The following is a 141,780-nucleotide window of genomic DNA, read 5'->3' as shown; positions in this document are numbered from 1 at the left end:
GGCCATGGGACTCCATGGGAGAAGGGAAAACAGCTGACAGAAGCCCAAGGAGACAGTGTCCCCATCACGGATCCTCTGCCTCAATGGCTCCCAAGGCCTGGCTGCTGAACTGCTGAGCCAGGGCCTTTCCACCATTGTCCCATCTAACTTCACCTGGACTTGTGAGGCAAAGGGCAGCGAGAAGGTCCAATCCCGACCTCTTGACCAAGACATGTCACTTAACCTGTCTGAGTCTCAGTGGCCTGCTCTGCAGAGCAGAAGTCACAGTTTCCTGCCTGAAAATGTGAGGGCAATGGGGAGAACTGTGCAAAGGGCCTGTGGTAGGTCCTTCTGAATGGCAAGTGTTGTTTTCATCATGGTTAAAGTTACTGGCACCAAATGGGGAATCCAAGAGTTCGGGGGAATTATACCCAAACACACCCCAGGAAAGGGAATCTGAAGACCCAGGCCCAGATGCTGGGCTGAGCCTCCTCTCTCTGGGCTGCTTTTCTCCAGCTGTAAGATAAAGGGGTAGATCAAGATGGTTCTGGGTCTCTGTATCAGAGAACAACCCATTTCAACCTACGAGCCCCTTGTCTTCCCCCTACTCCAGAGCACACGCAACCACTTCCCAGTTAATTCAGACACTCTAGATTTTTTAGAAAGGCCCCATTGCTGTTTGAGGCCAGAGCAATAAGGGCGCATTCGTGGTGGTGCTGCGATCACGAAAACACACCAAAACCAGAGGAGAGGGTGGAACTCAAGAGGTGTTCAGTATGTATTTTTAGGACCCTGTTACAGGCCCAGAGTTCTGTACAGGCCTGATGTTTCTCTGATGTGTTTGGGAACAAAACCCTGTTTGTGGAGGGTCTGCTTGATTTAAACCGGGTGCAACCAGAGGGACGCCAGCTTCCTGGCTCCCGTTTGTTCATTTGCTGGGAAAAGCCAAAGCAGTCTCAGAACCAAAAGGCATTCTGGGGCCCATCCCCACTACCACCCACCCACAGGCCTTCCTGCCCTGCCGGAGTAGATGTCTGGGTCTCAGAACAATCAGGGTCCCAGCAAAGTCTGGGCGGCGTGGGCCTCCAGTCCCTACTGATCGACCACAGCCTGCGCCCCGCCCTGAAGTGGCTGACAATTGCATCCAGATGTGCATGCAATGGGCTGGCCAGGATTGACCTAGGCAGCCAGGGCTGGAGAAACTTCAGTAGGATCCAGCAAGCTCCCAGGCCCCGCCCCACCCACCTCCCTGTATACACTCCTGTCCCAACTTTCCAGACTCCAAGAAATGAAAACAAGAGGGTTGTTTTGTTGGGGGGGGGGGGGGTCAGTGTGCTTTTTGTTTTCCTTTTGTTGTGTTTTTCTCCTTTGTCACTCTTTTTGATTTCTGTACCTTTTGTCTTGTATGTAAGTTTATCTGTTTGGGGTTGAGGGTAAGGGGGAACACAGAAATGGTGGGACAAAGGGTGAACAAATGCAGCAGTGATACTACACGGCTGCGGGTGGAGGTGGGGGATTGGGAGGGAAAAACTGGGAGAAAATGAAGGGAGAGGAGACACACTGTTCAATGAAATGTACTCATTACCTGACTTATGTAATTGTAACTCCTCTGTGTATCACCTGTACAATAAAAATTTAAAAAACAAAAAACAGAAACAGAAAGAGAGAGAGAAGGAGAGACAGAGAGAGAGAGAGAGAGAGAGAGAGAAAAGAAAGAGAGATTCCTTGGAGGCTGGGTGCTGGTTGGCTCACACCTATAATCAATCCTATCTACTCAAGAGTCTGAAATCTGAGGATCATGGTCCCAAGCCAGCCCAGGCAGGAAAGTCTATGAGACTCTTATCTGCCATTAGCCACCAGAAAACCAGAAGTGGGACTGTGGCTTAGTGCTAGCCTTGTGTGCAAAAGCTCAGAGACAGCATTCCAGGGCCTGAGTTCAAGCCCACAACTGGAGTCCTCTACTGTATCAGGCACACTCACAGGAGACGTTGCCCGCCACAGGGACTGGGTGTTGTGGGATATAGGACTGTGTGCATGGCCACGAGGTGGACTGAGGACCAGGCAAACACTGGGGTGTAGTACCTCCATCTATTCCCCGCATCCTGCTCCACATCTGCCTCACTGGGCTGTGCCACATATGTCTTCTGTTCTATCAACCTTGCAACAGTCTTGTGTTCATCCATGTTTGTGACTATAACAGAACCCCAGAGGCAGGTTGACCTTTACCCATTTTAAGTCGGCCAGGGTAAGAGCCAGGTGGTAGATAATGTCACAAAAGTAAGAGTGTGAGGGTATGAAAAGAGATTCTCCCATCAGGAAACCACAGAGCCACACACACACACGCACATACACACACACGTCACCTGGGTCCCCCCAACAACCCATACACCTCCCTTTGTGGCCTGGCCACAAAGTTTCTATCCCCTTCCCGCACTGAAGCCCAAGGTGCCTAGTTATGACCCCTTGGGAGGCCAACCACAGCCAAATCTTGCAGGTCATATCCCGTAAGATGTCATTAGAATTGCTAAGTCGTTCAGTAATTCGCTCTGGTTCCAGGGCAGGTGATGTGTCAGGGACAAGCCTCGTCACTATTCTGCCAGACACAGAGCCCCCTCACCGAGTGAATTCTCAGCAGCCTCTAGGATGTATTTTTTTAACATATATTTTTAAGTCAAAAGCAAGGTGTGGAACCGCCTGCCGAATGTGCTCTATTTTGAAGAAGAGACATATGGTGGCACATGTTTGGAGCTGCAGAGGATTGGGAAAGCCAAGCAGGAAGCTCCCAACTCACTGTGGCCTCCAGGAAGAGCAGTGAAGGCCAGAGGCAGGGATGGGAGGGAGGCACTCTTTGGTACTTTCTACATTTTTTTTTCCTATCATACTTTTAAACACAGGCCTGGGGAAGCCCCCTGTCCTTGCTTTTACAGGCTTTCCAGAAGCATGGCGCTTGTGGGGTTGGCTGAGGCTAGGCAGGAAGGAGGCGGCGGCAAGTTCGGGACCCAGCAGCAGAGCCCAGTGTGGAGACCTGCCACGCCCTGCTCAGGAAGGCTCCTTCAGCCTTAGGAATGCTTTAGAACTTTCTGGAGCTCACCACTGCCTCCTCTAGGCAGAAGTTGGGGCTGCCTGCCTCCTCAGGCTTTGGATCCTGGCAGACCCCCGCCCCCTCCCAGCCGCCCCACCCCACCCCGTCGGAAGAGACCCGGGGGTTGAGTTCCTTCCTGGGCCCAGAACCAGCAGTGAGAGGGAGGGGGGAGAGGAAGGGAGGGGGAAGAGGGAGGGGGAGGGAGGAAGGGAGGGAAAGGCGGGAGGGGGAGGGAGGAGCCCGGGACCCCGAGCCTGGGGGGGGGGGACGGCGCCCGCCCGGGGACCCGCGGAGGATGGTGCCCGCCCGGGAGCCCGCGGAGGGCGCCCCTCTGCCGGCCTCGGTTTCCCCGAGCGCTCGGATCGCGGCTCCCCGCTCCCGGTCCGCCCCTCCCGGCCCCTCTCCCCAGCCAGGCATCGCAGGGCCGCGCGCCGCCGGGGCCGGGCCGGGCCCGGAATCCCTGGCGGGCAGAAGCCCTGCGGGGGCCCAGGGCCCCCGGGCGGCGGGCTGGGCCCCCGGGCGGACTCGGCCGGCTGTGTCCGCCTGCGCCGGGACTCGCGGGGACCGCGGCGGGACGTGCGGCCCGCGGAGCCCCTGGCCGGCCCGTGGCGGGCGGCCGCGCGCGGGGCCGCAGCGCCCCCTGGCGGCCGTCGGCTTCCCCGCGCCCCTCCGGTCGCCGCTGAGCCTGGAGCTTCCCAGAAGCCCCACCCCGCCACAAGCCACCTGGCACGGGGCCTGGCAAACAAGGTGCCCCCCCCCCCACACACACACACTGAACGGGACACACTGCAGGGTGACCGCTGCCAGCAGACAGACAGGATCCCCTTACCCTAACCCCAATGTGTGATGCGACCCCAAGTTGCATCTTAAAACCCACCGAAATGTCCTTCCTCTGTGCCAGGACCGTGCCCAGCTCTGCCCAAGTGTGATCCTCAGGTCATGCCTAGTGACAGTCCTACGTGCAGTGGGTAACTGAGGCACAGGGTGATGTAGGAACTCACAGAGAGGGAAATGGGGATTTTAACCCTGGTCCAGATTCAAAGGAGAAAAGTGCGTAAAGAGGATGGAGAGAAAAGAGCAAAATTCACTATGACAAAGCAACGCTGGAACAGCTGGGGGCAAGGGGCGGGAAGCTGTGTGTGTGTGTGTGTGTGTGTGTGTGTGTGTGTGTGTGTGTGTGTGTGTGTGTGTCTCCCTCGTGGAGACTGCCTGGCATGTGTGGGCTCAGGCTGCAGCCTGGAATAAACGGATTGTGTTTGCCTATGTTCCTCCTTGTTGATCCCCAGTGTCCAGCTTAGGGCTGGCATACTGGAGGGACTTAGTAATTACCTGCTGAATGAATGTAAGCCATGCAAAGGGCCTTCATCCACCAGGTGTGTCCCCAGTGCAAATCCAGCCAATAGCTAAGGCTCCCACAGCACAGTCACCAAGGCCCCAGGACTGGCAAGAACTGGATCAGTGAGCAGAGCTGTCCACCCTGAGGAAACTGAGGCAGCAGGCCAAAAGAGTTAATAGGATGCGGTCTCTTCCATTCAATGCATTCAAACAAGACTCTACGTTGAACACCAAGGAGTCTGGGGCCCTACATTGGACAGGAACAGAATAACAAAGCCAAACAGCAACAAATATCTATCAACCTCTCCTATGCTTCAGAATTCTCTCTTCCAGAATGGCCACCCACCACTAAGAGACATCAGGGTAGCTGTCACAAGAAAGCATCTGATCAGAAATGGATGCGTTTCAATAGATTTCCAGCAGATGGAAGTAAAGAGAATCATGCTAACAAAACCAGTATACTAAGCCAAGTTCCCCATGGGTAGAGGTAAATGTCTTGAGAAAGGCAAGGTCCCTGACTAATGTGTTGAAAGGGCTGTGTGGTGTGTTTGGAGCAGTTTATCCCTTCCTCGTTCGTTTTTTTCTAAGCTCAGAAGCCCCCAGCAGCCTAAGCCAGGCACCAATGGCTCATGTCAGTAATCCTAGCTACTCAGGAGGCTGAAATCTGAGGATTTCTGTTTGAACCCAGCCCAGGCAGACAAATACAAAGACTCTTCAATTAGCCAGCAAAATGCTGGAAGCAGAGGTGTCGCTGAAGTGGTAGAGCATCATCCTTGAGGAGAATAAAGCTAAGCAAGAGTGCAAGGCTCTGAATTCAAGCTAGGGTACCCATGCATGCAGAGAAAGAAAAAAAGAGAGTGAGAGAGCAAGAGAGCAAGAAGGGGGGAGAGAAACTACCACCACATCTAAATCATAAAAAGGGGAAGCAAAAGTCAGCAGACACATGACTTGGACATGGAGTCAGGCAGGTGGTCAGCAAGGTTGCTAACCCCAAGTCTCCAACCTCAAGCATGCAATGAGAACTTGCTAAACTCTGCTGGCTACAGCAAATGAGTAGAAGATACACAGGCTAAAGATTAAGCCCTTCTGTCTAGTGTCACATGGAAGGAAGGGCAACTTTGCAGGTCAGAAGACCCGGGCTAAAACACAGTTTCTACTGCTCAGAATATAACAAGTGGTATCCATCTCCCCCAGGCCTCAGCTTCCTCTGCTTTACAATGAGGAGAACATCATCGACTTTATGAAATGTTTGTAGAAATCAGGAAGGTTGTGTGGGTGAAGTGCCTGGAGCACAGACAGACTAGACCAAAGAGCTGGAGTCAGGAGAGAGACTGCTGTCTCCTCTTCCTTCCTTGACATTGTAGAATGCACAGCCCAGTGGCTATGACAGAACACAGTCTAGAGATGTTATGTTCATTTTCAACTAGGTAAAGAAAATGATACAATAATCTCATAATGCCACAAGGTAGTCCAAGATTCAGTAAGAAATTCCTAGGCCCCGTACAATGTAACACAGCCTGGAGAAAAATCCTCTCTGGTTAGACTAAAGAAGTTCCAACACCCTGGCTTCTCTAGGGGCTGCCTGAGAATGAGTTTCCTGTCCCCCCTGACTCAAAGGCCACCGGAAATGGCAGGATAGGAAGCCATTGCAGACCTGCACTTCCAAGTGCAAAAGTTGTGCAGTTCCATAGATAGACACTAGGGGGAGAAAGAGACGTGACTCCTTAGAAGAAACAGCTAGCTGCTTCCAGGATTTGACAAAGCTAAAAGTACAAGTACACACACCCAGGGAAAGTACAACCCCAGGAGAGGCTTGGGGGGTCCCAGAGCGTGGCAAAAGCTTTCCTCTTCACACAAGTAGACTAAAAAGATAAGAAGAGATGGTTGTGTTTTAATACACGAACACAAACAAAGTTCACAGACATACAAATAAACAGGCAAATATGGGCCAATCAAATGAACAAAACTTCAGAAACCACGGGCTGGGAAGGTGGCTCAGTGGCAGAGCGCTTGCCTTGCATGCATGAGGCCCTGGGTTCAATTCCTCAGCACCACATAAGCAAAAAAGAAAAAAGCCGGAAGTGGCGCTGTGGCTCAAGTGGTAGAGCGCTAGCTTTGAGCTGAAGAGCTGAGGGACAGCGCCCAAGCCCAGAGTTCAGGCCCCATGACCGGACCCAAAAAAGCAAAACAAAACAAAACTCCGGAAACCAGCCTTAAAGCAGTACAGGTTTGCTGAACTTGCTGACAGATTTCAAAATCACCATACTAAAGATTCTCAAAACATGAAAAGAGAATATAGACCACTGTGTTAAATCGGGAAAATATAGATAAACAAAAGGAGACTATCAACAAAAGTAAACCAAAGGAAAGAAACAAACTGAAACTCTGGAGCTTAAAAAAAAAAAACACAGCAAGTGCAATTGGAAAACCTCACTAAAGTTCAAGAGCAGAATTGATCAGGCAGAAGAGGCAGCTAAAGACAGTTCATTTAAAATCACTCCATCCAAGGAGAAGGGGAAAAATGAAGAAAACTAAAAAGTGTCTACAGGACACAATTCTACGAGATCCCTAGAAACATCCAGCAGAAAGACTCTAGGACAGAGCTACTGACTAGGAGGACAGACAAGAACAAAACAGGACACACTAATGTCCCACCCAGCAGTAACCCACTTTTCCTGGGCACAAAGGATCAGGAAGCACACTGAAGTATCTGAGAGCTGGCACAACTCATGACCCAAACCCCAAGTCACAGACAGAGGCTTAGAGGCCACAGCAGAGGAGACAGCCCCCAAGCTGGGAACTGGAGCACAAATATGGGAGCCACCAGTGAGTGTCTGGCTCCTTTCTCCCCTTGCTGCCTGTGACAAGCTCATCTTTTGTCACAGCCTGCTTCTTCGGCTTTGAGAGGAAGAGACTGGACATGCCAGGTAACCTGCAAAGTCCATGGGAACTCTGCATGCATCTGCCCTGTCTCCAGGGAAGAGTCCCATGTCCTCCCCTTGCAGGCTGAGCTACTGTCCCCTCTGAGGATTGGCCTGGCCTGAGGCTCCCCAGGCTCACCCTGAGGGCCCCAGCTTCCAGAGTGCCTTCCAGCTGGGAGAAGAGAAATGAACATTTGCAGGGGTGCCCCTGGGACACACCCAGCAACCAAACAGAGCTTCCTTCCTGCAGAAGCGTCTGCACAGGGAGCACTCTAAGCTCAAGGGGCACAGCGGAGTCTGGAGGACGCCCAAGAGCCAAATTCACCACATGGGAGAGAGACGCTCTGCAGATTTCTTCCTCTGGCATGTGTAGGACTCGGGAAATGGGGCTCTGGAGGGAGGGTAGCCGGGGAAAGAGTCCTAAGAGAGAGATGGGAACTCCAGACTCAGCTGCCACATTCCTGAATGGTTCCCAAGGACCTTACAATGCGTCAATACCAAGAGGAGTTGGAACAGGAAGATGGAGAAAGGACCAAGGGCTCAGGTGAGAACAGAAGGTCCATGGCAGATAGAGCCAAAAAGCCCAAGATGGAGGAAAGACACAAACATGGTGACATGCACACGCCGATGCTCACAGGAGGCAGGTGGCAAGGTTTTTTAAAAAGAAAATTAACAAAGAACATTTACCTACCGAAAAGGTTGATGGGGATTGAATGAGATCTTTCATTCATCTGTTTGCAAAGTAGTGACTGAACACCTACAAAGGGTCTAGCAAAGGACAGGAGCCAGTGGACCAGGGCTTGGGGAGCAGAGACAATAGAGGGTCAGGAAGGGGAGCTGGACAGCCCGATTTCCTTTCGTTCTCTTCCCTCCCTCCTGATGTGTTCTCTACCCCTGGGGTTCCGTGATTCTTTGGAGCAGCTGCACCTATGGCCAAGAGAAGCAGTTGGAAAGCCTGTTTCCTTTAATTAATAAATAAATAGCTTCAGGCTGATTCTGGTAATAATGTCAAGCAGGTTTTGTTATGTGTATGTTTTAATAAACAAGAACCATTTCCCCGGACTCGTGTTAAACAGAAAGCTCTTCTCCAGGATGACTCTATGATATGTTTTGAAAACAAAACTACAAATTAAAATGGCCTCTGTGCCGGGTCTGGTGGCACATGCCTGTCATTCCAACGCTGGGGAAACTGAGGCAGAAGGATCAAGAGTTTGAGGACAGTCTGAGCTATACAGCAAGGTTGTCTCTGATTTCTGATCTCACTGAGAAGATAAAGACAGTTCTCATTGTGCTCTGCTTACAGAAGAGACCAGATCAGATCTTCCCACTGCCACCCATCCAAGAGATCACACCATCGGAGGCTGCCCCAAAGCTACAGCAAGATTCCACTGGATACTGACCACCGAGGGACCTGCTTGTAACCTGTCTCTGGTGTGTCTAGTGATGGTAAATAATATCTCAGAGGCAGATAGCCCTAAAATGAGATACTATGCCTTAGTGATGTTTGTTCCTTTCAAAATACTCCAACAACCTGCAGTAGGAAAAAGATAGCAGTAATAATCCTTCTTGATAGAATGACTCAAGAGTCATTTGGGAGCAAGAAGCCAGCCAGATGCCTTGACTTTCAAAGCTCCACCTGAGCTCAGGCCTCACCCCACCCTGAACCAGAGGCTGGAGACTTGGTCATAGGGTCCCAGCCTGGGGTGGGCTTTCCCACTCAAGGCTGGCATTCTGTCATTTGAGCCACACCTCCACTTCTGGCTTTTTGGTAATTAATTGCAGGTAAGTGTCTTATCTGCCCAGGCTGGCTTCACACCTCCATCCTCAAATCTCAGCCGCCTGAGGATTATAGGCATGATCCTTCACTGCCTCATGATTTATCTTTGCTGAAGTAGAACATAGAAGTTTAAAGAAATGAACTTGAACTTCCAGTTTGGAAATAAGCCTACAAACCACGTTGTCCAGTGAAATAAAGCAAATGGCACAATGGTGTGGATATCATCATGTCCATTAGGGACAGTAATATATACAGGCTATTCTTATTTCCTATGGATACAGAGTTTGGAGAAAAGGCTTCCCTTCTTTCTAGGACTGAATATATCAAGCTCATTATAGAGGATACTGCTGGGAGGAGGAGAGAAGAGGAGGACTTAGAGAGAGGGAGATTTGAGATTGATCTGCTGTTTTCCGTCATTTTTCATTGGCTGTGGAGCACTGTGGTCACACAATGCAACTCAGACACCAGGGAATGTGAGGAGGGTTATTATTGACTGGGCCCTCTTCTGTGTATTTCCTCTTTTTCAATGGCCCGTGGAATTGTTCCATCAGTTACTGAGTGTTCACCGGAGGCCTCATCAAAGTGTGAGCAGTGATTATGTAAACCTCCTTTGAGAACAGGAAAGGCGCTGGTGTGAGGGTGCGGCGTGGACCCTGTGTTCCTCCATGGCTACCATTGTGTGCATTAGCAACCAGGCCACTGCAGAGGAAAATCACCGGCCAATGGAAATGGGATATTTTTCCATCTTCATAATGAGAGAGACTAATCAAACCCAGCTTCAAATCTGAAGTGTATTAAGGACCCAATTAATAACTTGGATTCAAGCAATTGCTTCAAATTGGAATCTGCTAAGTGAGGAAAATGAAACATTTATTAGCAAGGGTGAGCATTACCTGGCAGGGAGAGGAAGTCAGGAGGTGGAGAGAGATGTGGGTGGAGCTGGTCATTTCCTCAATGGGAGGGGAGACTGCTTATAACCCAACCAGGGCCAGGACTGGCAGTGCAGGGTCCAATGGAGAGCCCAGTCCAATGGGAGTGCTGGGTTTATTAAGATTCTGCACTGGGTCTTTAACTTTTTGTTGAGCATATTGGTTTGGTCTCCTACCCCTGTCCCCAACTATACCCTCCTGAACTCCCCAAGAGGAAGGCCCTGAGACAAGGAAGGGTTCAAGGGCAAGTGGCAAGTAAAGAGGGACCAGACACAAAAGGTGTGTTGTTAAAGCAGCCAGCACAGGGGTGATGCGGCAGGCAGAACGCATAACACAAAGTGAGCTACATGTTCGCCTGTGGTCTAAGCCACATCTGGAACCTGTGTTCATTGCGTGTGATGCGGAGAGGGGAATTAAAATTACATGGGTCATTACAGTTGCTAATCAGTTGACCTTGAGATACAGAATATTCTGGAGTATGCATGTAGGTCCAAAATGATTACTGGGGAATAGAGACGTGGGAGTGATGAGATGTGTGAAGAATCAGCTGACCATGGCTGGCTTTGGAGATGGAAGGGGAGGCCACAAGCCAGGAAAAGCTGGCCACCCCTGAGAGCTGGAAATGGCAGAGAAACATTGTCTCCCAGAAGACCCTGACAACTGCTCCATCTGGACTCGGCAGCACCTGCTCAAGCCCTCTTTTCTGTTTTTTTTTTTTTTCTTTTTTGGTCAGTCATAGGGCTTGAACTCAGGGCCTGGGCACTGTCCCTGAGCTCTTTTTTGCTCAAGGCTTACACTCTACCACTTTGAGCCACAACTTCACTTCTGGTGGTTAATAGACGATAAGGGTTTCAGGGACTTTCCTGCTCAGGCTGGCTTCAGACTGCAATCCTCAGATCTCAGCCTCCTGAGTAGCTAAGATTATAGGCGTGAGCCACCAGGGCCTGGATGCTCCAGACTTTTGACCTTAGATAGTAAACTGACCTTATAGGTCACTGGGTCTGCAGAAATGTGTCACCTTAGTAGAAATCAGATGCCACTGGCTTCAGGAGCCTCTGGAAAGTAGCACAAACCCAACCCAGATTTAGCACAGCCTGAGTGGAGAGAGATGGCTACTGTGGGTTGCAGCTGCTGTCCCCTAGGAGTCCCCGGAGCTCACAACACAGCAGAGTGTAAAGAGGATAGAAAGCCCAGGGCTGGGGGCTTACAGTATTCTGGACACTGCTCTAAATCCTCCTCTAGCCATTGCTTCATAGTCAAGGCTTCTACATTCTCTGAATGATAACATGAAGGCCCAGAGAGATGAATCAACTTGCTCAAAGTCACACCGATGACACATGGCAGGGCCAGGGGTTGGCTTACCGGAGGCTATAAGAAAGGCTTTCCTAGCATTACAAGAAGCAGGCCCGGGAAAGGAGATGGAGCGAGGACTCAGATGATGCTCATGGCTGCCTGCTCTCCAGCATCCTCCCAACCATCCCCCCTTGCTGAAGGGGTCAAGGAGCCTAGTTTTACCTAACCAATGAGAGAGTATGTTAGTAGGTTCCCTGAAAATGACCCTGAGCTGGAGAGACTCCTGCAGAACATTTACTGCACCTGCTTCCTGAGTGGGCATGGGGAGGGGAAGCTAGGACAGAGCTGACACCAGTGGGGAACCTCAGGGGGCTCTGGAGCTGGGGTGACCCCTCTGAGTTATCCTAAACTGAGGCAGGATTGGAGGGCAGATCTTTATGACCGTCTCCCCTCCACTCTGCAATCAACCGCACTTCAGGGATAGGAACAGGCTCAATCTTGGGGCAGGTAGCTTCCTGGCAAGTTCCAGGGCAGGATGTAGCCGGGAGCTGTTCCAACACCTATGATCAGGTGTGAGGTCCTGAAGGTGGAGTCTGTGCAGAGTCCAGGACATTGGACCTGATAGAGAGGGTGGGGTCTTCTTATCACTCTCAGTTCCAATTGGCTGGTCCTTAGGGCCCTCCCCCTCTCATACACACACACACACACACACACACACACACACACACACACACACACACACACACACACACACACACACACACACACACACACACACACCACCCTGGGATGGCACAGGAACACTGCCTACCAGTGCTCAGGCCCTGGGTGACCTGAGTAAGCATGCCCATCCCCTGCAGAGAAGCTAAGAGAGACATCAAAGAAGCAGCTTCTGACTTTCAAGAGGCTTTGAAAGGCATTTCTCAGATGAAGGTACCCAGGAAGATGAAAAGTCCTCCTATTGAAGAATCCAAGGGTCTCAGCAACAGAAACAGAGTGGGTGGGCTCAAGGATGGGGGAAAGTTGAGTGCTTTGTGTAGTCGGCAGTAGAACAGAGAAGGGAGAAACAGGACCACACAGAACAAAAACACATGCTGAAAATCCACGCAGTTAAAAAAAAATCTTAGTTCCAAGGTCTCTAAAGCTGCCTATGAAGAAAAGGAGGTGCATAAGGTCTGAGGTCTGGAGCATATGCCGGTTGCAGGTGGAAGTAAAAGGTAGGTCTCAATCATTTATTCATGCAGAAAAGATGAAGGAGCTCCTACTTATAATGCCTGGGCACCACCAGCCATCAAGGTGTAAGGAGGAAATCAGACAGACCGGCTTCTGCCCTTGGTGCTGAAAGCCTGGTGGGTGGATCCAGACAGGCTGCAGAGGAAAAAACGCTTGGGTTGAATGGGGACAGCGTGCCAGCTAGGGAACCATATTCATATTTTATTATGTCTTTGTTAGATGTTTTCTTGTAGATCACCTCAGTCCTTTGGGGGATACTGCAAAGCAAAATAAATAAATATTTTGAATTAAAGCACTTGGGAGATTGCATCCAGTGACAGATGGGAGTATTCTAGTAGTCCAAGGGGATCAAGAGGATCAAGGTTTAAGACCAACGCAGGCAACAAGTCTGTAAGAGCCTCAGTAAAGTGATAGCAGTGGTGTGCACCTGCCGTCCCAGCTATGCCAGAAATGTAAACAGGAGGATCACACTCTAGGCCAGCCCCCTGGCAAAAACAAAACCCAATCTGAAAAATGACTAAAGCATAAAAGGGTTGGGGGAGTGGCTCCAGAGATAAGGCACCTGCTTAGAAAGTGTGAGAACCAGAGTTCAAAAAACGAGTACTGCTGAGAGAGACACAGACAGAGAAAGGTCCCAAGGTTTATCTATCACTTAGCACCTAGGCTCACAGGGACCAGAATCTTCCGCACCTCCCCTGAGCCCGACTCTGTGCCGTAGAGAAGGCAGGAGCTGTGGAGAGAGGCAGAACTATTCAAATCTTCCTATGTCTTCCTGCTGTGGCACCCTGGATACGCCCCTTAATATCTTGAAGCTGATAGGAGACTGGCACTGCACTGCCTGGACAGACAGGTTTGGGTCGTGGAGTGGACAGCGGTGGGCTTGATTCATGAGTTCTCTGCAAGTAGCAGTCAGAAGACCAGACCTCAGAAGTTGCCCCCCTCAACAGGGGCAGGACTAAGAATGAGAAGTGACTCCTGGTCCAAGGCCATCAGCCCTGTGATGTGATCCAGACTCGGGAACCTGGGTACCCCAGAGAGAAGAAGGTTGGAAACTCTCAGAAGAGTGTGACCAAGAAGGAAGAATTTGCATCCTCTTCTGTAAGAGGATGAAAGACAGCTTTCTTGATAGGAGGAACAGCATACAGGAAGGGGAATCTATGCTAGCTGGCGTGGAGATGGAAGTGCATGGGGCCAGGAGGGCTGCAAGGAACAGATTAGCTGACCGCTGGCTGCCTGTGCCCAGCTTTCCCCACTTGTGGACCTGCTCCTGGTGGCATCACAGCGCCCAGCGAAGGGTCAGGAGCTCTGAGTGTTTGCTCTCCTGCCTGAAGATCACAAACGAGGCAAGCAGACCAATGCGGTCACTCTGGTTAATCTACAGGCAGGTAACTCAGAACAATGTGTGTGTGTGTGTGTGTGTGTGTGTGTGTGTGTGTGTGTGTGTGTCCCCAGAACGTTATACAGATACTTGAAGCAAATGAACCAGAAAATTTTTGGATAAAGCCCAGTGACAAGAACCCTGAAATTTCTGCCTTTTGTGCAGGTTTAAGGAACTGACGCTGACATTAGATCTGTGTCAGAAACAGAGAAACTCCTTAAGCGAAGGCTGCAAGGGTAGGAGCTGGTGCACCTGGCAGTACGGAGCTTCTGTAGACAATGTGAACCGAGGACCTGTAAGGTTCTGTGGCCAAGTTTTTGGTATGAACATTTGTAATCCTGCAATAGAGCTTAGAAGAAGGCTGAGCCAGGCTATGGATGGGCTGGGCTTTTCTGCCTCCACCCATAAGTCTTACCCCCTGGATACCCTGCCCCCTTAAGCATTCAGAAATCCAGAGCCCCCATCCCCCACTGCTGCAAACTCAAACCAACCCTTTTAATGATGTGTAATCATCAAGCATCTACTGTATGCCGGCCCCAGTGCTCAGCCCTTTGCATGTGTGATGTCGGTGGTCTCCATAGCTCTTACTAGCTATAGTTCCCTGAGAAATGGTTATTAGGACCATTTAGAGGAGGTCACACCCCTGGGAGAGACAAAGCCAGGATGGCCAAAGGCTGCTCTTGCAACACCTCTCCAGCAGGCATTTTTACCAGGGTCATGGATCATTGCACCATTGTTGACAACTGTAATTCTAGCCCTTGGCAGGCTGAAGCAGGAGGATCGAGAGTTCAAGGCTAGCCTGGGAATCATAGTGAAGAAAGAAGAAAGAAAAGGGGAAGCAGGAAGAGGGGAGGGGGAGGAAGAGGAATGGGAGGAAGTAGAGGAGGGGAAGGGAAAAAAAAGAGGAAAAAGAGAAAAAAGAACCTGCTCAGCAAAGCCACAGATAAGGAACAATCTCCCTGTGCTTTACATGCTGGGAGAGAAGCCTTTTGCAGGGAACCCTAGCTCCCCCTAGTGGCCATGATGGTTAGCAGCACCGGGCCAAGATAGTTCCAAGCAGAAGGGAGGTCGCCGGCCAGAGGAAGGTCAAGGGCATCCAGCCAGGACGGCCTGGGCACTGCTCTGGGGTTAGATGTTGTTAGATGTCCAGGCTGAGCATCTAACAACAGGCAGTGCTAGCAGCAGAATCTGCACAGCTAATTTCATTAGCTCAGAATCTGAATGTTTATCAAATTTCTTTAACCCCTAAAGACTTTGGTAACCAGGCTTAAATACAATCTTGGAGCTGGAAATTAATAACAGTGCTATTGACATTATATGGGGCCTTAAAAGTGCCCTTAAAAGCTTTTTCCCCCCAGTTTCCCATGTCTAAATAATGGGTCATTTTTAATGGCTATTGTTGAGCAATGGCAGCCTCTTATTAAGGCACTTAGTAGAGGTTTGTTTTTTGTTTTTTGTTTTGTTGTTGTTGTTGTTTTTTGCCTCATTTTGCCTTGGAGGGAAGGGAGGGTTTTCTGAGTTTTCAATAACCACAATGATTTTTGGCAATCCTGGTGTTATTCACTGGCCTGAGCCAACCACAGCCCCATAGTCAGGGAGGGAAATACAGTCCTAACCCCATCTCCAGCCTTCTCTGACCTTGAAGCCAAGATGCTCCATTCTCTGTAGTTCAAGGTGTCTCCCGGGGGCGGGGGGCAGAGGGGGGTCAGGAGGCGGAGTCTCACAGCATGTGCAGAGTAGATGCGGACATCGCTGTGGCAGAGGTTGGGCGCTCCTTAGGGACAAATTACCTTGGAGCCTCAGCTTGGAAAACCTACTAGAGGGTGATGTTCATTTAACTAGAGCTGCCACAGGAAGGACTGATTTGAAAGAGGCAAAAGAATTTTTGCCAAAACCCTGCCTGGGCCCTGTTGCTACTGGGCATCACAGAGAAAGGACCAGCAATGGGGAATCCAGGGAAACAGCTCTGGGTCTGGGCTGCTTCAGGACAAGAGTGAGTGAGGAGCCGTGATCTGAGGCCTACCACCACGGGCATGGCAAACACCCACCATTAAGGGAAGGGAGAAGCAAATTGTGGTCTGTGGTCTATTGATATAATGGAATCCAACTCAACACTAAAAGCAATAACCTATTGATCTGTGTGACAGCATGGATCCATCTCCCAAACACTATTCTGAATGAAAGAAATATTACAACAGTTCTACCAAAACCAAGAACAAAATTCATGTATGTTGTCAGCAGAACAGTGGGTCCTTCCACATAGGGGACCGAAATTGAGTATGGCTCACACCTGTAATCCTAGCTACTCAGGAGGCTGAGATCCAGAGGCTCTCTATTCAAGTTAGAGAAGTTGGGCAGAAAAGTTCACTGGAGTTCCTGTCCAGTGTAGCCTTCAAAACTCAGGGATGGAGGTGTAAGCTCAAGTGTTAGATCACTGGCCAAACAAGCAAGCAAGCAAACTGAGCAAGCTTGAGTCCTGTGGACCAAATTTTTTTTTAAAGGAAAAGGAAATAAAGTTTTCCTGCAGCCAGCTCTACACAGCCTCCTTGTCTACAAATGGGAATAATAGTGGCTCTTACCTGCTATATCAAGGCTACAGAGGTGTGATAACTCATGGGTGTGAAGAGTCTGCTCACCACAGGACTTGGGAAAGTCTTGATCAAGTGGTGATCAGGAGTGGCAAGGACAAAAAGCAAACAAAAAAACCCCTCCAATGGCCTGGCACAGACAGAAGCAGAGGACCCTAGCCAGGCACCTTGCTGGGCGATGGAGAAGAAGACACAGGAAGACAGTCCAGTGATTGAGGCCAGAGAGTACACGGTGCAGCCCTGGCTCAGCCAGGGGATGGATGGATGGATGGTTGGATGGATGGATGGATGGATGGATGGATGGATGGATGGATGGATGGACGGACAGACAGCTGTGAAAAACAGGTAGAGGGCTATTTGGGAAAACAAGCATGTGGTCCATGCCAAACATCAGAACGGAGGCTTCCTAAGACAGCCTCTGCGCACCCTCTTTGGAACTCTGGAATGTCCTAAGAGTGACTGGGCCCCACCCCCACCCTGCCAAACATGCAGGGTTCCTTCCAAGGCTCTGGGTCCCTTATAGACCCTAGGAGCCCTGCCTCCTGCCGGCACTGACCAGAATCACCTCTCTACCGAGTCTCCAGGACCCAGGTCAGACGCCTGCATCTTGTTCATTCCCATCAAACCTGCTGAAGGCCTTCCTCCTCCACAGACGACACTAATTAATTTGTGATCCCTGGCAGGGGGTCCCACACATCCTGCATCTGCCAAGCTAATTATGAAATCGCTCTTCCAGGCTGCCTTACGGCTCCGGGTGATCCCAGCACAGGTACCAACAGCTGGAGGGAATGACTACCAAAAAAGAAAACCTCAGGGCTGCTAATGATGAGAACAATGATCATGCCAGCCAGTGTTTATGGAGCTCCTGTGAGGTGCCAGGCACTCACAGAAGTTACCCTCCACAGTTACAACCGTAAGCATCATTTCCCAAGCCAGGAGCCTAAGGTTCAGAGAAAGTATGGGATCTGTCTGAGGTCACACAGCCAGTTACTAACAGACCTGAGATAGGAAAAGAAAGACGTCTTCCTCCAAAGCTCATGTGCTGACAATACAACCCGCCTCCTGAGAGGATTCTTGTCCTGCTGTGGGGGGACTCTTAGTCACCCCAAGACTAGGTAATGTGAAGCCAGGTTCTTCAGCCCAGATTCCAGTAAAACAGTCCAGTTTCTCATCCAGGCCCTTGGCTAGTTGGGCCCCAGTCAACAAGGATCTGCCTCATAGGGAAAGAGGCTGGAGTTGGGCATCAAGGAGAAGAGAAAACAAAGCCCAAGAGACCTGGATCCTTCAGGCAAATTCCAGGTCTTCCCTAAGATCTCCAGAGCCAGGTCCTTCCCCACTATGGCCTCTGAGAAGAGCTGAGCATGCCCGGAGTACTAGATGCGTGTCTCTGGGGTGCAGATCACCATGTGTGTGCCTACTGCATCCCAGGCACCACACTGAGCACAGATCGAGGAACAGTAAAGAGAAAACAGACTCAGAGAAGAGCAATGAGGACAGGGTTACTGAAAAGGGCCTTACAGCCCGTGAGACTGAACTAGATGCCTTTGGGCATCTCTGGTACTAAGGTCTGGTTTTTTTAGTGTACCCTAAAGGTCTCCATGTTAAAGGCTTTGACCCTGGAATGATGCTGTTGGGGTGGGGAGGGAGCTTTTTAGGGGGTGGGTGGGGCCTAGTGGGAGGTATTTAGGTCATTGGGGGGTGTGTCTTCAAAGGGCCTACTGGAATGCTGGTCAGTTCCCCCTTGTCTTTTAATGTAAGCAATTTTGCTAAGCCACACCCACCCACCATGATATGCTACCTCACCTAAACAATGAGGGAACCCACCATGGTCTGGAACATCCCAAACTGAGAGCTAAAATAAACCCTTGGTTTTCAGCGTTAACCATCTCATCTAGTTCATTATGGAGACAGGAATCTGATACTCACACCGATGGAGGCCTGAAGTACCACCCCAAGGCCAGCCAGGACCAGGTATGAAATCTTCCCTTCCTAATTTCTGTTAGTTATGGCCTTTGTTTTCCTCCATCCATGTCCTCAGTGTCTTTGACAGAGAGCTCATCAGAGAGAAAAGCAATCTGCAAGCAGAATGGCACAGCGGCATATTTGAGCATTAGTAGAATAAACTGGACTCAAAAAGAAAAATCTTGTCTCATGTAAATAGGGCATCAGTGTATGCTCTCTCTCTCTCAATCTCTCTCTCTCTCTCTCTCTCTCTCTCTCTCTCTCTCTCTCTCTCTCTCTCTCTCTCTCTCTCTCTCTCTCTCTCTCTCTCTCTCTCTCTCTCTCTCTCTCTCTCTCTCTCTCTCTCTCTCTGCAGAGCCTAGCTTTCTCCAGGGCAAACCAGGTCCAGCCTAGGAAAGTGAAGCCCACAAAGAGAGCATAACAGAAGGATTTGTAAGGTTCTCCTAGGAAAACTAGGACAAGCTTATAGCCCCTGCTCCCCTAGAGAACAAGATGGGTGTGGGAGAGGCAGGGCGGGTGTGGGGAAGCTAAAATTATCCCCATTTTTCCATGGTACAGCCCAGGCACCAGGCCTTCCCCTGCCCCCACATCGCATTGTGCCATGACCAGAAGATCCCCAGGCCCCAGGCCTATTGTATCCAAATCTGAGACGTAGACTAACAAATTCTCCTAAACAACCCACACACCCAGCCCTTCTTTTCTAATCAGACTACTTCTCTCTCCCTTATTCCAATAGTCCCCCTGCAGATGAGACCCCCAAACCCCATTCCCCCTTCCAAATCAACCTGCCCCATAGGCAGGAGCCCCAGCGGGGCATCCCAGCTCCCTGGCCCAACTCCTGTTATTTCTGGTTAGTTGTGTGTTTGGGGAGTAATTGGTAGGAACTTTATACCACCTTATTGCAGAGCCAGAAATACCTTATTACATTTTTTAATAGCCAATTATATCCATCTCTAGACCCTACATCCCACAGCAGTAAGAAACTTAGTCTCAATTTCTTGGGATGGGTGAGGTGTGCTTTGGGGCAGTCTGAGTGGTAATAGCTCTGGTCTAGAGGGTGCTCTGATTACCTTGACTTCATAGCCCACTCTTCCCGAACTTACTTTCCCTCTTGGAAAGGCTGAGTCAGGACCTTAAGGATCCCCAAAGTCAGGACCTTCAGAGGCTCCACAAAGGCTGCTCCCCTGTGCCTGTCCTGGTGTTTCCCTTCTACCTTCTCCACTGCTCCCCTTCCTGAGCATGCGTACTTCCAGAACCTCTTCCTCTTTCCTGGACATGGAATGGGGAAAGGAGACACTAAAATTGATCTACCTAGTTTTGCTAAATCACCCTGTACGTGGGCATACTTACATTTCTTCTATTCGTTACTGTTTGATGATTGATTGACTGATTGATTTTTGCCAATCCTGAGGCTTGAACTCTGGGCCTGGGGGCTGTCCCTGAGCATGTTTTGCTCAAAGTTAGCACTCTATCACTTGAGCCATAGAGCTCCTTCCTGTTTTCTGGTGGTTAATTGGAGATTAGAGTCTAATGAACTTTCCTGCCTATGCTAGCTTTGAACCTCGATCCTCAGATTTCAGCCTCCTGAGTCACTAGGATTACAGGCATGAGTCACCAGCACCTGGCTTATGACCTTTAAGTAGTTGTACAAAGGGGTTTCACTTCGGCATTCAGTTTGTGAGTACAGTGCATCCTGATCAATACCACCTCTTTCATCCACTGGTCTCCCCATCTCGCCCAGCCCCATCCATCCCCTCAGTGTATCTGGTTCATTTTCTTTTCCGTTTAATTTTAAATGCATTTGTGTGTGTATGCATATGCACACACATGCGTGTGCATGCGTGCATGTGTGCATGTATGGGTCTTTTTTAGTATTGGGGATAGAACTTAGGGAGGTGCACTTGTTAGGCAAGTGCTTTGCCTCTAAGCTACAGCCTGACCCACTGGTTATCCATTTTCACCTGTATACATGGGCTATTACGACTGCATTCACCCACCCTTCCTCTCTCCATTGATCCATCCCACTTTTTAATTAATGATGCTCTTCTTAGTCCATTGGCATCAACAAATGAGTAGCTTAACGTGTAATGCCATTTAATACTTTTAACACAATAAACCATAGTGAAACAAGGACTCTCATTTGTCAGAGACTTTGTGGTATACCAGGCCATGCAACTAGAAACTTCCACCCAGAGTGGTCCTCATTCTCAGCTGGGCCTGGGAGGTGTTTTCAAGGGCTGACATCCAGACTTCTCTCCGTAGACATTCTGCTGAAATTGAAACTCTTGGGACTCAGGATGGACCAGGCACTGATATTGGTTTTAATCACCCTTAAATAAATCATCAGGTCTGAAAAACCACTATTAATTCTCCCCCAAGGTCCTTTAAAATGGGTAATGCCAGTGTTCTCCACTCATGTAAATGGGGAAACTGAGGCCCAGAGGTCTTAGAAAGAGGCAGAGGTGAATGGAGAAGATGTGGAACCAGGGGGTGCCCAACTGAGGCGGGAAGTAAAAGCAAATGTCAGACAGGACTGAATTCTGCAATTAAAAAGAGAAAGAAAAGACAAAGCTGTTGCCCAATGAATAAAATATCATATGAGGGTAGAAAAGGGTGGCTCTCCCGGCCCCGGATCCTCCTGCTTTAATTCCCACAACTGGAGGCCGAGTGAGAGCGGGGATGTATAATTAGCAGCTGTTATTACATTAGTGTGTGTGATACATGCTGATTAGATGCCATTAACTCAGAAAGAACTTGGATGACTTATACCCGAACATCAGCCTGGGCATATCAGCAAGGCACAGCAAAGATGGGACGGAGGTAGCCGACCCCTGGCTGAGCCTCTGGACCGCTGCGTGGCCAAAGCCCCACCCAAGACATCCCACAACCCACCTGACACTCCCCAAGAGAGACTGATTTCCCTCTCCTGGCAGGAGCCGTGGCCCCCTCATCCTCTTCCCCTCTAAGCACCAGTCCAGGGCAGCCGCCATCTTTAATTTCCCCCACCGGGATCTCATTAGGAAGATGTGTTCATAAATTCAGGATACTTGGAGGTTCTGAACAGCTGGTGATTGCAAAGCAGAATTTTCCAGGGTCCAGCAGGCCAGCCCAGTCCAACACTGAGAGCAGAGAGGAGCTCAGGTCTCCCAGCTGCTTACCCTTTAAAGAGTAAAGTCTTGGGGGAGGGTCTCCTTCAGGGGTGTCTAAGCCAGGATTCTCAAAAGTGTGTTCCACATGCTAGCCATGCTCCTTGTAGTATCTGAAAAGCCAGATTTCAGCTGAGCACTGATGGCTCATGCCTGTAATCCTAGCTACTCAGGTAGGCTGAAACCTGAGAATTGCAGTTCAAAACCAGACTGGGCAGGAAAGTCCTTGAGACTTGTATCTCCAATTAACTGCTAAAAAGCCAGAAGTAGAGCCATGGTTCAAGTTCTAGCCTAGACTGAAAAAGCTTAGAGTCAGTGCTCAGGCCCTGAGTTTAAGCTCCAGTTTTGGCGTGCACACACACACACACACACACACACACACACACACACACACACACACACACACACACACACACACACACACACACACACACACACACACACACACACACACACACACACACACACAGTGCAGAGTCCAAGGCCCTGCCATGGCTCTGCTGAATCACCAAGGGGAGGCAGATGAGTCTGAGACATTCTTGAGACTGGATCTTCCTATGCTTCCCAGACTGGTCTCGAACTCATGCACTCAAGGGGACTCCACAGCCAGCTCAAGGAACCTGCATCTTTAACAAGAGTCTCAGATGATTTTTTTTGTCAGTTATGGGGACTGAACTCTGGGCCTAGGCACTGTCCCTTAGCTCTTCAATTCAAGGCTAGTGCTCTACCACTTGAGCCACAGCACCCCTTCCAGCTTTTTTCTGCTTATGTGGTGCTGAGGAATCGAACCTAGGACCTCACACATACAAAGCAAGCATTCTACCACTGAACCACTCCCCAGCCCCTCAGATGATTTTTTAATTCCTATATTGGTTTGAAAAGCCTGGATCTGAAAACCTGGGAAGTGGCCACATTGCCATTGATTCAGGCAGTCCGTGGCCAGAGAGAGGTCCTACTCTGCGCTAGATGTTGGTAGCACTGCCTGATGGAGGAGCTGGTTTAGACACAAAACCAGGTAGAGCCACAATTCCCCATTTGGTGAGCTGGGGAGGCTGAGTCACCCGAAATGTGAGCTGATGAACCCCAAATGAATGTTGTACCTGCACAGTCTCCACCTCCCTCTGCCCTGGGAAAGAATTCTTCTTCCCTCATCTGCACCCTGAAGGCTAAAGCCCCAGGTGGACCCAGGTCACCCCAACCCTCAAGCTCCGGGGATTCTGGAAGGGTCTCCAGGGCCAGGCAGGGCCGAATGGAATGTGGGCAAACCGCCCAGCCGTGTCCACTGGGGCCAAAGACAATTGCAGCCGAGCCTCTTTCTGGGAGAGACTAATATTTATTCTGCATGTTAAGTAGCTGCGGCAGCTGGTCCACAGCCAGGCGCACAAACCCTACCGCCCGCGCGGCGCCTGATCCAGCCCGGAAAATGGACTTTTAACAGGCAGCAAATGCATGTGTCAAGCCCAATCATTCTACAGCCTGGGGGGGGGAGGGGCGAGGAACGTGTGACCTCGTGGCACAGCTGTCCCCCCTCAGCTCCCAGCTCTTTCCTGGGCATGGTAAATCTGCTTGGCCTGAAACCTTTGGCATCTAATCTCCATACATCTCAGGGCCTGGCAGAGGCCACAGTAGTAGAGGAGATGCTGGGGGGGGGGGGGGCGGTTAGCCTGGTACTTGGCTTGTATGCTGGACCCTAGGGAAGGGGAAATGAGCAAGGGAGGGGTAGCACTTGCCCTTCCTGCCTGAGACACCAGCACTCCACCTGTCCCAGGAGCGCCAACCCTCAGAGCAACTCTCTGCTGGGTTAAAAATTCAAGCCCGGCTGGAGTTGTGACACTCTCACTTTACCAGCTCAGTCAGGCCTGCCTGTAATCCTAGCTACTCAGGATTGAGATCTGAGGGTGGTGATTCAAAGCCAGCTGGGGCAGGAAAGTTTGTGAGACTCTTATCTCCAGCTAACCACTAAAACGCCAGAAATAGAACTGTGGTTCAAGTGGTAGAGCACTAGCCTTGAGCACAAAAGCTCAGGGACAGTGCCCAGGCCCTGAGTTCAAATCTCAGGACCTATACACACACACACACACACACACACACACACACACACACACACACACTCCTCCTCTGACATTCAGCAAGTCTCCCCTAACCTGGTCTCTCAGATCCCACAGCCCTGACTACCCTGGCCTCAAACAGACCAACATACCTCTGCTCTAACCCATCTGCAGGCTGCTCTTGATTTGGAGGTTGGAGTATCTCATCTGGCAAGAAACTGACACTAATGTCAGAAAGAGAGTAGAGCCAAGTTCCTGAACAAAGACTGAAGGTAGCACCACGTCTCCATCTCCCTCAGCAGGGCCTGTCACCTGGTGGAGAAGTTGCCACAAAGCAGAAAGCTCCAGGAAGCTTGTTTACACACCTTCTGTCCAAACGGGAAGCTAGAGAGAGTACAGGGAGAGAATACAGGGTCTGAGCAAGGGGGCCCATCTAGTGCTTTGCTCTGTCCTACTTGAGGCCCTTTATCAGCATGGTCAAGGACATTCTGTAGGTGTGGCCTGGTCCTCAGGCCAGAGGATTGGTGGAGGGAACTCCCTCTGCCCCGCCCCCTGGAATATGCAAAGTAGGGAGCTCTTCCCAGCCCAGATCCTGATAGAGACTTCATTTGTGCTTCTTTGCTTTCAGCAGACTGCTTGGGCCCAGGTCAGCAGGACAGACCTAGCTCACCGGAGGGAGGAAGCTGGCAACATCTGGCTGTTTATATAGGCCTGGCATCTAACTCTGGCAGCACTGGGCAGGAGGTGGTGGCCGTCCTTCTCTGTGGATCTCCTTGGGGTATCCCATCCCAGCCAGGCCTTCCCTTACCTGCTTCAGACCCAGAGTCATCATGTCTGCATGCTCACACATGTGTGTACATGAACACACATGGTGTACACACACGGTGCACACTCATGCACTCAGTTACACCTGCTTGCACACCCAACCAAATGCACATAGATACAAATCTTGCACACAGGCACATCTATGCTTTGTGCGTGCCAGTCCTGTGTATGGGGGGGGGGGGGGAAACCTGGCCTAGAATTCACAGATTTAAACACACACCGAGAGCACTCACTCACAATGCCCGACTTCCCAATTGCACCCGTGGCTTATATTTGAAGCATTTTCCTAGCTCACTAGTGAAAAATAAATTTTGTTTCTCACTTTCCAGATTTGCTATCATCAACCCGGTGGCAATTCCCATTTTGAAAAAATGATACCCAAGAAAGAGCAAGGAGCTAGAAAGAAAATGAATCTCAGTCCCTCCAGGTGGACCGGAGCCAGGGCCTCCCTGATGCCTAATCACAAAATGGCCTTGTCTTGTGGCTAGAATGCAAGGTCATGGGCAGAAGGAGACATTCAAATAGGTGTGTTGGACTAGAGCTGCAATCAATCAGCAGGAGAAATGACAGGGGTGAGGGGTGAGGGGGTATGGCCCATAGGAAGCCGACTCAAGGCAGGTAAGGAGAGGGGAAGCAGTAGAGAGGGTCAGGAGGTGGCAGTGGAGTTCATTAACAGGCATAGGGCACCCAGTGTGATCATGAACATTGCTACAGATGTGGCGCCCTCTAGAGCTCAAGAAGACAAGATAGAGAATTATCAAGGACCCTAGTACTTTGTCAGGAAGTTACATCTGCCCTTTGGCGGCCATAGAGTCAAGATTGGGTATTTTGCCATGTCTCAGAGAGTGATCAGGAGAGGGAGGCTCTGTGTTCATGTGTGAATGTGATGTGAAGATGTCCACTGTATGTTAGAGCTGTTAAGCCAAGTTCCACCATAGGGCATCTTTAACACTGGAATTTATTGTCTCCATCCAGCTGTCCCCTTTGGAGAGCTAGGAGGAGAGGGTATGTCCCAAACTTCCCTCCTTGGTTTGTCAGCAGCCATCTCCCTGTGTCTCTTCCCGTTATTTTCCTTCTGTGAGTGTCTGTAACCAAACTGTCAAATTGGGCAGGGGGCAGGGGGGCGGCACCCCAGTCTTGGGCCTTGAACTCAAGGCTTAGTCTCTATCTCTGAGCTTTTATGCTCAAGGCTGGCATGCTACCACTTGAGCCACTGTTCCACTTCCAAGTTTTTGGTGGTTAATTGGAAGTAAGAGTCTTGTGGAATCTCATGACTGGGCTGAGTTCTAACTGCAATCCTCAGGTCTCAGCCTCCTCAGTAGCTAGGATTTCATGCCTGAGAGACCAGCTCCTGGCTAAGATTGCTCTTTTTTATGAGGATGCCAGTCACATTGGGTTGGGTCCCATCAAAATGACCTCATTTTAACTTGGTTACTTCTGGAAAGATCCTATCTTCAAGTCACAGTACATCTTGGGATTCTGTGAATTAGGACATCAACATAGCTTGAGAGGAACAAAGAGCCAGCCCCTACCCACAGACCAAACAGCTTTAACAAGAACACTGAACAAGATCCTAGTGTTGAACTTATTACAAGTTATTACAAGTCAGAGGGCCTGACCCTAGCCAGCCCTAACAAAAAGATCCAGGCTCTGCACTGTGTTTCCAAGTTTTGCATTGGAATTGCTCATTACTTTTTCTTGCAAAAATAATCTTCCTTACAAGGATGAATAGCTTCATTTGTGTCCCTAATTGAGAATCAGCAGCGTGTTTGGTGTTCACTGGGCTCATTAGAGTGAGGTCCGTGCAGGCTCGTTTCCACAGACTCGGTGAGCACAGACAACCTCTTAGGAAAAATCAGAGTTTACAACTTGAAGTGAACAGACACAGTTTTCTACCCACATCCTAATAAATTTCCTTTCCTATAACAAATATTCACAGTCTCCAATGTAAAAGTCTACAGTCCTTGCAACGATTAAAATAAACCTTTCAATATTTCAGGAAAAGTTCCTTGTCCCCTTAGGAAATAGACTTGAACAGAAAATCAACTTTATGATGACAAGATACAGAATAAATACAGATTTAACTTGTGTTTCATGGTAACTGGTATGTAAATATTTGTCTTGCCTCTCTCATTTATCTAAATAAAGGCTAATGGTGAATCCAGGGTTTTACATTCTCAGAGTGTTTGGCTCCTCTCAAGGTAGCTGTGGATGGAACTAGAAGCCTCTGCTCTCAACTTTTAATCAAATCTGATTTAAAAGTCTCTGGAGTTTATCTTTTTGTTTTCCATTGCTGAGGATTGAACCCAGGTCCTTGCGCACGGTACACAAGTGCTCTACCACTGAGCCACCTCCCCAGTCCTTAGAGTTCAGTATTTTCAGTTCTATGTAGCTGTTAGGAAACACTGCCAGGGTCTCTTTCTAAGAAGCGGTGACCTTTTTGGAGCTCTTGGGGCAACTCAGGTAAAGGTGAGGCTGCTTTAGAGCACAGATTTCAGGTCTGGTCCACTTGGACTAGACTAGCCTCATGACCTTGACTTCTCCGTTTCCTCACCTGTCCAGTAGAGACAAAAACACAACAACAACAACATCATTAGATTGTTGTGAGATTTAAATGAGATGATATATGGGGGTCGCAGAGGCTGTGTGTGCCTCCTGTTTCAGAAACAAAATCCCTCTTGCTCTACCCAGCTGCTGGCCAGCTCTCTGGTCATTTCTGGGGATTGTGTCAGTTGCAGAAAGCTTCCTGATCCAAGTTGGGCCTCCTTCTGGGAATATCTGGCATCGGTGATGGAGCGGGTAGTTCCTTGGGTTGTCCCAACACAGGCAAGTCCTGAGGACCCTGGGAGTTCTTTAAAGCTGTCTGGGTGGGCTCTTTGGTGGGACAAGACAGAGCTCAACTGCTCCCTCTGCTGGACACTGCTTCCTACTCCTGCCTTCCCCCTTCTGCCCACCCCAAGACTGCCTTACCCCCACCACCCCTGCACACACACCCTGCCCTCTACACTGACAGAAGCCTGCTTTCCTGGTAAGACGTAGAAGTATTAGGAGCGCATGCACAGAGCATGAGCGATTTAAGTGTCTGATACATTGAAAGTAGAGGTAATGGGCACAGGAGAGGCAAGCAGTATCTCCATCTAAATTGGTCTCATGGGTAGAAACTTCTAGAATGAAGAAAACATAATCAGATGGCCTGCTTCCAGGCCGGGGGGGGGGGGGGGCCTTCCTCCAGCCTCCTGGGAAGGAGAGGAAGAAGGAAAGGAAGGATGGTGGGGGAGGGGTGCAGTTCCTCCCTGCCCAGAAGCAGATGGAAAGGTAGGAAACAGGAAGCTTCATCCTCTTCATCACTGGAAGTGCTGATGGTTTCTACCATGGGAGCTGGCTGGTGGCTCAGAGCACAAACAATCACAAGAGCAGGAGAGCAGAGCAGATGGGGGGACAGGGAAAGGGGAACACTAGCCTGGGGCCAGATGCAAGTTTTCCATTGACAATTCCAAGGGCAAGACTTCTCTGCTGTGATCCAGGTCCACCTCAGACAAGGCATGGAAGGGAGGGAGAACAGGAGGGGGAGGAAGGAGGGAGGGAGAAAGAGAGGGAGGGGAAAAGAGAGGGAGGGAAGGAGGGAGGGAGAAATGGAGGGAGAAAAGGAGGAAGGGAGGGAGGTAAGAAAGGAGGGAAGGGCAAACCAAAAATATAAGACTGGCATTGTGCTAAGAAAGGGCTTGAGCCAGGTGCCAGTGGCTCACGCCTATAATCCTAGCTACTCAGGAGGCTGAGATCTGAGGATCAAGGTTCAAAGCCAGCCTGGACAGGAAAATCCATGAGACTCTTATCTCCAATTAACCACCAGAAAACCGGACGTGACGCTGAGGCTCAAGTGGTAGAGCGCTTGCCTTGAGCTGAAGAGCTCAGGGACAGCGCGCAAGCCCAGAATTCAAGCCTCATGACTGACCAAAAGAAAAGGGAGGGTGGGGAGAAAGTAAGGGCTTGAGATAAGATGGGATCCGAGTGGCTATAGATTAATTCTGTCTGGAGTAAGGAGGATAAGCATCTCCAAATGGGTAATGCTGAAAGAAGGCTTTGACAGATGACTAGAAGCTCTCCCATTACACCAAGGGCAAGCGGATTCGAGCATAGGCACGAATGAGCAGAGAGTGTTCAAGCTGAAGCTGGGGCTTGGGGTGGTGCATGAGCACTGACTCGAGAGGAAGTTGGGGAGACCACAGACCTCTCTAAGTGTGAGCCAGGAGACATATGCCAGTTCAGAAAAAGAAGGCTCCAGGTTGAAGGAAGAGATCAAGCTTTCTCCCTGCCCACACAGCTGTGGGGAATGGCGTTGGGATTCGTTTTTTTGTTCCCAGGTAATGTGCTTCTCACTGCCTCCCCTTGTTTGTGTATCAACATTTGGGGTGGCCACCGCAGTAGCCAAACCATCCAGCCAGCTACTTGCCCAAACAGCAGATGTTCAGCCATGAGCCACAGCTGGAAAGCGGGCTGTGCTGTGGGATCCTCAGCCATCCAAGGGCTCCAGATGTTCTCCATGGATTTTTCTTTTTTCTGGGTGCTGAAAAGCAGCCAGGTCTTAGGAAAGAGCTGCTAAGATGATGAAGATCTTGGAGTGGCTTCCTTGGAAACAGGTGGATTATTGCCATGCAAAGATTCACCAGGCAGTGTTCCTGGGAGAGACACCTGCCAGGTGGGAGAGGGCGGAGCCTCTGAGGTCCCAGGCAGTTCTACGGAAGCTGAGGAGGCTCCAAATTGAGCCTGGGACACTCTCACCTTATAGGAGACATTCGTTGACAAGGCAAGGAAATCTGAGACCTCCTCCCAACGTTAGTTCTGCCTGTTTCTTTTTATCTTTTTTTTTTTGGGGGGGGGGAGGAGGAAGTACTTGAGTTGGAACTCCTCAAGCCTAGTATTTGCTAGGCAGGCCATCTACCATTTGAGCCACATCCCCGGCCTTTTTTTTTTCTTTCATTATTTTTGGAATAGGATCTTTCATTTGGGCCAAGGGCCAACTTTGGACCTTGATATTTCAACCTATACCTCTTGTGTAGCTGAGATCACAAAGGCATACCGCAACACCCAGCTTGTTGGTTGAAATAGGGTCTCACTAACTTCTTGTTCCAGGCTAGCCTCAAACCATGATCCTCCTGATCTCTGCCTTCTGGGTAGTAATTTTTGTCTTTTTTTTTTTTTTAACATGCCTACCTGGAAGATTTTGGACATGTGACACTTGTTACATTCTTACTCCAGACTTCCAGCATTTCCATTATAGATACACAGGAAGATTGTTTTCTTCTCCATGTCTAGGAGTTGGAGACTGACACTGACACAATCGGGTGTAACTTGCCGGCAGGAGACATTCTTTCCTGAAGCTGGTAAAACCCCAAGAGGCAGGGTTTAGTGAGAAGACTTTAGGCCCCTGAAGAGGACTGCGGGTTCCTGGTGCTTTCCTCTTCTCTTTTGCTTTCTGGCTGATGAAGTGAGTGGATTTTACTCCACCACACGCTCCTGCCATGATGTAAGGCCTCAACACAAGCCCAAAGCAATGGAACCAATCAATTGATCATGAACTAGAAGCTACAGCATGATAAGCCAAACTAAACCTTTTCTTTTATAAGATGATTACTTCAGAGACAGGCTTCGGTGGCTCTCACCTGTAATCCTAGCTAATCAGGAGGCTGAGATCTGAGGATTGAGTTCAAAGCCAGCTCAGGCAGGAAAGTCCATGAGATTCTTATCTCCAATAAACCACTCAGAAAACCGGAAGTGGGGCTGTGGCTCAAGTGGTAGAGAGCTCGCCTTGAGCTGAAGAGCTGAGAGATAGCACTCAGGCCCAGAGTTCAAGCCCCACAACCAACCCCCTCCCCCCCACAAAGATGATTGCTTTAGGTGTTTTGTTACAGTCCTGGGAAACTTGCTAACTTGGCTCCACTGAACATCCCTGATGAGAAGTTGAAGCAGTGTAGCTATACACCCTTGCATTGGGTCAGACGAGACAGCATTGTTTGCTACATCACACTGATGGTGCAGCACAAGTGAGATCATGTGACTTGCTCAGTGTTCCATGGCAGGCAGTCAGCTGAGCTGGTCTTAGAATCAGGTCTTCTGGCTTTGAGATCAGCTCTGTTCTCCCCTTCCTCTCTTTTTCTGAACTGAGTTTCCAATCAAAACAGACTTGAACAGCCTAGAGCCTTTTTTTTTTTTTCTTACAGAGACCAACCAATGAGATCTGGACCTATCCATAGAGCATTCCTACCTCTACCTCCCCAAAGCTCGGGGAGAGAGGACTAAGATCAGCGAACACAGCTTTCTGGCCGTTCCCACTGAGGCTAGCTGGCCATCAGCCAGGAGCAAAACACTGCCAGGGGACTGGGGAAACCTGTGCATTTGGCCATTTGGGAAATGTCCACTGATACCCTTAAGTGTTCCCAGGAAGAAAACTAATAATCTCAGTCTTGCCATTCAGGCTCTAAAAGAAACAAAACACGGATTTTAGTTTTTCCACTACACTGAATTGAGCCTCCTTCATTGCTTAAGACCCTCCAGTACTGCCCTCTAATGGTGGAACTGGTACAGTGGCCATTAGTGACAGCAATTTGAACGCAAATTTTAAATAAATAAAAGTAAAAGTAAAATGATGATGCAATGGCTTTCACCTATAATTCCAGCAACTCTGGAGGCAGAGATCACAATTCAAGGCCAACTCTGGCAAAAATTTCACAACACTCCATTTCAACCAGTAAAATGCTGGGTTTGCCTGTGGCTCCAGCTACTGGAGAATTGTAAATAGAATGCTATCATCTAGCCAGTCCAGGAAAAAAAGGCCTAGACTCTATCTCAGAAATAGCAAAGCAAACCAGCACTGGTAGCTTAAGCTAGTAATCCCAGCTACTCAGGAGGCTGAGATATGAGAATCACAGTTCAAAGCCAGCTCAGGCAGGAAAGTCTAAGAGTCTCTAATCTCCAATAAACCACCAAAAAAAAAAAAAAAAAAAAAAAACAGAAGAACAGGAGTGACTCAAATGTTGAGCACTAGCCTTGAGTGAAAAAGCTAATGGACTGTGCCAGTCCTGAGTTCAAGCCCCAGAACCATCACAAATAACAACAACAACAGCCAAAGCAAAAAAGAACTGGGAAGGTGGCTTGAGTCAAGCACAAAAAGTCCTGAGTTTAAATCATAATACCACAAATCACCACCACCACCACAATCATCAATAAAATTACAGTTTGTTTCTCAGTTGTACTAGCCACATTCCAAGTACTCATTAGCAATGGCCACCATCTTGTCCAGCACAGACATAGAACATTTCCATCATTACTGGAAGCATTTCTAGTGGGTGGTACAGGCTATGCCAGTGGCTTCTCATTGCTACATTGGGATAGTATATGTGTACCAATCCATCGTGGTCCACCCACCTTCCTCTCCAGTGTCACCTTGAGCCGCTCTATACCTCTGGTCTACCTCAAATTATCATAGCTTAAAGATGTGAAAACTCAGATATGAATCCAGGTCTGGCCTGCAAACATTTGTCTCCTCTTTCAAATTGTCATGCTACATCTCCTCCTGCTCTTCCCAAGCACAACTCAACCCTGCTGCAGTCCAGTGCCAAATGGCTGTGCCAAAGTCTAAGGCAGAATAAATACTAAAGGTACAGCTAGGCTCTTCACTTCCATCCACAGAAGAGGGATTCCCTGAGCTGCTGGCTCTTGTTCATGGTGAATCCAAGAATGTACAGAGAAAGGAACAGAATGGATTATCTTAAACAACTAAATATAAACAGGTGCAGGTGGCTCATGCCTGTAATCCTAGCTACTCAGGAGGCTGAGATCTGAGGATCATAATTCAAAGCCAGGCTGGGCAAGAAAGTATGTGAGACTCTTATCTCCAATTAACCACCAGAAAACAGGAGGTGGCACTGTGGCTCAAGTGGTAGAGCCCTAGCTTTGAACAAAAGAGCTCACAGTGGTAGAGCACTTGCCTTGCATGCTCAAGGCCCTGGGTTCGATTCCTCAGCACCACATAAGCAAAAAGAAAAAAGCCGGAAGTGGCGCTGTGGCTCAAGGCTGTGGCTCAAGGCTGCTAGCCTTGAGCTGAATTGCTGAGGGACAGCGCCCAGGCCCAGAGTTCAGGCCCCACGACTGGAACCAGAAAAAAAAAACAAAAAACAAAAGAGCTCAGGGACAGCACCCAGACCCCTGAATTCAAGCCCCACAACCAGAAAAAAAAAACACACACACACACACACACTAAAATACACAGCTCAGGAGAAATCTGTTGACATCAATATTCATGTGTAAGATGTGTTCACATGCAAAACACGTGTTGACTGTAACACACACACATGTAAAGACACATATTTGTTAATACAGACCTACAATGCCCATGTCTAAAATATTCCAGGAAGACAGCCATCTAACCACAGAACTGTCTCTGAAGGTGGTAACCTTCCAGAATTATCTCTAATCAATCTCCCGGCTTCAGATCTAAGCACAAAGGCTGTTCAACGGAGTTAAAAGGTAGCCCACTGGTGAGGATAACATAGAGACATACACACAGAGCCAGTACTCTGGCCAGAAAAGGGAGATTTCAGAGCCACCTGTGGACTTCCCCAGGTGAAGTTCAAGACTCCACAGCACAGCACCACCCATGGTCCAGATCAAGCCCTAAACTATAACAAGCAGACAGACTCCCACAGGGAGAAGGGCCTGAGAGAGACAGTCAGGACAGGACCACAGTAGGATGCGGAGAGTCAAATGCAAAGTAGAATCTCAAGAATGTTTGTGAAAAGCCCAGACAAAGGAAACACTCTGGCTTGCTGTAATAGCCCCAAACAGGAGAGAGCCCCAGTAAGAGTGGAGAGTGTACTATACATCATTGTAGATACTCAGCAATTCCAAAACCAACTAACACCATTCAGACAAATGAATCTCACAGGCAAAAGAGTCTAGATACAAGAACCTGTGGGATTGTGTGACTGTCATATAAAATCCAGTGTTTGGATTTGGACTAAGTTGGTTTGGACTTGGAAGGCATATGATCAAGTTTCTGGATGGCTGGAAATAATTTTCTTATTGTTTACTGAGATGTATATTTAGGATGTGGGTATGCATACATTAGTCTTCAATTTTTTTTCAGTCGTGGGGCTTCAGCTCTGGGCCTGGGTGCTATCCCTGAGCTCTTCAGCTCAAGGCTAGCACTCTACCACTTGAGCCCGTCAGGGTCTCACGGACTTTCTTGCCCGGGCTCGCTTTGAATCAGGATCCTCAGATCTCAGCCTCCTGAGTAGCTAAGATTACAGCATGAGCCACTGGCACCTGCTAATCTTCAATATTTTTAAGAGAAGGAAACCCACTGAGAATAGTAGTCTAAGCCTGTAATCCCAGCTACTCAGGACGCAAAGTTAGGAAGATTACAAGTCTAAGGCTAACCCTGATGAACTTAACAAGACTCTGTCTCAAAAGAAGAAAAAAATTGCTGGAGCATAGTTCAAATAGTAGAATGAATAGCTTATTGAGCACAAAGATCTGAGTTCAACCCCCAAAGAAAGAAAGAAGAAAAAGGAAAAGAAGGAAGGAAGGAAGGAAGGAAGGAAGGAAGGAAGGAAGGAAGGAAGGAAGGAAGGAAGGGAAGGAGGGAGGGAAGGAGGAGGGAGGGAGGAAGAGAGGGAGGGAGAGAGGAAAGGAGGGAGAGTGAGAGGGGAGGAGGCAGGGGTTGAAGAAAGGCACTTCAGCAATCCAACAGGTAAGTTTATCACAACCAAGAGATTTTCCAGGTGAGAGCTGGGTTGCACCTACAGGGCTTTCCCTGCAGGGGGCGCTCTTCTTGCCCACTTGCTCCTGCTCAGCCCTCTTTGGAACAGTAACAAAACAAAAGCCCAGTAGGGGGCTTCAGAGACCGCCATTAGGACACATTCCCAGCCAGACAGGCCCCACCCCAGCTAGGAGGGAGCTCTCAGGCTCACATTCTACCTTAGCCCAGCCCTGCCAGGGGAGGAGAGGCAGGTGGAGCTAGGTGCTTCTACTGATCTTTCTGGATGCTTCTCCAGCTGGGGAAGTCAGCTGAAAACATCGCACCCCTCTGAAGAGCATCTCAGTCTGAGACTAGACCGTGACTTAATCCTGGACATCCATAATAGAGGAAAAACATGCTCAGAGGTGAAAACTGTCCCTGTGGCTACCAAACCTCAGACTAACAGAGCTGAAGAAAAGACATGACAAAGCCCAACTGATCCATTTTATAGATGTGAAGGCTGAGGCCAGAATGGACAGTGATTTGGCCCCCTGCAGTCACACAGCTAATTGGTACCAAAGCCAGGATTGGAACCTGGTCTCCTGATGCCTCCTGACTTGGGCCAGCCACCCCCTTTCTCTGGGCCTTTTAATTGTGTACTCTATGAAATCAGTGCACTGGCTTCCTTCCACATCATCTTGTCGTTCTTGGATACAGGAAGTGAGAGAAGGATTTGCAGAGCTAACTCAGTTGACTCTTATTGGAGACAGCTGCAAACAGATGAGCTCTATGCAAGGAAGAGCCCCGGAGATCTGAGCACACCTCATTCCACAAGTCCTAATACACCGTCTCCAGGTGCTGGGCTCCAGGTGCTGGGTTCCTATGGAGCTCCTTGGTCCTGAAGGATAAGAAGGAAAGACAAAAAAAGTCCACAGATGAAAGGGTGTTAGGTCTGCAAGCTGGGAGACCAGATTTGCATAGAGGGGATACATCATCATGACAACCAGGTTAGAGTCTAGAAGAGTTAAGGGCAACTAAGTTTGGCCTCAGAGTGGCCCCTACCATAGAGAGGCCCTAAACAAGGGAGAAGGCTCATAACATAGTTAAGAGAAACTACCATTCATTAGTTATGTAGGATGGGGAGGGAAGAAAAGAGAGAAGTTGAATGACAGGTCTGTCCTGTGTGCTACTTCTGAGAACATGAGCCAAGAAGCAGGTTTGGATGAGAGAGAATGTCTCATTTGGGTGCTCAAAATTTGGTAGACAGAGCTGAAATTCAGAGCAGTCTGATAGCAGTGAGAAGTGTAAGCACCAGTTAAAACATGGGAGAGGGGCTGGGAAGGTGGCTCAGTGGTAGAGCGCTTGCCTTGCATGCATGAGGCCCTGGGTTCAATTCCTCAGCACCACATAAGCAAAAAAGAAAAAAGCCAGAAGTGGCACTGTGGCTCAGGTGGTAGAGTGCTAGCCTTGAGCTGAAGAGCTGAGGGACAGCGTCCAGGCCCAGAGTTCAGGCCCCATGACCAACAAAAAGAGAGAGAGAGAGAGAGAGAAAGAGAGAGAGAGAGAGAGAGAGAGAGAGAGAGAGAGAGAGAGGAGGCAAATGCGTTTTATCTCCTGTGCCAACCCTGACTGGCAGTGAATCTTCAGAAGGGTTCTGAAGCTAGTTAGCTAGGATAAGTAGCATCAGCTGCGATAACACCTAGTTCCCTAATCTCAATAACTTGATGAGATTGTGGCTTATATTTACCAAACCAGTGCAGTAGTCTGGCCAAGTAAAGTCAAGTCCCTCCCTTTGGTGACTCGGCCATCCAGGCTGCTCTCTGTGTAGCGGCCTTAAGGTCAGACTGTGGATCTCTGTGTAGCGAAGACCCTCTGGGTAAACAGGACAGATCAGGCCTGGTGCTGGCTGCTAGCTGACCCCTAGAAGTTGGCTGTCTGAGTTCACCCCTGGTCTCCTCTTCCTAGACATGGCTCAAGATCCCAAGAGGAAAAGGAAGAGGCAACTCAAATGGGAACTCTCTTCATCATCATTTCCTGGTGGCCCAGGTTGTAGGACACTTTTGATTCAGGACCCATTCAGCCACCATTGCAAGGCCACAGGCAGCTTTTCCATGTCCACATCCCTGAAATACTTCATCATCCGGGTCCTGACATGTCCTTCAGTGAAAAAGATACGTTCTGAAGACAGGCCAAAGGGATGCTATTTGGGGTCAGCCCAGATTAAAAAAAAAAAGCTCTGACTCACACTGCAGCCCCTAGGCGAGCTCCCAGCTCTCTACGTTGAGATTTCTGGCCTTTGAAGTACGCAAAGGTGCTGCTGGTCAGGTAGCCCAAGCTCATACGTGTGAAGGGTCTTGTGCCCTGTTGGAAGCCTTCTTACTTCAAAAGCCAGACGCCTGTGGCTCATGCCTGCAATCCTAGCTACTAAGGAGGCTGAGATCTCAGGATTGTGGTTAAACCCAGCCCAGGCAGAAAGTCCATGAGACTCATATCCATAATTAACCCCAAGAAAACCAGAAATGATGCTGTGGTCCAAAGTGGTAGAGCCCTAGCCTTGATCCCAGACGCTGCATTCAAGCCCCATAACTGACCCATTTCTAGCTGTATAAGCTGTCTGATCAGTTCACATTGTGAGTAACTGAGAGTCACCCCTCCTGTGCAGGTGTTACAACAGCAAGTCCAATGAAGACTCCTCTCAATTGGTCTTTCTTGCCTACTTTTGATCTTCGTCATTAGGAGAGCAACAAGGCTGTTAACACAAGGAAATAAGAGTAGCAAGAATAGGGATGTAGCTCAATAGTAAAGTCTTGCCTCACTTGCACAAGGTCCTTGGATCTACCCACAGCATTTTCACAATCCAGAAAGCTCCTGGTACACATGTGTGGAAGGGACTGGTGTCAGGAATAGCATCAGAGTCAACAGCAGCCAATCAGGACCAGCTGAAGCAAATGGAGCAAAGAACATCTATGGCTGATGGGGCAATGGACGTGCAGGACCTTAACCCCAGAAGCGCAGGAACTCTTGCTATCAACAATTCTGGGAAGCACTCTGGGCTTCAGGAGCCCTGCCTACACCTCCTGGGACACGGGAGCTGTAATACTTGCCTCTGGCGGTTAAACCTTGCAGCTATCAACACCAATGACATAGGAATGGTGACACTTTTTCCTATGGGACCAAGCGTCCTGGCCCACAGGGCCCACACAAGAACTGCACCACCAGAAGAGGTACCTGCTGTCTCTCACCATCATCCACTGCCACAGTGATTTACAAACACCCCACCCAGGGCCCAACATAAACCTACTCATGAGTCCCATCCAGATAGTGCAAAAGAACCCCAACCAGCAGGCTGGTAACAGGGATGTTGTGACTGCTATGTCCAGTGGGTAAAGAGGCGCTGGGCATTTGTGTTCCCACTGTAGAACTGAGAAAACTGAGGCTGCCGGAGTAGAGCCGGTTCCCTTTGGGTTATATGGTCAGGCAGCATAAAGCCAAGGGGTGTGGGCTCAGGCATGCCTGATTCTAAAGCTGAAAATGAGTGGCAGGCAGCTGCATTCAGGGCCCTGAGGAAGGTCACACTGGGGTGCTGTGCCAATCAGCACAGCCTCTGGAAGGGCCTGGATTTGGCAGGAAAGGAAGGAGTATTGGACAGCAGTGGCCTTAATCTCCAAGCAAGAAGGCAGCGCTTGCAGGCTCTGAAGGTACAGAGGGTAGAGGGAGCTGAGACTCCAGGTTTCCCAACCCAATAGACGCCTCTCAGCATCAGTGTGCCGATCTTAACAAAACAGATGCGTTTGCAACATTTATGACCGGAAACAGACATCACATGGGAGAATGACACTGCTGTGAAAATGTGCATGTGTCTCTGATCACCTACCAAGCAGGTGCAGAGAAGAGATGTTTTATATGAGATTCCTAGTAACCATGATGACGTTGCTCATGGTCTAGGATAAATGCAGTGGTGCAGGGGGGGGGGGGCGGAGCCAGGCTTGCTCCATACAGCAGAGGCCAGAGAGGCCAGCAGCGGTGATGGGCGGGGCTTGGCCAGCAGAAGTCAAGGACCCTGAATTCTGAGACTGAGCACGGAAGAGGGGCCAGCTCAAGGGTTCCAAGGTATTGAATCTTCCTAGGACTGCTGCTGCCTAGGCCAGTGCCTAGGACCGGATACCAGGTAGCAGCATCAGGTTTTGGGTTTTCAGGAGGAGCCAGAGTTCGTTCATGCACCCCCAGGATAACACCACTCACCATTTATACAGCATATATACAGCATCTGCTGTGAAAGTTCCCTCCAGTGTGAAGGCCAAGGCTTGCTTGTACTAGTATGGTGGCTGGGGACACTGGCCCTTGCATTTGACCCAATGCTTACCGGAAGTACTTCCTGTTTCTCAAGTGAGGAAACTCAGGCACAGAAAGGTCAACTTACCTGATCATAATCACACAGTGATGTCACAAAGAACTGACTTGGAGCTGACCTCCCTTTGTTCTTCCAGTCTGGTCTCCACAACCAAGAGGCCTATGGGGACCCCAAAGAACCTCCATTATTCCACATCTACTGTATACCGGGCAGCCAATGTGTACTGCTGCTGCCATCCCACAGCTAACAAAGGGTCTCATAAATGCAAAAAAGAAAAAGTAGGAGGACTGTGGCTCAGTGGTAGAGCACTTGCCTAGCATGCATGAAGCCCTGGGCTCTATTCCTCAGTACCACATAAACAGAAAAAGTCAGAAGTGACGCTATGGCTCAAGTAGTAGAGTGCTAGCCTTGAGCAAAAGATGCTCAGGGACAGTGCCCAGGCCCTGAGCTCAAGCTCCAAGACAGAAAGAGAGAGAGAAAGAAAGAAAGAAAGAAAGAAAGAAAGAAAGAAAGAAAGAAAGAAAGAAAGAAAGAAAGAAAGAAAGAAAGAAAGAAAGAAAGAAAGAAAGAAAGAAAGAAAGAAAGAAAGAAAGCTAGCGACAAAGTAGGAGCAGGGAATCCACAACCCCTACCCCACCACCCCACCCGGCGGCTGCCTGCTCCAATTCTCTCTAATGTGTATTGCTTTCACACTTATTTATTATCCAAGCTGTCCAAAAATTTATGCCACAGCAATGCCACAGCCATAGCTCAGCTGCCAGCACTGATTTATTGAAGCTGAAACAAGCTTTGGAGGCCTAGGGTGAAATTCGAACATCAGCTGAAAACATGCTGCTTGGAGAGAGGATTTCTGGGAAGCCAGAGCCACTGTAGGGGATGAACCTTGATCTTCAAGGCTTGGGGCCCCCAAGGTAGTGGTGTCCACACAGAGGAGTACCAGAGAGGAGGGCGATGGTCTCCTTCCTCTATCAACCTCGTCTTCCTAAATGAGGAAACTGAGGCACAGGAGGATTGAGGCTCCCCCAAACCACGTAGCTCACTCTTGAGTAGATTACACTTCTCTGAATCTAGAGACTGGGGAGAGAGTCCCCCACAAGTAAATTTGTTGGCCATGCATCAGGACCCATCTTCCCACGAGTGATAGCATTCATTCAGCCCAGCTTCCTGGCCCATGAATGAGACCTGTGCTGTGTGATATAGAAAAAAAGTACAACTGTAAACTTCATAACCTTTGTGCTAAAACACAAACCCTAAAGGAATCTAAGGAATTCATCACAGCTCGTAGGACTTGGAAATAAGTACAGTGCTCATCTCTGTCATAGAAGATGCTTTAAAGAAGATGCTCTAAATAGTACCAGAAGCCCGTGGCTCATGTTTGTAATCCTAGCTACTCAGGAGGCTGAGATCTGAGAATCAGAGTTCAAAGCCAACTCAGGTAGGAAAGTCCATGACACTCTTCTCTCCAATAAACTACCCCTCACATGCACAAAAAATGCTGAAAACAGAGCTCTAGATCAAGTGATAGAACACTAGCCTTACGTAAAAGAAGCTCAGAGTCAGGGCCCAGGTCCTGAGTTCAAGCCCCAGGACCAGCACACACACACACACACACACACACACACACACACACACACACACACAGCTTGAATCACTTCTTTATTGATGTCACCCACCCCCTTCCCCTTCTCATCAGGGTCTGCCTAGCCTATTGATTCCATCAGGAGACAATGGATGTCATCTTCTAAGTCATTGACAAGGAAGGGGCTGATCCAGGAGGGCCTAGAACAGAGGCCTGTGGCATACACTCCCTCCCAGTCAGCGTTCCCCAAACTGTGCTCCTCAAGAACCTTTGTCTCCCCTGAGACACCTGATGTGTTTGGGAAGGAAGAAGCCTGTGATCACAGAAGAAAACAAAGACACAGCCCTCGATACTGAGCTCCCCAAGGTACAAGTCCTCAAATCGATTCTGTGCACCCAAGTGACTTTGACAAAAGAACTCCAGCCTGGAATGTGCCCTGAGCTAAGAGGCAGCTTCCCTTCTTTTCTCCTACAGCCTTCTTTTCTTCCATGCCCTGAGATCAAACCAGTCCCAAGATCCTTTCTGAGCTCCTGTGTGGCTCCAGAGAACCAGCTAGATGGGCCACAATTGTGGTACCACATCTCTGTGGTGTACCTGGCTCCAAGACACTGCCCTTCCTACAGCCACCTCCGCTCCTCCCTGGACTGGAACCCCTCCTCCTCCAGCCAGTCTTTTCTTATCAAGGACAAGCCTGCTCGGCGCCTGAGTCCCATTCCCCTCATCCCGACTTCCCTCAGACTGCTGGTCGAACAAATCAGGCCCAAACAAAGGCCTAGCAGCCCCTGAGGATGGGCCTAGCGGGCCTAGCTGTACTGCCTGGGCTAGTCTGCATCATTTCCCATCGCTCCCCTCTGTCCCTGCCAGGTACCCAACCTCTCCAAGCCTCTCCTGAGGGTCAGGAGAAAATGCCTTAAACGTGAACCCATTCAACATTCCATTCTCTCTCAAAGGACACCTTTTGTATTAAAAAAAAAAAAAAGCAACAACAGAGCTTGGGCTTCCAGGCAAGTCTGTCCAGATAACTGTGCCCACACACACACACACACACATCCCCAATCCCTTGGAAGCAGAATTTCACTCAGTTCTAAAGGTGCTGGTCAGTTCTAAATAGTAGCCACTAGATGGCGATGTCAGGAACCATCTTCTCAAAAGTACTGGGCTGGGAATCAAGCATTGAGTAAGATGCATTGTGCTCCTGAAGTGACATGTTAAATGGAAGCCCACTTTGCAAAGCTACTGAAAGATAACATACATGAATGAATAACTAAATAAATAAATAATAAAAGCTGATCATGGCAAAAAATAAAAGTAAAAACAGGAGAAAGAGGAACTTTAAAGGCAGGTCATCCTCCCTCATCCCAGTGATATCACCAGGTACATCCTTTAATCTCTTGGTGTGCCACATTCACAAGGGTCTAACAGTAGCCTTTACCTCCTAAGGCTAACACCCAAGTCCAGGGTGGCCCTGGGGAACCTCTTAGGAGCTTCCGAAAATCATGACGTCCAGCCTCCATCCAGGCCACTAAGATCAGAATCTCTGGATGCACCCACCATCCTTATTATGAGGGAAGCATAAAAAGCAGGACTACAGTCCAGGTTGGCCTAGATAAAAGCAAAACTTAACCAGAGAGTAGCCAGCAGAGGGAGTGTGGCTCAAGCTATAGAGCTCAAAGACCAAAACAAACACAAAAGGGCTGGGGGCTTGTTGGGAGGTCTCTCATCCAAGGTTGTTCTTGGAGATGATGCCTTAGGCACCCAGGCAGAAGACCCCCGCGGTGGCAGGAGCCAGGGAGAGGTACAGAAACAACTCCAGCCTGGGAGAAATCTGTAAGACCAGCCCACAGATTTCTCCCCCCACATTCCCTCCCAGTGACCTGGCTGCCCCTCCCCCAGAGGTCCTGCCCTACTCTTTCTTGATATCAGTACAGGGTGTGGCGGGGGGGGGGATAGGAGGTGGGGGGTCTGTTTGTAGACTAATATCCCAGTTTTGGGAGTGCCCACCCTGTGAGCACCCAGCATTAGTGCAGGCTGGGAATCTGCTTGGATTTCAGAGCTTCTTGTGTTCCCCTCTGTAACCTGAAGGATGGGAGGCTGGGAGCCCCAAAACTCCAGCCTGAGAACTCAGTTCCATCAATCTGGCAGTCTCAGAATTAGTTCAGTCCATCCCAGAAAGCTCACCTGAGGTGGCGGGGAAGTGTATGCTCAGGGGTCTGGAGATGGCTGGAGAAGGCTTGGAGAAGCAGAAGGCTGGCATCCTGGGATTTGCCTGGTGCTGGGCCTACAAGGCTAATGTTGGGTCCATGTCTGTTTGTCCCATCCAGACATCCAGCCCGACCCTCCTTCCTGTCTTATGGGGAAGCCGGGTGGATTGTGCGGCCTGGAGACAGGAAGTTTCTGCTTCCGTGGGTCTGGGACTGCCAGACTCAGGCCCGCCTGCAGATGGACCAAGAGGCAGATCCTTGGCCCTGTGCTGCCTGCTCCAAGCAAGGCCTTGACAATGGAGGAGCCAGAAGCCTCGTTCACACACCACTCAGCACAGGGCCAGTCCACACGGGCCCCTCACATACTCCATCCATTCTCGAACATTCCCCTGACATTCACACAAACAGCACAGACAGTGCATACACACTTGCAGACGCCCCTGCCACAGCTTCGGCTACTGCATCACCATCACGCTCCACATCTATGGAGCCCCTACCGGATACCAGAGACTGTATTGCATGCACTTGACTTGAATCTTCTCCTTCTGGCAACCAGTGAGGAAAGCACACAGCCATCTCCTTTTGACAAGAAGGGGGAAACTGAGGCAGCAAGGCTATGTGGCTATTCCAGCACCGGCTGGTGGGTAAGTGGAAGAGGCAGATGCTCCCAGCAGGGTCCCCCCAGGGCGCCAGGCTGAACCCTTGCTGTGTGGCTGCGTGGCCTCCTCCATCCTCAGAGCGCCGCTCCCCCACCCTGTAGATGTGGTGTTGCGTTGGTGGTGACCACATTGGAGGGGAAAGTGAGCCACATCTGGGAAAGTGCTCTGTCCTCCTCCCTCCCAGAGGCTGGAGACAGGACAGGCATTGTTCTCCTGTCCTGAGAACTCAGGCCCAACTCACCGCTCCTTTCCTGGCCTCGCACCCCTGCTCCCCTTCCACCTTCTGGTTCATTCCCAGGACTGTATCCTCAGCTCCTGCCTCTACCCCAGCCCCAAGGCCCACACGAGGCAGCTCAGCCCCCCAGGCGACCCCGTGAGGATGTGATAGGCTAGACAGGACCACTCTCCTAAAACCAGGGCTTCTTGCACTCCTCCGAGGCATGCAGCACTCTGCCCTCTCAGGGAGGTCTGCGAAGCCCCCTGTCCCTGCTGCATCTCCAGCCTGGCCCTGTAGCCCATCCCGGAAGCTCAGTGCTCCTCACCGGATGCCATCTTCCCAGATCAGCCTCGAGGCCTCCCACCCTGCTGCTCCCTCTGCCTGTGAGCCCTTCCCTGTCTGTGCCTGGTAAGCGCCACTATTTCAAAGCAGTTCACAGACCCCAGGCCCCCTCCTCAGAGCACCACCAGCCTGACCCGCTTCGTGTGGCTTACGCTCATCCGACACAGAGGGACAGGTCAAAGCAGGTCCATCTCCGAGTAATCCCAGGGTCTGCTCAGAACTAGCTAGGCAATGCCTGGGCATCGTTAAGTGAGCTTGCTTCCTGAAAAATAAATGAGCATAAAACATGGCCAAACAATAACAAACAGCTCATCAGGAAGCCGATGGTTCTATGTTGAACTCAGAACAGGAAGATGGGGGGTTGGAATATTGGCTCTGCTACTCCAGCTGCATACCCTTGGACAAGTAACTCTGCCTCTCTGAGCCTCAGCAACCCCCTAAGAAGAAGAGCACCTCCAGCTTGCAAGGCTGTGAGAGACCAGCAGGCTTGGACACTGAAGACCTTGGGTGTAGATGGGATGAACAGTATGATGGAAGCGTCTGAAGGGCTCTGGAGATGGAGGCTGAGGGAGAGGTGGGGTGGTGATCTGAACCAGGCACGGAAGGGCTAAGGACTTGGGCTGGCAGAGAGGAGGAAGCGGAGCGTCCTGGTCAGGAAGGCGGAGCGGTTCAGCCCCGGGCTGGAACAGAGTGTTCTGTAGGTCTCAGCAGACTCACGAGAGCCTGGTCTGAACTGGGCAGGGCCACACGGGGCCAATTACACATGCTGCAAAAGGGCAAATCGATGTCCTCCTCCAATACACCCACGTGAGTGATAAGCTCAGAGCCTGGGGCAGGGACAGCACCTAGGAGGGAGCTCGTAAGGCCTGAGATGGAGCTGCATTCAGTATGGAGAGCAATTATTTGACAAAGGAGGAGGAATGAAAGGAAGAAAGGAAACAGACGGAAGGAGGGAGGGAGGGAGGGAGGGAGATTCTATACCCTCTGCTGTGACAAGCACACAGGTGAGGCACATCTGGGGGGGAGAAAGGACAGGGGCAGATGAGTGATCGATCCAGAAGTGATAAAAGGTACAGAGGAGGTGAGATCCGAAAGGAGAAGGCTGAGGAGGGGGAGCTGGGGAGCGGGGAGAAGGCCGGGGTAAGGAGCTGCCCCCTCTTGGAGACCGAGGCCCAGATGGGACATTTCACTCTATCAACGATAATCTCTTGAGATCTCAGGAAACGTGGATCCTTGCCTCAGTTTCCCCACCTGTGTCGTGGAACTAATCATGGCTGCTTGGGGTGGTCCTGAGGAACTAAATAAGGAGGTCCAGTAAAAGCTCTTGGTATCCCCAAGTGCCCAGAGAGGCCATGGTTCTCCAACAGGAACCCAGAAACCTATCACCTAATGGACTGCAACTATGTAGATCCTGGGGTCTCACCAACCAATCTGTCTCCACTGACCAGGGCAGGGGTGGAGAACTGGAATCTACAGCGTCCATCCCTACACTCGCCCAAATGATTCCAACCTGGGTAGCTACAAGATCACACACCATGGGCCCTGGATCGGTCACTTATTTCTGTTGTCCCCGATCCTCCCCAACAGCTCTTCAAAGACCATTTCACAGAGCGGAGAAGAGGCTCAGAGTGGCACATCAGCAGCCCCAGGACACACAGGCACAGGTGGGATTCTGGCCTGGGTCTGCCAAACCCCTAGCCTCCAATCCCCCTTTTCTCCCCATGGGCTTTCTCCTGCCTCACCCCCCCCTACCTGGTTCCAGCATTCTCCTGCCCCCACATCCCCATTGTTGCGTTCTCCCCCAGCCCAGAGCTAATCTAGCCTAGCAGACCATCCCCTTGTTTCCTGCCTGCCCAGAGCTCCCTCCTTCTCTCTCTGGCTCTTCCTGTCCCATGCCCCCCTGTGAAGTGCTTAGCTTCCAGAGGGATGGAAGCAGGGACTGGACAGTGCCAGAAATGAGGCACGATCTCCTCAGGGGTATTGTGGGGGACATTTGCCACCCTTCTGGGGTCTAAGCGACCCTACCCTTGGGGCCTCCAACCGTAGCCCCCGGGCCCAGGGCACGTGCCTGCCTGACCATTCCTTGTTTACACATGACAGGAAGAGCCACTGGCAGGATGAAATCAACTTCCACAGGGTCTAGGAGGACAAAGGGAGTTGGCAGAGGGTGCCAGGACAGGCTCTGTCCCTGTCTGCCACCAGTGCCAAGTCTGAGAGGCAGCTGGCCCAGCGGGGCTCCTCCGTGGGCGGCCCAGGCCTCAGGCAGAAGGCACGGCGGATCCTTTGAGGATGGGAAAGTGCTGCGCTGTTGGTTCATTCCGCAGACTGTGATGGAAGGTTCGGATCTCACCCGGAGCCTGCCCATGGATGGCCGTGCTTCCAGGACTCTGGGGCCATTCCTTGTCCCCTACCCCCACCATCAGCCCCTCTGGTTGCCTTAACGTGCTATGATCTCATTTTCCAAATCCAGGGGTTCAATCTGAACTATCTGTGTACCCAGACTTACCCAGCTGACCCACCCACTGTCCCCTGCCTGGCTTCCCCGGCCAGTTTATTACTGTACCCTCTGCTAGGACTCCTCCCCCTCCTCCCTGAGGCTGATCCACGCCCCTGACCTCGGACACCAGCTGTAAACTCCTGACTTCCCAACCTCCACCCCAGGCCGGACCAACCAACCCCACCTGTCACTCAGGGGGAGTCTCATGCCTGCCAGCTCCACCCTTCCCCCCTCTCCCCCATACTCCTGAGCAAGGCCTGGACCTCTGTGTGCCCAGCTGAACAACAGAACAAGTTCAGGACTTCCCAAGCATTCGCCCACAGGAAACCAAGGCAACTCATCCAAGGCCAGATTCCCAGGCCTGCCCAGAGGCTGGCCCAGGGCAGAGCCCTGGCATCTGTAGTTTTGCAAAGATATTGTGGCTGGTTCTGGAGAGGAGCAGAACTGTGGCCTCTTCCCACTTAGGTCTCTAGGTTCCCAGTGGCTCTGGCACACTTCAGTGTCATTATCTATCATTCCCCTTCTTGGCTCTTGTTTATCTCAAGGCCATGAAGTTATAGCTGGGGAACATAGACCTGACAGGCCCAGGTCATATGACAAGCAGATCACTTGACCTCATCCAATGTTCTGAAACCCAAATGCCCTACAGAGCCAGGCCGGAAGCTTGAGATTGGAACACACATCCACACTGAAGCGGACCTGGGCCACTCGGGCACTGATTGCTTCTGTCTGTTCACAACCCCCACCACCTCACCCATGAGAGGTCTAATGCCCCCCCAGGCCAGCCCACCAAGGGGTCACCTTGGACAATGCTCAAGATAGAGCTCGAGGCTGGACTTCTGACCTTGCTACACCCCAGCTGGTGAACAAGTATCTTAGACCCCTTGAGCTCCAGATCCCTAAGCTGTAAAATAGGGGTGATAGCACCTGCCTTGGGGGTTCTAAGGAGGGTTAAATATATAGACACCTGCTCTCCGTGGGATCTGAGCTCAAAGCCATAGAGCTGAGGCCTGGAATTGGGGTCTGTTCCTGGGAAGTCCGAGGCTAGGCCTCTGCAGGGACAGCCTCGCTGGGCCTTTGGGCCGCCCACCGTGGGGCGGCCTATCTGCCCACAGCCGGGCCCTCACAAAGGAACAATAACAGGAAACCATCCCGGGGAAGTAGGCCAGGGCCAACTGGAAAACCTGAAGGGGAGGTGGCCAGGCCCCTTCCCTGGCTGGGTGTGTCCCCCACTAGAGTAGAGCTCCATGCTCGCTCGCTTACCACACTCGGCCCTGGACGGATTGCTGGACAGAGCAGAGAGACGCCTCCACCGGTGAGTAGGGCCTCTCCCCTTCCTCTCTACGCTTGCCATGGTCATGGGTCTAGGACTAGAGGGTCTTGACTCCCCCATCTGGCCCTGGAGGGGATGGGGGTGGCTCTCAAGAGACAGAAGATCCTCCTGGGCAGGCTGGGTTTTCTCTGGAGTCAGAACAGAGCTGGGAAAGGTGTCCCCAGCGGGGGTGCCACGGGCACGAATGGGCATCTCGGGGCTGAGGGGCGAGCAGGGCTTGGCTCTCTCGTAAGTGGGATGGGTGGGCCAGGCCTACTGGTATCCATCGGAGCCAAGTTCAGAGAGGGAAAATTTCGGATTCTGCTCCCTGTTGCCCAGCATGCCAGGGTGGAGGATGGACTCCAGGTCTTGGCTTCTCGGTGCCCCAATGGGACAGGATTTACAAAGGCCTGACAGCACCCCTTCCCCCCTACCATAATCCCTCAAGTTATAGGGTTGGGATTTAGGGTGGGGGAGCCCCAATATGAAAGCTCCCAGCCTCAATCTTCTGTTGGTGCCCGCCATTTCAGGATTGGCAACTTGAGGCTGGTTCTGGGCAGTAGGGGCGCAGTCTATGAAATCCCCTCCCTTTCCTGCCCTCCAAGGCCATGATGAAGGAGCCTGGCTGGCAGATGGCGGCCCTGGGCACAAACCACCACCCTGTCCCCTTGTCTCCAAGTCCCCAAGCCTTGGCATCCTTATCTGAACACTGGGGATGGCGACAGTTTGTCATTTGTTATGAGAGCAAGGGGTGAGGCGTGTAGAAGGTTCTGGAACAAAGAGCCTCCTTATTTGGCTATCTGCACTCCTCAGAGGTAGACTCTTCCTGTCTCAGTGAAGACAGCTGAGATTTGGAGAAGAACTGGGGAGGGGATTTGAACCCAGAACCTGTCCTCCAGAGCTCAGGCTGTTTCTGGCACCTACAGTTTCTCGGGGTCTCAGACATCTCCTCCCTGCGGGAATGGCTGTAGCGGGAGATCACCGAGGAAATGTGGTGGAGCGGATGATGGCTATGGATGTCACTAGGGTTTTTCTCTGCTGAGGCAGGGTCACGGGCCACCCACCTTCCCATCAGAGAGGGGCTGGCTGCCCCGCAGGTGAGAGGTGGACACTCACCTGGCCACTCCTACAGCAAGCCTGACCTGACTCCTGTTCCATGCTGAACACCCGGCTTCTTGCTCAGTGCACACACGTGGTGTCCGGGCAGGATGCTGGCAGGTGAAGGCTGATCCAGACAGGAAGGTCACCTGGGCAGCTCAGAGGGCTGACAAGGCTGGAAGAGGCCAAGGCACAGGCCCAAAAGCCTTAGCGCAGCCTCAGGTGGCCTCTGTCTTGACTGGGCTGCGCCTCACCATCTGCAGACCCCATCCAGAGGGAAGGGCCCCTAGAAGCTTTGGGGCCACACAGAGGCCAGCTTTCTACACTGAGCACCAGGACGGGTGACTTTCGCCTGGAAGGGGTTAAACGGCCCACTCTGTAGCTTCAGCCGACCATTGTGCAGAGAAACAAGGGCCGGACATGGGGGCAGGAAGCCAGAAGGGCCACAACTCATTCACTGGATGAGTCACAGCTCTGAGGCCTTGGAGACACACAGTGGACACTGTGGCCATCGTCCCAAGAAAGGTCTCAAGCCCCTGTCTTTGTGGACCCATTGCTCTTATTGCAACCATTTCTCTGTACCCCTCCATTGAGCTGAAGCTACCAGAAGGCTCCTATTGGAGAGATGGGGCTAGGTCACACAGCCAAAACAAAGTAGAAGCAGGATATGCGTGGGGACGGCCCTCCGAACCCCAGAGCCTAGGCCACAATCCATGGTCCAGCTCAGAGAGAAGAAAATCAGATAGTTCAGCCACAGAAGGACCAGCTCAAGGACCAGTCTAGAGCTCTGTGATCTTAGAGAGAGATGCGTCCCTGAACCTAAGAGCTTGCTTCTGACAGAGAAACATAAAAAGTCCCTCCTGATCCAGGTCCGAGCTGGTGTTGGGTGGAGAAATCACAGGTGGCTTCCTGGAGGAAGAGCAGATCCGGGGATTCTAGGTGGCACTGGGCAGCCCTTCTATGATCTAAGCCCCCATATCCCCACATCTCTCTAAGGCAAAGGCCCTAGTCTCTAGACTCACTAGGCTCCTCCACACTATCAGATGCTGGCAGGTATACAGACCAGCAGGAGGAAGCGGGGGCCCAGGGTCCAGCAGTGAGCGAGGTTTCCCTCTGGGGCAGAGTGAGGAAATGAGGCCAGACATGAGTTGGTCAGTTAGGGCCACAGCCACCAAATGTACATGGGGGTCAGAACCCTGCCCAATTGTTGTGCACCTGCTGTGTGCTAGGTTTGAGACCCACGGTCCTACCCAATCCTCCCATTCGGGTAGGTAGCTACCATCACCTCTATGACAGATGAAGCTGAGGCTCAGAGAGAGCAAGGGATGGGTCCAAGGCCACACAGCTCAGAAGCAGACAGGCAAGTTCAAACAGACAGACAGGAAGGGCTCACTGTTCCCCTGACTGTCCCCACCATTGCAATCAAGGCCACAGAGCCCAGAGAGACTGGAAAGCCCCCCCCCCCCCCAGGGTGTATGTCCTCTGACTGAAGTCTGAAGTTGCTACATAGGAGATAGAGATAGACTGGAGCCCAGAGACCCAGCATAAATTGATTCTAAACTGGGTCTGTTCTGTTGGTATTTCTACCTGAAAGAATGCATTGAGAATTCAGTACATGGACTTGAATCCACCGGGAATGAACATTATGATTGATTGGTGATGCCTGCCAAGGTTGCAGGAAGGGAATGAGTGAAGAGCTTACAAGTCCTGTTTTGCCAGCCCTGCCTTTATAGGCCCTTTCTTGGGTGGATCTGCATTTTCACTATAAACTGTTATGAAGGATAATTTTATTACCTCTAAAGAATCAAAATCCTTATAGTGGCCAGACACTAGTGGCTTACACTTGTAATCCCAGCTACTCAGAAAACTGAGATCAGAGCCCGGGAAAGAAAGTCCATGAAACTCTCATCTCCAATTAACCACCAAAAAAGCCAAAAGTGGACATATGGTTCATGTGGTAGAGCACCAGCCTTGAGCAAAAGAGCTCAGGGACAGCACCAGACCCTTAGTTTAAACCCAGTATACACACACACACACACACACACACACACACACACACAAAAGAAAAAAAACTAATAGTAGTATATCTGGCCATGTGATGACTGCAAGGAGCTATCTAGGGACAGGCAAGAGCTTGTTTGAGTTAGACTGCCATTTCACTTTCTCTGATCACCCTAAGTGTTGTCTGAAAGTATGCAGTCTTGTTTGGAAGTCCTCCATGTGGAAATACTACCAAGAGCAGGACTATATGTGGAGACTAAGCCAGAACCTAAGTCCTCAGACCTGGACATCTGAGGTAACATGGAGACTTGAACCCAGAACTTATCTGGGCTGAGATGTTTGCTTGAGCCAGGAAGCAGAGACTGTGCAAGAAGCAAGTCACAATCAGGCCATGGCATGGAGGCGGTGATTTGGAGCTGAAAAAAGTATAAGGCCTTCACCCACAGAGCCGGGTAAGGAGGAGCCTGTGCAAAAAGCCTGTGGTAAGAGGAAGAGCACGGTGCATTCCACAAACTTCTGGCTTTCCTCGTGACTGTAAGGACAGGGGTGAGGAGGGAAGAGTTAGCATTGTGAGGAATAGCAGTCAGGGAATAGAGACAATGAGCCATTCACACAGCCCTTCAGGAAGCGGCAGTCCTACCTCCCCCAAGAGAAGGTACCCCAACTGAACTGAGCTACAAACCCAGACAAAGCCCCCAAAGGCCCACAGCTCCTACCTGCTTAGCCTCACCCCTTCCCTGACATCCCCAGACTTTACCCTTTACCTCCTAGTGTCTGGAGCTAACAAGGCCCAGGGGTAAACACCGGAGCTCAAGTGGACAATTTGAGGATCCCTGGAAGAATCAGGGGATCTTGTCCTAAGTGAGACTAGAGGTGAAGGGCGGAGGGGAGCTGTCTTGGGCCACACATAGAGCAGGATCTGGGGAAGCCAAACCCCCTGCATGTTCAGGGCCATCTCTGCCCACTGCCCTGCCCCTCATACCCGACCCAGAGCCTCTAGGCTGCAGTCCAGAGCCTGCAGGGAGCATTCAGGCCAGCCTGGGAGGTGGAGGATTTCCCTGGGGCTGTATTCAGCTGCCACATCTGGCTAGTAGGTCATGTACTAGGAAGAGTAAAGAGACACAGGAGCCTTGACCCTTAGCGCGGTCAAATGCCCATGCTCAGGGGAGGGCCAACCCACACCACTGGCCTGGGTCCCGCTGGGGGGCTCTAGCTCCCCACATCTGGTTAGCTATAAAGTCAGGGGTTGTTTCAGGTCCCCAGAAAAGCCCCAACCCCTCCTCCTCACCCCCTATCATCCATCCTTCTCCATGTTCCCCCACAGTCCTTCAGAGGGTAATCTAGAAAGTGCAAAGCTGGGCCCACCTCACAAACCTCTTCAAGGAGGCACCCCCAAATCAGATGGGCCAGACAGAAAAAGGGGCAAAGAGGGCTTTGCCTGGGGATCCTGGGGCAGATGAGCGAGAGCAGCGGGGTCCTGTCCAGGCACTACAGCCCACCCCAGCCAAGCCGCCACACACTCCGCATCCTGCGTCCTCCTGGCCCCCCACAGACAGACCAGTGTCCAGGGTCGTTTTCATCCTCCGAGCTCTGTACGACTCCCTAGGGGGTCACTGGAGACAGGGTTTGCTTTCTGTAAGGGACTAGCGAGTCATGAGCATTCATTTAAGTGACTTTGTCACCTTAAGGCTCCCAAGAGGGCTTCAGAAAAGCAAAGATGCATCATTTGAATCCAGGAAAAGGGGAGAGACTATGTCACAGGTCTGTGGGTGTAGGGGCTCCCTGGAATTAAGATCCCATGAGGGAAATCTGGTGGTGACTCAGCCCAGTACCAAAGAACAGCAGGAAAAAAGAGCCACCTCTTCCAGCAACCAGCGACTGACTGCCTTTAGAGTCACCCTTCGGTCCCCAGATTCCAGCCCAAGGATGTGTATAGTAAGGCCTCAGGACTGAGGAGACGTCAGTCACAGCCCACATCTATCTCTTAGGAGCTGAGTCTCTGAGTCTCCATCCCCTTCATCTATGGGTCTGGCATGATCCTTCCCTGGTCCTGGAGGATTCTGGGAACAACATGAAAAGGGAGGGGCTAATCTCAGAAAACCAAGCCTTGGGAAGAGTTGATGACTGTTACATGTAAGGATCCATCATCAGAGACAGAGACAGAGGTGATGCAGGAAGCACTATTTGGGGGTGGAAATCCCCCAGCTCTAGCTGCAGTGTGGCCTGGGATGGCTCACTTCACCCGCCTGAGCCTCCATTTCCTGACCTGTACAGCAGGGCTACCACCTTGACAGAGCTGTTGCAAGGATTGAATGAGATGTGCCAGGAGAGGGGCTCAGGGCCCAGGTCCTGTTCAGCCCCAGGTCCATCCCCACCTTCAATCTACCCCCAGCCCATCCTCGCCCTCATCCCCGCCCCTGGACACGCTCCTGGCTCTAGTGTGAGACACCAATGGAACTACACTATCCGGTCCCCAAGCTCAATAGCTCTCACCTGTTATCCTAGCTAGGCAGGAGACTGAGATCTGAGGATTCAGACTCCAGCAGAGATGTCTGTGAGATCCTTATCTCCAATTAACCAGCGAAAGGATGGAAGTGGAAGTGAAAGAGTACAAGGCTCTGAGTTCAATCCCTAGTATAGACAGACAGTCAGACAGACAGACAGACAGACAGACACACACACACACACACACACACACACACACACACACACACACACACCGTGAGCCCCATGGCCGTAGCCTGAGATCTATGAACTGACCCTGCTCATGCCTTCTTCTTTGTGCTAATGGCTGCTGCCAGCCCTGGGAAACCCTTCACAACCCTCTGCTGCTTCCTAGGTGAGCTCAGGGGACTTCTTGGGGTATCAGCCTGGAAACTCCCTTCCTATGGGCCTTACAGATGATGCCCAGCTGTCGGTTTGAACGGCTCTGAGTGGGCTGGCACCCAGAGGGCACTGGCCCCACATGCTACCGACCTGAGCTTCTGTCCTGTGTCAACAACAACAACACGATTCCCCTAGGGGGTCTCCATGTCTCAACCATTCACCCTCACTCTCAGCTGTGACCCTTTTTTTCTTTTTGGTGCCAGTCCCAGGGCTTCAATTCAGATCCTAGGCACTGATCCTGAGCTTTGGTGTTGAAAGCTACTGCTCTACCACGTGGAGCCACAGCAACATTTCCAGATCTGTTGTTGTTGTTGTTTTAGTAGTTCATTGGAGATAAGAGTCCTCAAGTCTCAGCCTCCTAAGTAGCTGGGATTATAGGCAGCACACAGCTGCTGTGACTCGTTTGAATTCCCACTTGTTTAGGATCCTAATTTCCCACAGGTGAGCTGCACACACTGCTCCAGGGCAGTTCTTCATCTCTCCCTCCTTCTCGGTCTCTCAGTCCTTGTCTGCTTGTCTCTCCCTCTCTGCCTCTCTCTCTGGCTCTGGCTCTCTGCCTTTCTCTGTCTCTCTTGTCTCTGTCTTTATCTTTCTCTGTCCCTCTCTCTCTCTCTCTCTGTCCCCCCCTTCCTCTTTGTCTCTGCCTCTCTGCTCTGCCTCTCTCCCTCTCTCTGTCTCTGTCTCTCTCTGTCTCTCTGTCTCTGTCTGTCTGTCTGTCTGTCTCTCTATCTCTGTCTGTCTCTCTCTCCCTCTCCCTCTCCCTCTCCCTCCCTCTCCCTCTGTCTCTCTCTCTGTCTCTCTGTCTCTGTCTGTCTCTGTCTCTCTCCCCCTCTCTGTCTCTGTCTCTCTGTCTGTCTCTGTCTCTGTCTGTCTGTCTCTCTGTCTCTCTCTGTCTCTCTGTCTCTCTATCTCTCTGTCTCTGTCTCTCTCCCTCGACCTCTCCCTCTCCCTCCCTCTCCCTCTGTCTCTGTCTCTCTGTCTCTCTATCTCTCTGTCTCTGTCTCTCTCTCTCTCCCTCCCTCTCCCTCCCTCTCCCTCCATCTCCCTCCCTCTCCCTGTCTCTCTCTGTCTCTGTCTCTCTGTCTCTCTATCTCTCTGTCTCTGTCTCTCTCCCTCTACCTCTCCCTCTCCCTCCCTCTCCCTCCCTCTCCCTCCCTCTCCCTCTGTCTCTCTCTGTCTCTGTCTCTCTATCTCTCTGTCTCTGTCTCTCTCCCTCTCCCTCCCTCTCCCTCCCTCTCCCTCCCTCTCCCTCTGTCTCTCTGTCTCTCTCCCCCCCCACGCCCCCACCCCCCCTCACCCTCCCCACCCCCGCTGCACCCCAGTGAAGCCCAGACATAGACATACAGCAGCCTCAGCGCAGCTCTCACCAGATCCTAGCCAGACCTGGGAGCTCCGCCCGCCCTCCTCGCTGCTTCTCCATTTCCCTTCCACTTGTTCTGCTTTCCCCTTTCCCACTTGTCTCTCACTGGAGGGAGATCCAAAGACCCAAAACCTGTGATTTCTCTCTGAGCCAAGAAGGAAAAGAAGGAAATGAGCCACTGTGCCTGTGGCTGGCCAGGTGGGGTCAGGGGTGACTCCAGACGCCTCCCTGAGTCAGGACAGACTTCCTGGCCAGGACTTCCAGCCTCCCCCTCCCTCCTTTTTCTTTTGTTCTCTCCTTCCTCCTGCCTGGAGCGCCGCCCCCCCCCATTCCAAGGGCCCCCAGATTTCTTCCATCAGGACCTTCTCTGGTCAAAGGCTGAGGAAGTAGGGGCCTGGGGCAGGCAACCTACACCTGCCTTCTGGGCCCATCCAGACTTATTTCTAGACTTGAGGAAGCCACTTCCTTCAGAGTCTAAGACAGAGCCCAAGGGCAGGAGCACTGACTGCTAAAGTCAGCAGACTCCGAGGTTAGCTGGTCCCCCTCGCCCCAACACCCTGGCGCCAGGGCACCAGAGGAAATGTTACTAGAGTTTAGAAATTTCCTGTGATGTACACAGGCCAGCCCTCCCTTGGGTGGGGCAAGGGACAGAGGGGGAGGTGGCCATTCCCTCCCTCCCAGTCTCCAGGAGACCTTGTGAGTCTCTCCAGTCCATCACTGCTTCCCACTCCATCCCTTGTACCTTTCGAGAAGCTGCAGGTCAGTAACATGACAACGGGGCAGTGGGGGGGAAGGGGGTCCCCGCACAGATGGGACAAGGCCTGAGGAGGCCTGGTGTGGACAAGGAAATCCTTGCTCCTGGGGTTCAGGGATGAAACCAGACTTCACTCTATGGGCAATCCATATTACTAACCTCTAGAGTTAGTTGCCTTTGAGAGTGTGAAACCTGTGTGGGCACATTGCCAGCACTTCCATAGGGCCCCAGGCTTGGTTTACTATTCTCTTGGAGGCTTGAGAAGGTTTGAGGGTTCTGTAGCTCAGTCATATAGCCCTTGCCTAGCATGCGAATGATGGCTAGCTCATTTCTACATTTGCATTGTGCCTAGAAATTAGGAAGCCCGTCTTATGAACCCAGCTTTTCACCCCTTCTTATGGACTCCATCCACTGGGTTAAGATATTGTGGGGGTGTTCTTCCCGAAGACTGCAGGGCCCAAAAACTGCAAAGAGGTGTTCGAGCCAACTGGGAAAGGGGGGAGCCTTCTATGAACTTAAAGGAGCTTTAATATCTTATCGTAGCAGCCACTGGGACCAGGGAAGGCAGTCAGAAAGAACATTTGATTCAGAACAGACTTAGTTCAAGTCTTTCCTCTGCTCCTGACTGTCAGGGACCTCAGGAATGTGGCTAGACTCCCTTTCTCAGCCCATTTGTACACCAGAGCTGTGGTTGCAGCATCCACCTTGAGGACTCCTTGAAAGACTGAATGATGAGAGAGAGAGAGACAGAGAGACAGAGACAGAGAGACAGAGACAGAGATAGATAGATAGATAGATAGATAGATAGATAGATAGATAGATAGATAGATAGATAGATAGATAGATAGATAGATAGATAGATAGATAGAGTCAGAAAGTTAGGAAGTCCTAACCCCACCCCACACATACACACTTAACTCTAGGCTGGACTGAACCCTTCAGGGTCTCAGTTTCCCCATCTGTAAAGATGTCAGTAACCAGGCTGCTCCCTGCGGGGTACTCTGTGAGAGACCATCAGCACTGGCACTGCCCCCTCTTCTACACACCCCACTTCCTGGGGCTCTGGCCTCTGTGTACTGGCTCCCACCCCAGCCCACTTTTACATAATATGAACCGTCTATGGCCTGCCTCCCTGCCCTAGACCAGGGTGTGGAGGGGGCTCACTGGGTCAGGAATGGGGTGTCAGTAGGATAACAGTGGAGGAAGGGACGGATGAAGAGTGTTCCATCCTCCTGGGGAGCAGCTCACCCTGAGGGCAGTGGTCACCATGCCCTGATTAGTGTCTCCTCATTCTCAGATCTGTGCCTACTAGGAGGACACCGAGGTCCACTATGCTGGTGGCTACTTTGAGTACCTACCTGGGCCTGCTGGTGGCAGCAGCCATGGCGGACCCAAACCCTCCCCATGGGGATGGCCTCAGCTTGCCGCCCGCCCATCGACGCCAGAAGAGAGACTGGATTTGGAATCAGATGCACATCGAAGAAGAGAAGAACACCTCACTGCCCCACCACGTGGGCAAGGTAAGGTTTGGGCCCCAGGAGGGGAGGCCAAGGGCCGCTGAAGGTGATAGACCAGGGGAGGGGGGCAGGGGTGAAGATGAGTGCTCCGAGAGGCAGGGGTGATGGCGGAAGGGGAGGAGGGAGGAGGTGAGGGAGGGAATAATCAGGGTGGTAAGGGTGATGGTGAAGGGAAGGGAAGGGAAAAGTGAGAGTGTTGATGGTGGTGGTGGTAGTGGTGAAGGGGAAACTGAGGCAGATGAGGATGGGGACAGAGGTGAAGGTGGTGGCGACGGGGAAGAGAAAGCCAGGAGAGGTGATGATAAGCGTGGTGATGATGGTGGGGATAGTGATAGTAAAGGGAGGAAAAGAGTAGATATGGTGGTAATGGTGATGGGAAGGGTGGTGATAATGGTGGTGATGATGATGTGGCAGTGATAGTAAAGAAGAGAGTGACAGAGTGTTTCAGTCTAGGTTTAAGTGTCCCTATGTGTGAAAGGCTTTGTGGAGCCTGTGGAGTGGTGAAGAATGGTAGGGCGCTTAGGACGTGAGCCTCCTGGAAAGAGGTCCCAGTTATGCACCTGCTCACTGATAACATGAGGTGAACCACTTTGCTCCACCACACACATGCCACTGTGACATTCTGCCTTCCCCAGGCCCAGACCATGGGGCTAATCCATCATTAACTAAAACCGTGAGCTAAAATAAATCCTTCCTTCCAGTCTGTCGATTACCTCAGGTATTTTGCCATTGCAAGGGAACACTAACACAGATCATTGGTTCTGAGTAGTGGGAAGGTTTGTTCACATGAAGAAATTGGAAACGTTTGAAGACATGGGCTGGAAAAGGCTTAGCATGCCATCAGTGGGGATTGATGGGTGGTAATTCTGGTGGGAACTCAAAAGGCCAGGATGCCGGTAAGAAAGAAGAGAGTCAACACACACTGCCTCATGCAGTTTCAGGTGAAGAGGAGGACTCTACAGGGAACTGGACTCAAAGCTACCTTCTAGCAAAGAACTTGTCTACATTTTGTTCGTGCCCTCAGACATTGTAAGAGGCTGAGTTTAAGGTTTTCTCTGGCAAAGAAAGTTCCAGGCAGCTCAGCACCCAGTCTATCACCTAGGAATTGCTGTCAGTCCCTCACAGGGTAGGGATAGAAAGCTGTGAGGCTGGTGCTATATTGGGGACCCCAGGAAGTTAAAGATGCCAGGAACATAGAAAGCCTAATGAAGAAAGCCACAGGGAGTGAGCAGAACCAGCCCAAGAAAGAGGCCATGTAGGCTATAAGACACAGCTACCCAGGCCCTTTTGAGCTCATGTCACATCTCCTAGTCCCAGATACAGGACATAGAGCTACAGAATCCAATGTTTTCCCTGATGGATTTCCACCTTGCTTTTGGTCCATCCTTGCTTTCTAGTCCTTATTCTTGGAATGAGAATGTTTGCCCTGTGCTGTTATATCTTGGAAGCACGTGACTTGATTTTGATTTTTACAGAGGCTCACAGATAAGCATTTGCCTTGAGTCTCGGAGGAGATTTTAGACTTGGATTCTTGATTCAGAGAGAAATTAAATGCACGTCACCTTGTGAGATGGAGATGAGCTTTGGGGGACCAGAAACAGAATGTTATGGTTTGGATCCTGCATGTCCTCACAAAGGCCATGGGTTAAAGACTTTCTTGCCAGCCTGGAGTGCTAATGGGAGGTAGCAGAAGCCTTAGGAAGTGGGGCCCAGTGGAAGGAAGTTAGATAATTGATAATATACCCTGCAAGAGAATCTAGGGGTCCAAGCCCTATACCAGCGCCTTCCCTTTTCTTCCTAGCTATGATGAAATGAACTCACTTCCTCCACCACATGTAATGTTCTACATTGCTACAGGCCCCAAGCAGTGGGGTCCAGTCAACCATAAACCAAAACAAACCTTTCCTCCTTTTCAGTTCATTATCTCAGGTATTTTGTTACAACAACAGCAAGCTGACTAGCACAGGTGGTAATGAGAGGGACAGTGATAGAGAAGGTAGTAACAGTGGTGGTCATGGAGGTGATGGTGTAGTATGGTGACAGTTGTGGTGATGATGATGGAGATCATGATGGTGGAAGGGAGAGAGAACAGTATGGTCTGTGTTCTCCCAGACCTGGCCAGGGCCAGGCCATGCTCAAGCCAAGGGGCCAATCTGGCTAGTTAGGACTTAGGTCCAAATGAGCTAAGACTTCCATTCAAAGTTTCCTCCTGAGAGATCAAGAAAAAGGACTCAGTCGCCTTCTACCAAATTGTGCTGGTGACACGATTGATCATCCAGGCCATAGTTCACTATTCTTGAAGTAGGCTTTAAACCTCCTCAAAAACGCTTTTCAGCAGGGCATGATGACCCATGCCTGTAATTCCAGAACTCAGGAGGCTGAGGCAAGAGCCTAAGAAGTTCAGGCCAGTCTGAACTGCAGAGAGAGGCCCTGTATCAAACAATAACAACGCTTTCCCTGTGACCTCACACAACTCTAAATTCCAGGACACTTGTCCTAAAGTGCCTAAACGTTGTGCAGGACACTGCCAAGGACTCTGATCCACACTTTATCCCCCTCTAATGTGACCAGCCCAAAGCCATCTTCTAAGAGCTTGAAACTGAGTGTTACATTTTTCCACCCTGAAGACTGGCCATGGGTATCAAAACCATCCACTCTAATTCATTGGAATGGTTCTTGTGATGGAATTTCACACATGGTAACAGATAAATGAAGCAGGTAGTTTTGAAATTCTGATATAAGGAAAGAAGTTCTGAGTGTATTAAAATCTCACCATGTCAGCTTCTTGGAACTTAAACTTCCACTGTAAGAAATACTAGACCAAGCTGAGTACCATGCCTATCACCCTAGCTACTCAGGAGGCTGAGGTCTAAGGACCACAATTCAAAGCCAGACTAGGCAGGAAAGTCTAGAGCTGTGGCTCAAGTGGTAGAACACTACCTGCCTTGAGCAAAAAACTTAGGGACAGTGCTCAGGCCCTGAGTTCATGCCCTAGGATCAGCCCTAAAAAAATAAAACAAAAAAGAAAGAGGGACTGGGAAGTTGGCTCAGTGGTATAGTGCTTGCCTTGCATGCATGAGGCCTTGGGTTCAATTCCTCAGCACCACATAAGTAAAAAGAAAAAAAGCCGAAAGTGGCGCTGTGGCTCAAGTGGTAGAGTGCTAGCCTTGAGCTAGCTGGGACAGCACTCAGGCCCAGAGTTCAGGCCCCACGACTAGACAAAAAGAAAGAAAGAAAGAAAGAAAGAAAGAAAGAAAGAAAGAAAGGAAGGAAGGAAGGAAGGAAGGAAGGAAGGAAGGAAGGAAGGAAGGAAGGAAAGAAAGAAAGAAAGAAAGAAAGAAAGAAAGAAAGAAAGAAAGAAAGAAAGAAAGAAAGAAAGAAAGCGAGCAGATCAAACACACAGGAGGAAGGATGGACAGCTATAAGCCTAGACTGGGTACTGTGAAAACAGCATCAGGCAAAGACAGGTGTAGTCCCCATCCTCATGGAGTCAGGGGTCTAAGCAGTGATCTGTAATTGAAGCCAAATCTGGCCCCCTCCCTGGATTTGTCACTGAAGTTTTATTGGAACACAGTCACCTCCATTCATTAGCAAATTGTCCGTGGCTGCTTTCCTGGTAGAATGTCAGGGATGAATAGCTGTGACAACGTGGATGTGGCTACCAAGCCAAAAATATTGACTCTCTAGCTAGTGACAGTGTTTACCTGATCTTAACAGTGTTTGCCTGCTCCTCTGGCATCCTGGCCAGCACTGGGGAAAGAACCCCCATATAATGGCAGTGATGAGCACCCCTTGGTGACAGAGAAGCAGGCTGGCAAGGACCTTTGGGTGGGAAGAACTTGCCTTGCCAACAGAAATGCCCCCAGAGCCAAAGGAAGTGAATGGGACCAATTGAGAATGACCTCTCCCAGCCCCACCCACACGGGCCTGTGTCCAGGGACTCTTCTGGCTGGCCAGCCAGAGAGGAAAACACCAGTCAGGGTCACGTGTGAACCCCAGGAGAACCCAGGGCTCCAGACGGCCAATGCACATGTGAGTCCTATGTCAGAGAGGAAAATGTCATCACTCACCTACATCATTCCCAGTAGATTCCCATGAGTCACCTTCGGAGGAAAAAGGCAGGCCCCGGGGACAATCTGTGGGTTGAGATTTGTCCCAAGTTAGAAAAACTTAAGACAATCAAGCCAGCGACTCACCAGACTGTGTCTGGAGGACATGTGACCAACAATGCCACCCTACCTGGGTCCTGGAATGGGGTCCCAGGCAAGAGGAGCCACATTTGGTCCACATGTTATCTGGATGCCTATGTGTCATGCCTGTAATCCTAGACACGCGGGAGACTGAGAACATGAGGATCACAATCTCAAGGAACAGAAACAAGATTAAATGAGATGTGAAGCAGAGTGCTGTGGCTCACATCTGTCATCTCAGCTACAAGGGAGTCAGGAACAGGGAGGATCATTGTTCAAGAATGACTTAAGCAAAAACTGGAGAACCTAACTAAAAAGAAAAAAGAGAGAATTGAGGCATGGCTCAAATAGTAAAGCATTTGCTTAGCAATTGAACTGAAAGCCTTGAGTTCAAACTCCAGTAATGCAAATCTTTTTTTAAAAAAAGAAACTTTGACTGAGCACTAGTCGCTCATGCCTGTAATCCTAGCTACTCAGGAGGCTGAGATCTGAGGATCACGGTTCGAAGCTAGCCCAGTCAGGAAAGCGCCCATGAGACTCTTATCTCCAATTAACTACTCCAAACTGGAAGTAGTACTGTGATTCAAGTGGTAGAGTGCTCGCCTTGAATACAAAGAGGCTCAAGCACAGTGCCCAGGCCCTGAATTCAAGCCCCACAACCAAGAAAGGTAGAAAGGTAGAAAGGTGGAAGGAAGGAAGGAAGGAAGGAAGGAAGGAAGGAAGGAAGGAAGGAAGGGCAAGAGACAGAAAGAAAGAAAGAAAGAAAGAAAGAAAGAAAGAAAGAAAGAAAGAAAGAAAGAAAGAAAGAAAGAAAGAAAGAAAGAAAGAAAGAAAGAGAGAAAGAAAGAGAGAGAGAGAGAGAAAGAAAGAAAGAAAGAAAGAAAGAAAGAAAGAAAGAAAGAAAGAAAGAAAGAAAGAAAGAAAGAAAGGAAGGAAGGAAGGAAGGAAGGAAGGAAGGAAGGAAGGAGAGAAGGAGGGAAGGAAGGAAGGGAAACTTTGAACTTTAGTTAATAATGATGTGCCATTATTGATTTCCTTATTATAGTGAATGTACTACTAATGTATGGCACAGTTAGGGGAAAAGAGGAGTAAGCATGTAAGAACTCTAGGGACTTCCTTCTCAATTTCTCTGTAAATCTAAAATAAAATTGACAAAGCCATACTAAAGCCACCAGCACAACTATGTTTATTGCAGCATTATTCACCATAGCTAAGATATGGAACCAATCCAGATGCCCCTCAGTAGATGAATCGATCAAGAAAATGTGGTATATATACACTTAGAATTCTATGCCTCCATCAGAAAGAATGGTATCGCCCCATTTGTTAGGAAATGGAAAGACTTGGAAAAAATCATATTAAGTGAAGTAAGCCAGACCCAAAGAAACATAGGTCCCATGGTTTCCCTTACTTGCAATAACTAGTATATGTCTAGGACAAGCAGAAAAGGTCAAAAGCTATGTACATATGACCATACAAGATGATGCTAAGCAAAATGAGCCCCAAGATAGGGATACAAGAGTTTTTATCTCTGTTGATGTTATTTCAAATGTACTTACAATATACTGTGTGATTTTTTTTTTGTTTCTTTGATATGTTCTTCCTCCATAGTATAACCCTTGTTTTCACTGTATTTGATTCCGGTGCCCTGCATCTTGTATATACATTTTTCTAATTTGGGGAGGGGAAGGGAAATAACAAGCTGAACCAAGGATATAGGTGGGTCCATTGTAACAATGAGATGTACAAGACACTACCTTGAAAATGAACTTTACATCTTGGGGAGGGACGGTAGGGGAAAAACAAAGGAGGGGGTAACAATGCTTGATAGGAAGTGTATTCATTACCTTATTCATGTAACTGTAACCCCTCTGTATAGTATCATATATATATATATATATATATATATATAATTGAGGGTCTGGGAGTGTGGTTTAGTGGTAGAGTGCTTGCCTAGCATGCATGAAGCCCTGGGTTTGATTCCTCAGTACCACAGAAACAGAAAAGGCCAGAAGTGGCACTGTGGCTGATGTGGTAAAGTGCTAGCCTTGAGCACAAAGAGGCTCAGGGACAGAGCCCAGGCCCTGAGTTCAGGCCCCAGGACCAGCAAAAAACAAATTAAATAAATAACATAAAGTCGAGCCAGGCACCAATAGTTCATATCTGTAATCCTAGCTACTCAGGAAACTGAGATCTGAGGATCACAGTTCAGAGCTAGCCTGAATGGTAAAATCCGTGAGAACTCCTATCTCCAATTAACCAGTAACAAACCGGAAGGGGTGTTGACATGCAAATGGCACAGCACCAGCCTCAAGAGAAAAAGCTAAGGGGCAGCACCCAAGCGCTGAATTCAAGCCCTAGTGCCGGCACCAAAATCAATCCATCAGTCAATCATCTATTGAAGGAAAATTGGGGGAAGCAAAAAGAAACTTAGATACCCACAAACTCTTTACTGCTCCAGTTCCCGCCACCCTCTGATTCACCACCTCCTAGCATCACTGCCTGATGGTCCCATCACATACCCCAAAACCCAGTAAAGACAAGCATCTCACTGCAATCTGGACGAGTCCCACAGGGCCCCAAGCTAAGCCTCCTCCTGGTTCCCAAGGTCCCTGAAGAAGTAAGGAATCGCTTCTGGCCCCACCTAGCTGTTGCATCCTGACCACAGGGCATTGAATCCTCCTTACGAGCCTCAAGCTGTGCCCCCAGGGTGCTCGCGGTAACCAGCCATGGACCCCGTCCCTCCCCTCTTCCTCCTCCAGGCAGAGTGTCCTCCCTTCTAGTCCCACTGCCTTCACCTTCTCCTGCTTCTCAGCCCCATGCCCTAGCTGCCATTTCTTGCCCCCAGGGGTTCCAATAACTGCTAAAGTCCTAAGAACACTTTCTAGACCTCATGGGATTGGATCGTAGCCTTCTGGAACCTCCCACTTTCTCCCTGAAACTGCAGCCTCTCTTGGTTCTCCCCCCCAGCTTGTCCATGAACCCTTACTGCATCTGAACCCCACATCCTGCCATCCCTAGGAGTCCAAGCTCAGTCCTCAGAGTCAGGATAGTGTCTGCATGTGTTGTGTCCCCACCATGGGGGCGGTCACCTCAAATTTATATTTTTTTCTATTAACATCTACTCATTCTAACCTTCTAGAAGAGTACTAGTTTGTGTGACTGAGATACCATTCTCTTATGGTCTTGATATTATCTAAGAATTTTTTTATGAACAGAATGTTCAACAGTCCTGACCTTCTAATGGCCCTTAACTTGTGATTTTATCATTAATAATAGCCAGCATTTACTGAGAGATGTGTTCAGTGGGCTGGGAATGTTGGCTCAGTGGTAGAGTGCTTGCATAAGTCCTAGGTTCAATTCCTCAGTACCACATACACAGAAAAAGCCAGAAATGGTACTGTGGCTCATGTGATAGAGTGCTAGCCTGGAGCCCAGAGCAGAGGCTCAAGCCCCAGGACCAGCAAAAGAAAAAAGAAAAAAGATGTGTTCAATGGAAGGGCCTTGACACATTATTCTCTACATTTTATTCTTTGGGACACTAATAGTATGTGTTACAAGGGGGAAAAAAATGTCTCGGTATTATAAGAATGGTGGAAAATTCTGGGTTAAATGAGGCTCATGGGAGTTCTTTTCTGTAAGATTGGGCACAGTAAATCTCCAAAAAGAAGACATTTTATGACCATCCCCAAAGTAAATTGACCAGCAGCAGAAATGCTGCTAAATATTTGACAACAGGCCCGCAGGCGAAGCCAGCCTGCTGCACAGCATCTGCCAATTTCCACAGTGTAAACGCTGTCTTTGCAGCTGTTTTAAGCTGCGAAAGGGCCTCCCTGAGGGCAGAGTTGGGACAAGACACATCCCCACTTAGTACCGCCACCACTGCCAGTATACTCACGCTGAAGGCGGCGAACATCTCAAGACGGTGGTGGAATGCAAGGATCATTAGCCAGTGATAAATTCTTAATATTTGTTGACCTTTGTGTTTAAGGCTTTATTGGCTCCTAAGTGTATGTGGTTCAATTGTTAACGTAACAGCTGTGTTTAACAGCCAGCTCGGAGAGAATACTGAACTTTTCAGTTGAATCTCAAGAGCCATGCCAATATAAAACTGGCCCCAGCACACAACCTGCGGGAACTTCCTGGTTCCTGGAACAACAGAAAAGATCAAGATTTCCTGGGCTCATTTTGAAAAGTACAACTCCATGCCTTAGAGCAACTCAACCTCAGAACCTCAGAAACTGTCATAGCTCCATTTCACAGATGAGGAAACAAGTCAAACAGATTAGGTACTTTGGAAGACACAGAGAGAGAGAGAGAGAGAGAGAGAGAGAGAGAGAGAGAGAGAGAGAGAGAGAGAGAGAGAATCCCCCTTGCCTTCCAACAGCACTAAATGTATTCTTCCGCTCAAAAACAAAATCTCAGCCGGGTGCCCGTCTCATGCCTATAATCCTAGCTACTCAGGAGGCTGAGATATAAGGATCACGGTTCGAAGCTAGCCCAGTCAGGAAAGTCTGTGAGACTCTAATCTCCAATAAACCATCAGAAAACCAGAAAAGGTAGTAGAGCACTTGCCTTGACCTGAAGAGCTGAGAGACAGTGCCCAGGCCCATAGTTCAAGCCCCATGACCAACCAAAAAAAAAAAAAAAAGTATCTAAGCCAGGTATGGTACTAAATGAGTGTAATCCCAGCTAGACAGGAGGTAGAAGTTGGATGAACATGATCCAAGGCAAGATTCAGACAAAAACATGAAAACTCATCTGAAAAACCAACTAGAAAGCAAAAAACCCCCAAAGATTGGAGGTATGATTTAGGTGGTAGAGCACCTGCCTACCAAGAACAAAGCTCTAAGTTCAAACTCTTTATACCACAAAGTTTTTTGGAGCACCTGTTACATTCCAGACACTGTTCTAGGCCTTAAGCAATGCTAGGGGACTGATGGCACTGTGGTGTGTGCCTTGACTTGGCAAAGACCTGCTCACTGGTGATCAATTGGAGAAACTTGTCAAGTTTAAAAATAAAAAATAAAAACTTCAGTACCAGCCTGGCAAGGTAGCTCATGCCTGTAATCCTAGCTACTTGGGAGGCAGAGAGTGGAAGAATCTCAGTTGGAGGCTGGTCCAGAAAAAAGTTCATGAGACTCCATCTCAATCAAAGACTTCTCCTAGCTCATCATCCCAGCAACTTGGGAAAGCACAAATAGGAAGATCAAGGTCCAGGCTCCACCCAAGAAGAAAGCAATTCTCGGAAATAAGCAGTGCACCAGGAGACTGGCAGAATAGCTCAAATTGGGATGTGCCTGTTTAGTGTGCATGAGTTCGATCCCTAGGATAGAACATGCACATTTACGTGCAGGCTTATGCGCACACACACAACTTGCACATATGCACCACCACCCTGCCTGTTCCCAGCATGGTGCCTCTCCCTCCCCTCCCCCAGATCAATTCCAATGTGAACCGGAAGAATGCCAAGTACGTGCTCCAAGGAGACTCTGTCGGCAAGGTGTTCCAGGTGAACTCAGAAACAGGGGACGTGCAGGCCTTTGAGAGGCTGGACCGGGAGAAGATTCCAGAGTACCACCTCACCGCCCTCATCGTGGACAAGGACACCAACAAGAACCTCGAGCCTCCTTCCAACTTCACCATCAAAGTCCACGACATCAACGACAACTGGCCCATGTTCACACACCGGTTGTACAACGCGTCCGTCCGCGAGATGTCACCCGTGGGTACGTCCCGGACCTGTCCCTGCCCCTCCCCCCTCCTTCCTCTCCAGCCTCTGATCTCACATCAGCCACCTTACTGCCGGGGGTCAAGAGTCAGGGCGTTCAGGGCCATGGCTGCTGCGATTCTCTTGTCCCTTTATACAATTGAAAAATAGAGGTCCCTAAAATTAAGCTCTAACTTTGATCCGTACTGAGCCCTGATCCTGATCATAGTTTGAGCATTGACCATCAGAGATATCTATCTCATTGATCTTTGGAACAACCTCACCCCACCCCATTGCCCTTAACTCCCAGGCCTGAAACGCCAAGAGGGTGCCCTTTGCATATGAATTAGTACAAGCCATGCCACCAAGGTAATATGTATATGATATATATAATATACACACATATATAATATGTAATATATAATATATACACACATATGTATATATGTGTATATATTATGTGTAATATATACACATATATATGTGTGTATATAATATATATAATATACATATTATATATATACACATTCCTGTCTAGGGACCATATAGTAGAGGCTGGGTCTGAGCCCTGGGCCTGAAGTGTCATCAGTCTAGACCCAAGCTTAGCAAGTTATTCCTTCCTCTGTCCTATTTCTAGAGGCACTAGAAAAGAAAGTCCCCCTCTATCCCTGTCCACAATCCCTGACTAGGGCCCTAGGGTCAGACCTCCCTATGAAAACTGAAGGTGATGACTGGGTGCTAGCGGCTCACGCCTGTAATCCTAACTACTCAGAAGGCTGAGATCTGAGGACCAAGGTTCAAAGCCAGCCCAGGTAGGAAAGTCCAAGAAACTCTTATCTCCAGTTAACCAGCAAAAAGCCAAAAGTGGTATTGTGGCTCAAGTGGCAGAGCATCAGCCTGGAGCAAAAAAAAAAAAAAAAAAAGGAAAAAAGGAAACAGAAAGCTAAGAGGATAGCAACCCAGGCCCTGAGTTTGAGCCCTAATGCTGGCAAAACAAAACAAAACAAAACCCTAGAACCCCAGAAGATGAAGGTCATCCTCTGGGCGTATTCCTTTACTTTCCAGCCCTTTGTATGCACCCTTGCAGGACAGGGAAAAACAGTTCCTTGCTTTCTTGAATTTCTACCCCTCACATCAGCCATCCTCTCCTCCTTTTCCCACCCATGCACACACTACCTGTTCACAATTCACCTGCCTGGACCGCCACACCCCGCCTCCCACTGCCACTACACTTTACTAGGGCTCTCCAGGGGATGTAAACACAAGTCTTGTCCTTCAAACATGGGGCTGGGGATGAGGGGACAGCAGTACCCCATCTGGAAATGGGCTAACGGGGACCAGAATCACAGGCAGCAACCCCAGGACTCTCCTCTCCCCAGGGACCCCCGTCGTCCGTGTCACCGCCGTGGATGCAGACGACCCTACCGTGGCCGACCATGCCTCTGTCATGTACCAAATCCTGAAAGGAAATGAGAATTTTGCCATCGACAATTCTGGTCAGTGTGGCTAACCCTCAAGGGTTAGGGCAAGGGGGGAAAGTTTCCAGGCACCGATGCTGAGGGACAAGGCAGCCTGACATGTATCACTAGCCATGGAACCACACTGGCCCATGGAATGATGGACATTTCACACAAAAACAAGGTAGAGACTGGCTCAAGTAATAGAGAGACTATCTGGCCAGTGCAAAGACCTGATTCAAATCCCAGTATGCCTGGGATTTGAGACAGGGGTGAGACAGGGAAGAAGGAAATAACCAATGGTAGCCTGAGACATATCTCAAGTCCAGTACCAAAATCAGGAACTTGTTCCCCAAAACCATAACCATAAGACAGCAGGGACCGCTGAGTAGCCATTCTTTATTTAGACAGCTCGGATTGCCAAACCCAGCACTGCTACTCACCCTCTAGAGACCTGGGGTAAGGCTGCCTGAACAGAGCAGGGCCACACTGACACCCGTGGGGCCTGCTACAAGAAAGGCTTGAGACAAATTGAATTCAGTAGAACTTAATTTACAAATTGCGTGGCCCAGAACCAAAACAGGTTCAGAGAAACTGCAAGTGATAAGGATGATGATACGGTGATCATGATAGCACATACGGACAGGAAAAGGAAACTAGAGAACACAGAAAGGAGGTCCAGAAACAGCTGATACATGGTTGCCTTATTTAAATAGAACAACTGGCTAGCTGTGGTTGGCTGGGCCTAACTCCTCTAAGTTTTTAGTTGCCGTTCATTACGGGACTGAAGGATCTAAGTACAGAGGTTTTCTCAGGTCAAATTTAGTTTGGTTTAGCAAAATAGAAGGAAAAATAAAACTGCCAGGACTGAGTGCCAGAAGCAAGGCAGGAGCATTCTGTCTTTCAGAAGAATAATGAACACAGAGGGTAGCTGCCACTACTATTCTGTGGTGCACCAAGGCAGACATCACTAATCCATTACTGCACTCTCCCACTCTGAGCCTGGATATGGCCTCATGATCTTTCTAAACACAGAGTTCTGAGTGGGTAGTACCAATATCAGAGCACACTGTTTGGCCAGTGGAGTTGTAGACAGCTCTGGCTCTTTCTAGGCCAGGCAGGGGCATTTTTATTTGCCTCAAAGCTCTTTGGGTAATATGGTTCTCCCTGGAACACTTTTGCAGGACTCATTATCACAACAAACAAAAACTTGGACCGTGAGAGGCAATCTAAGTACGAGGTGGTGGTGGAGGCGCGAGATGCCCAGGGTCTCCATGGAGAATCTGGAACTGCCACCGTGCTGATCACTCTGAAAGATGTCAACGATAATTTCCCCATCTTCACTCAGGGTGAGCCCCATCCCTGGCACCCTAGCTGGGTAGGGGGTTGGTTGGGATCATTCAGATTCACTGAGTTTGGGACTCTGGGGAAAATGCTCCAAATCCCTCTTTCTCTCCCTACTCCTCAGGGTTGACCTGAGGTCCTGAGTCATTCAGATGCAGGAGAGACCCCGCCTCCGTGCCTGTGCTTCACTTGAGAGGCCATCCAGCTGGCCCCAGCACAGGTTTTCCTATAGGACAAAGAGGACTCAAACTCCTCATGGTACTGGCACTGTGCCTAAGCCCTACTGTGCAAAACAGGGCGGTTTCACCCAGACACTATGCAATCAGAAGCCAGCTCTCCCATATAGCAAGACGCAGCCCCACCCACAAAAATCCCTGTGACGCAGTGAACTGAGAGACAGCCAGGAATGGGACCTGGCTGCACCCACACACTGATTCTCTTCCAAAAGTGCTCACCAAGAGCTTTCTCCATGCCCTGGGTGGGTGGGAAGGAAAGGTCAAGGGGCTCTCTTCACTGCAACCACAACTGCAGGTGCCATTCAGAGGCCTGGACACCCCAAAGACACCAGTCCTCCTGAAGTGGCCTGGTGTGTATTGTAAGCTCCCTGAAGACAAGATTTGTCTCTCTTGTCAATTAATAAGTCCTTTAACAATGACTACTTGTTGGGTGGATGGACCAATAGATAAGGCAGGCCTTTTGGCCTTAGGGCCCAGAATCCCAAGGGGCATCAATATAATTGCTGTTATCAATAGTTTATCATGACAATTTCCTGTGTCAAAATATGGGAAAATAGCCAGGTGCTGGTGGCTGTTCAGGAAGCTGAGATCTGTGATCCTCAGATGGCTTTGAACCGGGGAAGGAAAATCCCTGAGACTCTTACCTCAATCAACAACCTAAAAACCTGGAAATGGAGCTGTGAATCAAAGTAGTAGAGCACTAGCCTTGAGCAAAAAAGGTCAGGGACAGCACCCAGGCCCTGAGTTCAATCTCATGACCAACCAAAAAAATGTGCATATCTATATGAAAATCTATATGTAAATATGGGAAGATAGAAGGGTGCAGTAATGCATGCTTGTAATCTAGGGCTCAGGAGAATCATAGTGAGACCCACTCCATCTTTTAAAAAGGCTGGAGATGTTGATCAGTGATAGAGCATCGTACTAGCACATGCAAAGCCCTGGGTTCAATCCCCAGTGTTATAATATACATGTATATGTATACTGCAGTATACATGCCTTACACACACACATACACATACATGAACAAGATCATAGGAAGGGGTAATACCATATTAACGTCATTAACCCAGGACCCCTTGGGGTGCCCTATTTGCATCAGACCTGTACGTATTCACGGTGCCTGAAGACGTGCGTGTGGGAAGTTCTGTGGGCTTCCTGTTGGTTGAGGACCCGGATGAGCCTGAAAACCGGATGACCAAGTACAGCATCATGCAAGGCGAGTACAGAGACACCTTCACCATCGAGACAGATGCGGACCACAACAAGGGGATCATCAAGCCCATGAAGGTATGGAGGCTAGCCACCGTGCTATCACGACGGAGGCCCAGAGGCTGTCAAAGGAGAATGCTCCAAGCCAGACAGAGCACTGGGGATCCTGAGCCTCGGGCAGAGATTTATTTGGTGTCATTTGCTTATTGGGAGATGATTCCAGAAAGCTCCAGGAACCGTGTACAGGACTAAAACTGAGCTCATGAATAAGCAGATGGGTAATGGGCAGGGGGAGGGGGCCCACTGGTGGTCTTTCTTCACTGGCTTCATGAAGGATGAATGGGCATTTGAATTAAGCAAGAAGCCCTAGAGAAGCTTCTTGAGCAAAGACATGCTCCCAGGAGGACCTGATCTGTGATTTCCTTGACAGCAGCACTAAGGCTGATCCACTGTGTGTCCACAGTAGATGCTTGGATCAGGGCCGGACCCAGAGCATTAGTATTGGATAGCATCCGAGGGAGTGAATTGAAATGAGCTGAAGACAGCTCCCTGGTCACCTTGGAAATCTCCCTGGGCCAGGCCACTGTGCGTGTGGAGGCCACACAGATCCCGCCTGGCTCACAGCAAATATCACCACTTTTCTGTCTCTCTCTCCCTCTCCCTCTCTCTCTCTCTCAGCGGCTGGATTATGAACACATCCGACAATATACGTTCACCATTGAAGCCACAGACCCCACCATCAACCTGCAGTACCTAGGGAGCATCTCCAGCAGGAGCAAAGCCCGCGTCATCATCAACATCAGCGACGTGGACGAGCCGCCCGTCTTCCAGCAACACTTTTACAAGTTCCAGCTGCGGGAGAACCAGAAGAAACCTCTGATCGGCACTGTGGTGGCCAAAGACCCGGACGAAGCTCAGCGCGCCATTGGGTAAGGGGGCAGGGGACCTTTTCTTTGGACCACAGTTACCATGATCACCATACAATCAGACTTGACAGTGCAGAAAGCAACCAACCAGATGACATCTTGAAGCCCCTTTGTTACACACACACACACACACACACACACACACACACACACACACACACACGAAGAATTTCAGGGTCTACACCATACAGAGAAACAACACACAGGTCTGTAAAGGAAATGTTAATGACCCACACACTCAGGGGAGGGGTTTGATGTGGGCCCAGTCTAATCTTCCTTCCCGGGCCACATGGGCACACAGATTGCTGTATGCTGGATTTGTTGTCATTTCTTTGTGGGGCTGGCTTTACATTGATTGTTTTTCATTGTTGGATCACATTGTGCTCCTTTCATCAGTTATATCTTAATTGATTTTCTATCACTATAAGGCCCTCCCAAAGGCAGGGTTCTTTCTAAAGAGGAGAACTCTGGTGCGCTCGGGCTGGGAAGGTGACTCGGTGGTAGAGTGCTTGCCTAGCGTGCATGAAGTCCTGGGTTTCAAAAATTCCTCAAGTACCACATACACAGAAAGAGCCAGAAGTGGTGCTGTGGTGAGAGAGAGAGAGAGGAGAGAGAGAGAGAGAGAGAGAGAGAGAGAGAGAGAGAGAGAGAGAGAGAGAGAGAGAGAGAGAGAGAGAGAGAGAGAGAGAGAGAGAACTATAGTAAGCTTATATAGTTTGGACTAAAGGGAAGTCCAGGAGTACAGTTCCAGCACTATCATAACACAACAGAAGCCATCACATGAGGAGAGCAAACTGGCCAGTTCAAGTGTCTCTTCTGCTTCTTATAAAGCCACTAATGTCATCCTGGGGGACCCCATCCTTAGAAGCCCACCCAATTCTTCCAAAGGCCCAACCTCCACACAACTAGGGATTCCATTTCCAACACATGCGCTTGTGAGGAACACCTGTAGACCATAACACTCACTCCCCTGTCTCAGACTCCTCTCCTCCAACCTCAGTCACCAAGGGGACCCTTGTGTCACATTCTCCCAGAAGCATGGTGACATTAAGAGTGAGTGTGAGCCGGGCGTCGGTGGCTCACGCGTATAATCCCAGCTACTCAGGAGGCTGAGATCTGAGGATCGAGGTTCAAAGCCAGCCCAGGCAGGAAAGTCCGTGAAACTCTTATCTCCAATAAACCACTAGAAAGCCGTAAGTGGCACTAAGTGGTAGAGCGCTCGCCTTGAGCTGAAGAGTGCAGCACCCAAGCCCAGAATTCAAGCCCCACGACCAACAAAAAAAAAAAGAGTGAGTGTGTGTTCCTTCCGGTCAACTTGATTTCCCATGGATCACTACGTATGCTACCAGCATGTATCAATATCATCCTTCCCAGCAGTTCCTTATCATGTTGATTATTTCTAAGCAAGGCCTCATTTTTTATGCCTAGGCCAGCCTGCACTGCAATCCTCTTATTTGCGTTTTTTCCAATCACTTAGGATGCCAGCTACACATCAATGCATCCAGCCATTCGTGAAGACAGAATCTAACGAATCTGTATGCCTCACACTGCCATTGCCCATGTCCAGTAGCTAGGATTACCAGTTGGAGTCACCATTTCTGGCTCCCTTTTTATTTCTCCCTGGCTCTTGCTCACCTGTCAGCTCAGTAATCACACATACCAAGGAAAAACAAAAGTCCCAGCTGTGGTATAGTTGATTGTAGTGTCACTCAGTCGCCTGAACGTGCTGTTGATGGAGTCTCAGATACCCGGTTCAGTCCACTGTCTCAATCCCCTTACGCCCTCTGTGTCGGTGTGTGGCCGTCCATGCTCACTACGTTGAGTGGCAGCATGTGGTGAGTGGTAAGAAGGGGGGGGGATGGAAGAGGCCAGAGAGAGACTTGAATGGCCTGAACCACCATACTGAGGAGGATGAACTCAGCAGACAATAAGAAGTCACGGAATTCTTTCTTCCCCGGGCAGATACTCTATCCGCAAGACCAGTGACAAAGGCCAATTCTTCCGCATAAACAAATACGGAGCTATTAACAACGAGAAAGAACTGGACAGAGAAGTCTACCCCTGGTATAACCTGACTGTCGAGGCCAGAGAACTGGATTCTAATGGTGAGTGTGGTTCCTGTGTGCCAGGGGACCTGGGCGTTTTTCCTTTGGCCTTATTCTTTCACATCTGGTGTAATCTGGCATTTGGGGCCCTCTAGAGGTATTTTAGCACCGGCTGAAGCATCCTCAAGTGTGATCCAGCATGGGGGCAACCCGAGGTCTTGATAGAAATGCAGAATCTCTGGCCCCAAGCCTGGGATTTCACTCGCATCATCACTGGAGAAGCATTGGTAGGAAGCAGGCTGCACAGGTAAGTATTTTCATGTAGGATGAAAACTACCCAAGGTACTTACTAAACACAGCTTTTCGGACATCTCCCTGCGAGTCTCATGGGAAGAGCTGTGCGAGTATCAAGTGATTAATAGCAGCAATGGCTAGGAAAGAGTCCTTTGTGGAAGGGAGGGATGCACCAGCTCACAGGCAGAGTTCAAACGGTGAGGCCGCTTTCAACTGAAGAGTGTAAATTCTAACTGAAGCAGGGGCGGAAGCTGGAGGAGGTGGGGCGCATGCTTGACCTGTATCAGAGTCACAATCGATCGGGTAACTCGAGGGGATTGGTAGGTTTGGGAGAGATGGGGGAGAATGATGAAAGGGTGATATTGAGTACAAGACACAATGTCCTCATAAATGGGTATGCTGAATTGAAACTCCTTTGAGTAACTACTTAAAGATAATAAAAAGCCATTTTTAAACCCAAATAGAGTATAAACAGAAGGAAGGGAGGAAGGAAGGAAGGGAGGAAGGAAGGAAGGAAGGAAGGAAGGAAGGAAGGAAGGAAGGGAGGGAGGGAGGGAGGGAGGGAGGGAGGGAGGGAGGGAGGGAGGGAAAGAAAGAGAAAGAGAAAGAGAAAGGGATGGGAAAGGGAAGGGAAGGGAAAGGGAAAGGGAAAGGAAAAGGGGAGAAAGAATCACAACCACCCTCCCAAAGCAAAATTCACAGGCCACTGTATCAAGATCCCACAGAAACCCAGGGAAGGGTTACATTATTTCAATAATTACATAATTATTTATTAATACACATTAATCAATTCTACTGATTTGGTTGGTTTAGTGACTTAATTGTTAATTTAATTTAAACATTTTCTAATATAATAGAGTTGTGTGTGTGTGTGTGTGTGTGTGTGTGTGTGTGTGTGTGTGTGTGTGTGCCTACGTGTGCGCATGCTGGTTCCAGGGCTTTGGTTTAGCGTGGGTGCTGTCCTTGAGCTTTTTTTTCTCAAGACTAGTGCTCTATCATGTGAGCCACAGCTCCACCTCCAGCTTTTTGGTGGTTAATTAGATGAGTCTCACAGATTTTCCTACCTGGGCTGGCTTCAAATCATGATCCTCAGATCTCAGCCTCCTGAGTAGCTAGGATTACAGGCGTGAGCCACCGGTGCCTTGCTGGCCCGTGCACCTGTCCCTGAGTAATAACCCTCCTCACCTGAGGTTTCCGGGTCTCCTCCACATGCCTTTCTTCCATCCTGCAGGCCTTTCTTCTGGAGATCGACAGCGCCCTCTGCTGGCAGAATGTGGAAAGTCCTTCAGAACGCCTTGCCACAAACAAAGGCGGGCAGCCGTGGAGCCCATGGTGGTGACAATCTGTCTTCTTCTCCCCACAGGACTCTCCACAGGCAAGGAGTCCATCGTGCAGGTCCACATTGAAGTTTTGGATGAGAATGACAACGCCCCGAAGTTCGCGCAGCCCTACGAGCCCAAAGTGTGTGAGAATGCGCCGCCGGGAAAAGTGAGTCTGGCCGAGTCCAGGGGAAACACTTGTTCCCCTGAGACTAATACTAAATAGGCGATCATTTGACAGATGGGGAGACTGGGGCTCCAGGAGAATGGCTAAAGAGAAGATTAGACATATGGGAACAGGGCGGAGGTAGAAAAATGGAGTTGGGAGACTATTTAGGTTAGAACTGCAGAAGAGGCAGCCCTGGACACCATCACTGAACCCCTGGCCACCCCCAAACCACACTGACTGTCTCCCCCATCTGCAGCTGGTCATGCAGATCTCCGCAATCGATGAGGACATAACACCAAAAAATGTCAAGTTCAAGTTCACCCTGAACACAGACAACAGCAACTTCACCCTCACGGATAATCATGGTACGCATTAGAGCGATGGGCTGGCTCTTAGCAGGGGGGAGTGGGGATATGGGGGGGGGGATTATTTGAGCCTTGAAGCACCAAAATCAAGGACCAAGCCAAGAGATTGGTCTTAGGTTCCCTTTGCAAGTCCTGCAAGTCTGAAGAAATCATGAGATGCAACTGGGTCTGATTGAAATCCAGCGAATGGCTTTTAGAGCCTCTGTTGTTTGCAAGTTCTCAAGGTTCTACAGAAGGCAGCGTGTCTGTCCTTTGTCCACAGTGACTGAACCAGGGGGAAGGGAAGAAGAAAGAGGGGGGAGAAGCCAAGAGTCTGAAAATTAGGATGGTTTAAATGATCCCTAAAGCCAGGTGCCAGTGGCTCATGCTTGTGATCCTAGCTACTCAGGAGGCTGAGATCTGAGGATCGTGGTTCAAAGCCAGCCCAGGCAGGAAACTCCGTGAGACTCTTATCTCCAATAAAACACTAGAAAACCGGAAGTGGTGCTGTGGCTCAAATGGAAGAGCACTAGCCTTGAGCTGAAGAGCGCAGGGACAGCACCCAGGCCCAGAGTTCAAGCTCATAACCAACAACAACAAAAATCCCTGGAGAAGTTCTTTGGTAGTGGTGTTATTTTCCTGGAGGTACTTTGACCTTGCCCTTGCTAGGCGGGTGCACTACCCCTTGAGAAAGGCTCCCCCGTCCTTTTGCTTTTTAGGTTGTTTTTCCACACAGGGCATCTCACTTTTGCCCAAGCTGGCCTCCAACTGTGATCCTCCGATTTCTGCCTCCTGAATAGCTGAAATTATAAGGTTGTGCCACCATTCCCAGATTTAGAGAGGAAAACAATGACAGGAGTGGGGAGAAGGAGTCACTATTTGAACGGAAGTTTCTTCCTGGCGTCAGGCTGTTCTGGAAACAGACCGTGGCAAATGTAACCATTCTTTCGGTGGCTGAGGGGAATTGTTTTTACAATTGTTGACATCCTTTATTATGATGCCTTTTCAGAGAGAGCAGAAACAGCCCTCCAAGTTAATCCTATACTCAAAGACATTTCACAAGTTCACTTCCTTCCCCACCCCCTCCCCCACCTCCCACTTGCTCGTGGGAACATGAAACCGCAGGATAATTAGTTGAGCCAGAGGAGCAAGGCCTGTGTGATCCGTGTGTGTTGGGGGGAAATTAGGAGACCACAAAAACAGAGCAGGAATTTTACATTCTGGCTGAGCCATTCTTTCAGGCTGACTCAAAGCACTTTCTCAAACTGAGTCACTGTGAAAGAAAACAGGCTCAGGTGGCTGATCTAGGAGCACACGGATGCATAAGGGTAGAGAAGCAGCCCAGGATGGACTGACATACAATCAAGGAGGGCTTCCTGCAGGAAGGAGCAGCTTTCTTCCCCTGCAAAGGGGGTGGGGGATGCTGCTGACAGAACCTCACTGTATGGCCTTGGGTCTTTGCAGATAACACAGCGAATCTCACGGTGAAGTATGGGCCATTTGATCGGGATTATGCTAAGGTCTACTACCTGCCCGTGCTCATCTCGGACAATGGGATGCCCAGCCTGACAAGCACGAACACGCTGGCCGTGGCTGTGTGCAAATGCAACGAGCAAGGCGAGTTCACCTTCTGTGAGGAGGTGGCCGCCCAGGTGGGCATTAGCATCCAGGCTCTGGTAGCCATCTTCCTCTGCATCCTCACCATCACAGGTCAGTGCCCCGTGGGGTGGGGAGGAGGCACAATGGGATGCCGGGGCGGGGGGGGGGGGGGGGGGGGGAGGGGGGAGGGGCCAGGGTGCAAAGCCCCTCCCCCTACTCTTCAAGAAATAACCTTCCTCCGGCCATGGCTTGAAGGCAGCCTGGGGCCCTGCCTCAGAGCCCTCCCTAGGGAGTGGGTGCCCCACTGGTGCTGATCCATCAGCTGATGTCTGGGGAACCCCTTCCAGGGGTGTAAATCCCCCCCACACACACACTCCAAGGAAACCCTTGGGTGATGAGGCTCACCCTCGCACCGCAGTGACTGGGCCCAGCTTCCCTACCAGTGGCTCTGCTGGGCGCGTCCCTTCCGTGAGAGTCCAGACCCCGATCCCAACAATGAGTAGAACTCATGACAAACAAGACGTTGCCCCCATCCCTAGAACTGCATTTCAACCATGCAACAGGCTCGCGCCTGACATCAGCTATTCCGGAGGCTGAGAACTGAGGATCAAGGTTCCAAGCTAGCCTGGGCAGGAAAAAAAAAATCCCAACACTCTTATCTCCAACTAACCAGCAAAATTCTGGATGAGAAGGTGTGGCTCAGGTGGTAGAGCACCAGCCTTAAGAAAAACAAAAGTGAGAACACAAGGTCTCCAGGAGGGAGAGAGAGAGAGAGAGAGAGAGAGAGAGAGAGAGAGAGAGAGAGAGAGAGAGAGAGAGAGAGAGAGAGAGAGAGAGAGAGAGAGAGAGAGAGAGAGAATTAATATACCATCTCTGCCAAAACAGAGAAGCCATGTACAAGCAAGCATCTTACAGATAAGGAAACTGGGGCTCAGGACACCCCTGTTTTACAAGGCTAGAAGAGTGGAAGGCATGGCTTGAGCTCGGTACCACTTGATTCGCCCTTTCCTGGGATTCTCAGACCCTCTCCCAGCCATACCCCCCAGAGCTTCAAGCTGATCTCCACTATGCCACTGACCCTGGCTCGGGAGGCCTCTTTGGGCTCAGTCAGCATCCACTGTCCAAGGGGGCAGAAAACCCAGGGTGTGGGGTGAGGTTAGCTGAGCATCTCATTCAGTGCAGTTGGCACCGAGTCTCATCCTCACGCTGACCTTAATAAAGTTGGTGGCTGGCTCTCACGTGTGCTCCACACTTTCCCCAGGAAACCCACCACCACCCGTGGAAGCCAAAAAGCATAGGATGGGGGGCGCGTGGGGGACTCTGTCCCATGGGTGAAGTGGGCCCCTTGAGGCATCTGGGCTGCACCCACTGCGGATGGCCCATCCACAGCGCCCCAGGAGAGGACGTGGGAGGGACGGGTGCGCAGTGGACCCCGTCCTGACCGCGTGCGGCTCTTGTTGGCTGGCAGTGATCACCCTGCTCATCTTCCTGCGGAGACGGCTCCGGAAACAGGCCAAGGCGAGCGGCAAGAACGTGCCGGAGATCCACGAGCAGCTGGTCACCTACGACGAGGAGGGCGGAGGGGAGATGGACACGACCAGCTACGACGTGTCGGTGCTCAACTCGGTGCGGCACGGCCGGGCCAAGCCCCAGCGGGTGGCCCTGGACGCCCGGCCACCCGTCTACAGCCAGGTGCAGAAGCAGCCGCGGGTGGCCCCGGGGGCGCAGGGCGCGCCCGGGGAGATGGCCGTGATGATCCAGGTGAAGAAGGACGAGGCCGACCAGGACGCCGAGGGCCCACCCTACGACACGCTGCACATTTACGACTTTGAGGGCTCCGAGTCGGTGGCCGAATCGCTCAGCTCCCTGGGCACCGGCTCCGATGACTCCGACGTCGATTACGATTTTCTCAACGACTGGGGGCCCAGGTTTAAGACGCTAGCCGGGCTGTACGGATCCGATCCCAGGGAGGAGCTGATGTACTAAGGGTCCCCCTAAAGCCCCACTGCAGCCTTGGCCAGTTCCACTCTACTCACCAAGTCTTCCAGGGAGATAACCGTCCCCCCCCCTCAGCCCCTCACCCCTGCCTTGTAGGTGCCAAAGACCTGAGAATCCCCAGGGAGCAAACTCCAGGTCCTCCATACATCAGGGGAATCTATCCCAGCACCCCTAAAAAGGCTGGGAAGTGACCATTCTTGAGGGCTCTTTGCTCTGTCTCTGCTTGGACAGACCTGTCCCCCCCCCCTGCTGTGTCCCCCAGATCACAGATGTAGCTCAAAGACTTTTTCCTGACTGAAAAGCTGTCAAGCAAAGTAGCCTGTTCAAATGCTTGTGGAAAGGGGGCAGGGTGGGGGTGCTTTCCCTGAGGATCACTGGACACCCCCCTCCCCTCTCTGGGAAGGCCTGGTGCCTGCCAGCCAGAGACAGAAGGCTAGACCCATGACTGGAGGACAAGAGACTCTCTGAAGCCTTAGTCCCTAAGGGAGACACCATCGTACCTGCTCTCAAGAGTTCCAACCCTGCTGTAACCCCCCCCCACACACACACACAGGCCTCTACCCAGCCCCTCCCCAGGCCTGGCAACAGGGAGGAAGGGGTCCTGTGCCAGCTTCTGACCTGGGATCCTGCGTGGACCCAGCCACCGCCCCGTCCCGGCCATGGCCGCAGGAACTGTGACCCGCTGAGTGTTGATCTGTTCAGGGAAACTGGCTTGTTGAACTTGAAGCAACTGTGAATTCATCCTGGAGGGACAGTGGAGACTGGGGACCAGCTCCACACCCACCCTCTCTGGAGAAGGGCCTAGAAGGGGCTGTGATCCCCACCCACCCACCCAACCCCACAATCTGACAGCTACCCATCAGCAACCAGGTTCACCGGGAGGGAGGCAGACTGAACCAGAGCCCGCCCCTCCACACCTCTGCCTCACCTGGTCACTCATGCTCTCTCCTTTTTGCTTTTTCTCTCCCTATGCAACTCTGGCTTGGAAACCTCCAAGATGTTGCCCTCAGCAAGTCTGGCCAGACTCCATGACTGCTGTGCCATCCGTCTGCCTTTCCAGCTCACTGTTGCCACATCTCAGGGAACCGACCCTCAAGCACTTCCTGTGGAAGGCAGTGCCCCCTCATGCCCTCCACTCCCATCCACCTCCCCCCTCCAAGCTCTGCAAACAGGCCTTATGGACCCAGAAGGGCGGGGAAGGAGACACCTGGACCTCGGTCCCCTCTCCCTCCACACACACTCCCCACAAGCCAGGCAAGGCCCCTCCCCACACACGCAACTGTAAATAACACTGACATGTGCTTAACCAATCATTAGTTTTCCATGATCATCTTTTTACTAACGATACTTACCAGCTTCACACTCTCTTGGACTTAGAGAATAAGGGTTTTGTGCATACTAAGCAGGTTTCTATTTAGATTAACACTTTTAGTTCAGGTTTTTGAGTTAGGGAAACAATTCCTATAACCTTCTATTTCCTATCCTCATGGTAATCGCTCTATAGGTAATGACTATATATTGATCGCACTGGTGCATGAGATGTACTGTAATTTTTTTTATACTTAAATAAAGGAAAATCTCAAAATTCTTCCATTTCTAGAGCAAAGACAGCTCTGGGGAAACACATATACATGCTCACGCATTTCCATGTAGCTTACACATACATATTCATGCATGTATATTTCCATACACATCCAACCACCTGCACTCATGTGCCTTACACACACACATGTGTGCACACACATGCACATGCACTGATACACATAGGCATGCATACATAAAAATATGTGTGTTAAGCATGTGTGGACAACATGCAAGGATGTGTTTTCTATACATGTTCATATGGATATGTGTTCATATGGGCATATTCATATGTGCATGCACATACATGCAACGATGCATGCCTTTATATGCTTGTGCATGCACATTGACACTAGCATATGCAAACAGGCATACACCTGCTGACACCATCATGAGAGGAATCCAGAGGGAAAAGAGACATTTGAGTCACCAAGAAAACAGATGGTAAGAGACAACAAAGAACACTCCAGCCAGCCTCTTCTCCTCCCAGCGCCCTCCCAGTCCCTGTTTCGAATCCCGCTGCTCCCTCTCACTCACTGCAGATGAGGTCCTCCATACTTAGTGCTACAGCACCACTTGCAATTTGAACCAAAGTCTTTCCTGAACATATGCACAGCTCTACACAAGTGTGGCTTCTAGATTCCTAAGAACATTCCAGAGCTTTCCAGAAGCCTCTATGGACAGCTTATTCTTCAACTTTTCCTTTGCAAATGTTTGGACATCTTCTAATATGCCCTGGCTGCCAGCAATGTCTAGAAACCTCCTGGGTTAAGCCTTTATCACTGATTGTGTCCAAATCAGGTCAAATAAATGCAGTCTTGTAGTGAGGTCTTTCAGGGAATTGCCAGGCCTTCGGATGATGACTGTTACCAGTTATTTGGGAAAGCACCACCTCCATTCTGCCCTTCCAGTGGCTGCTAGTGTTCACTGTGACTGAATGCTTGGGTAGAGGACATGTTAGAATCCCACAAAGCTTGCTATTCTTATCAACATTTAGCTGCTTTTCTTGGACAGACTCCCTGATGGTTGTAGGTTCATTTCCAGAGTTCAATTCACTAGCTGATCTTTTTTCCACCTGTCTGTGGGGGCTGCTCTTGGAACCCACATTACACCAGCCTTGGAGCCCATGAGATCTCTCCTTCTCTAAGAAGCCCAAAAGTCACCTCCAGATGAATCAAAACATCCCTGTCTTTGGTTTCCCAGCTTGACCTAAAGAAAAGTAGCAAGAGATGCATCATCCCTGAGCTCTTCCCTCCTCGCTAAGCAAGGTATGACTTTATTTCACAGATGATCAAGTTGAGACCCAGAGTAGGCATGAGAGTCACATTGTGATGCAGAGGTAAAGTTGGGGTTGAAATTGTGGTTGGAAGATGGCTACACTTGGTGGCCACTAGGGGGCACATTCAGTCAACAAATTTCTGACCTTTACCAAAGTCCTGGTTGAGTACCAGAGGTGGTCCTGGGGTCCTGGGACACAAACTGGTGCTGTGTCCTTGCCACCCGTCCCAGGATAAGAGTTACCTGCAGCCCCCAGCCGCCCCGTGAGCACTGAAAATCACAACCCACAAAAGCAATTGCACCTGGCCACTGGTGCTTGGGTTTGTGAGCAGGAAACCCAGTGCACCTCACCACCCCTCCCTGCCCTGCAGTGGGGCGGGGGGGGGGGGGGGACGGGGGGACAGAGCACCTGCCTCAGTATCTACAGCTCACCACCTCCTGCTTCCCCAGGCAAGCCCTGAGGAGTGAGTCCAGGCCAGAAACAGCCACAATTCCTGTACCTCAGGCTCCCTGGCAAAGAACTCTCTAGACTCACCCTAGTTTCCTGGAGGTGACATGTTGAGCCTCTGTTTTCACAATCAGAGACCGCCCAGATACCCAGCAGCCCTCTTCTAAAGGCTAGCCTGAGAATGGGCACGGAGTACATCTGCCCTGATGTTTTAAGTTCAGTGCTATTCACAAAGAAAGAAAGAAAAACGATATAAAGGACCAACAATAGGAGACAGGTTAAGTAAACATAATGGAGCCTTAAAACAGTTCCTAGTGGCCATTAAAATGTCATGGTGCTCTGCAGTCATCTTAGGCTGAGTGAATTGGAGAGGAAAAAGAAAACATACACTCACACACACCAACTCATACACAGAACCCCAGAGCATGAGTTACAGTCAGATCCCAATTTTTCCTACTATACCTCCACCTTCAGGTTACAAAATTATGAATTTTTTCTGTCGTCTTTATGATCAGTGAGTATTTTTAGAATCAGAAAAAAAGTTATTTTAATGTTAATTTATAAGCCGTTTCTTGGTCACTGAAAACATGGTGAACTGATTGGCAAAGTTCTTTTTTTTTTCTTTTTTGTCAGTGGCGGGTCTTGAACGCGGAGCCTAGGCATTGTCCCTGAGCTCTTTGGCTCAAGGTTAGTGCTGTACCACTTTGAGCAACAACTTCACTTCCAGCAAAGTTTGTTCTTAAACATCAAATTTTGAACACTGAAAAATTTAATGCAACAGAGGCTTTGCTGGTTTTTTTAATGTTTTTTATTGTAAAAATACTGTACAGAGGGGTTACATTATATGAGTAAGGTAATGAGTATATTTCCTATCAAGGATTGTTACCTCCTCCTTTGGTTTTCCCCTACCATCCCTTCCCTCCCCACATCTCCAGCTCTTCCCTCCTCTCCTCCCAAGTTGTAAACTTCGTTTTCAACATAGTGTCTTGCACTTCTCATTGTTTCTGATGGTTTTTATTTAAGTTAATTAAGCTGCTTTTGAAGTCAGAAAAAAAAAAGTGTTACTGACGCATTAATTCATTTTATTTCTCTATTTCAGAAAATGTTTCTTTGAGTATGATCTGTGAGACCTAAATATCTTAGACTCTGGTCTTCTTCACACCCAAATTTCTAGCAACTTTCCAGATCTAGAGGATGAAGGAAAATGACCTACATAAAATTCTGCAATGCGTGGATATACCCAGGGTCTCTTTTTCTAGGACAGAAGAAACAGCTGGGACCAGTTTCTTTCAGCCAATCCAGAGATTATCTGTGTGTACATCCATATTCAGGGATTGGCTTCTCAGGCCTTTTAGGACCTCAAGTTACAAGAGGTGCAAGTTAACTTAAGATGTTTCTGAGTAATGGTTGCTGGGGGGATGTTTAATGATGTTTTACACAGGAAGCTGAACTGGGCCAGGGGTTTTCTGTTTCATATGGGGCTCTGGGCAGGAAGTGAGTCTCACATTAAGGAAGTAAACAAAACCCTACCTCTGAGCTCAGGGAACACTTCTGATTGAGAACAGATAATACAGCCGGCATTTGACAGCCTCCAAAAGTCTGAAAAACACTTGAAAGCGTATGCAGACACAAGAAATACCCCTTTTTATTTTTGCATTTGATTGATTTTTATAGATATATTAATTTGATTATCTTGAAGTCATTGTACAAAGGAGTTGACATTCACCCAAGCAGTTTATGAGTACAGTGAATCTGACACAATATTCTAGGCCTATTAGTTTGTCCAAAACCTTCTCAAAATCCGTGGATACAAAAAGTATTCTTTCTTAAAGCATCTTGTTTGCCACAATTCACCTGGGCTTTCTTTTTCCACCAGTTCTGGGTGAGCTAGACTAGAAGGACCCACCTTTCTCCAGGACACTCTGGCAGGAGTTGTATGTATGTATGTATGTACGTATGTACGTATGTACGTATGTATGTATGTATGTGTGTGTATGTATTACGTATTATGTATTTATGTATGTATAAGAGGTTTTGTTTTTGTGAGGCTTGAACTCAGGGCCTCTAGATCTTGTTTAGCTTTTTTGCTCATAGCTGGTGCTCAACTACTTGAGTCATAGCTCCACTTCCTACTTTTCGGTGATTAATTAGAGATAAGAGTCCCATGGACTTTTCTGCCCAGACTGATTGTGAACCACTATCCTCAAATCTCAGCTTCTTGAGTAGCTATGGTTACAGACATGAGCCACCCTAGCTGAGTTATGTATTTTGAAAGCACTGTTAAATCCTGTTCATGATAAGCCTTTATTGTAAATAACTTTAATTTTTTTTTCCTTTAAACAAACCACGATATTGGTGAACAGAGCAATTTGACAGTCTAACAGTGAGCAAGCAGGAAACTTTCAAGTTAACAAAGAAAACTTCCATTGGACTGTGAGCATCACTATAATTACTCACTTCATAACCTCTGAGCATAATACCAGCAGCCAGCTACAGTTCAATACAGCTTTGTCAAATGCATACATATAGTGAGTAAATGAAGAAACAGGTCATCTCTGGGCCTCTGCACATGCTCTTCTATGTCTCTGCACATGTCTTCTATGTACTTAATTCTTCACTTGCTGAGCTCCACCTCTAAGACTCCTCCAGGAAGGAAGCCTTCCCTGACTATCCTTCACATACTCACCCCAGCCCCAAGGCAGTGTGTATACGTCTGCTCTCATAACAATTGCCCATCTCACCACCTTGGCTATAAGACTCTTGGGCAACACCAGGTTTGCTTCTCCTTAGATAGCCCTGTGCCTAGCACACTGCTGGCCCCAAGCAAAGGGATGGGTGGATAAATGAAGGAGAGAGAGCATGGGGGGCTTCCAGGCCTTAGTGCTACTCCCCTGGTTGGAACAGTGGTCATTCCTTCTTTGCTGCCTAACTTCTAAATCCTCGAGCATCACCTGCTGTGGTCTGCTGTACACCCTGCCACACACCAATGGTTCTCTGCCTGTTCCTCAAGCCTTTGATGTATGGCATTAGGATCCCCTGGGTATCTGTGTCCCTCCATGACCACCCTGAGGGTAGGACATGCATGAGAATCATCCCATTCTTTTGGCTGACTTCATTAAAGCAACAATTTTTTAAAAAGCTATCTGGAGGCATGGCTCAGCAGTAGAGCACCTGTCTAGCAAACACCAGGCTCCAAGTTCAAAACCCCAGTACCACTAAGCTCACCAAGTAACCCAGGCTTTACTTTGCTCAGATATATAAGACAATGAGTGGATGAATTCAAAGAAATATATTCTAGTCTCTTCTTCCATCATCCTTCAGCAGAAAAGGATGGATTTTTTTTCTTCTGGCAGTACTGGGGTTTGAACATAGAACCTCAGATTTGCTAGGCAGGTCTGATACTCCTGAGCTATACCTTCTGCCAAGGATGACTTTCTTAATGAGAGGGGGTTGATCCTTTGTCACCATTGATGGCTGCTCCTCCAGCTCCTTGCCCTGTGGGTCACATGATCCCACTGTGTGTACATACATGATCTACTTCCTGAATCACCCACCTCCTCGGTACAGGCAGGGGGCAGCATGTACAACTCCTGGGCAGTGTTTGTACCTGGCCTGTCATATGTGGATTCCCCGCCCCCCCATCACTCTCTTACCTAAAAAGACAGCCAGGTAGAAGGAAGAACCAGAAGAAAGATACATGGAAAGGCAGAACAGAAAGGAATCTTTATCCAGCTAGCTATGGTGGCTCAAGCTTGTCATCCTACCTACTTGGGAGGTGGAGATACAGGATTGGTGGTCTGAGGTCAGCCCAGGCCAAAACAAGAAAGTTAAAGAGATTACATCTTCACCAATGGCTGGGCATGATGTCACACACCTGTCATCCCAGCTACTCAGAGAAGTGCTAATAGGAGGATTGCAGTCCAGGCCAGCTCAAGCTTAAAGCAAGACTCTACTTCCTAAACAGACAATGCAAACAGGAGCTAGTGGAGTGGCTCAAGTGATAGAATACCTGCTTAGTAAGCACAAGACTATGAGTTCAAAACCCACGACCAAGCAAAGTAAAAGTTGAAGGGTGAGGGAGAGGCTGCATGTTGTCCATCAGAGCTTGCCCTAAGGGCAAACTTCCAGAAACTTCAACTGTTAGAAATCAGAAGTAAGTAAAAAAGCTTCTACAAAACCTATACCTATAGGACTCAAGGCCATGATGGGGGAGGGAAAAGGAAAGGACTGTAGACACCACAGCTATAAGGGATATGGGGTCCTGAACTGGATCCTGGAGTCGAAAGGAAGGATTGGAGATCGTTTGGTGATAGTCACACATAGTACAATGTTAATGTTTTGGTTATGTTCATGGTTATTCCTACTGCTAACATTAGGGGGAGCCAGCTGAACTTTGTGGTTAGCACTGATAATCCTAGCTACTTGGAAAGCAGAGATTGAGAGGACCAAGCTTTGAGGCCAGCCCCAACACACAACAAGACCTCATTTCAACCAAGTTGAAGGAAAAGAAAAGCTGGAAACAGTGATACATGCCTGTCAGCCAGCCTACCCAGGAAATATAAATATAAATAAAAGAATCAAACTTCATGTTGGCCTGGACAAAAACACAAGACCCTATATTTTAAAAGTAACTTAAAAAAATAGGGCTAGAAGTGTGGTTCAAGTGGTAGAGGGTCTGCCTAGCTAGCCCAAAGTTCTAAGTTCATACCACTGTATTACCCCAAAATTAAAAAATTAAAATTAAAGGAAGAGGCCAAGCAGAGGTCTTTTCAGATCTGTGCCCTGCCTACTGACAATGAAGACTCTCCTTCTGGGAGCATTTAGATAATTTTCCTGTAAGTCTAAAATTATTAAAATTAAAAAGGCTGACTTAACTTGACTTTAGTATCTGTGCTGCAGAGAAAATCAGGGTTGGGAGATCTCCAATGTTTGAGAGCTATCTCAAAATAAATTAAAGGAAAAAAAAGATCAAGGGGAAAAAAACTATTTTTGTTACTGAGTCTAGAAAGAAAGCTCTTCTAGGAACAGAATGCATTTTTTTTCTCTGCCTCTCCTGCTTACAATTCTGTATTCCTCTTTATCCTCCACGGTCAAACTCTCTTGCCTCTGCTGTTCCATGCATACAGACAGACCATCCTGTTTTCTGATTATTGAAGTATAACAGCCATACATTAAATTTCACAGGAGTATAAAGTATACTGCCCAGAGAATTTGAGGCAAAAGAAAAAAGAAAATACACTTCAGTACCCAAAACCTACATCAACAAACAGCATTGCCCATACACCAGGAGCCCACATCCAATCACCATATTCCCCGCCGCCACCATAGACACTTCCTGGTCTTCCCTGCTTTGAAACTGTAGATCAATGAGTCATACATCGTCTGCTTTCTGTCACTTGATCCTGTGTTTATGTATTGGTCCTATCACTGCCATAGTTGTAATATGTTCATTCTCCTTGCTCTGTTCTGTCATGTGACTCTGCTATGAATTTCTGTCCTGTGGACAGGAAACCCAAGAGGATCATAGGAGTTGCCCATGAGATTTTTATCTGAGTTCATTCTTGACGATTCATTTCAGAGCTTGAGTTCAGGCGGTGCCAATATCTTTTATTATTGTTGTTATTATTAAGTAGTTACACAAAGAAATTGTAATACTATAAGAATACAATACTTCTGGAGATATACTGTATGGGGGTGAACATACAAAGGAAACAAAAAAAATCACATAGTACATTAAAAACAATAACAACAAAGACCTTGTGTCGATATCTCGGCATTTATTTCACTCAGCATCATCTTAAATGATCATATTACATAGCGTTTGAGCTTTTCTGCTCAGCTGGTAAAATTATCCTAAATGTATACTAATTATTGCAAATAAGGGAAGCCATGGGACCTATATTTCTTTGGCTCTGGCTTACTTCATTTAATATAATTCTTCCTAGTCTTTCCAATTCCTAACAAATAGGGTGGTGTCATTCTTTTTTTTTTTTTTTTTTTTTTTTTTTTTTTTTTTTTTGGATGTGGGTCTTGAACTCTTGGGCCTGGGCACTGTCCCTCAGCTCTTCAGCTCAAGGCTAGCGCTCTACCACTTGAGCCACAGCGCCACTTCCGGTTTTTTTCTTATGTGGTGCTGAGGAATTGAACCCAGGGCCTCTGGCATGCAAGGCAAGCGCTCTACCACTGAGCCACCTTCCCAGCCCCTTTTTTTTTTTTTTTTTTTTTTGTCAGTCATGGGGTTTGAACTCTGGGCCTGGGCACTGTCCCTGCGCTCTTCAACTCAAGACTAGCGCTCTACCACTTGAGCTACAGCACCACTTCCAGTTTTCTGGTGGTTTATTGGAGATAAGAGTTTCACAGAGTTTCCTGCCCGGGGGCTGGCTTTGAACCATGATCCTCAGATCTCAGCCTCCTGAGTAGCTAGGATTACAGGCGTGAGCCACGGGCACCTGGCTTGGTGTCATTCTTTCTGATGGAAGCATAGAATTTACACACACACACACACACACACACACACACACACACACATACACATCACATCACATTTTCTTGATCCATTCTTGATTTTGGTACCCTGCATCTTGTATATACATTTGTCTAATTTGGGGAGGGGAAGGGGAATAACAAAACGCTGAAACAAGGACACAGGATGACCCATTGCAACAATGATACCCACAAGACAGTATATTGGAAATGAACTTTACAACTTAGGGTGGAGGGAATGAGGGAGATGAGGGAGGGAAGGGATAGTGGGAGAACAACAAGGGAAGGGGTAACAATGCTCGACAAGAAATGTACTCATTGCCTCACTCAGGTAACTGTAACCACCCCTGTACAGCATCTTTATAATAAAATAAATTTTTAAAAAAAGAATACACTACTTCTTGGTCAATATAATTTTAAAAGCAACTTTCAAATTAGACTCAAATGTGCTTCTAAAAACTGTCAGTCTGGCAGCTGACATTCTTCTGAACACTGAAATCTATTTTCATAACCAAAGATAGCTCAGTCCTGTGACCAGGGGAACAAAAAAGCAAATAGGAAACCTAAGAACAATGTTTTTCTTTGCTCTCTTACAGACATTGAATGTTTAGAAGCAACATTTATTGAGACTTTGCTACGTGTCAGAAACCATACTAACCACTTGGCATGTGATGTTGCATTTGATCTTGACCATAGAAATAATGTCACTTTTATTTCTCTTGTTTAAAGTTGCCCATGTTACCCAATTATTCTTCATCCTTGGGTTCTGCTCTATGCCTTCCTTCCAGGAAACCATGTAGAATCAACTCAGCCCACATCCATCGCTCTCCCTTCTAGAGCCCAAGGCTATACTTAAAATTAAAAATAAAATTAAAAAAAGACAAAGCTCATCATAAGAAACCCCCTTCTGGAAGAGAACATTAGAAAGGATGATATTGATCAAGATGCCTTGTACTCATGCTGACTTTTGAGTTGAAACCTCTTTCAACAACTATTTAAAATGAAAGAGGAGGAGGAGGAGGAGGAGCAGGAGGAGGAGGAGGCAGGCAGCCACATTGGAATGAAAAAGCAAGCTTACTGCTGGTTCAGTAAACGTCTTTGTAGGTGCCAAGTACAAGGGCTTGACCTCAGGGTGTTGCGCTCTTGCTTGGCTTTTTCACTCAAGGCTGGTACTCTGCCACTTGAGCTACATCTCCTCTCCACTTCTGGCTCTTTTCCAATTAATTGGAGATTAAGAGTATCACAGGTTTGTCTGTGTAGGCCAGCTTCAAACCACTTGAATCCTCAGATCTCAGCATTCTGGGTCTCAGGCATGGACCACCAGCCTCTCCCCATCTGTAAAATGGGAGGGAAAAACACAATACCCTCCAAGGTCTCTGCAGAGAAGCGCTGCTCCAGCATTATGAGTTTCCTCCCTCTGAGTCAGCTCCGAGACAGCTCTGAGCTTGTGGCCTTAGAAGATGTGCTCCCTGCCCAACTCCGCAGGAGCCCATGTCTTTTCCTTCCCTTAGCCCCACCATGAGATGCTCCAGAACACCGACAGCAAAACTCACAGGAAACAGATATATCCTCACAAAAATGGCGGCAATGGTTTTCCTGCCTTCCTAACCCTCACCCTCAAGGGGCAGAGACCAGATACCACTGTGCTTTCCTGGGGGCCAGAACATGCTCTTCCTATATATCTAAACCCATTCAGAACACCCTAAAAACAAACAGACCTACCCACTGACGTGAAGGATAACCATAACGACATGCACAAACTCACTCAGGAGGCCCATTGCAGGGTTGTCTAGACATATGGAAAACAGAAGCTATCTAAGTGCCCAGTAGTAGAGGGCTGGTTAAATAAAAACCCTGCTCCCATCTGTACAATGTTGGGCAGCCATTCAAGGTGTGACATGGGGGAGGTGGGGGATGGCTAGTCAGCAAGTTCTCCCCATTTAAGGATACTTAGAGAGATGCCCAACTAAAGAGAAAGAGGACAAAGGAAAGCTCAATACTGATAGTGCATAGTTTCTATGTTCTTCTGTTTTCTGAACTCAGGGTCTGGGTGCTGTCCCTGAGCTCCTTCGATAAAGGCTAGCACTCCACCACTGTGAACCACAGCTCCACTTCCAGTTCTGTTTTTCAAGTAAGTCATACCAATACACATTTTTGTAGATAGATAGACAAAGAGAGAGATGACAGACAGATTACAGAGAGATAGGTAGGTAGATAACTGATAGACAAATGATAGCTAGGTATATGATAGATGGATAAATAGCAGACAGATGATAGACAATAGACAAATGATCATTGATAGATGATTGATACACAAATGACACATGATAAATAGATAAATAGATGATAATCAGATGATAGACAATAGATAATACATAAATGTAGATAATAGATATGGATAGATGATGGATACACAAATGACAGATGATAAACAGATGCTAGATACGGATGGTAGATGATAGATATATAGATAGATGATAGGTAATAGACAAACAATAGATGATTGATAGAGAAATGATAAATCAATGATGTGTGATAAGTAGATAAATGGATGACAAATGACAGACAGAGAGAGAGAGAGATAAGTAGGCAAAGAATCATAATCCAACTCCCTGAAGCTAGAGCCAACATTATGCAGCCCATTGGATTTCCCATTGGATCAATGCTCATGTGGGAGAAGGTAGTGGAAGGAAGTGTACTGTTTAGGACTAGATCCCCCTGCAAGGTCTCAGAGTGAGTCACCCCACACACACACCCTCCACCACCCCAAAACATACACAGACTGTCTTTGCCAAAGAGCATGGCTTATAGATGAATCCACTCATCGACAAGGATGTCCATTCTCTACAGACTCCACTACAGTATCCACTAGTATCTGCTCAGGAAGATCAAGGTCACCTCTTGGTTGCAGAAGACATAAACCTGGCTTGGACACCTATAGACTCCAGTCCTAGCCCTCTGGTCCTGTTTGACCCTCTTTGCTCTGCTCTTTCCTTTGGCCAGTCACAAAGGAAACACATGGGGCTGGACAAAGGGCTTCACAAAAAGTCCCTTTTCTCAGGACTCAGATTCCTCTTCATTCTGGGCCTGTGACCCACAGCACAGCTATACCCCCACAACAGCTGGGATGGGGGCCTGGGTCCTGGTAGGGGTAAACCACACAGTAGAGAAGCAGGATGAATGGCTGCCAAAGGAAGCTGGGAGTGGAGAGGGTTCCCTCTTCCTGCCTTCCAACAGCCTCCTTGCCTGGCCTTTATACCACCCCCCTTGGGGAGCCTGCCTGTCTCCACACACACACACACACACACACCCCATTCCTGCAGAGCATGTGGCTGACTCTCTTCCTTGTGCCCTGACCCCAGGCCCTCCTCTGCTTCCCTCCCCAAGGTGAATCAACAACAGGCATACCTCTTTGTCATCATGTTTTATTTTTGAGGACCAATTTCCAATGAGAGGCAGGTCTCTGGGGTTTTGAAACAGCAGGTTTTGAATGTCCCTGTTTCCTTAAGCTCCAGGTCCCTCGATCAAACGGGGACTTGGAGATGACCACCGTGGGCAGCTCCATAGTTCATGGATGAATTCATGAAATGCACCCAAGTGGGCCCGCTGCCTAGACCTTGGCAGCCCCCTCTCCCAAACCGCCTTTTGTGGGATTCCCAGGCAAGACGATGTCTAGAAATCATTCCACGGGGAACTTAGGGAGCCCCCCCAGCAGCCTAGTAAGGGTGCAATAATCAGAGGCTCTACGGGATACTGAAGCAGACAAGGCCCCAAAGTAGGGTGGGGGCCAGGAGCAGGCGCTGGAAGCTGGTTCCTCCTCTGAGCCAGTCCCCCACACCCAGGTTTGCACCTGCTGGGGCTGAGCTTCAGGATGGGGTGGGGATGGGTGGGTGGGAGGGGGACCCCGCGGGGCTCAGTGAAGGATCTGCTGATGGCTCAGAGGGAAGGTAACAGCCTAGGTGATGTCCTCCCTCCCAGAAGTCATCATCTGGCAACTAGGGGCAGCGGATGGCAGCAATGGCCAATGGCCACTCTGTCACCCTGTGCCAGCCCCAAAGGCCAGCCTCGCCTCTGTCCGACCAGTCTGTCAGTCCTTCCATAACACGTGGTTGCTCCACCTTTCTCCGCACGTGTCCGTGTGTCTGTCCGGCTGGAGGGCCGGCCTCACGGGCATCTCTCGCCGCCCTGCCCCGCCTGCCTGCCGCTGTGTGGGTGTCGGTGCGCAGAGGGGCGCGGCTCGGCCCGCCCCCCGCCCCCCGCCCCCCGCCCCCGCGTCCCCCGCGTCCCCCGCCCCGCAGGAATGACCTGGGCCACGGCGCAGCGGTGCTGAGGCCCCGGAGCCCCCGCCACTGCCTCCCTCCCCCCGGGCCTCCCCTCCCCGAGAGCGGGTGACGGTGGCGTAAGCGGAGGCGCAGGGACGCGGGCGCCCGGGCGGGGCTGCGGCAGGGCAGGGCAGGGCCGAGGCTGGGTCCCGGGAAGCCGCCGTGGCCTCCCCGGCCAGGATCGCGGGTGACAGGCCAGCTGGGCTCCGCCGGGCCCCGCCTCGCCGGCCCGCCCCGCCCCGCCCCTCGCGCCCCCCGCGACGCCCGCGCGAGCGGAGCCCCAGCGCCGTGGCATCCGAGCGGGACCCGGAGCGGGAGCGGGAGCCGGAGCCGGAGCGGGAACCGGAGCTGGAGCCGAAGCTGGAGCCAGCATTGCAGCGCACGGGGCGGAGCGCGGCAGCCAAGCCGAGTAAGGGGGCGGCGCTGGGGAGCGGGCGGAGGGGTCCCTGCCGGGGGCGCGCTGGGGAGGGCGTGGAGGGGGTCCCCGCCTGGGCGCGCTGGGGAGGGCGTGGAGGGGGTCCCCGCCTGGGCGCGCTGGGGAGATCATGGAGGAGGTCCCTGCCTTGGCGTCCTGGGGAGGGCGTGGAGGGGGGTCCCCTCCGGGGTCGCGCTGGGGAGGGCGTGGAGGGGGGTCTCCGCCGGGAGCGCGCTGAGTGGGCCAACGCTTGGTGTGTAGAGGGACCCCCAAGAATGCTGCAGACCTCCGCACCCCAGGTCAGGCCCCCCTAGCCGGCACTCAGGCTGACCCCTGACCACGCCCGGGCCGCAGGGAAGGGAGGGTCACCTGGATGACCAGCATGGACCCGCTGCGGGGGTTGGGGGGGCTGTGCTGTCGGGTTTGGGGGACGCCTGAGCAATCCACACAACTGAGTCAAACTAGAGCGCACTCTTGACCGAGGTGGGAGAGAAAGGAGACTGGGGTTTTGTGAATTTTAAACTTGGACCTTCCTCCCATCCCCTTGAGCCAGGAAGTTTGAGCCGTTGACAGAGGGGTCACCCGGGGCCATAGCCCTGCCCCGCTGTCCTGCCTCAGTACCAAGGAGAGAGGGAGGGAATTTCCCCCCTGGCCTTCTCCCCCTTTGGAGAGACTTTCTTGTGCACTCTAAGGACTTGAGGCTGAGTCCCACAGGGCTGCGCCGGCTGGCAGCACTGCGGTGGCTCCCAGACGCCTGGCCAAAGTGGACAGGGTCCTCCCGGCCCCACACGGCTCTTCCTCTCTCTCCTTCCAGCTGTGTGATCCTGAGGACAGTGTACAGTGGCGACCTAAGGCTGCCCACCATCCAGTGCCAGCATAGGTAGCCAGGCCCCATGCTGGGAGCAGAGCCGGTGGTCACAAATGACAGGTGTGAGAAGCGGGTTCCAAGTGGTCCTTGGTTTCAATCCACGCTGGCGCATTGGCATCTGCCGAAAGGATGTCCCTTGTACTATCACCTCCGACATCCAGACGGCCCTACCATGCCTCTGTTTCCCTCTCTGAAGTAGTTATCAGGGTTCTGTTAGGAGGTTCAGGGACTTTGAACAATCTTGACTGACTTCCTAGTTAGCGGTTAAGACACTTCATCTCTCTGCGCCTCAGTTTCCCCACCGGAAACAAGGAAGGTGAATCAGGAGGATTGAACAGCATGATTCTCCTGGGGTCCCCAGCCAGTCCTCACCTACATTTGGGCACAAGTGTCACTTTGGGGGTATCCACTGTGGGTAGATGCTGAGTTTTCCTGAAGTGAGGGGCAGAAGGCACGAAGCTCCCCCATCCTCTCCTAGGATTGAAGTCTAATTTTCTCCTCAGGAACACCCCATTCTCAGGCACTTCCTAGGAGTTCTTTGCCTATACCAGCCTCTCCTCCTAGGTTAGGGTACTTGACCAATAGGGGTGCTCATTGACTGTGTCCTTGACTGATGGCTGCTGCCCCCAGGCAGAAGCAGCCCCCGTGTATTGTGCACTGGGTACAAAGCAATTCTCACACCTCCCTCCACTTTGTGCCATGGAGGTAGAAGGAGGATCGCTTTCCCTGGAGAGCAATCAGGCTGTCAGGTGGCTTGGCCATGCCACTGATAACAGAAAAACAACAGTGAGAGCAGCCACCGAGGCTAGGAAGCTGCCCAGCATGCTGAGGGCCCAGCCATGGCAACTTGCTGATACGATGTGTCCATCTAGGCGATTAGGTCATTACCCACCCTCTGTGATGAACTAAGGAAGTGGAGCTGGCTAGAGGTCACAGCTTGTCCCCAGGAATGGATCTGCTCTAGTCTTTGTGGCTGGTATCTCAGATAGAACCCCAGCTCAAGGTGGTACACAGAATCCCATAGCTGGAAAGAAAGCAAAGGACACCCATGGAGTCCCTGGCCACCTAGCTGCCAAGAGCAGGAGAGGAAATCTAAAACCATTTGTATTGGTTGTCAAGTGGGGACCTGGTACAGCAAATAGAATGTCTGCGCCCTCCACACCTACACAAAATCTCCCTCTCTCTCCTCCTTCCCCCATAACCCTCACCCACTCACCCAGTAGGGTTTGCTCCCCTACACTTCCCTCAATTGCCACCCCTCATCTTCTCCAAGGAATTCATCAGATAGTAATTCACTATGTGTCTAGTGGCGCACTTGGTATTTGGGACACAGCCCGTAGGCCCTGCTCTGTCTGCATTATGACCATACACTGGGCAACATTTTCTCTTTAACTTCTGGCAACAGCTATCTGATGTACCTGCAATAGGGTGGGAGCTATGGGAGTCCCAGGATCCTAGAATTGCTCCCACTGTGTCTGTGGGAAGACTCAGGCTTAGAAAGATTGAGTGCATCTATCTCAACTTAAATATCTCTGTGACCCATGGGAATATGAGTTTGTGAAATTGTCATTTGCACATTGTAACTTGGGCGACATGTAATTCATTATCAAGATGATTTTTCCGTGGAAATCTTCAAACCATTTATGTCTGAGTAGAGTAAAAGAGTATATTCATTTTCTGTGAGCCATAAAAGTTTTACACTTCCAGTTGTTTTTCTTTGGTGGGGGAGAAGGGTAGGCTGGCCGTATTGGGACTTGAACTCAGGACCTTGTACTTGATAGACACATACTCTACCACTTGGGCCATGTTCCACCCCCCCCCCAGTAATTTTTTTCCCTGTCCAAACAACAAACTTATTTAGTCAAATTGATTTAAAAGGGCAATCTCCTGTTCATTAATTACCTAGGCCTCTCTCTCTTTCGCTGCCATCACCTCTCCTATTCCATTGCTCTGAGGCAGAAATGTCTGTGTCTCTGTGGGTTCTCTGAACCCCAAACCGGGCTTCTCTCCACACCTGGTCAAAACCTGCTTCCTTGATTGCAGACAGACTGGTGGATAGGAAATCAAGCTTCATAGTTTATTCAGGCTATAGTGGTGGGGCGGAAGGCTGATCCCATAAGGAGCTACTGCAGGGAAATTAAGGTAACCTCTAGGCCCACCTTGTCCATCCCAGCATACTACACATGGGGCCAGAGGTTGCATAGAGACAGAAGGCCTCCTGCTGCTGAGATCCCCATTCTGACACCTCTAGCGGGTGACCCAGTCACCTGTTGGCAAACCTCAAGGCCTCCTGCCCACCTCCGTGCCACTGTTTGCTGGTCCTTCCCCTTCTATGCTCTGGGCTCCCTACATTCTACACTGAACCACACCACAAACCTGGTACCGTGTACCTAAGGAATGGAGGGTGTCCCCAGCTGGGTCTCAGCCTCAAATATAGAGCACCCTGTGACCAGAGAAAGGTTTCCGTTGCTTGGGACTCCACCTGTAGCCCTCCAGGGTTAGCCTTTGCCTGGGGAAGGTGAATAAAACCCTTTCAAGATAGTCTAGGGGCCAAACCCTGTGAGATGCATATAGTCCCTGAGCATGTCCTACATGGCAGGCATGGTGCTGCTAGAACCTTCTACACCCACAGCCTACACTTCAATCTCTACCATGTCCCAGTCACCTGAGCAGACACACTCATCCTCACTACTTTTCCCCCCCTCTAATCCATCTGTCCCTCAGTATGACCCATGCACTTTGCTGCCCAGGACCTTTGCCCTGTCTGCTGCTTCTGCCTGGCTTACCTGCTACCTTCCCACCAGGGTTTTCCACAGTCATTCTGTGTACCTAATGCATTCCTCACCTGCACACCTGCCCCTGCAATGTTCCTTAAAGAACTCTCCCACTGCCATGGTATGATACATTGTATGCCACCGTCCAAGTTCACCTGACTGTTCTAGCCCCAGCAGTCAAGGCCTGGTATATAAGGGACTTTTGACACCTAGAAGCATAGTCATCTACTCCCACCCCTAACGTCCTGAAACCCCTTCAGCTTCTCTCTCCATCTCTGGCTCAGCCTCTGTGCCTTCCTGCTTCCTTTGACCTATGTGGCTCCACCCTGAGCCCCAGGAGACCTTCCAGAAGGGATAAAAGCTTGCCACGTGGCCGGCCATCCTGCTCCAATGGTCCCCAAAGCCCAGCTGGGAAAGGAAGCTCACTACCTCACCAGGTCCCATCATTCTTCTGTGGTGCTGTCTGTAAAATGAGGGTTTCATTAGAAGACCCAGGGAGCTGACAGCATGTGACAGAAGTCAGGCAGGGATTGCGTACGTGAGTGAACGTGAGTGAACATGACTGAGTCTCTTCACACGGCCAAGCCCCTCCCCTCCCCTCTTCTGTGTGTTGTTCTCCAACCGGAGCAGGAATCTCCCAGGTCTCATTCTGTGGGTCTGATCTCTGCCACGGGCTCCAGAGTGGAGGTATTCCGGGAGCCAGGAAAGGAGGGGAATGGAGGTAACAAGGACTTGCAGTACACCATTCAGCTACTTCAAACCTGGAGTGCTGGCCGCCCACCCTCCCTCATACTCCCAGCCAGACAATCCAGTCAGAGATGAGTCACAAGCCTCAGAGCAAGCTGGGAGCAGCGACCTCCGTGTGGGCCCTCCCCATTCCCAGGCAGCCTGCTCTGGGTCTCTGTGTGCCAGGCCTTCTTATTGGCTCGCCTATGGTCCCATGGTGGGGGGACGACTTGTCCTCTTGGATAACTACCTCCAGCTCCTTTATCTCATGGAGTCTAACCATACTGCCTCCCTCCCCCAGCTCCCCCTGCAAGCAAAGAGGCCACCAAGCCATGATTTTCCTGTGGGCTGAAATCCATCTTCAAGTGGGCAGGGAGAGGAGGAAGTGGACTTTGAACTTGAAAATCCACTTCTGTTTTAGGGGTCTCATGTCTCCTCAGGGATAGGTGTTACAGGGTCTTGGTAAATGAATCAGGGGATGTTGGGGTCGGGGGTGGGGGAGCTTCTGGGAGACGGCAGCCAGAGGATGTATAAAAGACTGACTATGTTGCATGAGGCAAGGAGCGGAGTATTGTAGGTCCCATTGTCACTATGGTGATAAGATGTCTGGGGAGATGCTTGGCTCTTCACAGGATCTCCTTAACATCATTCACAAGCATCTTCTGCTCATCCTCATATATTAGAATCAGGCCAAGACTGACTGAGTCCCACAGTCCCACATTCCTGGGTACTATTGAAAGCTCCCTCTATATCCCGCCAGGAGTCCTCATTTAGAATAATTTAGGACCAGGGCTGGTCTGGAAGTGGCTTTATGTTGTGGAAGAATCCTCAGTAGGATCCTTCTCTCCATGGCTCAAGGTAATTCTCATGAAGCCATCGCTTGAGTTGGGTGTTGATGGCTGTATAGGAGTTTACCAGGTGGAGGAAGGAATGGTATACTAAGGGCAAGGCCTGGAAGTATGAGAGGTCCACTGTACCAGGAAGTGGTTCAGCCAGAACACCAGGGGCAGCAGATCTCGGTGGCATGTTCCTGGCAGGAATGGAGGGGCATTGTGGGTAACAGAGACCCTCCCACTCAGCTCTTCCTTCATCTCTTCTCTGTGACCTTGAACACGTTGTCACCTGTATTCCCTATTTGCAAAGCAGGAGTGATCTCCCTCCTCCCCAAAGGGCCCATTGCAGTGGCTTATCTAGCACGTTGGAAGTGTTGGGTTAACATGCCTTTCGGAGTCTCAGCCTTCATCCTGGGACCATTGAAAGGAAAGGGGGGAGGGACAGGGGAGGTGTGGGAGGGCAGGACTTGAGGGCAGCCCCTGCAGTCACAGTGGATGGTCTACACCCATCACCGGCTGGCATCAGGTGTCTGGCTAGACATCCATCCCTTAGACACCTGCTGTGCCAGTTTACTAGAGAAGTAGGGAAAACCTCAGGATGGTGGAGGTTGGGGTAAGAAACCAGGTCCATTTTCCTGAGGGTACTGGGGAGCTACAGAAGGCTTCAACAAGAGAGCGATGTCATGTCATCCATTTTGCCTTGAAAAGGAAGAGCTTGCTAGGTGCCAGTGGCTCATACCTCCAACCCTAGCTACCCAAGAAGCTGAGATCTGTGGATCATGGTTCGAAGCCAGGCCAGGCAGAAAGTCTGTGAGACTTTTATCTCCAGTTAACCACTAGAAAACCAGAAGTGCCACTGTGGCTCAAGTGGTAAAGCACTGGCCTTGAGCTGAAGAGCTCAGGGTCAGCGCCCAGGCCCAGAGTTCAAGCCCCACGACTAACCACAGAGAGAGAGAGAGAGAGAGAGAGAGAGAGAGAGAGAGAGAGAGAGAGAGAGAGAGAGAGAGAGATCTGTGGACGCAACAGGAGAGGTGAATTTTCAGCCCACCTGTGTCCCCCATGCCTAGACACACATGTGTACATATGCACACGCAGCACACACCAGCACATCCATGCAATACATACATGCCTGTATGTATTTTCAGAACGTAAGAATCCTGGCATTGGGGTTCTTCTTGGTTGGGAAGTCACAGTTCCCCAGTGGTTCCTGTAAGATCCACCTGTTACCCTTGCATCCCAGGTCAGAGATTGCCCCTCTGTTTCCATGGAGACTGAGAATGGATGGCAGGCCAGCCACAGGGGTTCCCTGGCTTAGGGAAGGCTGAGGTAGCTGCAAGGAGCCACCTAGAGAAGGGTCTCAGGCCTGGTGCCTGCCTCCTACTGGGGGGGGGGGGGCGGGGCAGAGCGGGCACCTCTGAAGCTCCCTTCTGCCGGCCAGGGGCTTGTTATCAGAACCCGTGCTCCCCAAGCACACTGTGTGCTCTTGTCCTGCTTTCTGTGCCAGATGCCTGGCTCTGAGAGGTAAATTGCTTGGCCCACAGTCCCTGCCAGGAAGTGGCTGAGTTGACATTAGCGCTCAGAAATCAGACTTCCAAGCAAGACTCCCCAAAGAGAGGCCTCTCTGATTCATTTGTTCAGTAGAAAAGCCAATTAGTCAATGCTGTTTGCTTGGCCGATGGGCTCCATCAAAACACAGGATCTGCATGGTGGAGAAAAATAGATCTAAATAAAAAGCCTCTAAGCCAGGCACTCTGGTGGCTCAGGGCTGTAATCCTAGCTACTCAGGAGGCTAAGACCTGAGGATCATGGTTCAAAGCCAGCTCAGTCAGGAAAGTTTTCCAATTAACCACCAAAAACAAACAAACAAAAAACCTTAAGTAGTAGCTTGAGTCTTGAGTGAAAAAAAAGTGCTTACATCCTGAGTTCAAGCCCCATGGCCAGCACTCGCATAATAAAAAGAGTGCCTAAGAGAAACCAAGATGGGGGCCTGGGGACCTGACTCTTACAGACACGTTCTGTCCACAGTATTATCTCGTGATCGGAGAAGCCAGCGGTCTCATGAGATCCAGGCGGACAGGCCATGCTGCTGCCCTGTGATCTCTGTATTTGCCCCTCATCCCAGATCCTGCCCAGCCACCCCTCCTCCCCAAAGTGTAGCATGGTTTCTGAGAACCATGTGCCTCTCCCTAAGAAGTAAGAACACATCACCCTTCCACTCTTTCAGCCTCGTGTCTCCCAGGGACACACAAGACCGACCAGCTTCTGAGCTGTACTTCGTGAAAATATTTTCTCCATTGCAAATGCATGTTGAAGCAATTTGGCAGTTCCTGGCTGCCCTAGCTATCCAGGTATATGGAGGAAATGCAGGTGGGAAGAAGGGGAGAGGGGAAAGAGGCATCTCCCTTCCACAGATCTTTGTTTCTCAGTGGGTGACTTAACTTGTTAAGTGCCTTCTAAAGGGTGTGCTGGCTGACTGTGTGAGTTCTGGAGTCAAACAGACCTAGACTCTAGTCCTTTGCTGTGTGACCCTGGGCAAACAACATGATCTCTCTGAGCATCCTCCTCTTCAACTTCAATATATATATATATATATATATATATATATTTTGGTAAAGATACCATGCAGGCACTGTTCACAATAGCTAGAATCTGGAAACAACCCAGATGCCCCATCACAGATGAATGGATCCAAAAATTGTGGTATCTATACACAATGGAATATTATGCAACCATTAGAAATGACAAAATAATGGCATTTGCAGGGAAATGGATGGAGCTAGAAGGAATCATGTTGAGCAAGGTAAGCCAAGAGCAAAGAGACAAACAGTACATGGTCTCCCTGATAAGTGGATGCTAAATCCAAAATGTTAGGTGATATGACAAAATTAACAGGACTTAAGAAACAAAGAACTCCCACTCATCTGGTCGAACCACTACTAAATATCCCCATGCTGCTGATCACATGTATGGTGTATATGTATAAACCATTATATATTATAGACTGTGATAGACAGTTTGCTCCAGGAAAGTTAGAATGAACTTGTGACTTTAAATGAGCATCATTATTCCACAATACTGTGAAATTCGGGAAATTATGTAATCACTTAATCACAATTAAAAAAAAAAAAAGAACCTCGGGGAAGGTAGGGAGGGAAGGGATGGTAGGGGGAAAACAATGGAGGGGGTAACAATGGTCAATAGGAAGTGTACTCATTACCTTGCTCATGTAACTGTAACCCTCTATATAGTATCTTTATAATAAAAAATTTTTAAAAAAGATACCATGCAGAGGGGTGACAGTTACATGAGTAAGGTAATGAGTACATTTCCTATCAAGCATTATAACCCCCCCTCCCTCCTCTTCAATTTGTTACATAATAAGCACAATGCCACAGAAGCTAGGTGTCCGAGATCATCTTACCAAAATCAGTGTGACCACCTAGCCCCCACCCTACCCTTCAGGTTGCAGTGTTCAGCTGTGGAATGAACACTCCTGGCATCTCTTGTTCAGGATCCAGGTCCATCCATAAGAGATGTCCTACCCCCTCTGCCCACCACTGGGACCCCAGCACCCACTCTGCTACATTGCACCCACACCTCTGAACTCTGTAGTCCAGGAGTCCCAGGGCCCAGGCTTCCAGGTCTCCTTCCTTTCCCCCCATCTCATTCCCCCGCTCCCATAGTTGGAGGCCTAGGACCTAAAGGCCCAGCCTGCAGAGCCAGTGGTGCCCATCACCTACCTGCTTGTGTGCGTCTCTGCAGGTGAGTGGAGGGGCCTTCCCCGGGAGAAGTCAGAGCTGTGCCTGTGGGCAGCTGGCTCCACTGTTCTGCTCTAAGGATTATATGACCTTCAAACGCCCTTGCCCCTGTAAGTCTCTTCCTCATCCATCTACCTCTCCAGCCCACCTGCAGCCCAGCCTGGGGAAGGGGTTGTGGGAATGGCTGGAGGAGAGCCAGGTGTCTGATGAGGGGATACGCTTCCAGGAAGCGGGGACCATGCCCATCCTGTTCCCGGGGAGCCCCAGGCCCTGCTTGGTACATGGCACCTAGTGGGTACTCGGGAAATGTTGCCTGGATGAGGAACGTAGGTAAAGCAGGTGCCTCGTGGGCATTCCATTTGGGGTTTCCACAGCCCTAACCCTTGCCAGTTTAGAAGAGCAGCCAGACAAGTCCCCTGCAGGAAAAAGCAGCCCCCCAAAGTTCCCCACACAAGACCTCACTGCTAGGAGCCAGAGCTCACAAGATCTGGAAAGTGAATGAGTCACAGCATTAGGAGCCATGGGAGAGTGGTAGGGAAAGTGGGGCCACCACCCATTACCGGAAGCAGATCTGTCATTTCCTGTGGACAATGCGGGGAGTGGAATCACCCACCGGCCTCTCAGGATTTGGGCAGACATCATGAGTCAAGACAGGCTGGTCCCGCACCGGCCAAGCCCCAGCTGCATCTCTCCTCCAGACATTTCAGCTCATCCCTGTCCATCATAAAGAAAACCCCAGCATCCTTCATATTGTCCCCACATGGGGCAGAGGGGAAGACTGGGGCAGAGGAAGGAGGCAGAGGAAGGCCTTGATTCAGGAAAGCCAGAGGGCTTTGGGGCCAAGCTACTGCAAGAAGAAAGAGGGTGCTCGGCTTGCAAGGTCTGTGAGCCGTTTTCCAGCCTTCAGAAGAAGGCTGCCTGGTTTCTTGGGGGGGGGAAACTGAAGGCAGGGAGCCATCTCCATCTGGCCCCTGCTGGGAAGGACAGCCCGGGACTCCCTGGAGACCCGGGCTCCAAAAACAGATGCTTCACAACGTTGTCTCGTCACCCAACAGACAACAGCTCCATGGAGCTCCCTATGAGGTGGGGAGGAGGGGAGGGTGGCTTCCCTTCCTCTGGCCTCTGGGGACAGATGGGGGAGGAGGAGATTGAGGTCCCGGGGGAGATGGAACCTGTAGCAGATTGAAACAGAGAAGGGGAAGGTGACATCCTGTGATTCTCAGAGAAGTCAGGAAGAGCCTCTGTCTGCTTGAGCTCATGATGGCTGCTCACAGACAAGTGGGTACTGCCGCCTGGCAGAGCCCCTGGGTGCCCTGAGGCTCCCTCAGCGTTGGTGTGATGTGGTATGCAATGCCTGGCACAGACACCTGCCAGCTGCGTGATCTGGAACAAGCTGCTAGTAGAAATCCCAATTGCCCCACTTACAACTTGGAAACAGTAATACCACCCTCTGGTTGAGTGCTCGGATTTCACAGGCCACAGGGAGTTGTCTAACCCAGCTCTGCAAACATACTCCAGAGACTTGAAACACTGCCCCCATGGCCACTGTCTCTCTACACAACTCAGAATTACCCAAGTCTTTCATGATTAGGAGAAGAAAACAGAGAGGATGGGGACTGTGACAAAAGACCTGGAGAATCAGCTTATCTGGAGGAAAAGTTTAAGTCTCAGCTCGCTGTTTCAGAAGCTTTAGCCTCTCCCTCTGTGGGCCTATGGCAAGGTAGAACATCATGGTAGGAAGCCTGGTGGAGAAAGACCTATTCATGGCAGCCATGAACTGAAAGAGAAGAAGCTGCTTGAGTCTCAATATACCCTTCAAGGACAACCCCCCCCCACCATGACCTAAAGCGCTACCCCAAGGCTCCACCTATTAAAGGTTCCACCACCTCCCAATGTGTTCTAGGTTAGGAGCCTAACACATGGGCCTTTAGGAAACATTCATCAAACAAAGTATCGCAGGCTGGATCCTATGGTTACCTGCTTGCTCCCTGTGTAAGCTATCTGTGCAGACTTGGGGAGTGAGAGCAAGAAGTTTCATGAACTTTTTCTTCCAGATCTCAGTCTCCTGAGTAGTTAGGATTACAGGTGTGAGCCACCAGTGCCTGGCCTATTATTCTTGTGAGCGAGTGGGATGGTCAGTGGTATCTGCTATACTAATCCACTGGCACATCTACCAAGCAGAAAATCTAATTATCTGAAACAACAGGACTCAACTGCCCAGACAGTGTCATTTATAGCTGAATGTGTATATTGAGAAACCTGTAGTGTGTTCTTTGCCTTCATTTAAGATATCAATTATATCAAGCCTAAAAACAGTGGCTTAAATAGTATAAGCATGAGACAGACGAAAGTTTTCATCTGATGAAGAAATGCTTGCGCTCTGTGTGTGTGTGTGTGTGTGTGTGTGTGTGTGTGTGTGTGTGTGTGTGCATGCGTGCGTGCGTGTGCCAGTCCTGGGGCTTGAACTCAGGGCCTGGCCACTGTCCCTGAGCTTTTCTGCTCAAGGCTAGTGCTCTACCACTTGAGCCACAGCTCTGTTTCCTGCCCAGGCTACTTTAAATCTCAACGGTCAGATCTCAGCTTCTGAATAGCTAGAATTATAGGCACGAACCATCAGCTCCCAGCTGTCATTTCCCTCTGACACTGGCTTTGGTACAGAGGAGAATGCAGAAGCATACCACACAGACTGAAGGAGGGCTGGCACTTCAGTTTAATCCTGTCACCAAGAATTTGATACTTCAACTGCATGTATGGCTGCACATGACAGTAAAACTGCAATAGAGGTCCTAAACAGGCACTGATAGTGTATGTGGTCATCAGGGACATTTTGAGTCAGGCATAAGAGGCTCATGACTGTAATCCTAGTTACTCAGGAGGCTCAGATCCTCAGATCCTGAGAACTGTGGTTTGAAACCAGACCAGCCAGAAAAGTCCACAAGACTCTGTCTCCAATGAACTAGCAAAAAAAAATCAAGGCTGGAGACATGGCTCAAATGATAGAGTCCCGTTTGAGCAAGAAAGCCGAATAAGTGTGAGACCCCTGAGGAACCCTCTGCGATGAAGCCACTGTATGGGCACACACACACACACACACACACACACAGAGGAGTTGGGCAAATAGTGCACATTTCCTGCCAGCTGCTTCTAAGATTTGCATCTCTCTAACTGCAAAGGAATCCAGCAAAGAACAAACCTATTAGAGAGAAAATAAAGAGGTGGACGCCTCCATGGTAGTGGAAAGAAGGCCTTGTTTGTGTCTCTGGATCTATTAGCCAGTTCCAAGCACCTACATCAACAAACACCTCCACATTCTCCAGATTGCCAAATCTCAGTGTATCTGGAAATTCGTCTTTCAAAAGCATTCCGCTCTCTCTAGCTATGGCCTTGACCCTGCTCACAACTCAGTCTCTGGGCAGTCCAGCAGCTCCCCACTTGCCTACACCACCTGCTCCCATGTCTCATCCAAACTCTCACCAAAGTTCTTCATTTCAATGTAGTCCAACTTAGCCTTTTTTTTTTTCCAGTTGTGGTGTTTGAACTCTGGGCCTGGGCGCTGTCCTCAGCTCTTCAGCTCTAGGCAAGCACTCTACCACTTGAGCCACAGCACCTCTTCCGGTTTTGTAGTAGTTTATTAGAGATGAATCTCATGGATTTTCCTGCCCAGACTGGTTTTGAACTGTGATCCTCAGATCTCAGCCTCCTGAATACCTAGAATTACAGCTGTGAGCCACTGGCACCTGGCACCATTTTTTTTTTTTTTTTTAGTGAGAACCTTTGGAATCCTGCTTAAGGAATTGAAGGTCAAGAATCTTAAATACAGATGGGGCTTTGATTTTTATTGTTGATTTGTTTGCTTGAACTGTGATGGTGATTTAATAGCTTTATCCAGATTTTAGAATTAAGTTTATGGAGTGCCTGTGTAACTTATATAAACTATCTCACTTAACCCACAGAAACACTCTGCGAGACTACTCCTCTATTGTTGAGATGAGGAAACTTAGATACACAAATGTTAGTGATCCTAGCCAATGTCTCTGAGCCAGGCACTAAGCATTTACCACCTTCAGGGGCATCCTTTGGAACAGTCATGCAACTCCAACAGCAAATAATGTCATGGCAATCTGCACAAACCCCTAATGTAGGAGTTTGAGTCAGGTTCAATCCTTCAGATTTCATTCACACAGCTACTCTGCGAGTTGTCTATGTTGGATGATGCTAACACCAAATTGTCGAGGAAAGACTGGTTTATTTGCCATTTCTAAGCATCCTGGGGCCAAAGCAAAGAAGATCAATGGTATGATTCTCATGGTCTATACAGAGAAAGGAGTTCTTTGGGGAAATAGTTAACATGGAGTCCCAATCTCAGACAAAAAAAATGTTGCTGCTTCTTACATTGGTCCCCTTGGTGTGGGTTCTGAAGCACAGAACCACTGGAAAACAACACTAGGGACATTGCCCCAGCCATGGTGGCCAGAGAACACAGTTCTCAGCTGGAACAGCTTGTTCTGGAGACTGAGACCTGTGTACATGGACAGCACGTGGACAGCATGGCCCTCACCCAGTCCCTCAGGAGGAATAGCCAAGGATCGTTTGCAGCACTCAGGAATTTTAACATTTTCCACATCAATTATTCAGGAGCTTCCTGGAAAGTTCACATTAGAGTTAATGGTCAGTTTTCTGCACCATGACTTTGAGGCTTCTAATGCAAGCTGGGGTAGGAGCTAAGACCCTTCTGACCTATCGATGGGGCCAGACAACACTTTTCCCATCCCCAGCAACTGCTTCTCCTCCCATGACCCCTCCTCTTCATCACACAGACTGGTGTCACAGAACCCTGAGTTCTTCGTGAAGATGACCCAAGAGGCAACTCTTGGAGGTGATCAAGGAGAAGAGCATATAAAAGAGGTCAAGCCAATGGTGATTCTAAGAATTCAAGGGCTAAGTATGGTAGCTCATGCCTGTAGTCCCAGCTTATGCAGGAAGCACAGATAGGAAGATCATAGTCTATAGTAGTCCGGGTAAAAAGCATAAGGCTAGGGGCTGGGAAGGTGGCTCAGTGGTAGAGCGCTTGCCTTGCATGCATGAGGCCCTAGGTTCAATTCCTCAGCACCACATAAGCAGAAAAAATCAGCAGTGGTGCTGTGTTCAAGTGGTAGAGCGCTAGCCTTGAGCTGAAGAGCTGAGGAACAGCACCCAGGCCCAGAGTTCAAGCCCCATGACCGGCACAAAAAAAAAAAAAGCATAAGACTATATCTGAAAAATAACCGACAGCAAGTGGTAATCTACTACTCAGTTGGTACGTGTGCCTGCTTAGCAAGCTCAAGGCCATGAGTTCAAACTCTGTTTCTGTTACCACAAAAGAAAGAAGGGGGAGAATGGCAGGTGGGAGTGGAGGGAGGAGAGAGGGATGAAGGAAAAGTACGTGAATTTGGTATGAGCTCTGTGTCTAATTTCATCACTGATGGTTTCTGCAATGTCAGCAGACTGACTCACCACTCCCCCTGCAGAATGAGGGAAAGCAGCATGTGAAGCTATTCCAATGCATGAGTTTTTACAACCAATACACAAGTTTTTAATCACACCAGAGATAAAATCTTAGTGAATAAGGATGGAGGTGGTAAAGCCAAGGGATGTGGACATCAGAGGGATGCACAAGTTAATTGTACTGAGTTTATTTGAGTGGTGTGGCAGGATGTAGATGAATGATGTCTTGTTTCTTTAGAGGTCTGTTTCTTTAGATTTCTTGATGATGTCTTATTTCTTTAGAATTATGAAGGACCTGTGGATGGTCACGTAACTTTTTCCAGTTCTATTTTAACACAGTAGTTGGAAACTTTCTATATGGCAGTGGAATGATCTCCTGCTAACTATGACATGTAAAAAACCATTGGAAGCAGAATTGCTCTGCTGAACTGGAACCAGAAAACCCTATGATGGCGCTCTCTCTCTCTCTCTCTCTCTCTCTCTCTCTCTCTCTCTCTCTCTCTCTCTCCTTCTCTCCCCCTCTCCCTCCCTCCCTCCCCAGGGCACCCATGTGAACCTCTTGATTTTCAATTGTAGAGAATTATCTCAATTGGATTAATCGTTGTGTTTCTATTTATGTGCATGGAGTAAGCATTTAGGGAGTATCAGCAAGTAATAGATGGGTGGATGGTTGGATGGATGGATGGATGGATGATGGGTGGATGGTTTGTTGGATGGATAGATGATGGGTGAATGTATGTATGTTAGGTAGTGCATGAATAGCTGGCTGGATGGCCCATATCTGAATTGAGGAATGATAGTAGGATGGGTGGATAAATGAATGGATGGATGAGGAGTGGGTAGATAGATGGATGGACAGTGGGCAGATAAATTAATGGATGGTGTGTATTTGGACAGATGGGTGCATTGTTGGATAGATGAATGGATGGTGGGTGGGTGTCTGGGTAAGTGGATGGATGGATGGCTAATGGATGATGGGTGATTGGTTGAATGGATGGGTGGGTTAGCTGAGTGCATTCGTGGTGGGTTGAACAATAGTGAGTGACTTTGCATTCCATGCCTCCTTTCCACCATAGTCTGTTCCACACCTAACATCACAAATGGGCTTTGAATGACATGGGTTGATGTCCTCTGGTGATGCATTCTCACATCAGGAAGAAATCTAAACACTAAGAAAACACCTCGTCCTTGCCCTGTGATCCAAACATACAGCTTCCTTCAAGGTGACATCCCGCAGTGTGCCCCCCTTTCCTGAATTCTTCTGAGGCCTCTCTGCCCGGTGTGTCTGTCCCTGCTCCTCCCCACCCTCCCCCCTCTGATCTTGTTCTGTGAATTCATCCTTCAGACCCAGCCTTTCCAGGTCCTCCTCTCTGAACCACTCCTGGCCCACCCAGCCCTCTGGCCTCCTCCCATCAGTCTCCTGGTGACATCCACCCCATGGATGGCTGAGGGGAAGATGGTGTCTGAGTCACGTTCTCTCCCCTGCCTGCATGGCCCCACCCTGCCAGCTTCTGCAGTAGAGACAGAGCCACCCTGCCGAGCCCAGGCTCGCCGGGAAAGTGGACCTGTGATAAATGTTTTTGGAATTTTTGTGACAGGAGCCATCCATCAGATCTGAGTCCCTGGCCCTCCCCCTTCTCCCTGTCCTCAGCATCTCTGGGAGAGTGGGCAAGATGACAGTCAAAAGATGTCGACTCAGCACCCCGGGGTCTCTGCACCTTCCCCGTATAATCATAGCTTGGGGCTGCAGAGAAACTGCTCTGCACCCAGACCCAGTGCTCAGGAAGCCATCTTCACACTGCACTCAGCAAGGCCTGGCTAGCAAGAGGCTGCCTCCATTTCCCTGCCCTGACTTTCCCCTATGTTCCCTAGGTTGAGGCCAGCGCTGACCTCAGTCCCCTGGCCTCTCTTCGGGGTTTCCACCCCTGCCCCCACCCATCCCAGAACCATCCACCATCCTGGAGTGAGAACGGTTCACGAACAAAAGCCCCTTTTTCAGGTGAGTCCAGGGAGAGCAAAGACATGTCCAAGGTCAGCAAGTTGAGTGAGGAGCAGAACCAGAAATAGAACTCCCTACCCTGCACTCTTTCCCAGTTGTCTTTATGTTACTATAACAAAATTCTTGAAGCTTGCTCGTTTATGCACAAAAGGCCTGCTTCAAAGGCACAGGAGGATAATACCAGCCTTGGCGTATGGCATTGCATAGCAAGAGCGTCTTGGGGGAGTTACATGGCAAAGGAGGGATCAAGAGTCTGGGGAGGGGCTACATTTGCTCTTCTGTGGCAACCAACTCTTTAGGAACCAATCCATCCCCATGAGACCTAATTCACTCTGAGTCCTGCACTAATCCCTTCCAGGTAATTAGTGTTTCCAGGACCCAGTTACCTTCCATTAGAGCTCACCTCATAAAAGATCCATCACTTCTTAATACTGTTACATTGGGATTCAGGCTTCTAGCATATAAATCTTGTCCAAACCAGAACTTCACCACACGCACTGTGCTGTACAGCCGTATGAATTATCAGATGAGCCTTGAGTTCAAATCCCAGATCTGCCATAAGCTAGGAGGAGCTGGTATTCCAGCTCCCTAGCAATGGTCAGCTTGTCCATCTTGAATAAGCCCCCAGGTCATGGCTAGCTCTAACTGCCTACCAAAAGATGCAAAGTGTGGTCTGGAAGTGTACTTGCACGGATCCAAACACCTTGAACTCCCAGAGCCCATTGTCTAGCATCCACAGCTAGCATCTGAGTGTAGACATGGGGTGAGCTGAGCACACCAAGTGCTTCTATGAGGCTCCTTCCTTACCTGTTACCTGGGGATCCCATCCCAGGCAATCCAAGGATTAAATGACATAGAATAAGTGCATCTGTGCCAAGCACAGGACTCTGGAGACTGGACCTCTTGCTACCATATGCTGTTGGGTGCGACTTATCAGAGGAAAGCAGACATGGTGAAGTTTCCACTGAACCAGGGGTGGTTTTGGAGAAGCTGTTTAGCAAGGAAGTCCTGTATAAGGACAAATCTCCTCTGTCTTGGCAGTAGGAAAAGGGGACTGTCATCAAGTTATTTCTCGGCAGTCATATTTATCTTGCTGAGAAAATGGAGCCTGAGTTTGGAAACTGGAAGTGTTTCCCTCCTCATGTAAACCAGTGCCTCCTTCTACCCATTGTGGTGATCAGAAGGTTAACTTCCTAGGAGCAATGCGGGTGAAGGCCACCACTACCTGTCTGCAACTACAGGCACCGATGCCACTTCTTACCAAGAAGCAATGAACCTGCAATCTAGGCTGGAAGAGCAAGGCTCTCATCTCCCACCTCATGCTCAAGGTGACCCCACAGGCTGGCATGCTACAAAGAGCAGACATGCAACTCTCTCTCTCTCTCTCTCTCTCTCTCACACACACACACACACACACACACACCTAGGTTTGCAGTCATCATCTACTGATAATGGATCTCCAGTAGCACAAATCTTTTGACCAGGGTGTGAGTGGCCACTATATCCATAAAACACTTCAGCATCTGGGGCCATAAGAAAGGCAGTCTGGAGCCCCAGTGACAGCACAGTATCTGGACCCGGCCCATTGCTCTCAGTAGCATGGGCCACACACACTCTGATTCCTGCCCTTGGCTCTGAGCATGTCTCAGTAGCAACAGCATGGTAGATTGTGTCACACTGGATGAATGTGGCCAAAGGCTCCATTTCAGGGCCAGCTTCAAGCAGGTAAAGTCACTGCGTGGAGTGCCCTGTTAGAAAGGATGTTAAAGCTGCCTTCTGGGCCAAACAGGAAAGAGGATCGTGGTTGATTAGTAATGTCTGCTGCTAGCACAGATAGGAAATGGTGGTAGATACACTATAGATTCACTAGCCGAGGACTAGATTGTCCCTAAATTGAGGTCAAACAAAGCTGATTCTCTCCCCTAGAACAAAGAGATGGAGGGGAAGCTTACCTTTCATCTGAATCTTAAAAATGGAAAACACTCTTGCTTACAGTAGCTGACAGCCAATGAAATAAAAATGAGAAGCTGGTACTTCATCCAAAACTCAAGCTGTCAGGGCTGGGAAGGTGGCTCAGTGGTAGAGCACTTGCCTTGCATGCATGAGGTCCTGGGTTCAATTCCTCAGCACCCATAAGAAAAAAAAAGCCGGAAATGGCACTGTGGCTCAAGTGGTAGAGTGCTAGCCTTGAGCTGAAGAGCTGAGGGGCAGCGCCCAGGCTCAGAGTTCAGGCCCACGACCGGACCCAAAATAAAACAAAACAAAACTCAAGCTGTCATAGCCAGAGAGAGAGAGAGAGAGAGAGAGAGAGAGAGAGAGAGAGAGAGAGAGAGAGAGAGAGAGAGAGAGAGAGAGAGAGAGAGACCAGATACCGTATTCCTGCCTAACAGTAAAACAACCACAGAGCCAACCCAGTCCACTGGAATCCAGTCATGCAACACACATTTAATAAACACTTATTATTTAGCCTAGCACTTGCCCAGGGTTGAGCAAGTCAGGGCAAAGAGCTAAAAATCTAGTGAGGTGGGCAGAGAGCCTTGCAAAAACAAAAAACAAAAAACCATAATATGACACAATGCACAAGTAAAGAGGCAGATGTTCAGAAATGGTAAGAGATGCCGTTTGAAGAAAGCACATGGTTTGCCACGGTGTATACTGGGGTAAGATCAACAAGGACCACTTCTCTCCATTAGCTTTGCATTACTATGGTGAGATGGCTGAGACTATTAACTTTGCTGTGTTTGTTTTTCAGTGGTACCAGGGTTTGAACTCAGAGCCTTGCACTTAGTAGGCAAGTGCTCTACTGCTTGTACCACAGTTCCTTGTTCCTTCAGGTTGCTGTTCAAATGGACTTTGTGTCTTTGCCTAGCCACCCTCCGATCATGATCTTCTTCCCTATGCCTCCCATGTAGCTGGGAACACAGACAGAGAGCACTCAGCCAGGCTGGTTTGTTGAGATGGGGTCCTAACCCTCTAACATATCTAGGTCATTTGTGTAGCCCACAGGATTGGTCCTTATACTCTTGCCCCTCTGTGAACCTTTTGCCCCTTCCCAACACCTTGGTAAAATCATGTTGACCTTTCAACCTGATGTCTTGGTGAAGTTGAGTCCTTGTCTAATGTGAAGAGTCTTCAGGCTACAGCTCTGCCATTAAAGTGTTGTGTGACCTTGGCCAACCCCATGATCTTCTCTATTCTCCCTCCTCCTGTCTGTGAGGTAGCTGGGCCCCTCGGGCAGAGGCTTCAGGGGAGAGGAAGGCCAGTCCGCTCACACTTCCAAAAGCACCCGATGCAAGGAGCGGGGCCTGTTCTCCTGGACCCTGCAGGTACAGCCAGGATAGAACCCATGGGCCAGGCTCCAGGCCGTCCTCCATGTATTCACGATCAGTGAGGGGAGGGCGGGGAGGAGGAAGAAACGAGGCAGGCCCAGCTCAGTGTCCTGTCTTTCTCTCCCTCTCTCTGTGTCCACAGTAGCACGATACAACCACACCAGCTATTTCTACCCCACGTTCTCAGACAGCTCGGAGCACAGCCATCTGCTCGTGTCCCCGGTGCTCGTGGCCAGTGCTGTCATCGGTGTGGTCATTACCCTCTCCTGCATCACCATCATCGTGGGCAGCATCCGTAGGGACAGGCAGGCCCGGCTCCAGCGCCACCACCACCACCACCATCGGCGCCGCCACCACCATCACCGCCACCGCCGGCGTCGACACCGGGAATACGAGCCCGGCTACGGTGAGCTGAGCCCCAGACTCCCACCATACACTCTCTAGACCCAGGAGGCATCAAGGAGGTGGCAGCCCCGGATGTAGGTAGAGCGGGGAGGGAAGGAGGTGTGAGGAAAGACGTCCTAGAGGTCTATGGTTCCGGAAGAGCTCACAGATGCCCACCACAATGTCCTTCAAGGTAATGCAGTTCCTGTGGTCCACCAAGAGAGGGACACAGAAAGAGGCTAAGGCCAAAGGAAGAGTGTAGCTTACTGCTGAGTTGTACACCCAAGCTATTGGTCCAGGCTGCACCAATGCTGTCCCAACTGGTACCTGGAGGGAAGGAGGGAGAGTGGGAGGGAGGGAGGGAGGGAAGAAAGGAAGGAAGAAGGAGAAAAGGAAGGGATGGATGAGAGACAGAAGAATGGATGGATAGTTGGAGGAATGAATGGATGGATGAATGGATGATGGACAGAGGGATGAATGAACAGTCAAATGGATGGCTGGGTGGATAATGGTTGGATGGATGGACAGAGGGATGGATGGATGATTAAGTGGATGGATGGCAGACAGATGGATAGATGGATGGATGGACAGAGGGATAGATGGATTTTTGGATGGATGGATGGTTAAGTGGGTAGGATTACTGGGGTGAGTGGAGAACAGAGAGACAGACAGGAAGTTAGAGGTCCAGTGAGAGGAGCAAACAGGTAAGAACACAGATGAGTGAGTACATGAACGATGGCATGAATGCGCAGTGAATAAATCCACCCCTGAGAGCCTGCTACGTACGTGTGAGATGACTGACGTCAGAGTCTCTTGGTTTTGAGACATCATTAAGCGAGTCTGGGGATCAGTCCCAGGCATGTTTACATGTCCCCCAAATGCATTTTTTAGCAGTATATGGCCTCCCAATTCTCTCTCATTCCCAGCAGAGACCCATTGTCTAAAAGCAGCAGGAAGGAAGTCAGACAATTTCACAGGCTGGAGAAAACCAGGCTCCTCCCCACACAGCCTTCACTGGGGGTGCTGGGGTCCAGAAGCCGAGCCATCTTCCAGATATGGAGAAGAAAGCGCCGCTGAGAGTCAGTCCGAGGAGGGTGCATGCTGCAGATGATAGGAGCCCCAGGGAGCCCTCCAGTGCAGGAGGAGGCTGGGGAAAGGAAGGAGTCAAGGGTCACTTAAATAGATTGACCTGACCACCAGGGGGCCTCCTTTCCCTCCCCTAGAGTACCCTGATGATCAGCAGGCCTGAGAAAGGCTCTCCGCTTCCATGGAGCTCAGTGGTTAGGCAGGAGCCATCTTTCGGCCATTGGAGCTAGTGGACAACCAGAGGCCTGGCGGTGATGCAAATGGTGAGGTGTCCACTGGCTCCTGGACCTCTTGTGTATCATCTCATTGTATGAAGTCCTCATCCTGGGCCTCCTAGGGTGGCTCCTAATGAGCGCCACTCAGCATATGTGATAGGGTTCGTTTATCTTGTAAGCCAGGACAATATAAAGGAGTAAATAAGGGGCATGAGCCATGCTGTCCAAGCAGAGCCACCCACAAATAACGTGCATGTTTGGAATGCTTTCCTTTGAGAGTTTTCTCCATGTCACCATATATAACACTAGAATTAGATCTGCAGATGAGGCTTCGTGTCTGGATTTTTCCACTCCCAAGAGGGGGAGAAAAGGAGACTAAGGAGACAGGAAGTCTCTGGAGTTGTACAGGCTGCAGGAATTCCACCTGAAAACTTTACTTGGCATGTGACACTGAGCCCTAGCTTCTTAGCCTATAGAATGGGCTCAATGCCAAGCTCCACCCCAAAGGGGAGGAGTCGCATCTAAACTATTGAGGAGTTGGGGAGGTCTCAGGAATACCTATCTATCATAAACCGGGAGGTAGAGTTGCTTAGAAGACCAGGCAGCAGAGGTTATACCTGTAATTTCAGCTATGCAGGAGTTTGAGATCTCAGGGTAGTGGTTCAAAAGCTAGCCTGGGTACCAATGAACCATCTAAAAGCCAGAAATAGAGGTGTGGCTCAAGTAGTAGAGCAGAATCAAGAGCACAAAGCCCTGAATTCAAGCACCAGGAAGAAAAGAAAGAGAGAAAGAAAAATAATATTGTGTGGTCAGATGCTGGATAAGCACAGTTCCCTATGTTTGTTTGTTTTCTTTTTAGTCAGTTGTGGGGCTTGAACTCTGGGCCTGGGTGCTGTCCCTCAGCTCTTCAGCTCAAGTCTAGCACTCTTACTGCCTGAGCCACAGTGCCACTTCTGATTTTCTGGTAGTTTATTGGAGATAAGAGTCTCACAGACTTTGCTGCCCAAGCTGGCTTTGAACCGTGATCCTCAGATCTCAGCCTTCTGAGTTGCTAGGATTACAGGCGTGAAGCCAGCAGCACCTGGCAGTTCCCTATATTTCTTAGTTGGTGCACTTTTCAGAGCCGTTAGTGTGCTGATGTATGCTGGTGTGTGTGTGTGTGTGTGTGTGTGTGTGTGTGTGTGTGTACTCACCAACAACATAAGAAAGAGTAGTACATGGAGTCACCAGCAGCCGCCTGTCCCCCAGTATACCCAATGGGAATGGTGTGTGGTTGGAGCAGCAATGGGGAAACTTGATCCTAGAGACTCCAGAGGCTCTGCCCTAACCAGCATCTCCCTGACTTTCACTTCCAGAGCTAATGGCACAGCTTAAGGCTCCTAAGGTTCTCCCACATCTTCATTTTTTTTCTTTCTCCTCTCCTTCTCTGACTCCAGTGTCCTGTTCCCTCCCTCCCTTCTTCCCCAGCCAATCCTCCATGGACTCAACTCCAGCAGCACCTCCTCCAGGAAGCCGGCCCTTTCTTCAAGCCTGTCTCTTCTCCCCAGCCCCCAGCTCCACCCCTCAGTACAGGGCTGTCCCTGAACAGACTGCCCTCCACCAGGGGAGCCCCTAAGCCAGGGCCATCCCTGCTTCCGCCCTATCACCCACACCCTACCCCCAGCACAACAAAGGTGCTCCAACTCTGGGGACTTGGCTAGGGACATAGACAGCTATGCATGCAAAGGGGGTGGCCAGCTGGGGACATCAGAGTCCTGGTGGTCTCAGATAGACCCAGGAGGAGAGACACTCAGCCCTGGACTGAGGCCCCTGTGGCTGCTGCTCTGTTCCCTGCAGTGTCAGACGGACATACTGGACATACGCACAGCCGCTCCAGCCGAAGGATGCACTATACCTGCAGCCCTGCCGAAGACTGGCCCCCACCCTTGGACATCAGTTCAGATGGGGATGTGGATGCCACGGTGCTCAGAGAGCTGTACCCAGACTCTCCCCCAGGGTAAGGGGGCTGTGAGGGGCGGGGCTGTGAGGGGCAGGGCTCTGGACACCAAAGCACCTCTTGGGAATAGCAGCAGTCCCTACCCCCCCCAACACTCTCCCCTCCCTGCCCCCGCAAAGATTGAAAGGCCTCAGTGAGCATGTCAGCTCTCCTGACAAAGCAGGTCCTCCTGAAGCTGGATGAGATTTAGTGGGTGTCACCAGAACCCACCAACAGAGGCAAGCAGAGCTCCTTCCGGCTGTTGGAGAAGGATCAGAAAGCCTTGCAGTTTGGAGGGTGATCCCACGGCAGCATCGTGGGCCTCCGGGGTAGGGGGTAAGGGGTAGAACAGTTCAATGCCTCCTTCAGGAGAAAAGTCTGCCGTGCTTGTGTGCAACATCAGGAGCCCGTCCCCGTCCCCAAGACCAGGCCACCTCAGCTGCAGGTGTCACAAGCCCCTGTGGCCTGGCAGGCCTCATGGTGGCAGTGAAGGAGGTGATGTGTCTCCAGTTAGCCCAAAGCAAGATGAAACCCCCCAGCCTGGCCCTCTATTTGAGATGAACCAAGTTCTCAGCCAGAACTCCATCTCCCAGCACCCCCTCCTCCCCACCCTCCGGCCAGCCCCACTTCCTACCCACCTCAATTTTTGATGGAAGCAGCTCCTGTGGGCCCTGTCCTGGAATAGAGTTTTATAGGGCTTAGGGGGGGCTCTGTGAGGCCCGGTTCCTGGTCCCTGCCACCTAGCTGGACACACACACACACACACACACACACACACACACACACACACACACACACACACACACACACACACACACACACAGAGGCCAAGGTAGCTGAGCTCCCTGGGAGACAGAGGGTGCTCAGATCCTCCAGGCTTTGCTCTGAGCCACACCCCCGTATCATCAATACCTTCTTCCCAAGAAATCCAGTGCTGGGGAGGGGGGGTGGAAATCACCCAAGTTTCCAGCCAAGGAAGTGGTCCTGAACCTGGAGGAGCAGCTATGTGAACTGCTCCTGTGGGTGGGGCAGGGGGAATGGGGAATGGCCAGGAGGCTTTCTGGAAACTAGGTCCTTGCTCTGGGGGTGGAGCACCCAAGTCCCAGCTCCTTGGTCTGGAAGCATCTCAAACTACCACTTTGGGACAGAAGTCACTGTGTCCAGCTTGCACTTGGGGCCATTAGGCCCTGTTCAAGGGTGAGGGACTTTTCTCAGGGAGCCCGGGAGCCCTCTGCTCCCATCACTCGCAGGTATACTGCCCATCATCACTTCTTCACCTGGACAAGTGTCACCCCCTCCCCCTCCCGCTCCTCCCCCTCCCCCACCAGGGGCAGCTGCAGAGGCGGCGGTGCTTCTTAACCCCTACCCATGGCTCAGTGGGGCCTGAGGCCCTGAGACCCCTTCCTGAATCTCAGCGACAGCTGTACCCATGACTCCCACCCACAGCTGGGCATCGCCCTACATGATAGCCTCCCGGACAGGTGCAGAGATCTGCTTAGGGCCCCAAGGAGCAGAGTCAGGCCCAGAACCTAGAGCCCAGGTACCCTCCAAGTACCCTCCTCCAGGGAGTGGGGTCTCCCTGGAGCTCCCAGGAGGCCTATGGTGGGTGGGCAGCGCATCCCTGTGGCGAGGGGAGCGACACTCTAAGAGCGACACCACTAAGAGCGTGGACTCCTCTTTTTTTGTAGCTACGAGGAGTGTGTGGGGCCGGGGGCCACTCAGCTCTATGTTCCCACGGATGCACCCCCACCCTACTCGCTGACCGACTCCTGCCCTACACTCAATGGTGCCCCCGACTCAGGCAGCGGCCACAGCCACAGCCAACACCAGCAGGAGCAGAGGACCCGGGGCCAGGGCGGCCTCTACGCTGTCTCCATGGACACACTGCCACCTTATGAGGTTGTGTGTGGAGCCCGCTCCCCATCGGACCTGCTGCCGCTGCCAGGATCAGAACCAGGGCCAAGGAACTCACCGGGGTGGCCCACCCCACGCTGGACCCCAGCTTCCAGCCCAGAAAGGGCTGTGTGAATGAGCCACACACAGACACACGATTCTACACGGGCACACCCTGACCAGCCCCCCACGTGTGGTTGTGTGTGCACCTAGGCCACCCACCCACAAAACTACCTGCCGAGGGTTCAAATCCATTCAGATGAAGCAGGCCCCACCTCCTGTTCCCAGCCTGGTGGCTGTGACTCCATCCATGGGAGAAGAAGGGGAGCATCGAAGCTGAAAACCCAGTTTTTTCTTCGTTTCGCAGGCTTCACTAGGGGGACTACACCCCAGTTCTCTGTCTCCTCCAGACACTTCTTGGCCAGCCCTTTGTCCTTTGCCCTTGCCCCACACTTTGTCCTCTGCCGTGTGCTGTGCCTGTCTTTCACCTCTAGGGCAGAAGAGACACTCTTTGCACTCCACTCTGCCACTTCCGGGGGGCAGAGCACAGGTCTGGGGGCTCAGGCATGATGTGGAGGTCCCTCACAACCCACCCCAACTCAACACCCTCAGTGTGGAGGTGCTAGGGGATGATCTCAGCAACCCACCCCGAGCTAGAGAGGCTGGAGCAGGCCCTGGGTGTACAGGGGTGTGCCCCAGGACTGATGGCTTCAAAGAAGGTAAAACCACCATCTCTGTCTGGGTAGCCTGGCCACAGTGCTGCCCAGGAGTGCCCATGCCAAATAAGGGCCTGTCACTCCATCAACGCCTCCCCAAGCCAGACAGCCTGAGCACGAATGGCTGGGTGGCAGCTCATAGATGTGAACTCAGTCGAAATACAGGGGTCAACAGCTTCATCAAAACCAACTTGATAGCCACCCGGGTGCCTGTCATCCTAGCTACTCAGGAGGCTGAGATCTGAGGATCACAGTTCAAAGCCAGCCTGGGAAGGAACATCTATGAGACTCTTATCTCCAGTTAATCAACAGAAAACCAGAAGTGGTGCTGTGGCTCAAAGTGGTAAAGTGCTAGCCTTGAGCACTGTGTCAGTGTCCAGGCTCTGAGTTCAAGCCCCAGGCCCAACAAAAACAAAAAATCCACCTTGGCACCACCAGAGGACCAGTGTCTCAACCTTGCTGCCGGGTCTCGCTACAGGATTTACAAGGCCAGCCTGGTTCTGGAAAGGTTCAGATTTGACCTCTGAACTCCAGCAATCAACATCCAAAACCACATAGGGATCAGGGGTGATCCCTGAGGACCTGGCCTGCCTGCCGATGGTGGTGGCTGAGCATCTTTAGAACGCCCCCAGCCAGCATCTGCCCCCAGCAGGGAGCAGGGTGTCTGGCTTCCCTCCACCCCTTCCTAAGCAGTAGATGCCCCCCCACATCCATCTTCCTCCCTCACTTCAATTCCTCTAATGAAGGGCTAAGATAATTAATTCTGTAATCCCTTTCTTAAGCAAAGGGGTGGTGAGGAAGGAGAGCTTCAGTATTCTTTTCTGAAGAAATAGCCCTTCTTCCAGTACAGAGCTGAACCCAGAGGTTCTGTAGCATCCTGTGTGAAGCATCCTGGACCTTGTTTACAAGCAGCTCTGCCCACCTTTATGGTCTACTGCTTTCCAGGCAAAAATACCTGTCTGTTACACTGTAGTAGATAGCCTTTCAAATGAGACTCTTAAGAAACAGCCTGTTTTCAGGACTCCCTGCCTACATCAGTGTCAGAACCCAACAGCTTTTCTTGTTCCTGGACTCCTGGAAGCTGAATAAGCAATGATGTATCTTTTCTGTGTCTAAAATAAATATATCCTATCTAAAATGTAGCAAGATGTAACTGCTTGCAAAGAGCAATGAAGGGTCATATGTCCAAGGCAGATTGAAAGGGAAAGAATCCCCTAAGCAGCAGTGATCTGTAAATCTGTCTCCCAGCAGGAAAGCTTCCTGTGATCTGACAGGTCTGAGACACTGAAGCCCTCGTCCCCCCTTTCGCCTGCTAAGCTCAGTGCTCCTGTACAGGGAAAGTCACAGGAATTCTTGTTTCTTTTGTTTTGTTGTTGCTTTGGTGGTGGCATTGTTGCTGCTGCTGTTGTTTTGGTGCTAGTAGTGGGGCTTGAAGTCAGGGACTCAACATTCTCACTTGGCTTTCCCCCCTCATCCTCCTTCCTTTCTGTGCTTTCTTTAAAAACCATATCCCTGAGATGGGTGCTCACACGTACAATCCTAGCTACTCAGGAAGCTGAGATCTGTGGATCGTGGTTCAAAGCCAACCTGGGTAGGAAAGACCATGAGACTCTTTATCTCCAATTAACCACAAAAGGCTGAAAATGGAGCTGTGGTTCAAAGTAGTAGAGCACTAGCCTTGAGAATAAACCCTCAAGGCCAGACTCTGATGCACCAAAAATAAATAAAACTGTGGCTCTGGCCATTGATCACTGGTTCCCATCCTCTATCAGACGTCCTTCCCACTCCATCTTATGCCCTAGACCCTCAAGTGCCTGACACTGGGGTTCAGTCCTAAAGAGTAGACTACTGGGGAATGGAAGCAAGAGGTCCCAACCCACTACTCATACTCTGAGCTAGCACTGCCACCTGCTGGCTGCTTGTTGCCACTGCTTGGGTAAAACAAGGCTGCTATTAAGAGTAAGGAAACTTGCCCACTTTGAAATCTTCTGCTCGGGGGCTGGGAAAGTGACTCAGTGGTAGAGTGCTTGCCTTGTATGCATGAGGCCCCAGGTTTGATTCCTCAGCACCACATAAAGAAAAACGCCTGAAGTGGTGCTGTGGCTCAAGTGGTAGAGTGTTAGCCTTGGGCTGAAGAGCTAAGGAACAGCGCCCAGGCCCAGAGTTCAGGCCCCACAACCAGCCCCAAAAGAATAAAGTTAAAAAAAAAAAAAATGAAATCCCCTTCCCATGGATACTCCTAGCTGTGGACCAAACTTACCATTTTCATCCTGGGCTTGTCTTCTACCCTTGGGTGCTCTGTGAGGTTGAATCCATTGGAAGCATTCCATTTTCAGGTATAACCTGCCTCCCAGCCTCCTCAAGACCCCAGGATACCCTCCTGTGTGACATCATCACCCAGTGCCCCACATGCATACTCAGGTGTTGCAATCGCCCATGCTCCCACTCAGCTGTTCCCATTTCCTACCCACACCTGCCCCCATTGCCACCGGTGATGAATCTTCAGTCCCCAGCTCTGCTCTGCTGGACCTCACATTGATCCTCACAAGCCCAGGACCTGCCCAGGCCAGGCTGGTATGTGTGAATTTAGGGCCTGGGTGTGTCTACCTCAGGAGTGCAACACAGTTGCGCCCACCCAACTGGTCTGCAAGGAACCCTAGGGCTGTGTTGTTCAGGCCATTGTCACAGCCTCTGTCACACAAATGACCGCCTTCTAAGGGGCTGGGACTGGCTCATTTCTGCTGCTCTGGTGGTCGCGCCAGGCCCACAGGCCCACAACTCAGCAAGGGGTAGTCTCTGAATGCCTGTGACTGTGACGGAGAACAGTATCCTTGGCTGTGACTGGGGTCACAGAATGACTTCCTGGAGAGTCTCTGATTGGCTGTAGCTGATTGGGTAGACCTGAGCCACATGCTCACTCTGGAGAGAAGGAGCCAAACATTGACAATAGGAGGAAGCTAGGAGAACTGGCCACTCACAGAACCACAGGCTCTGCCATGTTCCCTAATAGGTACAGGTACTACCTATCAACTCCAAGGCCAGAGGCAGACAGTGACCACATGGTAACAAGCACAAGTGTCAAGGCATGGGAAGGTTGCAGATATAGCTCAGCAGTAGAGTGCTTGCCTAGCACAGATGAGGGCCCAGGATCAATTCCCAGCAATACACACACACACACACACACACACACACACACACACACCAAAAAAAAGAGATAAGAAACATGGTTTTTAAAAATAAGAATGGCAAAGGGAGCTGAAGTCCCTGGCTTAGGAAGTGCTCAAAAATGAACATCAGGGTTTAGGTGATGGATTTATTGGCTACCATAAGCAAGAAGAAAATCACATTTCTCCCAAAACAAATGCTCAAATTGAGCCAAGGGGGAAATGTACTGGACTGTTTGTCAACTCCCAAAGATGGTCCCAATATGTGAGGGTTTCTTGTACTAAGGTTCCTGCCTTCCTCCCTTTTCTAGCTAATTAGCAGCATTTGAGTTTCTGTTGACGAGATTCAAGAACTGGTCCAGATAGGACCCAGAACTAGAATCCTTGACCTATTAGCATTCTCTGGGGCTGGAACACAAGGTGTGCCTGGTACCCTTTGGGAAGATGTCCACAGTTGGGGGGAGGGTTGGAGAGAATCCTCATTTGCAACTAGCCACACAGTAACCGTTCCCAGTGCTGTGCTGTCTTAGGGGGCTCTCCACCCTATTCCAGAAAGCCAGGAGCAGCAACACTTCAAGATCCTTTTCCTGTTAACTACCTCCCAAAGGGGATGTTCTTCCTTCCTCTTGCTTCCCATTCATTTCAAGATACAGCTGAGCCCTCAGTGCTGCTACAGCTGAGTAAAACTAAACTATCTTCTGGTCCAGTAAAGATGGCGTCATGCTCTATGCCCTGAGATGTCCCCTGGGATGGAAAAACATTTCAAAAGACTTAATTCAAGACAGTAATTCCAAGAGCAAAGCTCCTGGAACATAAGGAAATAAGGGAGCTCCACAAGCTGGGCTGGCCACTCCCTGACCCCAACTTGGCAGTGGGCTGAACAGCCAGGCCCTGACACTATTTTCTTTCCTGTTCCTTGGGCAGTGCCTTTGTCCCCAAGGAAGCCACTCTGGGATTCGTCTGTGGCTGTCCACTTCCAGATGAGCAGGGGGTTGAGGCTACAGCAACTCTGCGCCAAGAAATCACGCATCACTGGACCAGAACCAAACAGCACAGTTTTATGAAGGTCTAGAAATTCTGATGGTGTCCTTGAGAGCTGGTCAAAATTGGGAGGGTGAGATTAGCTCTATGTACTGTCAGCTCTCCCCCACAAAGATGTGAGAGGTTTACAGCAGGCAGCGGCAAGATGGCAGGGAACAGAGCTCAAGATGAGGCAGCCCAGACCAATGGTGCTGGCTTTTGTGTGCACTGGCTGTGTGGCTTAGGGGAGTCCCTGGACCTCTCTAAACTGCAAATCCGTACCTAGGATATGTAAGATTGCTTCCTCACCCTGCTGGGTAGTCTGAAAACAGTATGACACTGGTTTACAACAGGTGTTCTGCCTAAGGGCTTCAGAGACGGGACCAGGCAGTGGGAAGCCATGAGAGGTTATGGATGAGCAGCTGCAAATCCCAAAGGGCGTGACAGATAAGTCCTTTGGTCCCACGATAAAGACATCAGCCAAAGAGAAAAGGCCGTTAGGAAAATAAATCTGGCCAGGTAAGAGGCTATCCTAAGAGATTTTTTTTTTTTTCTAACTGTTCCTAACAGCTACCTTGGCAGCTGCAGGCAACTTCCTGCCATGATCCTACAGATCTTTCCCACCCTATGGGCCATGCTTCCAGTTCTCCGGAGTGAATATCCGGGCCCGGTTTTGTTCAAAGAGCTCTAACATTTTCTCCATGTCGTGGTCGGCCTCCATCACCTGGAAATGAAGCACACAGGTCACAAGCTGTATGGACCTCCACACCATCTTCCCTGGGGAGGCAGGAAAGGTACAGGAACCAAGGATGCAGGCAGAGAGGCAGGGGGGGGCTGGCGTGAAATGGCCCCAGCTCTAAGGCGGTCTGCCCTGAACTAGGCTTTCCTTGCAGGGGGCTCGTGAATGCTGTTTCTCCTCTGGTATTTTTTGATAATTTGTTTCCCTACGATCTTGGGGATGGAGTGAAGAGCCTCCCATAGGCTAGGCCAGCACTCTACCACTGAGCTACATCCCAGCCTCTCTCATCATTTTACAACCTTTATTTTTTTTCTAATAAAAGGCTTTTAAAATCCTCCCCCCCCCCCATATATCCCTTGCCAACAGCACCAAGACTGTAACATCCAAAAGAGTGTACATTCCAAGGCCATGCACAAAAAGTTCTTGACCCTCCTATTTTTCATGAAACAGCCTCAGATTCTGACAGCCAGCTAAAGAAAAATGGGGACTAAGAAGTCCTTTCCTCCCTCCTCCAAGGACCACCCCCATCTACAGGATGGCTGACGCCCCTTCGCCCTCCCTGGGGAAGTCCTGACTTACCAGGACCGGGGCCTCTATGGGGAAGAGACTTCCAGTGATGAGCCACTCCTCATACAGCCGGTGAATGGCTTCCAGGTACTCCTGCCAGGGAAAGGAAGGCTCTAAGGCTGTCAGGAGTAACAAGGGGAGCAACCCCCACCCCCAGCCCCCAGCCTGCAGCAGCCTATCACCAAGCTTTCCCTTGACCACGTCTGTACACAGACCTTGTCAGAATCGTTAAGGACTCCTCATGTGGAACTTCTTGGGAACATCCGGGTGATCACATGCTGTGGTACCCACGTGAGAGCCTAGCCCATGACACACCGTTCCCCTATCACTCCTGTCTCTGGGACTTCAAAGGAGCTGCCCAGATTGAAGTCTTCGTGGCCAGAATGTATCTCACCGGTCCAGGGTAAAACCTGGCTGGGCGGGGACTCAGGGTGAAGCCGGCCTTTCAGTCCAGCTTATCCTGAGCCCGGGGTCACATGACATCCCACGAAATGCTTGCCCAGCCTCTGAATACTCATGAGGTATTCAGTTCAGTATTAACTGAGCAGCTACCAAGTACCAGCTCACATACTGAGGACACAGAGTGAGATCAGCTCTGTAAAAACTCAGGACTTAACGAGGGTTGAGGAGCAAAGACATAAACCAACACCATCAGTACACAGTCCTAAGCAAGCCCAAGGGGCAGGGAGACACAACGGAGGAGAAAAGGTCAGGGAAGACTTCCTGGAGGAAGTGACATCTGAGCTGGTCTTTGAAGGTGGAGGAAAGCATTGCACAAAAGCACATTTTCGTAATTCCATGGTGTCACCTGTGTGTATGACCCACAACTGGTTCCTTATGGCCACAGCATGGAAGGCAGGGAGCTGAGAGACAATGCCACAGACAGCTGGGACAGGTCATACGGGGTCCTGCTACATGGACTTGTAGAGAGTGTGAGGCTCTGAGGGTCCTGAGCTGGGCAATTACATGAGTGTCATTCTGCACTGGGATTACACCTGTTGCTGGAGGCTGGATTTCGGAGGGAGATTTGGAGAATGAGGGACCATGGCAGGGGGAATGGAACCAAGCCTCAGTGAGACTCGATGTGACCTTAAGCCAGAACCCTACCCAACAGGCAAGGCTGCCCTGCTCTGGGTTCAAAGTAACAGGACTGAACACCTTGCACGTGCAGCACTTTGCTAACTAAACACAAACTACAGCAGGGAGTGAGAGGCTGGGTTCTACCCTTCCAGAACTCACACTCTAGTAAGGATCCAGAGGAGCACACAGGCCTGGCAGTCTCCAGGGCCTGGCACTGCCCAGGCAAGCCAGGGAGGGAGAGGGGGGGACCTCTGCGATCAGTGGTTCAGAAGCCTGCACCAGGCCATCGGACGTGGAACAAGGATCTGCCAACCATAGAGGAAGTCCCAGTTTACCCTCCCGCAACCCTTCCTGGGTCAGCAGCATGGTGACGTCATGGTAGGGGGAGGGGAAGCTGGTGGGGTTGGAGGTGGTTTCCGGTTGTCTCTGACCTCTTACCAGGGGAATGACCTTCTCCTCTTCCCTGCACCTCATCTTTAATCTCTGGTAACAGATCTCAGGAGTGGTCCGGAGATAAACTGAGGTTTAAAAAAAAAAAGGCTTTTATTACTCTACACATGACTTGGGTAAAAGCCAAGGAAGGCGCCTGGGCTCAGGATGGGCTGAGCCGGGGCCTCAGCCCAGGGGACCGGCTCCTGACTGCCACTGGCCTCATCCCCACCTTTCCATTCCCATCTGATATTCCAGCTCCACAGGGTCACTGTGAGAATGAAAGCAACTCCACCCGAGGACAGGGCAGAGCCCTCAATATACATATCCAGTTTGTTTCTGTCCTCCACAATCCAGAAAACCCAGCCTGGGAGGCGTGGGACCAGGAGAGGGCAGCTTAGGGGTCAAGGCCAAAGCCCTTCTGTGGGATGGGCAGAAACCCCTGCCTTCTGTCTGCCCGTAGGGAGAAGGTGGGATTCACCATGTCCCTGCAGGGCCGGATCCTGAGCATCCAGGGGCGCTGGCAGGCAGGGGCAGGGGGTGACGGTCTTACCGATCAGATCCACAGACACGTTTATATTCCTCACGATCCAGTCAAACCATTCTGAGAGAACCACATAATCCACTTCCGCCATCTTCCCACTGCAGTGAAAATTGTAAGGGCTTTAGTTACCTGTGAGGAAGTTTCTGGGCTGAGCCAGTCTCCAAAAAAAGAGCCACAGGGTGCCTTTTGTAGAAGGGCATCACCAAGTGCACCTGGCACAATGCTGGATGTGTGGCAAGCCAGGACCCTGAGCAATTCTGATCTTCACTGCAGGGGATGGTGTGCAGCACAATGCCAGAGAGAGCCATGGCACTGAAGGAGAATGCACCTGGAAACTGAACTCCAAGCACAGAAAGGCACTTTGAAGTTTGTCCCCTGAGAATGGAGACAGCATTCAAGTTGGGAGATAGAGCAGCAAATCAATTTCCCTCATTGAAACTTCTTTTGTGGAAAGAATCATGAGTGTTCACTAGAGCACAATTAAAATAATGACAAAGTAAATCTTGATCTATCTATATACCAGAAAAACCATGCAGCAACTGGGGGAAGATGGCGAGCAATACTTAATAACATGGGAAATGCTCCAAATCCAATGCTCAGTGAACACAGCAGGACATAAAACTGTGTACACAGTATGACCCTGGCCAGAGTTTCAAAAATATTCATCCATTTGATTTGAAACAGCTAGAAAGCCAAATGCCAGAGCATTAACAGCTTTTCTCTGCGCTCAAGAACTATAGGATACTTGGTGGGGTTTTTTTCTTTGTATCTTTTTCTATTTTCTACATTTTAATAACATGTTCGTTCTCAAATCAAGAGTGGGAAGGGAGGGGCATTATTACATGTTTTAAATGTTAGCTTAGTAAGAAAGGAAGGAAAGCAAAGGAAGAGGACTAGTCCTGGCATCCTGAGCATCCTCTGCCCTGAGAGGACATGGACTGGACAGGGAAAGACAGGGATGGCAGTAGCCACAGGGCACAGGCTAAGAAGCAGGAGGAGCCACCACAGGGCCTGGAAAGGAATCCTCCCTGTGGGAAATCCTTTTGGCTCTGGTTGTGGCCAGGCTAGACATGGGGAGAGCAAACAAGCCAGGGCTTCTGATGGGTGGGAGAAGTGACTGGTCTTTGCCCATGTGTGGACCAACTCCAGCCCCATTGGGAGGGAGGGGTGGGAGATGGGAATACGTGAGAAGATGAAAAGGTGGGAGGGAGGTGTTCTGGGAGACCAAGGACACAAGCAGCCTTCCAGTGGGATCCAAATACAAGGCCTGGTACACATTGGAGAAGGACATTCTCTCTTGACTCTGGGACTATCAGATGCTCTCTGCAGGGCAGAACTGAGCCTGATGGGAAAGCAATTAATATGATCCGCAATGACCTGGTTAGGAGCAGAAGAAGTAGAAACCATGGAGGGGAGGGGAGCAGGAGTGGGAGGAAGTGCAGAGGGGGCTCACGCACGATGATATGCAGGCACCACCTCTAAGGCAAGGAAGGACCTGCGGCCGCTCCATGCCAGCTGTCTTCTCACCCAGTCCCACCTCGAGCTTTGGGAAATGGAGGGCACAAACTGGACCAACAAAGGGGGAGCATGGGCTAAAGGGCTGAGGGGCACACGGCTGGCATGACACCTGCTCTTTCCTGTCAGCCAATCAGAAGCATGCTACGCCACAACGATCCTGTCACCACAAAGGAATCATACCAAGGTCAGGAACAAGACATGGAACAGGAAAATGGAGCCAGAGGCACCAAATTAACCTAGTCCATTAACTGAGCCAGGGAGCGCCTCATTGTTCTGGCGACTTTGTCAGGTTCCAGTTAGTTCAGCCAAGAGGATGTGATGTTTAAGAAACCACATTAAGGCCAAGTGTGGTGGGTCAAGCCTGTGATCCCAGCTCTGGAGGCTGACCCAGGAGTGATACAGGAGTTAGACCGTGCGTTAGGAAAGGGGGCTGAGAAGACTGGCTTGACTGTTGATATGACAGCCTGTTGAAAGTGTCAGTCATGGTTAGACCATCCAGTCTTTGGAAGTTGGTGATACATTAACCCAGTGTTCCAAGATGGACCGCCCCCATAACAACAAACCCCAATACAAACTTTGAGGTCTTGGGACCCCCAGTGCTCCCTCTTTAGCATGACTACCTGCCTATCTGGAGGGGATATTTGGCTTTTTCACTCTGCTTTGCCTTCATAAGCCCACTTAAAGCCTCCTCTGAGTAGCTCCATGAATTTTTCTTCAATGAGATCAAGGACTTTCTGGCCACAAAACCTAGGGACCTGAATCCAGTTACATCAAGATCACTACTTCTAGGCCAGCCAGCCTGCACCAGGTAGTAAGATTTTGTGTCTCCTCCACCCCAAGCAAACAAGCAAGAAAATAATCTCCCAGTCAAACACTAGTTTGTATAAATTATTTCTTCTTTATAAGGCCAGGTTTAGTTCCAACTCAGAGAGGAGGAAAACTGAGGCTAAGGAAAGTTAGGCCCAATGCTGTCTGGGCAAGCCCTGCTTGGCCCCAAAACCCATCGGGTCTGCGAACTGAAAGCTGCAGTCTCAGGCCAGTGAGACAGGCCCTGAGTCCTTGGTGGGGACCAGAGCAGAGGAGGGTCCACACCACAGGGCCAGCAGGGGAGGTGGGAGGACTTACTCATTGTCCCAACATGCCAGGTGAGTCAGCCACGGCCCTGTCCCCAGCTGGGCCCCACTCAATTCCTTCACTTCTGTTCTGAGGAAAGGAGACCCAGGCAGCAACCTTGTAAAACCTCCGCATGCAATTATTCAGCCCACAGGGTTGGCAACACAATGGCCTGTGTGGCCTCTTGATGCTTGTTCACCACCTGCGGCTTTCCATTGCCTGGTGCCCACACCTCCCAAGTTCCCATCTTTCAAGACACCCTGTAACCAGATCTTCCTCTTCAGCAATTAACACAACCCCCTCACAAGGACATAATTGCCTCTTTCTACCCACCCTAACCTGGCTGAGGAATGGGGCAGGTAGAAAACTTGGGGCTCTCCCCCAGGGATTTCTTCACAAGCGCAAGGATACCCTTAGAGAAATTTTGCTTTTATTGAGATGGAGAATTCCAGATTATTCTGGGAACCCAAGCCTGCAACTGCCAACAGCAAGGCTGTGTCTGCCATGCGCCCTTCCTCCAGGTTCCCACAGGTCCTATCCAAAGCTTCTAGGGCTCCTGAGAAGAATACCAAGTACAGGCCTGAAGGGATCGCAACTGACTCCCCTATAGCCCACTAGGAAATGTCCCTTGTATTTCCCAGAAACACAAGTCTGGGGCAGGGCTGGTACCTCAGCCATAACCTGGCTGAGCTCTTGTACACACTCCAGGTAAGGGCGAATGATCTAGCTAAACTCAGTTCTATGCTCCATGTGATGCAGACCCAAAACCACCACGGGGATCCAGCTTGACATTAGTACAGCCATCTTGGTCATAGTATTTTGTCTACCAGGAGATCCTGGCATTCCCAGAAGATGTGAACACCCAGGCTTCCTTCTGGTCCCAAAAGGATGGCAAGCAAGAAGAGAGATGAGCTGCCCTGGTCAGCCTTAGCCAAGTCCATCCTAGCTCAGCCCACCTCCAGCCATCTCACTAGCTCTAGCCAACCACCCTCACTGACCTGTGATTGCTTGTTACACAGCATTGCTAAGGCAACAAATAACTGACCCAACAGTCAGTACTCCATAACTGAATGAATGAACAATGTCATTTCAAAAATTCATTCCTTTGGGGGGCTGGGAAGGCGGCTCAGTGGTAGAGTGCTTGCCTTGCATGCATGAGGCCCTAGGTTTAATTCCTCAGCACCACATAAGCAGAAAAAGAGCCAGAAGTGGCACTGTGGCTCAAGTGGTAGAGCCCTAGCCTTGAGCTGAAGATCTGAGGGACAGTGCCCAAGCCCAGAGTTCAGGCCCCACTACTGGCAGAAAAAAAAAAAAAAAAGGAAAGCATTCATTTGGGCTGGGAGCATGGCTCAAGGAGCCTTATAGCTCTTCTCTAGTAAGCACAAGACTAAGTTCAAATTCTAGTATTTTTTTTAAAGGACACCAGTGCTTCAGGCTGTAATCTTAATTATTCAGGAGGCTGAGATCTGAGAATCTAGGTTCAAAGCCAGCCTAGGCAGGAAAGTCTTATCTCCAATTAACCACCAGATAATGGGAAGTGGTGCTGTGGCTCAAAGTAAAAAAGCTCTAGCCTTGAGCAAAAGAGCTCAGAGACAGCTCCCACGGCCAGAGTTCAAGTTTCACAACCGATAAAAACAAATAAACAAAGAGTGATTCAATAAATTATCAACCATGCAAACTAATGTACCTTCTATACAGGTTCTCTACAAAAATGTATCTTGCACTGTGAATCGACCTCTCCATCAACCGAACAGGTGACATCTAAAGGAAAATAAAAAAGTGATCTAGCAATTCAGTGAAAAAGAGGAGTCAGGATACCCTGAAAAGCACATCTGGCCCTATCAGACTTGTGCCCACATTCTGCAGAATACAGAGAGGCCAGAGTCCACAGGACCCAAGAAAAAGCCCAGCCTTCCCTAAGGCTCTACTCTGCTCCCCCCTCCACCCTGACCTGTCCCCACTCTGAACAGAGAAGATAGCACAGGAACACACAAGGTTGTGGGATGCCAGCAGCTGCCCTATCTTCTAGGCTCACCTGGAATGTGGGAAGCCTAGAAACTGCCACTGAAGACCCGGTGCAGAGAGGGCAGCCCTGAACAGGATGAATGTGCTTACAAGGGGATCACCAGAGCCAGCTGGGGTCAGGGCTACCTTCTGGGGGGCTCTGCCTGTGAAAACCAGAAGGACTGCACCCCAAAGGAAGATGACTGAACATCACCCCTCTCTGCCAGGTGCTCACGCCCTCCACAGAACTTTCTCTTGTCTAGTGTCCCTTGGAGAAGCAGGAGGGGGAACATGTCCTCCACACCTGGAGGAAATCACTGTGCTAGATGGGCTCCGGAGCCCATCTTTCCCTGACTCCCAATCCAGCCGCCTCCTTCTGCTTCTTCTTCAGCCCAGCTCCCTTGCTGTTTTCCTTCTTAGCAATAGATTTCCACCCACGTCCTACTCTACTCAGATATCACTAGATACAATTTAGGTTTGCAACTGCGTGTCCACTGGGGAAATATGGGGCCAGACAAGGGGAAACGGGCTAACTGCGGATGTTCTGATCGATACCAATTATAGGGAAATATTGGGGGAGAGAAATTCAGACTCCACTCCCATCTTCTGATTTTAAAAGCTAGACTATGTCAATAGAAGGATAGGAGAGCTACGGGTAGGTGCCCACACACACTTGAATCAAACTGCTCGGCACCATGGCTGTGCCAGCATTAACAGATTACATAGGTGTTTGCAGGTTAACACTGGCTAGATCTTATCAAGTAACATAGTTATCTTAAATGCTTCTCCCTGTATGGAGAAGAAGCTCTCACACTGGTATCTCAGATGTGCTTGCAGCTTCTTCCTACAGGTACCAATTGGAGTCTTTGCAGCCAGACACAGTATGTTCCCGATCTCTTCCATCCACAGTGACCATGTACCCTATGTCTCTACACCAGCACCACATGGAACCAGAGCCAGCCACGTGACTCAAGCTGAACCAATCAGATGCTTTCTTTTAAGAATATGAATTCAAAGCCAGTGGTTCTGGAACATGGAGATACCCGACACACCAGCATGGGTGGTGTCTGGACAGCTGGATAGAGCAGAGATGCTGGGCTGCAATTTCTAACTCAGTAGGTCAGGCAGCAGGGAGCTGGGGGGAGGGGAGAGGGGATGTGCATTTCCAACAAGTTCCTAGGTCCTGGGGATGTAAGCTCAGGGTGACCCCCTGGGTGGCTGAGATGGGTGGATGGGGGATGCTGGATGTTGGTCCTCAGGGAGTTTGCCATAGACAGAGAAGGCTGCACAGCACTGCAGGCCTAGCTGGGCTTCCTGTCAGACCTCCCTCCCTGGCACTCATCCCCCTAATTTGAAAGAAATCTCATTTGGGAAGGTTGAAATGGGGCATCCCATACCTGCGGACGAGTGTGCTGGTCCAGCATGGTGAGCTGCACGTACGTCTGCAGCGTAAGGCCCCATCGGCGGGCATCACCGTACATCAGACTCTGCAGAAGGGAGAACGCAGCACCTGGCATTCAAGTGGCACCTCAGGACGCTAGTCACTGAAAAAACTACTTCAAGAACCTACATGACACAGGACGGGCCCAGAAGGACGGGCCTAGCACAGCCACGGGGCCCTCTGAATAGGGCAGACAGACACAGACAGCAAGGTGGTTACAGGATGCCAGGTAGAGCAAGCAAGAGGTGTCTCCTGGAGAAGAAGCACTCAGTCATTCAGTAAGTGTTCTTTGAGTTTCTGACAGCTATTTTGCACCCAGTGACCCTGTTAAGCCTAAATCCGTTCCCGTCACTCCTTTCTCTGAGCCTTCTAGGGGCTTTGCATTGCATTCAGAATGAAATCCAGATCCTCAGTATGGCCCACAGGATGCTAGAGAATTACTAAAATCCTCTCTCCTCTTGCTGACCTAGCTTCCAACAACATATCCACAGTGATCAGCAAACACCCGAGTCAGAACCCTCCTCAGGGCCTTTGCAACTTGCCACACCTACCAGAACATTCTTCCTCAGAAGTCTCCCTTCCTCACATTTGGGTCTCTGCTCATACGTCACCTTTTTGTCTAGCTAGGGTCTTGTGCTTTTTGTGCAGGTAGCATCAGACCATAATCTTTCTGTCTTTGCCTCCCACATAGCTAGGCTTACAGGCATGCATCACCAGCTCAGCCCTATCTAGCTCTTTCAAGCAAGCCAAGCAGAGTATTCTAAATGAAGAAGGGTCACATGCACACTATGAACTCTACTTTCTAAGTGTATCATGGGAAAGTAGACAAGTAGCTTCAGGGTGGGCAGAGGCAGCACTGGTCCCTGGGTATTGCTAAGCACACATCCAAAGCACGAGTTCACAGGAATCTGGCTACTTTGCTCCAGACTAACTGCTGGAGAGTAGGCCCAAAGACAGGTTCTGATAGCCACTTGAGATAGGTTGAGACAGACTGAAGTACCTCAGTTCTGTATATACCCACACAGGCTTCAGAGATCCTTGGTTTCAGAATACTACCATCCGCCATTTTTTGATTGTCCCTCCTGTTGTCTAACTACATATCTCAGGTAACAGTGAGGACAATGCCCAGGCAGGCTTAGCTCAGGTTCTAGTACCACCACTCCTAGGTATTGGAGGCTTTGGGCAGGAAACGACCACTCACCAGAGGATTGTGGCCACGGACATTTCTCCACTTGGGCACAGGCTCCATTAACACCTGGAAAGAAAGAAAAGGTAAGAGAGCTGCTGAGAGCTGCATGCTCTGACCTCTGCGTTCGTGTGCATGTCAAAGTTTGTGTGCATGGCTCAGAGTGGGCCAAACAGCCAAGCAACCCCTCTGTGAGGCCGCAACTCCATCTAGATGGGGCCTCCCTGTGCAACATCCAGAAAGAGCCTGAGAACCACTGAACGTCGGCCAGGTCTAAAGGCTCCGTGTCCAAACAAAGCTAACAGAGGTTTTCACACCACAGAATACAACAAGGCCTCTGGAACCAGGCACCGGAACTAGGATCTGGCCCCAGAACACACTAGCCATGAATATTAGTCAGGGGCCAATAGAAACAGAATCCACAATATGACTGCAGAGATAAATCCATGAAAGGGAAATAAGAAGTTAGAGAGGCCGAGAACTCGGTCCAATGACAGGTCATGTGAAGCTGGGGACCTGAGGATGCTGGAAGCATGGCTCAGTCCATGTCCAAATCTGAAAGCCAGGGAAGCAACTAGGTCTCCAGCTGAAGGCCCAGGAACCCAGGGGCCTCGGACCCAAGTTCTGACATCCCAAGACCAGAGAGTCTAGAGTTCTGACCTCTAAGAACAGGAGAAAGAGTTCTAATGCTAGGATAGGGAGAACTTCTCTCCGTTTTGTTCTATCCAGGTCTCTAGCCAATTGAATGTTGCCTTCCCTCTCCTCCTCACCCCACTGATGGTGGATCTTCCCCACTCAGTCACCTGACTCACATCTCAATCTCCTCTGGAAATACCATTCAGACACATAGAAACACACGTGCCCAGTTCTCTAGGTACAGAAGTCTCTCCATATTCAAAGCAGATGTTTCCCAGAATGAAAGATTTTACCAAACACTATTTACTGTTTTGTCCTATGCACACATACTATAATTAAGCTTACTTTACATATTAGACACAGAAACAGATTCACAAGGAACAATCAAAACAGAACAATAGTAACAACATACTATAATAAAATTGCCAGCAATGCTATTCTTGAGCTTTGGAACCACTGTAGCTGACCTGATGATACATAACTACTGTGTAACTTACAGGAGAGTAGCACATACAATACAGGTAAAGTAGGCAAAGGGATGAATCATGTCTTGAGTGAGAAAGTGTGGGATGGAATGAAATTTCATCAAGTACATCCTGCTACAGTGGACAAATTTAAGCCATAGGAATTGTTTACTCTGGGATTTTTTACTTAGCATGATTAAATGTTAAATAATGAGGTCACCATGACTGACCTCATGTGCAAACACAGATTAGAAAGAATTACCATATTCCTTAATCTAGTCAAGATGACACCAGATCCCAAAGACATATTGTAAAAAAAAAAAAAAGTTCACTGATGAGTTTCATGTTGACAATATGTTAATGTGATATCACATTTGGGATGTCATGCATTAAATGTTTTGTTTTTTTTTTCAAGAAGCGTTCAGTCACATATGTGGCTTGCACTGGCGGGTCCCAACAGTCTTCTATTGGACAGGATTGGTCTATGCCCTGAATAAATTATTTCATCAAGCTTCTTCTGATTCTCTCAAACCCAGTAGCTCAAACTCCATACCTCAATGTCTGTCGTGTTGGAGAAGAACTCCAGGCATGTTGTCTTTCCACTTGCAATATTGCCCTCAACACAAATCTAGCAAGATACAAATACACATTAGAGCTGCAAGTGCAGCATGGGGAACATGGTACAGGGAAGGGCTCAGGTGAACAGCAGAATGACTCCGTGCAAGACTTGGACAGGTAAATCAAACTCCCCTCCTTAGGAAACCTTTGCTCATGCTACCTGTAGTCAACCTCCACCCCATCCCCAGCCAGTGGAGCTACTCATTTCCAGTTCCCTTGAGGAACTGAGCTTCTGGAATGATGACCAAAGTATTGCCTCAGTTCTAGTCAGCTAGAGCATCCTTGTATTCAAATCCAATGTCAACTGCCTCTGAGCTTAATACATGAGAGAGAATTAACTAGGGAAATACACTCATGTGATTATAAAGGTTGTCCATCCCATGACAGGTCATCTGATGCTGGAGACCCAATGGCTCGGTCCACATCCAAATTGAAAACCCAGGGAAGTGACGGTGTCTCCAGGTGAAGGCCCAACAACCCAGAGGATCTAAAAGCCAGCATCTCCAAAACACTTCATGATGAACGTACACCTGGAGACCCTCATAGATTCTCTCTGATCCCTTTCCCATCCATCAGCCTCAGCACTGTGTGGTAGGAGGTGGTGGTTCCCTGACCTTCCCTCACAAGTAGACAACCCAACCCAATGAAAGCAGTGTTTTCTACTCAGGGCAAGAATTTTCCAGTGCTTTCCTAGTCACCCTATACAGCTTCAGCAGTCACCCTCTATCTAGAGAACAGGAACACATGTATGCAGACATACTGGGGGTGGGAGTCTGAGGCTGGGGGATGGTAATCGATTTTCATAACCCTGGAGATCCTCTTGTGTTTTTTTTTTGGGGGGGGGGGTCTGGTCATGGGGCCTGAACTCTGGGCCTGGGTGCTGTCCCTCAGCTCTTCAGCTCAAAGCTAGCGCTCTACCACTTGAGTCACAGCGCCACTTCTGGCTTTTTTCTTCTTGCTTATGTGGTGCTGAGGAATCGAACCCAGGGCCTCATGCATGCAAGGCAAGCGCTCTACCACTGAGCCACCTTCCCAGCCCCCGTTGTGGTTCTGTTTTTTACTATAAGGGCATATGGCATACTCCTTCACTCCCCTCCTCACAAAGAAATGAAATAAAAACTCAGCCTACAGTGGAGAGTGCACACAAGCGGGACTTACCACTGACTTTTTCTCTTTTTCATTCTCTCTATCTACAAAAAAGAAAAGGCAAATCAGTGTTTGTTTTAAATAACTCATTCTTCTAGGCCTTCATTTGCTAAACTGTCACATTAAACAATAATAGTTATAAATCACTCCCATACCTAAAGATGTTTTCCATCCCTGAGACCCTCAATGTGGGAGTAGGGGCTGGTGGTGGAGCAAGAGAGCTTGACACTGACTACCTCCCTGGGACTCTGTGTAGCAGGCCTGGGTGCTGTGGGCACGTTGTCCCGGGTGCTCGGATTCTTTTCTCTGGGCATGTTAAACCTTTCCAATTCCCCACGCCTTTCCGGCTGGGATGGAGGGCGGCCCGGGGGCCTGCAGTCAGCGATTAGGGTGGACAGCCAGTGCCCGGGATAGTTTAGGGCTGGGCCCCTGGCTGACCCAGGGGCTGCCCATTAGGGCCACCGGGGGTTGGCATGGCTCCCCATGATCCTGGAAGGTGGGGTGGGACACCTCTCAGCAGCCTGAGCACAGCGAAGGCCACCCTGAGGCCAGGAGGGCAGTGAGTCTCCTTTCTGCAGGGAAGGGTCCCACCGCCAGCGAGGCACCCGGAATCTAACCGCACCCCCCCCGCGTCCCCCCCCCCCGGCAGCGGGCGGGAGACCAGCTGGCCCAGGCGCCAATCCAGGGGTTGGGGCGCAGGGAGGCAGCGCGACGCCAGCGCGGGGGGCGCCAGGCACGAGTTACCCGGAAGCCAAGAGCGGTACCGAGGCCCGGAGCCCGAGGCGGGGCTCCCGGAGGTCCTCGGCCGGCTGCCCCGCAGCGCCCCGGCGGCCCAGCCCCGTAGCGACCGCAGCAGCAGCAGCATAGCCGGGCGGCCGGACCGCAAGCCGAGCTTCCTTCCGGTGCCGGGGCGGAGCCCGCCCCGCTCCCACCCCCTCCCCGGCACCGCCCCCCCGACACGCCCATCGCCACGCCCCCCGCCGCCGCCTTAAAGGGACCTCGGCGCTTTTCTCCCAGTTGCTGGGATAGAAGGGATCCCCGGAGGGGCGGAGCGGGGCGCCCCCGGCTGTGAGGCGAGAACACTGGGAACGAGGATGGCTAGTTTCTGGGACTGATTGGCGACTCTCTGCGGATCATTTGAGTGATCTCAGACTCCTTCCGTCTCCTGGCTGGCACGTGCCTAGTCGTGTCTCAACAACCCTGAAAGTGGCTCGCTATCTTCACTCCTTTTCCCTGAGCTGGTCACTGCGGGGAGGGGGGAGGCCGGGGGCACCTGGAATTAAAGCCATTCTTTTTTGTTGTTGTTGTTAGTCCAGTCGTGGGGCTCAGGGCCTGGGCACTGTCCCTGAGCTTCTTCGCTCAAGGCTAGTGCTCTACCACTTTGAGCCGATGCCCTGTTTCTGGTGGTTAATCGGAGACAAGATTCTCTTAGAAGCCGGGCGCCCGTGGCTCACGCCTGTAATCCTAGCTACTAGGGAGGCTGAGATCTGAGGATCACGGTTCAAAACTAGCCCGGGCAGGAAAATCCGTGAGACTCTGATCTCCAATAAATCACCGGAAAACCGGAAGTGGCGCTGAGGCTCAAGTGGTAGAGAGAGCGCTTGACTTGAGCTGAAGAGCTGAGGGACAGCGCCCAGGCCCAGAGTTCAAGCCCTATGGCCGACCCCCCTCCAAAAAAATGAGGGGACGCTTGTAAGTCACACCTATAATCAGGGAGAAAAAAAAATCCACCCAGGAAATTCCCAGAGCTGGGGAGATTTTGCAATTTTTTGGATGTCTAGTTGAAACATAAGGGCAAGATTTAAGGGACAGTATTATGAAAATCAATACCATTTAGCCAGTGAAGTATCTAAAAAGTATCCGCGAAGCTTTTAATTGAGTTTTTGCCATTCACATGAACTAATTCATGTAAAATTATACTACACATTAGTGAATAAATTCTTTTTTTAATTTTATTGTAAAGATGCTGTACAGAGGGGTGACAGTTGAGCAAAGCAAAGAGTACATTACTTGTTGATCATTGCTCCACCTTCCCTTCCTCGATGTGGTCCCACTGTCCCTTCTTTATTGACTAGATACCAAATTAGATCTGTATCTTGATTTCATTGTGTTCTAATTAAAATAAGAGCCGAAGTGAAAAAACAAATCCAGCCAGGGTTGGAGTAGATAAGTAGTCTAAATTCAACCACCCGGGACATAAAAACCCAGCTGTTGCCACCCTGGACACTATGTGACAGAGGGTGCCAAGGGGAGCCTGCCACTCCTGCACAGCAGACGGGAGACTCAGGGAAATCCTAAGCAGGTATGAGATATCCAAGGTGTGGGCCAACTTTCCCTGCACCTCCCTCCCTAACCTATCGCCATCCCCTCCCCCAAACCTGCCACCATTTCCCAACCTCAGAGCTTCTGAGCAATCACTAATACCGAAGGCTGCGTGCGGCTGGGGCGCTCCACCGCAGCCAAACTTGCAACAGGGCCCCGCCCTGCCTGCCAGAGACGGCGGGGCGCGTGCGCAGGGGTGGAACACACCGAGCGCCCGGCAGCGCATGCGCCCCCCAGCGAGCGCGCGTCTAAGACCCTGAAACTTAGAGCAGCTGCTGGGCGTGGCCCTGACGGTTGCGATCTCCGCACGAGTCTCGAACCCGCAGCCTAGTGTGGAGGAGCACGGCTGATGATGGGCACGACGGAGACCAGCCGGGTGAAGGGAAGGTACCGCCCCTTCTGCTTCAGCGTGAAAGGCCACGTAAAGTTGCTGCGGCTGGTAAGAGTCAGGGCTGGGACCCAGGGCCGGGCAGAGCCCAAGATCTCTAGTGCTGTCAACCTGGGTTTTTTATCCACGGCTTCCGAGGGGTCCCACCTGCCCTCCACCGCCACCCCAGGGATGGGAGAATGAAGATAAGCCATTGGGCACCGTCCCCCCTTCAGAGAGTTTGGGGGGTACTACTCATCAGACGCACTCTGAACGGCTTTCTCTGGGACCCACAAATACGGTGTCCAGGTTATCTCCCAGGCAACGAAGGCAAGCTGCCCTCGGGCATCAGATAAGCCAACTAGATAAGAAAGAAAGCTCGCAGGATCTGTGATGATGCTGTGGTCCCATACTTTATTTTTTTCTTAATTTTTTTTATTGTGAAAATACTGTACAGAGTGGTTACAATTACATGACCAAGGTAATGGGTGCATTTCTTACCAAGCATTGTTGCCTCCTCCTTTGTTTCCCCTTCCCACCCCTCCCAAAGTTGTAAAGTTTGTTTTTCGACATAGCGTCTTGTACATCTCATTGTTCCAATGGGTCCTCCTGTATCCCTATTTAAACAATTTGTTTTTTCCTTCCCCTCCCCAAATTATACCAACATCAAATACAGTGAAAACAGGGGTTATACCATGAGGCAGGGACAAATAAAGCAACAAAGAAAACTTTTAAGTGGAACATTTGATATGATGGAGTTCAAGGCTGGTACAGCCCAGAACAAGCACACAAAAAAGGAGAACTGTCTATTTTTAACGGTTCACACTTACCAGCATCAGTGCAGTCAGTTCTGAACAGAGGTTAGGAGAAAGTGTGCCATTATTGGTGGGGGAGTGGGGAGGAGGCAAAAGCTAGTCTAGTTAGAGAGGTAGAAACTAACATAGTTTAAAATAACTGAAGAAAACTCAAAAGGAAGGGAAAAAATAAGTCTGTTTTGTGTTTGGAA

General features: G+C 50.1%; 4 protein-coding genes across 9 annotated transcripts in view; 3 read left to right on the top strand and 1 right to left on the bottom strand.

Annotated features, from left to right (window-relative positions):
- Nucleotides 1–47,299: 47,299 nt before the first annotated feature.
- Nucleotides 47,300–84,152, top strand: LOC138815452 (cadherin-5-like). Of its 2 annotated transcripts, none has more exons than XM_070004884.1 (12): nt 47,300–47,393; nt 56,787–57,009; nt 66,637–66,925; nt 68,286–68,402; nt 69,548–69,712; nt 71,046–71,233; nt 71,834–72,084; nt 74,044–74,186; nt 75,784–75,908; nt 76,165–76,273; nt 77,717–77,962; nt 79,320–84,152. In XM_070004884.1, the coding sequence occupies exons 1-12, from the start codon at nt 47,326–47,328 to the stop codon at nt 79,835–79,837; spliced, it is 2,442 nt and encodes an 813-aa protein (XP_069860985.1). In that variant the 5' UTR covers nt 47,300–47,325; the 3' UTR covers nt 79,838–84,152. The 2 variants fall into 2 exon arrangements, with proteins under 2 accessions (XP_069860985.1, XP_069860986.1); XM_070004885.1 differs by lacking the exon at nt 47,300–47,393 and adding an exon at nt 55,457–55,494.
- A 9,504-nt stretch (nt 84,153–93,656) lies between these two features.
- LOC138815346 (protein BEAN1-like) lies at nt 93,657–121,540 on the top strand. Its single transcript, XM_070004679.1, has 5 exons — nt 93,657–93,725; nt 94,055–94,370; nt 114,290–114,553; nt 117,669–117,828; nt 119,496–121,540. The coding sequence occupies exons 1-5, from the start codon at nt 93,657–93,659 to the stop codon at nt 119,833–119,835; spliced, it is 1,149 nt and encodes a 382-aa protein (XP_069860780.1). The 3' UTR covers nt 119,836–121,540.
- Nucleotides 121,541–123,709: 2,169 nt separating this feature from the next.
- LOC138815451 (thymidine kinase 2, mitochondrial-like) lies at nt 123,710–138,979 on the bottom strand. 4 transcript variants are annotated; one of them, XM_070004880.1, is made up of 11 exons: nt 138,830–138,979; nt 138,098–138,129; nt 136,875–136,949; nt 135,237–135,290; nt 133,992–134,081; nt 132,278–132,351; nt 130,603–130,680; nt 127,969–128,057; nt 127,425–127,504; nt 125,919–125,999; nt 123,710–125,324 (listed from the first exon to the last, which is right to left on the bottom strand). In XM_070004880.1, the coding sequence occupies exons 1-11, from the start codon at nt 138,948–138,950 to the stop codon at nt 125,226–125,228; spliced, it is 873 nt and encodes a 290-aa protein (XP_069860981.1). In that variant the 5' UTR covers nt 138,951–138,979; the 3' UTR covers nt 123,710–125,225. The 4 variants fall into 4 exon arrangements, with proteins under 4 accessions (XP_069860981.1, XP_069860984.1, XP_069860982.1 ...); XM_070004883.1 differs by having other exon boundaries at nt 138,850–138,979; XM_070004882.1 differs by having other exon boundaries at nt 125,234–125,324; nt 127,418–127,504.
- A 1,652-nt stretch (nt 138,980–140,631) lies between these two features.
- Nucleotides 140,632–141,780, top strand: part of LOC138815450 (chemokine-like factor) — a 19,598-nt gene continuing 18,449 nt past the window's right edge. The window contains exon 1 of one of the 2 annotated variants that reach the window (XM_070004879.1): nt 140,632–140,846. In XM_070004879.1, coding sequence (XP_069860980.1) covers nt 140,757–140,846 — 90 coding nt within the window. In that variant the 5' untranslated portion in view covers nt 140,632–140,756. The remainder of the gene's footprint in view (nt 140,847–141,780) is intronic. The other variant, XM_070004878.1, reaches the window with a different exon arrangement.

This window comes from Dipodomys merriami, unplaced genomic scaffold (genome assembly GCF_024711535.1).
Source record: "Dipodomys merriami isolate MVZ:Mamm:240054 unplaced genomic scaffold, mDipMer1.0.p SCAF_64, whole genome shotgun sequence".
Taxonomy (NCBI): Eukaryota; Metazoa; Chordata; class Mammalia; order Rodentia; family Heteromyidae; genus Dipodomys; species Dipodomys merriami.
Note: the sequence above shows the minus strand (reverse complement) of the source record. Positions and strands in the feature narration are given on the sequence as shown.

What these genes read in the sequence shown, in the direction of transcription:
- LOC138815452 (XM_070004884.1), top strand. Translation starts at nt 47,326, where the DNA reads ATGCTCGCTCGCTTACCACACTCGGCCCTGGACGGATTGCTGGACAGA. An exon ending in TGCCCCACCACGTGGGCAAG is followed by an intron (nt 57,010 to 66,636) that starts GTAAGGTTTGGG and finishes CCCCTCCCCCAG; the next exon opens with ATCAATTCCAATGTGAACCG. An exon ending in GGATCATCAAGCCCATGAAG is followed by an intron (nt 71,234 to 71,833) that starts GTATGGAGGCTA and finishes TCTCTCTCTCAG; the next exon opens with CGGCTGGATTATGAACACAT.
- LOC138815346 (XM_070004679.1), top strand. Translation starts at nt 93,657, where the DNA reads ATGGCCAATGGCCACTCTGTCACCCTGTGCCAGCCCCAAAGGCCAGCC. An exon ending in CGCCTCTGTCCGACCAGTCT is followed by an intron (nt 93,726 to 94,054) that starts GTCAGTCCTTCC and finishes GCGGAGGCGCAG; the next exon opens with GGACGCGGGCGCCCGGGCGG. An exon ending in GAGCGCGGCAGCCAAGCCGA is followed by an intron (nt 94,371 to 114,289) that starts GTAAGGGGGCGG and finishes CTGTGTCCACAG; the next exon opens with TAGCACGATACAACCACACC.
- LOC138815451 (XM_070004880.1), bottom strand. Translation starts at nt 138,950, where the DNA reads ATGCTGCTGCTGCTGCGGTCGCTACGGGGCTGGGCCGCCGGGGCGCTG. An exon ending in ACCAGCACACTCGTCCGCAG is followed by an intron (nt 132,352 to 133,991) that starts GTATGGGATGCC and finishes ATTTTCCTTTAG; the next exon opens with ATGTCACCTGTTCGGTTGAT. An exon ending in AGGAGAAGGTCATTCCCCTG is followed by an intron (nt 126,000 to 127,424) that starts GTAAGAGGTCAG and finishes TTTCCCTGGCAG; the next exon opens with GAGTACCTGGAAGCCATTCA.